The following is a 144,179-nucleotide window of genomic DNA, read 5'->3' as shown; positions in this document are numbered from 1 at the left end:
TTTTCAAATTCAGAATTGTTTCTTCAGTTTGTGAGTGAGATATAAGTTGTCGTATGAGTTCTTGTTTTTCCTTTATTTGTTTCGGAAGCTCCCCAAATTTCTCTTTCCTCCATTCTTGCAATGCTTTGCTGCACTTTCCTAGTTTCTCTTCAATCTGATCATAGTTCACTGCCCAGCTTCTTTTGATAATATCTTTGAATTCAGAGACTCTAAGCCACATTTCTTAGAATCTGAAAATATATGGCCTCTTCTTCCTTTTTAAGCTCTCCCCATGAACATCGATTAGGATTGGACAATGGTCTGATCTGTATCTTTGAAGATGCTTTACCACTCCTTCCGGGAATGCTTCCTTCCAATCTATTGTTGCCACTGCTCTATCTAGCCTTTCTTGAATATTTGCTTTTACTTGAGTATAAGTCACTGGCAGCCCTCCGAGTTTCTCTTTTTGCTCCAAAACTTGATTAAAATCTCCACACACTAACCACGACATGTTTTTGGTTTGCCCCAAGAAATTTAGGTGATCCCATGATCTTTGTTTATTTGTTGCCTTTGGATTACCATAAAAACCTGTGATTCTCCATGCTTGCCCTCTTCCATTTCCTTGAATGATCATGTCCACATGGATGTTATCTCTACTTCCAATGTGCTGTCCCATAAAACTGCTAATCCTCCTAACCGTTGCTTTCCTTCTCCATCACAGTCGGTTCCCATAACATTAACTAATCCTCCTCTGTTTTTCTCCTTGTTTCCATGAGGAACACAAGGTTGGGATCTTCTTGTTTCAAGAGGTTGTTAAGAGCTCTAACTGCCCATGGATTTTCAAGTTCGCGGCAGTTACAACTTAGGAGCCTCGTGTTCCCTGGCAGGGCTGCTTTGCAACCTCTGCCAAGTGTTCCTCCGTCTCGTAAGGTTGCCTCTTGGTGGGTATTTCCTCCTGATCAGTCTCTATTTTTATGGTTTCACCATTCTTCCTTTTCCCCAGCTCCATCTCCTTTTTCCTTTCAGCTGTGGTCTTGACCAGAGCCTCTCGTGCCATCCTTTTCCATTTCTTGTTCTGAGTTTCATGTTTTGTTTCTTGTTGTTGCCATTTCTTTTGCTCTCCGATTTCAGTTCTAATTTGGTTCTCATCTTCATTCCCTGTCTTCTTCCCTTCCTTCACCTCCTCAGTACTTTTTCTGTGGCTTGCTTCTGCAGTCTCTTTCTCATTTGTTTGCAGGTTTGTATCCTTCATAGTGAGGCTGGCCAATTTCGCCATCACGCTCGTTTTCTCTTCTTTGTTCACCTTTGTATAATTGTTGTTTGGCATATTTCCTTCAAAATCCATTTTTGCTCCCATTGTGTCCACGGTGACCCATGGTCCCCAATCTCTTGGTTTGGCATCATTGTCCTCCTCTTCCGATTCCACTTCCCACAGTTTGTTTCATCATGGCCTATCACTCCGCAGGCATAACAGAAGGTTGGGAGCCTTTCATACCTAAACTTGCTTCCCATGGTGATTCCTCTTCTAAGCGGTTCCGTTATCTCCATATCTACTGTTGCTTTCAGGAAGCTTTCTTTCCCTGGCCCAGCTGAGAAAAGACTACATTCCTTGACTTTTCCATCTTTAGCTGCTATTTTCTTCCTCAAAACTATCGTTTTGCAATGCTCTGGCATGTTCCAAAGTTGTAGCTTGACTTCTGCTCTTGTGAACTTCATATCTGTAGGACTTATGTCCCTCTCCCACCTTTTAACCATGAGCCATGAATTTCTAAAAATCCATGGGTTTCCTTTCAGCACCTACTTCATGTCTGCCTCTTTGTAGTTTGAACCCATATTGGGTTTATGGTCTTGTCCGTGATCAGTTTCCCAACCACACTATGTTTGCATTTCTCCACTCCTATTACATCACCATCTTCAAAGTTCAAACTCTATAAATTCATTTAGGCCTTCTATTGTGACTTCTCTTCGTTCCGTTGTTTCTTGTGTTGTCTCTGACGACGTTCCTTCCATCTTAAAGGATATGAAAACCGATACAATGCAGCACTTGGCGATAGTGAGGCACGATTTGTTGTAGGAAAATAGACAGCTCACTATACTCTGTTAGTGTTCGGGAACCCTAGCAGACTAACAAGGAGAGAGGATTTAGGTTTATTATGTATATCAATCTTCCGAATGTCGTGTAACTTAAATGGAGGTTAGTATATCTTTTTGTAAAATGAAGGTATATCGTGTATTAAAATACCGTTGAATCCTAGGAGGTCAGTATAAGTTACCTAAGAAAATATTCAATTCAATGTAAATTTTAAATTCAACACTTTCATGGACAGAACTACTGAACTACTTCAAGGGTAAAACTTCTTCAGAAAAATAAAATAAAATGTAAATCACCACCAACAAGGTGAGGGGCTTAAATCTTAAATGAATTAATATCAGTAATAAGTACAAGGCAAAATTCTATTATGAGTTTATGACTGTTGATTAACGTAACAAATAACTAGAACATAATTATGCTTCTACAGTTCTACACTTCTACAGATTCTGACACTATCAGACTAATCAAAGTTACATGGATGATGCACCCTAAGTAAAGAATAACACAAATCGTAGATTGAACAAAAACAAGTCCCAAAATCAACTATTGTGTTGGTAATTTTTTAAAAGGCCCTGTTTTTCTCATTGAAGAAATTGTGCCTTACCCCAAACTTAAGCATTTTGTCGTTGCTTTACCAGTATAATCAGCTGCAGAAGTCATTGAGCCAATTCAACTCTCTGAGCTGCAGAATGGAAATCAGTTCTCTGGACTCGATGCGACGATGCCATCAGTAGAGAGAGATGTCTTAATCCCAGACCTTTCGGAGAATGCCAAGAGAAAAAATGTGGCATCAAAGGATGCTGCAATTTTCTAGCTAATATTGCACTAAACTAAACACACTTCTTTCCACAACACACAAAATTGGTATTCAGAGTAATTCCTCAGCGCCTGTCAACTTAGCATATTCATTCTCATCTATAGTCCCTTTCTTCAGTTTCTTCAACAAGCGGTAATCTTGCATCAACTCTTCCTCATCTTCAATTGTCTGCTGAGCACGTCTCTGTCGGGCTGTTTTCTTCCTCATGGCAGTAGGTGCACTGGGAGTTTTGCTTGGCTTTTCTGGTTTTGCCTCTTTCTCCTTCTCTTTCGCTTCTTTCTTTGCTTGCAGGTTTTTCTTCCTTTGTTTTTCACGAGATTTATCTCTAAATAGTTGAAAGTATCAGCACAGGATTCCAAGAGAAAAGGAACAATTATATTTTTAATTACAATGAAAGGCACTAAATTGAATATGGTGCATTCAACCTAAAAATACAAATTTATGCAATAAGAACTGTATAGTTTCCATCAGTCTAACATATTAGAAAGGGCATCAAAAATAAATAATTGGTTAATCTAGCTAAGACCAAGACTATTAAGCCTCCACATAGCTCCAACTAGACATTGGTGAGCTTCAAATCCAGTCATGCACATCAAGTTACTTGCTTCAATCATCATCTCTTGGAAAATATGACAATAAGCATGATAGATTTTCTATTAAATAAAGAGTGGTACATTTGATGCTTTTACCACAGAAGGGTTATGCATGAATTTTGCATTTACCTGTATTTAATGTCCTCCAAATTGATATCATCAACTGGTACAAATCCCTCAGTAGAAAGTGAGTGATGTTTTACCTCTGGCATTAGAGGAAGTTGCAATAAGCCATGTCCCATGGCCAATTTACCAATTTCAAGTTCTTTCCACCTGTAAGTAGGGTGAGCATTTCTTTGCAAATTATGATGCTTTAACGAATTTATAGAAAGACAAACAACACTTCTCATAAACATTGCTCACCTAAAAATATATGAACAGTGATGCTCCTTGTACGCACGGATGTAGGAAACAAATGCCCTGACTCCTTTCTCCATAACATCACGATCTTTTTTCGCAGCAGAACGAATCTGAACCATATTTTAGTAATATAGTTATCAGGAGTTGGGAAACAAATTATAATTTTGTATGTTGTATACAATTGTCATCCAAACTTTGATAAATATAAGATTGATATGCATGTTTGTGCAAACAATCAATCAACACAAAATACATCCAAGAGTGAATCAGCAATATCAGCATCAGCCTAAGTAGCCATAAGGGCTTTTCTTAGTAGTATCAGAGAATTTATTTCTACAAATCAGTATGTTGCCTCTATTAGAAAAATTATTAAGCAATTCATAGCTCTATTGACTATTACTAACCAGCATAAAAAGGGGTCTTTATTATATTATTAAAAATTTATTAACCACTAATGAGCATGAGTCCTACCCTTGTATGATTAAAATAGTCAAGAACAAAATAAATAAGATGATAAGGGCGCAAACAAACCTGAGGTACAACATCAGGTGCATTATCAGAGCATTTTCTCTCTTGAAGAGGGACTCTTCTTATACGTAGGAATTCTACGTAAGACTCCTCCTAAACACTTATACAAGTTAGTTAACCGAAAAAGGAACACACTTGAATCTTGTATTGGGAAATGTGGAAACGCATTAAAACATGAACACACTCGACGATACCTTTGGCAATAAGAAGACAACTGCATGACCTTGTTTACCCAGCCGAGCAGTTCGACCAACTCTGTGTATGAAAACATTTGGATCTTGAGGAGGATCATACTGTGCAGAAACAGGGAACATATCAAGATCATTCAGTCAATGTATGAATTCAAATGGTAAGATATCAAGAGAACATTTGAATGACAATGAATAATTTACTTTGGCATCCAAAACCAGAAGATGATAAAACACACCAATCAACAGAGAGTCAAACTGCATATAAATATGGTCAAGAAGGTACCTGCACTATACAATCTACACCTGGTATGTCAAGTCCACGTGCTGCAACATCTGTACATAGCAGAACTCCATTTGAAAGGGATGTAAAGGAGGCTAATGCTTTCTCCCTAACAGTCTATACAGCAACAAAGAAATTCATAATCAATTAACCATACAAACAGTAAGAGTTAAGCAATACTTGAGAGTGATGAAGAAACTATCATTGATTTACAGAATATTAAGCTTCTATATTGACAAATGGTAACAGAAAGGCTTTTACCTGCTTCATCTTTCCATGAAGAGGAACCAAGGAGAAGCCTTTCAAAACAGAAAGGCGTGGAAGGACAACTCCCCAATAGTCAACGCAAGCACAAGTCATGAAATATCTGTATTGGAGTCAAAATCACCTTTTGAGCAAGATACGCTAAAATTTTACTACTCAGATTACACTATTGATTATGGTTAATATTTATCTCACATTATAACTTTTCTTGAGCGATTCTTAATAAGGATGTCTACTAGCTGTGATGGCTTCTTATCTGCCTCACATTCCAAGTACTGCAAAATCAAAATGACAAGAAGCTGAATATAAGAAAAAAGCTGAGCATGAATGGTGTCATGACATGAATTAGCAATACCTTAAACATATATGAATTAGGGTAGGGACGCTAGAGTCTAGCTGCTAAATACCAAATATATTGAAGTGACTTGGACTTAGTGCTGAAATGGAGGAGGGAAACCATTGGATAGCAAAGTTACTTATGATATGCACTAGGATGGAATACTTCATACCTCAATTTGAAGCCCAGAAGGTGTTTTTGTAGATTCAGGTTGTTTTGATGCTGCAGGAGCATTTAAAAGTTTCGCCTCTGCCCGAACTTCAACCCTCACAGGATTTCTTAATCCTGCTCTAGCAAGCTCTTCAACAGCCTCAGTTTGAGTAGCAGAAAACAGGCCAGTTCTTCGAAGCTTAGGCAAAAGAGATATAATGGAAGTTATCTGCTTCTGGAATCCCATATCTAAAAGTCTATCAGCCTCGTCTAAAATCAAAATCTGTAAGCACAGTTATAAACACAATACTGTCATCTTCCAAAAAAAGCAAAATCAAACCAAGCATTCTATCACTTTAAGTCAAATTTTCCAGGTGAACCTAGTTCATAACATTGCATCGTTAAGTCTTGGACTTTTGGTCCTCTGCTAAGTGAAAAATGCATATGTCCCATAAAAGATCAAGAACCACATTAAACCTCCAACATTCTTTCTAAAGTTATATATGCACACTATCTCACACACGTGCAAACATAGTCACATACTATCAAATCATCCTTGAAAACTAACTGTGAAACCGAAAAGTATTATATACCTCGAAGTTTTTGAAATCCAAGAAATCCATCCGGTTCATTATGTCATACAACCGCCCAGGTGTGCCAATTAGTATGTTAGCGCCTTCTTCCTCTATCTTCTTCATGTCTGATTTCACTTCAACTCCACCAACAAGCAGCATGGACTTAACATTCGCTAAAGTTGAAATGAAAGGTTGTGCAACATGATATATTTGATGTGATAGCTCCCTTGTAGGGGATATGATTATTCCTAGTACCTAGTATAAGCAAAAAAAAAAAAACCAGCATTTAACACACTTCTATCCAGTAACCCCTATTCCAAGTCTTTCATTCCCCAAAGTCATAGCAGCTAAAAATAAATAATTAAAGAGGCCAATGGAATTTTATCCTTCGAAGCTGAAAGGTTAATAGTTGAATGATACTTATTCCAATACTAGTCCTTAATATACCTTATAAATTTCAATTACCAAGCTTCATACAGTGGTACAAAAGAAAAGTAACGGGTGAAGAACGAACCTGATGAGGCTTGGGGTTAGAAGAGGAGCGTCGAAGAATCTCAACAAGAGGGATGACAAAAGCTAAGGTTTTGCCTGAACCAGTGGCGGCATCGACAGCGACATCCTTGAAGCTGCAGAGCAAGGGAATGGTGGCGGCTTGAACCGGCGTGCAGAAGTTGAACCCAGATTCCGATAAGGCTTCGAGAACCTTCTCTGATAGCGGCGGATTCAGCTCCGAAAAGCGCATGGTGGTTAAGGCCTTGTTTGGGAGTTCGAATTCCATTGTAATGGTGCGCCGCAAACCTCTATGCTCCGCCTATCGCTCACTGGTTTTGTAACTTTTGTTTTCCTTATTTTCTGATTTGCAAGGTTCTGAAAACCGAATTGGTCATCAAACCGCTCTAGCTACTGGTTCACTGGTTCATAAGTTCAACCGGTTCAACCGGTTCAACCGTGGTTGAACCGCAAAAACCGTTTTATAAAAAAAATAAAAAAAATATAAATAAACACATTAAAACATAATTATATTCTAATATAAACTTTAAAATATCATCCAAATTAAAAGTACTACATAAACCAGAATGTTATGATCTCATTCAAATACAAACTCAAAAATCAAATAACAAAAACAACCAACCAAATATAAAATGCCAACATCCAACTGATCCAAGTTTGTCATTCAATCTTATTAGTCATTTGGGATTTTCATGAGATCAGCTTGACTTATTCCGTTGGATAACTTTTAGTAAGGTATAAATCCAAGTCAATATATGGAAATGCAAACCAAAAACTGAATGTTTGCAAAACATTTCATTGATCAAATGCTGAAATGCGGTGAGATCAAATAACAACCAGCAAGCATCACAAAGCAAAACAATCGTATTCATCTTGGAACGACACAACACAACCTTACCCTAATCAATTAATCAATCAATGCTTCAAAAACTAATCATGCTTCAAGCAATCAACAACAAGGTTAGAACCAACAATTAATCAAGGTTTCAACAATTATTATTACAAAAAACAAAATTCATACCTAGGGTTGAAGAATCACAAGTACAAAATCCAAATAGAAAATCCAGCAACCCAATAACAAAAAATAACGACAATCACAATCTCAAGAATCAGAGTTAACACCAGTAATTTAGCAAATTAACAAATTAACAATTTGATAAAACAAAGCAACCCAATAATCTCAATTTTAACTTTCAAGAATCACAACAATTTAACAAACAAACGAGTACAAAATCCAAATAGAAAATCCAACAACCAAATAACAAAAAACAAAGACAATTTCAATCTCAAAAATCACAATAACAGCAACAATTTAGCAAATTTACAATTTGAGAAAAGCAAAGCAACCCAATAATCTCAAGTGCAAGAATGACAACAACTATTTACCGAATTAACAAGAACCCACAGCAAATCACTCCAACCCAATAATCTCATAAGTTAAAATTATTCGATAATAATTCAACCTAGTAACAAGTTAGAACAACAAAATTCACAACTTAACTAACAATAATTATTCATAATTATTCAACAATCATTCAACAAAGTTCACAGTTCAGTTCACAGTTCACAGAAAAATAAAAAAGCTAAATCATAGACATAGCTCACAGTTCACAGTTCACAATTCACAGAACTTCACAGTAACAAAAAATTATTCAATTATAGTTAAAAAAATTACCTAGAAGCTAGAAGCCTTGAACAAAGCACGCAAGAGGCTAGAATGGTTCAGTAAATCAGTTCACACTTCAGTGACTTCACAGTTCACAGAGCTTCACAAAATCATACAATGGTTCAAACATAGTTAATAAAAAAAATTTACCTAGAATCTAGAAGAAGCCTTCAACAGAGCATGCAAGAGGGAGACAGAGACACCGAGTGACCAAGACAAGGAAGCGTGGCTGCGCGATGGGCTTCGAACGGGCTTCGAACGTTGCGGAGTAACAGAGCTAGTGCCGGCGGCAGGGTGGCTGCGCGACGGAGGAAGGTTGCGATGGCTGCGCGATGGAAGGGACGGTTGATATCGATGGCTACTGCGCGATGGAGGGAAAGTGAGCGACCAGACGGTGGCTGCTCGAAGGAACGACGGCGGCGGAACGAGGCAGTGGCTGGACGGAGGTGAGGGACGGCCAGGAGCTCGATTGAGAGGAGCCCTGCCCTGGACTGTGTGAGAGAGGCAGAGCGTTCTGGAATCTGGATGGAGTTAGGGCATCTGGCACGAGAGGATGGAGTTAGGGCAAAGCTAAGACAGTGCAGCAGATGAAACGGCCACGTTTGACTACCCGCTCAAAAAACCGGCCGGGTCACGGTTTGGTTCGACCGACCGGTTCCCTGCCGGTTCACTGGTTTAACTGATTTTTGAAATTTTTGGTTTTGCTATTTGTCCGAACCGTATTTCTTCATAGTTTACGATTCGATCGGCCGGTCCAAACCGGTTTTTAGAAACCTTGCTGATTTGTTGGTTTCGTAGGTAGGTTAATGCAATTTTTATGGAGGTCCTCCCTGGGTCCTTATTTGCTCAATGACCGTGTCATTTTTTGTGATTTTTTTTTTTTCACTCTACCAATTATAAAATGAAATAGTTCAAATTGCTCCCTAAAAAATTGAGCGATTTTTATTTGTCTCCAAAAAATTTTTTTAGTAAAATTTATTCTTAAAAAATTTTAAGTTAGTCACATTAGTCCTTCTGTCACTTTCTTCACTAACGCTATTAACAGAAACTGACCTGACAAGTTAAATTACACCTCACCATATAAAACGATGCCAATTTAAGTCAAGAAGAGATGATTCATCAAAACGGTGTAAAAATTCGCTTTTTGATAAACTATTAATGAGACAGGCCTAATGATAAAAAAAGAAAATAAATTAGAAAATAATAATCAACAGGTCAAACTTGACTAGTTGACTTTACGAGGGTAATCAATTCCTCTAAGTCAAATTTGACTAGTAAAAAGTAAATATTTGCATACCATTGATTTATTTTTTTCACTAGAGACTTTTTGAACTAGAAATTCACTTTCAGTGACGATTTTGCACGAGACGAGAAAAAAAGTTAGTAACCGAAAAATTCGGAATCAATGGTAAAAATAATTTCTATCTTGATAATTGTGTCCCAAGATTAATATTAGCCGTCTATTCATTATTTATTTCTTTAAGAATAAATCTTAGCCATTAATTATTTTACCATAAGGTAAAAGTTACCTCTAACTGAATTTCTGACTAGTATTCTACAAACGATTCCTAATAACCCCGAATCCTCTTACTTGCCACCCAAGTAACTCGCTCCTCTCTCTCAGCCTCTGGGTCGAGATTATCTCAGCCTCTCACCCCTCTTTGTTGTGTTTTTAACCCCGAGTAACTAACTGCAGTCAATTACGAATAAGCTCGACATGCGAGCGCTGACCAAACTTCTTCGTTTTTAAGCTCCTTCTTCATTAATACTTATCCCTAGACCACGAAAATTTTCATCCCTTTTACCACAATTAATTAAGCCAATACTTTGAATTTTTATTTAAAGAAACCTGGCTCACAAATTTTACAAATACTTATGCATTTTTACCACCTTTTTGACCGAATTCTTGAGAGAGAAAGAGAGAAAAATACTGTACATTTTCTATACATTTTCTCTACATTTCAGCCTTGATTTTAGCAACTCTTCCATTATTTTTCATATGTTCTTCAAAAATCCAAGCAATACAAACATAATTTCTTGCCCATTTTTACCAATTCTTGCATTATTATCAAAAATTTAGCAAGGTGGGCTCTTGTTCCTTCTCTATTCTTTTCAGTTCTTTTAGCAGTGATCATGATAAATTCTTGCTCTCTTTCTTGTATAGAAAACTCCTCTTGAAGTCCATACGGAGCACACCTAAGGAGCTAGAGAAATTCAAGTTCAAAGTAGTTAATTTCATCACTTTTTTGCGATACTTTTTTGCCAAAAAAAATACTGCACCACCATCAGCCGTATCTCTGCCTTTGTGTGAGTATTTTTTGGTGTGTGAAAGGTCTAAGAATTGAATTAAATAAGAGGTAAGGGATGAAATTAGATAGAATATGTTTGTGCTTGATTCGGTGTTCATATAAGTCATTTTGTAGTAATTTTATACTTAATTTTTAATTCTAAAAATTTAGTGATGCTTCTCTATTTTTGGATTGTTATTTGAGTGTTATATGAAGCTTATTTTCCTATAAAATTGTATGAAACCACTAAAATTATTTGGAGCACTTGAAGTTTAAGTTTCAAGTCTTAAACGTCACTCAAAATGAATAAAAATGTAAAACTATATTTTTGAAAATTTCAACCCCTGAAAACCTGAAAAGTCACATCCTAAGGAGTTAAAAAAGAAGTTAAAAAATGTTTTTAATTCTATGGAACAAGTGGGTAAAAATAAAAAGGGTGTTATAGTCATTTTTGGGTAAAAAAAAGTTAAAAATATAATTTAATTTAAAAATCAATAAAATTTTGAACTTAGTGTCATTAGGGATAAAATAATAATTATATAAATTAATTAGATCAAAATTATAATTAAAATAAAATTTCGGGTCTAAATAAAAATTTTAATAAAAGTTAGAAGTAAAACAGTAAAAAAACTAAAATAAGTAAATAAATTAATAAAAGATAAAATGGTCTTTAGGCTCCTAAGGGTAAAATTTGGTATTAATAAAATTATTAGGGATAATTTGGTCGTAGAAAAATATTAGGGTTAATTCGGTAAAGTTTTAATGCTAAATAAAATTAAATGGAAAAACTAGATCACTTAGAGATAAATTGGTAATTTTAGGTATAAAGTAAAAACAATTAAAAATTAATTAACTTAATAAAAGGTAAAAAGGTATGTTAGGAAGGATATGAGGGTAAAATAGTAAAGTAATAACATTAGTGGTGAAAGCATCACTAAAAGTCTAAAAAATGGTAAAAAACGAAGTTGTGTACAAAAGGGTAAAATTGAAAATATATAAAAGTATCAAGGAAAAAATAGTAACTGTGACAAAGGTTGAGAGATTTAAAGAGAAGAGACCGCGTACACGTTTTTATAAAAGAAAAGGACAAAGAAGTCCCTTAGAGATAAAGTTTATTGAAAAGTGTCGAAGGAAGAGAAAACTGTAAACCCAAGGTGATAAGAGATTATCTGGGGAACTAAAACCATCATAAGAGAATATCTAGGGAGGAGGAGTTTCTGCTTCGACAGAACCAGAACCATAAGATGTAGGGATGCCCACTTTATTTGAAACCTATTTCTCCAACTGTTATCATACTATGGCGTCAAGCTTTGCGATGATTGCCAGTTGCCATAATGCACGTGGCTTTGTCCATTAGGCACATATGCAGAATGTACGCATTTGGAAAAATCATATTCGGGTTTAGTCCCAGGTAACGTCGAGTTGCGAGTAGTCAACCCACGCGTGAGCTCATGGCCTACATAGGACAAGACATGCATCATACTTGGTTGCTGTATTTCTCTATGATTTTGATTTATCTCTGCTTCCTGTATTTTGTTCTTGTTTACTATTATGCTATATACTTGTACTTGTACTTGTTTGTGTGACTTACCGACACAACTGTGCGAACTGTTAGACTTAGGTTGCGGAACTCTTTAGGTTTCTCGTGCAGTATCCTATTGGGAACCTTAGGTTCTCACCCCCTTACTTCCTCTCGTTCCGCAGATGGGAACCAACATGATCTTTTTTTAGTTTCCCGCATTTGGACAGGCGAGCAGCAACATCACGGGTGTGTCCAATAACTCTCTCCTTGCTTCAGCACAGTGTTTCCTCAGCTACCAAGATATACATGAGAAGCAGCAGTAATAGTAGCAGTAGTAGTCGTCCTTGCCCTTGCTCTATGTAAACTTTTAGAGGGTTAGGTACTTTTGTAAATATCTATATAAATAAGCTAAAACGAGTCCTAGATTCGGGTGGCTCTTGTGAGTCGGGGTCTGTTAGTATAAATAATGGAGTCTATAAATATTTTCATGAAAAAGCAACAATGTAACTTATGAGTGAAAATTATAGCTCACGGATACCGATAAGTGCACCGGATCGCTCAAGTAATACCACAGTGAGTAGATATCGGTCTCACGAGGATTAAAGGATTGAGCAAGCAATTATCAGATTAAACGCCTAATTAGATCAATAAAACCTAGATTGATGAGGGCAAGATTGTGTCTTCCTGAGAGCTTGAGAACTTTGAATGCTTGATGCTTACGGCCAAAGAACTTGAATGTTGAATTGAGAGAAGACACTGATGGTGAGAATTAAGGGCTTCGGAGATATTTATACTCTTAGAGAAATCAAATCTTGTTTACTTATCTTGAAGTATGCAAAGATCTTTCACAACAAATCTTTAGTAACTGATTTTCAATTTCTTGGTTTCTCAGTTTCTCAATAATTAATTAGTCGTCAATTAATTAATCAAAGAGGTTAAGAACGAAAATTGATTTATATTCAAATAAGATTTAAAAGTAGTCCTTAGGTCGAATTATATGTCATGTATTCAAGTTAGTCGGAAATGGATCCTTTCCATTTTTTTAACACTTGAGAGAATAAAGTGTGATCTCTCACCTTTAATTCTATAAGTGGGACCAAAAATAAATAGGAGAAAGAAAGCAATGAAGGGTGAGATTAAACACTGCATACCATCCAGTTTTTTTTCCACTGTAGAGGATCCACTCCCCAAGTTAGTCCAGTCCAATTAAATTTTAGAAGAAAAACACAATTTTCAAAAGTTGTTCTAATCCGAATTATATGTCACTTATTCAAAATTATAGTGGTTGAAAATCATGTATGTGTCACACACTAATTGAACCACTATTCCTAGCCAAATTCAAAGAGTCACGTGAAAGAGTTTTCAAGTTATAATTCAAATATTAAACTTTTCAATTATAATAAAAGAATTCAAAAGAGATTATCATACATTTTGATACTACTAATCCGAATGAAGAACGAATAACTCAACTATAAAATAGATCAATGCAAAACTTCAAAATAAAATAAACTTAGATTAGTTACCGATGGAAAACATAAATAAAGCTCATAACCCTTTGACAAAGGATTAGTTACCCATGAAAAAGTGAAAGAAAACGAAAAGAAGAACTAAGCTGAAGAACTGCATGGGATTTGGATCCGAAGATCCTCCTCTTGGATGCCCCTCTCTTGTGAACAAGATTCACTTATTATATCCTAATTCTAGAATTCAAATTCAAATTCTATCCTAATCTTATCTTTCAGAAAGGAAGATAAAGTAACTAACTTACTTACTTCAAATTCAAATCAAATTAATAATTCAAAATCAAATCCTAACAACCAAATCTTTAATATTTCTAGAAGGAATTAACAACTAATCTTCTGGAGTCTTAAATGTTTTGGATGTGATAAAGGCTTTTAATGATGTGTATAATTGAGATAGGGCCTTAATTGTTGCAACTTGAGAGTTGGAATTGTCTTTACGCTGGGCTTGTATTAGAGGAATTCGGGCGTAAGCCCAAAATGCACTTCCCAGGAAGCACACACGCCGGACGTGTGTCTTGGAGGCTTTAAGGGATGCCCGGCAAATGAAGGGAGAAGACAGGGTCCGTCGAGCGTGTGAGGAGGCCGCCAGGCATGCTGGAGTGAAGGGGTGATGTCTGTTGGGCGTGTGGGCTGTCCGCCGAGCGTGGGTGTTGAGAAGTCTGGGCCGCTATTTTTTGTGTCCCAAAGATAAGAGTGATGTGTGTCTCAAACTAAATGTCCAGTATAGAGATATGCATATCGTTCCGAAGTTATGGACGTTCGCTTTCTAACATAACTAGAACCGTCTCATTTGGACCTATGTAGCTCAAGTTATGACTATTCGAGTGTGAAGAGGTCAGGATTGGGGACATGCACGTCAGGCATGTAAGCATGGCCACGGGGCTTGCATGCAATTTTGTGTTTTAGGCTCCAGTTTCTTTCTTTTGGGCACGATTTTGCTACCCTTAAATCGCATTTGTGTTTTTCTTGTAAAAAGCTTTAATTTCTGTTTTTTTTTAGCCAAAAATTTCTGAAAACACAAAAACACTATCCTAACTTCAAATATTTGATTATTTATGAAATTTCATTAGAAAACATAAGAAATTTGATTAAACTTATAAGAAAATGAATACAAAAGAACCCTAAAAATTGCTTAAGATGACGTGTTATCAGTAACCCGGTGTGAACTATGATATACTAAATGAGCTTTCGGGCATATATGTATGACATCACTATGTTTTTTGTGTTTTCTATGCTTCATGTAGATATTATCTGTTTAGCTATTACCTATTCCGTTATATCTATCTAACACACGACCTCGACTAGCGCTACAGGCTCATATGTATATATTTAATATAAGGTCTAAAGTCTCTAAGAAAAGTCGTGAAGTAGTGCCCGATGGCTAGCACTGGTCATGACGTGCTAGAAGCTGGGTTGTTACAAACGGCGTCGTATGAATCACTCTTCACTTTTCAACCACACTTCCCTTTACTCTCAGTAAAAGAAACCCCTATTCTTCATTGTACTCTGAACCCAGCAACGACACTCACTGGAAGACGAACCAGGTTGGATTTCGACGCGTGATTAAATGGCGGGTGTTGTGTGTGTCTTCTCCAGCGAGGGTCGGTTCACGTTTCGTACACGGGACAACAAGGAAGGATGAGAGGTAGTGATTGAAAGAGCGTCATCTCTATTTCTCTCACAAAACTCTCTCTCTCACTTTCTTTTCAAAGAAGCCTTCACCATTGTCGCCGATTGAAGCATTCAGCGCGTTGTCCCTATTTCTCTCACAAAACTCTCCCTCTCAGTTCCTTTTCAACGTTGTTGAGAAGACGAAGAAGCCTACAACATTGTCGCCGAGTAAAGTATCTGGCACAACGTGTTCGTGAGTTTGTCGTTGAGGAGTAGCTTCAGCGCTGTTGAAGACATGATTGACAGCCATTTTCATCGTTGTTTAAGGTTATAATTTTTCTGGTTAGTAAACTTGTTAGGATTGTGCCATTGATAAATTTTCTATTAGAACTAAAACCGGTTATGGGATTAGGGTTTTACTCCTTGTTGATTCATGAAAGTTGATCAAGGGCTCTGTTTTTCTGAATATTGAAGGAGTCTACCAGCTATTAATTTCTCTGTTCATTGTTTATGTTTGTTGTTTGTTTTGTTGTTTGATTTTAGTGTTTTTATTTTCTTCATGGAATTCGATTTTGTGGAAGGGGAGTTTTTTCTGTTGCTGAACTTCTTTTTAGGATTGTGCCATTATTAAATTCTGTTTCTTGTTGGTGTTTTTTTGCTGGAACTAAAAATTCTTTTTGGAGTTAGGGCTTCATTCTAGTTGATTAAACACTTTCAATACCTCAAAGTTGATCATTTCACCACTGCGACCTCCATTTCAACCACCCATCATGCTGGCGACCTCAATTTTTGTCGTCTGAATAGCTGCAGCTACACTCTATAGGAAAGGGATATATATGCAACATTTTAGGATTAGGATTTGTCACTTAGGGACTGATTTGACCAAATTTCATAAAGATATCGTGCTGGCTGCCAATTGGAATGTAGAAGGGTGTGCTAATATGCAACTTAACGCGCTACAGCAGCTTCTGTTAACGCTGTCAATGTGAAAAGTGTCAGAAGGACTAATGTGACTAAACTAAAATCTTTGGGGGATAGATTTGATTAAAAAAATCTTCCGGTGACCAAATTTGAGATTGTGTGATATTTCAGGGACTATTTTGACCATTTACTTTTATAAAATGTTACTAAGAGTGGCAATGAGGCGGGTAGGGATGGGTTTTTGCCCTACTCGATCCTACCTTGCCTTATAATAATTTGTTTAGAACACATCCTACTCCTATCACTGAGTAGTAAAAAATTGAACCTTAGTCTGCTCTTGCGAGTATCCGCCCTTATCATTATTAAAATCTAACAAATAAAATTAAAGTTCAAAATTTATATAACCATCATTATATCATAACATAAATTAAAGTAAAAATTTTACAATGATACAATATTATTAATCATTTTACTAGTTGTTTTACATATCTTATTGATATTATATATTAAAGAGAGTTAATTTATTTGTGGATATAGATGTGAAATTCGCGATCCAATCTTATTTAACTGCGGATCAAATCAGATTCGATCCTATAATCTTGTGGATCGGGTGGGGATAAATACCGCGAATCTAACCAACTTGAATTGGTTGAGTGATCAGCCCACTCATCCACTTAAGCAAGGGTGTGGGTTCGAATCTCGCCTTGTGTATGCAACAACTCATTGACCAGCGACAAACTCTTAAATAGAGTTCAGATTTGTGATAAATTAGTTGTTGACTATCAAGTTGGGGATACCGTAGGCAACACACACAAAAATAGTGAATCTACGGATTAAATCCAATCCATAAACTGTAATAACCCAACTTCTAGCACGTCATGATCACACTAGAAGCCAAGCATCACTAATTTGCTTCCCTTGAACTATAACTATTAATTAATATATGAGCCTAAATCATTGTTAAAGCGTAAGCGTGTTACCGCGGTAATTATTTTTTGTAAAACGCTTTGCCAATGATATCAGCCATGTACAATAAAAGTTATAAAACAGAAAGAAAGATGTATATAAGGTAGTCATATAAGCCACATACATACAATTAGAAAATAAAAATAGCAACAGTTATTCAAACGTAACACACTTTAACCCTGACTTAAACTCTTTCAACATACAACACTACTCATATATATGCACAGACTCACCTATACACATGACATCCTAAGTCTTGGCCTATTTAAAAAATCCTTTAGTTTGGAACCCAGGCTAGATAAATCCTACCCCTCAAAAAGACTAACAAGGATAGGAAAAACACACTCTAGGCTCCTTAGCTTCACATAATATCGAGTGTCTTTAAGCATACATGTACTCCAAGTCTGGGATGTGACAAAAGGGTAACACCACTTCTTTAGCGGGTAACTCCATTAGCTCCGCCTGTAGGAACAGTGAAGGGAAGGTGGTGAGAGCCTACGATTCCCAGCAGGGTACCAACAAAAGGAAACGAATCATTTATCGATCCTAGGGTAAGGCTCTAGCGTAAAGGTAATCGCATGCGTATTCGTTTTGACCCTAGGTTATATGATCTTAACTTTCCTTCACTTTGTGACAATCTCAGTTTCTTACTAGTTATTCCAATCTTAAATTCCTTTTCCTTTGACTCTTATAGTCTCTTATAATTTCTTAAAGTTTTTCCTTTATGTTTAGCATTTCGAATTACCTTTTCAACCAGTCAACAACAACAAACAACCATAGATCAACCACAAACATTAATACAAACAAGTCATACAACAAAATCACAAGATCACAGAAATAATACTGCAAACAAGTATGATACATGTTTGTTCTATGCAGGCCGTGAGCTACGTATTGGTTTATACCCTACAATCCGGCATTACTTAAGAACCAGTCTCAGATGCGATTTCCCTTTGTGTACTATACGTACATATGTGTCAATATGGTTAATAGCATCAGTGCATGAAAACCGGCAATCGTTGCAAAGCTTGACGCCATAATATATGCGCAAAAGGAAACAATGATCAATCAGTACGTGGGTATCCTCAAGATCAATCATCAACAGTACGTTGATTTTCCCGAATTCTATAATTAAACAGTACATGGGTTTTTTCTGATTTCAAACATCAACAGTACGTGGGTTTTTCCGATTTTAATCATCAACAGTACATGGGTAATCTCCGAATTCAATCATTAACAGTAGGTCCCCTGAGCAAGCGGGACGAAATTCTCGTCCTTGCCAGGTGAACATTTAATCATTCAGTTCTCTTTTCCATTTCCAATATCTTTTTCAGTATCTAGTCATCAGTTCTCTATTTTCAAAACTTAATTCTCTTTCCTCTGTTCTCTTTTTCTGTTTTCAGTTCTTTATTTTCATTTCCTTATACATCATTTATTCTTCTTCTTTCTACTTTTCATATCTTAGTTATTCTTTTATCACTTCTCTTACCTTACCCTATATTTTTTATGAAGAAAATCTCTAGATTTTGAACTTTAAATTGTCTTTCTACATTTTTTATTATAATTACCGTTATGTCTCTAAACTTTTACACTATTTACCATTATGTCCTTGTCTTTTAACTTAATTACATTTATATCTGTTAAACTTTTGCTTATTTATAAATTAATCCCTAAATTTTTAATTAATTATATTTTAGTCCATAAATTTTTAGTTAATTATATTTTTGCTATCCTACTTTACTTAATTATATTTTTACCCCTATATGTTTACCTAAACTATTTTGTCCTAACACATTTTATTAAATACCCAAATTGTCATTGCACCTTAAATGACTATTTTGACCTTAATTTTTTATCAAATTACCATTGTATCCTTGTTGCCAAATCATCTTTTTGTCCCTCCTTCATAAAATCGGAAGCTTGCTTAAGTTCTTCACCAAATTTTTTTTGATTTTCAACATATTCTTAAGCTTTTCCTTAACCTCTTTTTAGCATTATTTATCTCTAAAATTCAACCATTAAAACTACATCAAAACACATTAAACAAGCTTAAAATTAAGCTCCTTAAAAGCTCCATACAAAACCAGCCATGAAAATTTTAAGAACATCGAATTTCTAAGCTTGCAAATAACATAATAACATCACTAAATATTCAACACTCAATTTTAATCATCAAACCTTAATTCATCAAACACACATTAAACTTACACTTTTCACACAATTAATTCAACCAAACCCTTACCTCTTTTGAAGGCTCAAAACCGGTCCTCTCTATGGAACTTTCTAACTTACTTTCTTGTCTAGTTTTCGATCAAAGTTCACTTTTAGTTCAAGAACATCATGAAAAACAAACCTTCTTCAAGGATTCAAGAATAATTTTCTCACCTTTTTCAAGTTCAAATTGATAGTCCCTTACTCCTCAAGACTTCTAGATAAGAGTTCCTAAGTAAGAACATAAAAAACATCAAGTTTTCTCTATAGTTAGCCGTGGCCGAAACTTCAAGAAAGATGAATAACCATCATATATCATCTTATCGTATGAAAATTAGTATGAGAATGAAAAGGAGGATGAGAGAAACACTTTAATCGGTTTAGAATTTTGATTGAGATTTTAGGGAGAAAGGTGGCCGAATTTAAAAGCTAGAAGAACATGGAAGTAAAGGCTTATTTTCTCTCTTTTTCTCTCTTGAATTTTTGTGGATGGAGGTGGAAAAATGAAGGAGGAGGTAGTTGAATATGGGGAGGTAGTGGCATTAAGTAGGTGAGTCATAAGGTGGGTTCTTGATAAAATATCATTTGCGAGATAATTACTAAAGTTAGATGTATCAAATCACATATATTTATTTTGCTAGAGTAAACATATAAGCTACTAGTATATATGATACTAGTAACATGATTATCTCGACGATCAAAGATCTATAAGAATGTCCTAGTATAGTTACGTTCATCGGAAAGTATCAGCATTAATCTGTATCGACAGATTTTAAGTCCGATTATTATATTATTATCATAAAATACTATTATAATAAAATATTATTATAATAAAATATTAATATCTTAAAATATTATTATTTATTTTTCTACATATTTAAAATCGGCTCATCAAATTAAGTTTAACTATATCACTCGAATTTTGCGAATTTTCAACATACAAAACTCGAAAAGTTATTTACTGAAAATCTGGGTTGTTACAAAAGTACAAAACTTCCCCACCTATAAACCATTCCATTAGCATCTAGTAGGGGTGTACATGACCTGACCCGACCCGAAGATCCGGTCCGGATCTGAATACTTTGGGACTAATTTGGTGTGATTTTACCGGGTCTAGAGTTTCAAAAATAGACCTGATAATTATTTAGGGTCGGGTCCGAGTCAAGTGAACCCAACTTTACCCGACCCATGTGCACCTTAAGGGGACTAAAAAAGGTACATATGTTTTAAATTAATTCCAATATTATGTTATATTAATTATAAGCTTATTGTTTTGTTATTAATCACATTTGTTGAATTAGGAAATAGATCAAAGAAGCATGAAATTAGAATTTATGGATAAATTTAAGTTCAGGTATGGGTATCAACTTCTCTCTAACAAGTATTTTTTTTTTTATAAATAAGTGCATCATAATTTTTTGGCATAAAATTTATCAAGATCTGAACTTCACCCGGCCGAGACCCGGTTTTAGTGTGGCCTAAAAATAGTGTGATTTTATCAGGCCTTAACTCACATAGCATATCTCCCCCTCCCCACCTCAAAGGTCTAGGGTTCAAATCCTAGAGATTGCAATTGAGGAGAAAATTTGGTAAATGTGTGAGGAGTGTGTGGGTGTGTCACGTACCTAGGATTGGGGGTTCTCCAATCCACTGACAAAAAAAAAAGAGTCTCAAAAATAGACCCGATCATTATTTAAGATCGTGTCCAGATCAAGCCAAACCCAATTTCAACCGATTTTATATGCACCCCCAGCATCTAGTATCTGACTCTAACATATTGAAAGCTCAAATTGACACATCATCATGTCATCCATGATTAGGGATGGGAAACGGGCCTAAACCCACCGGGCCGGCCCGTGTAACCCGCTAAAAAAGGCAGATCGGGCTAGAAAATTGGGACCGCTAAATAGCAAAAGCCCGCCTAACCCGCACCACTTAAACCGTGAGTTTTAGCAGGTTTTGCTAGGGCAGGGCGGGGCGGGCTTCTCTGTCAGATTTAGTGTTTTTTTTTTTTGGCAAGGGGGTATTTTTACAATTTTTTTGCCAAAACCCAACTTCCCCAAACCAACTTACAAGAGAATGAAGATTGATGGTAATCAGTGGCTAAGAGAAGGAGGGATTGAATCTTAGCCCCTTTTTGCTGAGTAACACTTGCTGCTTTTTTTCTCGTCACTAGTCAAGAGACTTTTTCTTTTTTTTTTCTCGTAACCGGTGAAGAGATATTTTTCAATTTTGTTTCCTATGAACAGAATCAGAATTTGAGTAGAAGAAAAAGAGAGAATCACACCCAGAAGTATCCTTGTTCAGCTGCTAAGTGTAATACAGCCTACATCCAGTCTCCATCACAACAATGATGGAATTTCACTATAATCAAACAGATTACAGACACCAATTCTCCCTAGAAACTACCCTTCCTATCCGGGACAAGTCCAGAATCTATCCCCAACCCTGAACTTGACTTGGTCACCTACCAAGCTTTCAACTGCTAAGTGCTAACCCAACTTGCAAGGAATTCCCACAGAATCATGATACACAACACATAGATGTACAAAGGACCTCTAAGACACCTATGATTTTTTCTTTAATTTTGTACACTCTGCCTTTTTTCACTCACTGGATTTTTCTTACAAACCTCACACTGTTTGTCTTTTTCACCATGAGACTCAGACAGACAAAACTAAAAAAAAATACAAAATGAAATATTGAAAGAGAAGAACTTCTGTTAGCTTGGGTAGCTATGAGAACTCTGTGCTTCCTCTCCTTGCTTCAAGTCTTGGCTGTTCACCCTTATTATAGAAGGGGAAGCCTCCAAGGTTGAAACGGTTCAACCGAGCCAACTTCTTCTTCTTCAACACCAAAACCGGTTCAGACAGAGAGAAGAGAGAGGGAACCGAAAGTTAAAACCAACATGCAATTACCTCTTTCTCATCCCTTTTCTTCAAGCTTCATCAATCTGAGCCTTCCATCTTAACTTGGTCCCCAAGAAAGATTTCTGACCCTTGATGAATGCTTGATCCTTGACAGCTCCATCTGCTCCACTTTTGCTTCCTCCTCCACGTAGCTACAGTAGCTACCTTCTGTGATGGATGACCACAAAGTAAAGACGAGCCATACCCCAGGGATCTTCTTCTCTGACCGAAGTGGATTTCTTCCATTTCTAGGTATGGAGATCTTGAGACTTCCTCACCACATCTTACCTTTTGTGGTAAGGATCTCAGCCACACCATACTGTAGATCTTCTTTGTGCAAGGACCATCATCACCTTGGCCGCTTGCCTCTTCATAGCTTCTGCTTCCTTCTTTTGATTACTTATTTCTACCATCTTCTTCTCTGACATTGAAATAATGAAAACTAGAGAAAGAAGAGAAAGAATGGAGAAAAACTTTCAATGGAATTGAAGAAAGAAATTAAAATGAGTTAAGTTACCACTTTCCAAACCCCATGGCTAGTAACGTATAAAATCAATTAATGCCATCAAATCAATTTCAACTTTCTCTTTCCAGTTACCAAGGCATTAAAACAAGTTAATTAAATTTGAATTCCACCAAAAGAGAGAGTGGGTAACCGAACCACTTCTCTTTCCTTTCTTTTTCTTTTCAAATTCGGATCATGAGAAAATTGGTCTTTCAACACAAGGTTTTGGGCTGCTCCATTATTTTCTGGCCCAACTAACATAATAACAATTCAGCCATCAAGTATAAAACAATTTTTGTAGCAAAGGCTGCTTGGACCATGATACATTTAGCCCAATAAAAATCTGCACAAAAACAAAATTATTAATCGGCTAATTCAAATTACAATTCAATTTAATAATTTTGTAATTAATTATTTTTAACAATGTTTGATCATCATCAAATCTTAAGTTTTCCAAACTCAACAATCTCCCCCTTGATGACAAACATTATTAAAAATTAAATTGAAATAAGGTAAGGATTAAGAGTACTCCCTTTGATAATTTTTGGATCCTCCCCCTTTCTGTTTGTCACATAGCTCACCCTTGATATGTTCCATTTTTATTAATGGAAGCAATACCTGTAACAAGTTTTGTACATTCCTAAATGTATTCAACACAAGAATGTTGAACATTTTGATATTTGAGCATATTATTAAGATAAACAAAACCTGATTTGTTATCTTTTCACCAATTTTTTTTGCTCAACATAAAAAAAAACAAATTTTGCTAGGGTACTTTCAGAGTACATAACAACAAATAAACAGGATTTAACATTCTTATATCAATATGTTCACAATTATTTCCTGCCAAGTAAAATTTCTTGCCAAACAAAACAATAATTCAAGCTCCATTCAGATTTTCTGAGATTTAGTATTAACAACAAAGCTTCAAAAAATATTGGCAAAGAATATCATATTAGAGAAAATCAGAGCACACATAAATTCAGAACATGATAAAGTAGGAATCAGAGCATAAACCAGAAATCAGAGCATAAACCACAGAAATAGAAAAATTGGAGCACAAGCACATGGGTAATCATTAATCATTAAGATTTCAGCCCCTATTTTCAGTTAAACCATAGAGTCAGCCCTGTTTCTTTTCTCCTTTTCTCCTTTTAATTCCTCCCCCTTTTGTCATCAATGGGGTCCTGCAAAACAAAAGAAAGCAACATGCCAAAATGCAAAATATTTGTTTAAACAAAAAAAAAGGTCCAGAGTATCCAGTCAACAACATAACTAACAGTACTCCAAAAAAAATAGAAAATTAGAAATTGTTCAGAAAAAAAAGGCAGCAGTGAGCCTAAGCATCGGACAGATTTACATCAGAGTCAGACAAATCATTGTCTTTGTCAGAGGGAGCCAGATCCTTTTCAAAGCTTTGGAGAAGTAGATTGATCCTTTCATTACACTTGTTCCAAGCTTTTTCATTTTGATAAGCCATCTTACAAGCTTCCTTGAAAGAACGTGCCATCAATTTAGACATATGAGAAAGCTCATTTACAATGTCTTTGAGTGACTCAGTAAGCTTAGATGGCTCAGAAGGATCACTTTCTTGATCACTGTCAACTGACATGGCTGGCATTGAGCTTTTGCCTTTGTTACCTTTTCTGGATCCAGAAATTCCACCTCCTTTGATGGTAGACACCCTATTTTTTACAGACTCATTCAACAAATCAACATGAAAATGTTCAAAGATACATGTGAGAAAAATACCATAAGGCAGATTTACCTTTTTATCACTACGTACGCAGTCCCACATATGAAAAACCATTAAATATGCAAATGAAATAGATGAAGAAGTGAGAGTAGCAAACAGAATCAGGGTATCACAAACTGTTACTCTCTAAAAGGAACCGCTTTGTGGCATCAGAATATGGTTGATAATACGATGAAGGAGAGCTCTTATTGGACCAAGTGCCTTGTGAGTTAGAACAGTCCCATCCAGTGCAGAAAAATTCTCACAGACTTGAGTCAGAGCAATTTGATATGAGATCCCAACTTGAGAGTCCTACTTTCTTGACATATATGCAGTGACTCCTTCATCAGTATACCCTAAAGCAACGCTGATAGTCTCCCTGTTCAGAGTCAAATGGACCTTCTTTACATAAGAGTGAATTGCTCCATCGTGGTACATCATGTTCGCGTAGAACTCGCGAACCAGATTAGGATATACTGGCTTTTGAATCTTGAACAAAGGGGTCCACTTCAGATTATCAAACAGAGCAATGAAGTTGATTCCTTTGGCACTCAGGGTTTTCAGATTTACTATGTGAGAGGCACAAAGATGTTGGTTGATCAGAACTTGGCCATGGAACTCATAGGCAGAGCAAGAGTTGAACCGTGCCAGATCAAAGTGGGAGTAATTTTTATTGAACTTATTCTTGAAGTCTAAAGAATCCAGGTTTGGAGGTTCTCTTGTGTTGCGCAGAACATAACATTTTGGACGTTGAGAGCTTCGGCCAGATGGATGAGGAGTTGATTTCCGTGGAGGTGAAGGAGGTGGAGAGGATTGTGACTGTTCTTCGTCTTCTATCACATGCTCTTTTTCTTTTCCAATCTTTTTACGAGAAGAGGTTCTCTGAGTAATGACTTTCCTCCTCATAGCTTCGGTTGACTGTGAAGAAGGGGATGAAGATGAAGCAGAATGTATGTGAATGTGGGTGTGCATTTGAGGAGTAGAAGAGGAAGGAGGGATTTTGGAGGGAGGAGTTCGGTTACTTCTTCTGGGGGCCAATTTCTTTTTCATGATAGAAAAATGAAGAAGAAGGTGAGAAGATGAGGGGATGGCCAAAGGAATTGGTGAGTGGAGAGAGGTTATAATTGCATTTAATGCTGAGTGAAAAGAGGGATAATGGAATAATGGACATTTAATGGAGCTGTTATCATCAATGAAATCTTTTAAAATTTAAAAAGTAACTGAAGACCTTTTTCCTTGAATCAAGGGAGAGAGTATGGGAAAAGATTTTGATTTGACATTAACTCCCCCTAAAAAGATACGATGAGATAACCTCCATAAATTATTAATAAAAATTAATGAAGAATTCAAACGGGCCAGAATCATGGAGTGGTTCAGTAGAGTTTGGTGGGCCTTAAGTTTAGTAACGCTTGAGATCAGTCTCCCCCTGTTTCCTTGTTTGTTCACTATCTTCCCAGATTTGTCTCCATCCAACCTACGAGACAAAACAGACAGAATCAATAAAATCACAATTTATCAATAGAACCTAAATCCAGCATACCCAAACTGTTCCTTAATGAACAGAACCTATCTTCACATAGGGATTTAGTGAATATATCAGCGATTTGTTCTTCGGATTTTACAAATTGAATATCAATAATACCTTTTTACACATGTTCTCTAATAAAATGATATCTAACCTTAATGTGCTTAGTTCTAGAGTGCAGAACAGGATTTTTAGAGATGTTTATTGTACTCATATTATCACAGAACAAAGGTATACTATTGACTTTCAATTTATAATCCTCTAACTGAGTTTTTAACCAAATTAATTGAGAACAACAAGCAGAGGCAGATATGTATTCAGCTTCAGCTGTGGATAGAGCAACTGTGGCTTGTTTCTTTCTTGACCACATGTTTAGTGAGCTTCCAAGGAAGCAACACATTCTGGATGTGCTCCTTCTATCCACCCGATCTCCCGCATAATCTGCATCACAAAACCCTACTACACAGAAATCATTAGATCTAGGATACCATAAGCCATAATCACATGTTCCCTTAATGTATCTAATGATTCTTTTGACGGCTGAAAGATGAGATTCTTTTGGGTGAGATTGAAACCTTGAACATACACCCACACTTTGAACAATATCCGGCCTAGAGGAAGTAAGATACATAAGTGAGCCTATCATTCCTCTATACCGTGTTTCATCCACATCTTTGCCTCTTTCATCCTTTTCAAGTTTAGTATTTGGACGCATAGGTGTTCCCATTGGTTTGAAATTTTCAAGGCCAAATTTCTTGATTAATTCTTTAGCATATTTACCTTGGTGAATAAAAATACCACTAAGAGTTTGTTTAATTTGGAGACCAAGAAAGAAAGTTAATTTTCCCATTAAACTCATTTCAAACTCACTAGTCATAAGTTTTCCAAACTCTTCACACAAGGTTTCATTGGCCGAACCAAACACTATGTCATCCACATAAACTTGAACAAGAAGAATATCGTCATTAGATTCTTTGATAAATAAAGTAGTATCGGTGGTACTCCTTTGAAAGTGATTTTCCAACAAGAAGGCACTAAGCCTTTGATACCAAGCTCCAAGCCCATAAAGGGCTTTTGAAAGTTTAAAAATATCATTTGGAAATTCTTTTTTTCGAAACCGGGGGGTTGAGCCACAAATACTTCTCTATCTATAAAGCCATTAAGGAAAGCACATTTAACATCCATTTGGAATATTCTAAAGCCCTTATGGGCAGCATAGGCAAGAAGCAACCTAATTGCTTCCATTCTTGTTATCGGGGCAAAAGACTCATCAAAATCAATACCTTCCTCTTGATCGTAACCTTGGGCCACTAATCTAGCCTTGTTACGAACAGCACTACCATTCTTACCCAATTTATTTTTAAAGATCCACTTTGTACCAGTTACCTTCTTACCATTAGGATTGGGTACAAGTGTCCAAACCTCATTCTTTTCAAATTGAGCAAGCTCCTCTTCCATGGCTTTAACCCATGAGGGGTTTTCAAGGGCTTGCTTTACATTGAAAGGCTCTAATTGGGACAAGAAAGCAACATTGCTTGGCTCAACTTGCTTCTTGCTTGAGGATCTAGTGGTCACGTCTTGGGAAGGATCACCAATGATAAAATCATGGGGATAACCCTAAATAAACTTCCATTCTCTTGGCCTTTGAGGTAAGGATCTGCCTTGATGAGCTTCAGCAATCTGGTCTGTTCCGGATTCTCTGACTGGTTCAGGAGACAAAATAGAAATGTCTCCTCCATCCTGATGAGACATTTCTGGACAGACAGGTTCTTCACTTGGGACAGTTTTGGGATTTTCTTCACTGACTTCCTGGTTGACAATATCTTCACAACCTGCATCATCTTCTACCATAACACTGGGAATTGAATTAGTATCACAAAAGGACACGTGTATGGATTCTTCTATGTTCTATGTTCTTTGAGGTAAATTCTATATGCTTTGCTAGTGGTGGAGTATCCAACAAACATTCCCTCATAGGATTTTGGATCAAATTTTCCAAGATTTTCTTTGTTATTAAGCACAAAACATTTGCATCCAAAAATGTGAAAATACTTAAGATTAGGAGGGGTTCCTTTCCATAGCTTATAAGGAGTTTTCTTTTACCCTTTTCTAATGATAGTCCTATTCAAAATATAAAAGCTGTATTTACAGCTTCAGCCCATAGAAATTTTGGAACCTCATTTTCACATAGCATAGCTCTAGTCATTTCTTGAAGATTTCTATTCCTTCTTTCAACTACCCCATTTTGTTGAGGTGTTCTAGGATATGAAAAATTATGAGCAATTCCAAAATCATCACAGAATTTTTTAAACTCTTGATTTTCAAATTCTTTTCCATGATCACTTCTCAAGTGGACAATTTTCAAATCTTTTTCATTTTGAATTCTTTTGCAAAGAGTTGAAAAAGCATGGAAAGCATCATTCTTATGAGCTAAGAAAAGTACCCAACCAAATCTAGAGTAGTCATCCACCACCACCAAACCATAATGTTTACCTCCTAAATTTTGAGTTCTTGTTGGATCAAAAAGATCAATATACAACATTTCTAATGGCCTTTTGGTGAAAATTCCATCTTTAAGTTTAAAAGAGGATTTTACTTGTTTGCCTAGTTGACAAGCATCACAAGTAATATCCTTATCAAATTTAATGTTGGGAATTCCTCTCACCAAGTTCTTTTTAACAAGTTTAGAAATTTGGTACATGCTTGTATGGCCTAATTTCTTATGCCATAGCCATTTTTTAGATTCAAGTGAAGTAAAGCATGTTACTTTTTTATCTTTTAAATCCTCAAGAGTCAATCCATACACATTGTTACATCTTTTGGCTTCAAACAATATTTCACCAGATTTTTCACAAATAACTAAGAAATCCAATTTTCTAAAAATAACTTCATACCCAAGATCACATAATTGGCTAATGCTTAGTAAATTGTGTTTCAAACCATCAACAAGAAGAACATCATTTATAAAAGAAGAAAAATTTTTACCAACTTTTTCAATGACCACTATTTTTCCTTTTTCATTATCACCGAAAGTGACAAACCCTCCATCATATTCATCAAGTTTGATGAAGAAGGTTGCCTTTCCGGTCATATGCCTAGAGCACCCGTTGTCCATATACCACATGTTGTCTTTTCGCTTGGATGCTAGGCAAACCTACAAAATAGGCTCAAGTGACCTTAGGTATCCAAATCTTTTTGGATCCTTTCACGTTAAACCACCTTCTCTGTCCCAATCCATTGTAATCACAAATAATTTTACAAACTTTATTTCCAATCATTCTTTTACTAAAGAAATATTGAATAGGAAAATGACCATTTCGATTGCAAAATCTGCAAAATCTATGAGTAGCTGTTTTCACAAAGCTTGTTGGGTTTTGAAACCTCACATCGTTTGAGGATGATGCCATGTTTATAAAAGAAGATCTTTCAACATCTTTTGCAGCTTTATGAAAACCCAACCCAGCTTTATCATAAAGAGGTTTTTGACTAGCCAAGAGTTGATTTAAATTTTCTGAACTTTGAGCAAAAATGGCTAAGTCCTCTTTGAGTCTTTTTACCTCTTTGAGCAGCTTCTCATTTTCTTCAAAACAATTTAGATATGCAATCACAGAATGCTGTTTTTCACAACCTTTTATTTTAGCTTTCAACCGCTTGTTTTCTTCCACAAGATCAACAGCGGTTTCAGCCTCTCTCAATTTTTCTTTAAGGAAATCATTTTCAGCATTAAGAATTTTAATTTGAGACTCAAGATTTTGGTTTTCATTTAAGAAGCATATAATCTTTTCAGAGAGGTGATCTATCATGAGATGAAGGTCTTCAGTGTCAGGGTTATGAATGACTACCTGTTCTACGTGTTCTGCCATGAGGCAAGTTTGGGACTTGATTTTTGATTCTTCATCTTCATCTGAGTCATTTTCCAAGTCTTCCCAAGAAGCTATGAGTCCCTTCCTCTTTTCCTTTTTTGGCTTCTCTTCCTTCTTTAGTTTTGGGCAATCAGATTTGAAGTGTCCAACCTCTTTGCAGTTGTAGCAGATCACCTTGCTGAGATCCTTCTTCCTTGAGCTGCTTCCTCTGTTTTTCTCCTTTAGCTTCACCATTTTCCTGAATTTCTTAGCAAACAAAACAAAATCATTTTCAGAGGAGTTATCACTGGATTCATCATCCAGAGGGTTAGTCACAGATTTGAGGGCTATTCCTTTTCTTTTTGAATCTTTTTTCAAATATGTGATTTCAAAAGCAAGTAAATTTTCTCTCAAATCATCATAAGTCATAGAATCAAGACCACTACTTTCAGAAATAACTATAGCATTAGTTTCCCACTCTTTTGTGAGACTTCTCAAAAGTCTCCTCACAAGCACAGATTCAGGATATGTGATCCCCATAGCATCCAAGCCATTGATGATGATGTTGAATCTTTCGAACAGATCATCAATCGATTCCCCTTCCTTCATTGAGAACATTTCATATTCTCTGTTTAGCATGTCAATTCTGGTCTTTTTTACTAGGGTTGTGCCTTAATGAGTGACTTGTAATTTGTCCCAGATTTCCTTTGCTGTTGTGCATCTTGATACACGTCGATATTCCTCGAAGCTGATTGCACAATTAAGCAAGTTGATCGCTTTGGCGTTGAGCTCCACCTTTTTTCTGTCTTCTTCGGTCCAGCTGGCTTCACCCTTGAGAGAGACCACACCATCATCTCCTGTGGTGGTTGGAAAATGAGGGTCTTCTAGGATTATTTTCCAGAGTCTTTAATTTACTGATTGGACAAAAATCTTCATTCTTTCCTTCCAATAAGTGTAGTTCTTTCCATTAAAGAGAGGAGGTCTGTTGCTTGACTGTCCTTCTGCCAGAGTGTAGGCCACCAGGTTTGAGCCACTATTTTCTACCATCAGGATCTTTTTTCCAAGCTGCAAAGCTTGATCTCTTTGAGACCAAGCTCTAATACCAATTGATGGTAATCAATGGCTAAGAGAAGGGAGGTTGAATCTTAGCCCCTTTTTGCTGAGTAACACTTGCTGCCTTTTTAAAATACTTTAGGAGATATTTTTACTTTTTGTCTCATCACTAGTCAAGAGACTTTTTCTTTTTGTCTCGTAACCGGTGAGGAGATATTTTTCAATTTTGTATCCTACGAACAGAATCAGAATTTGAGTAGAAGAGAAAGAGAGAATCACACCCAGAAGTATCCTTGTTCAGCTGCTAAGTGCAATGCAGCCTACATCTAGTCTCCATCACAACAATGATAGAATTTCACTATAATCAAACAGATTACAGACACCAATTCTCCCTAGGAACTACCCTTCCTATCCGGGACAAGTCTAGAATCTATCCCCAACCCTGAACTTGACTTGGTCACCTACCAAGCTTTCAACTGCTAAGTTCTAACCCAACTTACAAGGGGATTCCCACAGAATCATGATACACAACACATAGATGTACAAAAGACCTCTAAGACACCTATGGCTTTTTCTTTAATTTTGTACACTTTGCCTTTTTTCACTCACTGACTTTTTCTTACAAACCTCACACTGTTTGCATTTTTCACCATGAGACTCAGACAGACAAAACTAAAGAAAATACAAAATGAAACATTGAAAGAGAAGAACTTCTATTAGCTTGGGTAGCTATGAGACCTCTGTGCTTACTCTCCTTACTTCAAGCCTTGGCTGTTCACCCTTATTATAGAAGGGGAAGCCTTCAAGGTTGAAACGGTTCAACCGAGTCAACTTCTTCTTCTTCAACACCAAAACCGATTCGGACAGAGAGAAGAGAGAGGGAACCGAAAGCTAAAACCAACATGCAATTACTTCTTTCTCATCCCTTTTCTTCAAGCTTCATCAATCTGAGCCTTCTATATTGACTTGGTCCCCAAGAAGGATTTCTGACTCTTGATGAACGCTTAATCCTTGACAGCTCCATCTGCTCCACTTTTTCTTCCTCCTCCACGTAGCTACAGTAGCTACCTTCTGTGATGGATGACCACAAAGTAGAGACGAGCCATAACCTAGAAATCTTCTTCTCTAACCGAAATGGATTGCTTCCATTTCTAGGTATGGAGATCTTTAGACTTCTTCACCACACCTTACCTTTTGTGGTAAGGATCTCAGCACACCATACTGTAGATCTTCTTTGTGCAAGGGCCATCATCACCTTGGCCGCTTGCCTCTTCATAGCTTCTGCTTCCTTCTTCTGATTACTTGTTTCTACCATCTTCTTCTCTGACATTGAAATGACGGAAACTAGAGAGAGGAGAGAGAGAATGGAGAAAAGCTTTTAATGAAATTGAAAAAAGAAATTAAAATGAGTTAAGTTACCACTTTCCAAACCCCATGCCTAGTAATGTGTAAAATCAATTAATGCCATCAAATCAATTTCAACTTTCTCTTTCCAGTTACCAAGGCATTAAAACAAGTTAATTAAATTTGAATTCCACCAAAAGAGAGAGCGGGTAACCGACCACTTCTCTTTCCTTTCTTTTTCTTTTCAAATTCGGATCATGAGGAAATTGATCTTTCAACACAAGGTTTTGGGCTGCTCCATTATTTTCTGGCCCAACTAACATAATAACAATTCAGCCATCAAGTATAAAACAATTTTTGTATCAAAGGCTGAATGTTACTTGGACCATGATACATTTAGCCCAATAAAAATCTGCACAAAAACAAAATTATTAATCGGCTAATTTGAATTACAATTCAATTTAATAATTTTTGTAATTAATTATTTTTAACAATATTTGATCATCATCAAATCTTAAGTTTTCCAAACTCAACAAAGATGAAAATTGAGTGTTATAATTTTTTTTATGTCTTTACAAATTATAAAATTATTAAAATGATTGTGAAATTATATATTATTTAATAGTTAATAGTAAAAAAAAATAAGAGATTTAAGCCCGCCAACCCGTCAGTCCGCAATTAGACGGGATGGGGTGAGATTTTAGGACCGCCTCACTAAGTGGAGCGGAGCAGGCCAGCCCACCAAAATTTAGATTTTTAGCGGGACGGAACAAGACGTACTTCCTCGCTTGCCACCCCTACCCATAATGAATCTATTATAATTGGTGTTTGATCTAAATTTAAAAATGTCATGGAATTCTAAAAAAATAAAAAACGCAATGTCTTTTGAAAAAAATGGTTAAAAATCATATTAAGTATTCACTCTTAAAATTTATAATTAAAGTATATTTATTTATTAAAAAAATGTTTAATATTTACATATTAAAATTAATTATTATATATTTATATATAAATATATATAATTTAATTTATTTTAATATATTTTATATTTTAAAATATATTGAATAAAGGACATTTTCGTCCCTGACCTTTTTTTTTGCGGACATTTTCATCCTTAAGGAATAGAAAATACATTCAAGCCCCTGACCCCTGGAAAACGTGGACATTTATGTCCTTCCGTTGAATTCAGCCGTTTGCACTGGACGGAAAAGGATGAGCTGGCAGAGGTGGCGCTGAGGTGGCCGTAACGGAGGCCAAGTGGCATGGAGCATTTCGTAACAGGACATATAAGTCCCTGGAGACAAAAACGACGCCGTTTTTGTAACCTCCCCCAATCTTTCAAATTTCTCTGCCCTTTTCTTCTTCCTTCGTCCTTTTTCCCTTCCATTCTTCTTCCTCGGCCCCTGCCTCCATCACTGCCTCACAACTGTGCCTCCATCAGCTACCATCAACGCCGGCGACCTCCTCCTTCCTCTCTTTTGAGCGATCCTCAATCTCATACCCATTAATGGATGCTTCCTAATCAAGACAACCTTTCCGAATAATGGATCTTCGATGCTACAAACATCAAAATAATCAAGGTAATCGGCCAAAAGAGTCTTTACATAATCATAAGGAAGACCCAGATCCCATTTTAGCTTCTCAATTACATAAAGTGGCAATTTTCCCATACCAACAAGCATCAGAAGCCTTGCAATCCTATGAACAATGTCTACACGGTTAATGAGACATTTGTGAATATCCATTTCTTCTTTGTGTAGGCATAAAGCATGAGGTGTGAGCTTAACATGTGGAGGGAAGCCACGATCTGGTTGGAATTGCATGAAAATACAATAATACTTGTCTATAAATTTGGTGGTTGTCATGAAAAGGTTGAGGGATTCTTTCAACAGAGAAGCATTGTATAAGGAGAGGGATTTGGAAGTAGATGAAACTATTTCATTCTTGAAGAAAAGGGCCTGTTTAAAATCTTTCTCTCTTAAGGATTGCATTCAACTATGTTGACCAAAGGACAAAATGTCCAGCACAAACTTTTGTGCCATTCAACTATGTTCTATTTTAATAGAATGCTATAGCATTGTCTAATCCACTGGAATAAAGCTTAATTGTTTTTGTCAACTGTGTTCAATTAAACCCTAATCTACTTAAATTGTGTAAACATAACCTACAGAAGAATTCTCAAATTATAGAAAAATTGTAACAGGTGAAGGGAGTGGACCAAGTGAAGCTATAAGGGTCATATGTGTAGTTGAAATATTTAGTATGACAGTTAGCAACATCACAACATCCCCTTCCCAATGCACCAAACAAAACTTTTCTGAAATTCGGCAGCATCTTAGTAGTACATAGTATATTTCCCAAAGTCAAACAAACAATGAATTTAACAGTCAATTATAGGTAGAGAGTGTAGATCAAATAATCAAGTCTCACTGAATCAAAATTGAAGTTCAATATGCATTAAGAACTCAGCATCACTAAGCAAGAACAAAAACAAGTAACATGAACCATAATCAAGCATAGTGAAAACCAAGTAGCACAATCAACATAAGTACAGCACAATGGCTTAAAATACAACACAGAGAACAAAAGCACCAGATTCAAGCAGCAATTCTCATCGAGTTCAACAATTATATCAAAAGTAAGCTACATAAAACCTAACAAAAATGCATCATTGAATCAAAAGAATTAGCTCATTTTAAAACAGAGATGTGGCATCAGACATCAAAATGAGCACATAAGAGTTCATTGTTAACCAAAACAGGCAATGAGAATTTACATAGCAGCAATGTAAAACATCAATCTCAGCAATTTCCATTAACCAACCATAATCCTAACAACTCAAGAACAATTGAACAAACTAAATATAATGAACTACAAATAGTGATTGCACAGACAACAACATTAAGCAAGCAAGACCTAATCCACTATCCACGCCAGATTCTCTAACAACCTAATGTAACTAACTAATCTAACCAAATTACAATTAGCTAAACAAAACTAACTAAACAATATTAATTAACTAATTGCAATAACAGAGTGAATTAAACAGAGAGAAAGAAGACCTGGGAAGCACAGGGGTGGTAATGAGAGAGAGAGGAAATGATGGTTGGGCCCTAGTAGCGATGGTGGTGCGTCGGTAGAGAGGCGGCGGCGCGGCGGCAGTGGGTCGCCGAGAAGGTTGTCACGGACGAACGGTGGGTGGAAGGAGGGTGAGAAGAGAGAGAGACTAATGGGAGTAAGGGAGTGAGAAAGGGAAGAAGACGCGAAAAGAGAGAAAGGAGGAGGTCATCGGCGTTGATGGTGGCTGACGGAGGCACCGCTGTGCGGCGGTGATGGAGGTAGGGGCCAAGGAAGAAGAATGGAAGGGAAAAAGGACGAAGGAAGAAGAAAAGGCAGAAAAATTTGAAACAGGATTGTGGGAGGTTACAAAAACGGCGTCGTTTTTGTTTCCAGGGACTTATATGTCCTGTTACGAAATGCTCCATGCCACCTGGTCTCCGTTACGGCCACCTTAGTGCCACCTCTGCCAGCTCATCCTTTTCCGTCCAATACAAATGACTGAATTCAACGGAAGGATATAAATATTCACATTTTTCAGGAGTCAAAGACTTAAATGTATTTTTCATTTTTTGAGGATAAAAATGTCTGCAAAAAAAAAAAAAAAGGTCAGGAACGAAAATGTCCTTTACTCAAATATATTTTATATGTTAAGCATTAAGGTGCTGATTTTAGCGTACATCTCTTTAATTTGGAGGTGGAATCTAGCAAAGGTACGTGGTCCTTCCGAAGAAACGCAGTGGCTACGACAAAACAAAGAAAATCGATGCTGCTTCTTCCTCCTCCTCCTTAGCTTCCTTCTTAATATGCCACAAACACAATACCCCCTTTAACAACGCTTCTTCTTCTTCTACTGAACCAACCAACCATATACATAGCAACACAACCACCGTGACATGAAAATAGATTGATACTCTCTCTCTATCTGTGTTTCGCTTTTCCCCAAAACGACAATGGTAGCTGCCGTATGCAGATTCGGACGAACGGCGTTCCTCCTCATTACTATCACTTTCTGCCTCTCCGTTTTGCAGCCATTCGCCAACGCGCGTTGCGACTACACCTTCAACGATGGAAACAAGCTTTACAACTACACACTCTCTTCTCCCATTCGTCACTTTCCTCACGGAATCCTCAGTGAAGACGGGTCTCTCTCTCTCTCTCTCTCTGATCTGTTTTGCCTTTTATTTCTCTTCGTTTCGCTGCGATCTTCATTTATTTATATATTGTTAGTTACATGCTTCCTTGATTCGAATTAAGCAACGCTTTTTTTTAGTGTATTGTTAGTGTTGTTACATGAATGTGGTTAGTTTTTGACGAGGCTATAGTTTTAATGTAGTTTTCTTGTTCTAGTTTTTTGTTTTTTGGGATTTTTTAAATTATTACTCTGGAGTCTGGCTTTATTTTAATTTTCTTAATAAGATGAAGTGAGCCCCGGAAGGAATGAAACTTGTGGTGACTGGTGACACCAAAAGGTATCAATTATTAGACAAAGTAGCCCGATTATTCGTTGAAATTAGGGTGGTGAAGGAATAGGGGATTGGAGAATTAGTTAGTTATTTAAGGTTAATAAGAGTTCATATATCACTCAAATGCTGTGACATCATGATTCAACATGGACTTGAGTTGATGATTGAATTGTCTTGTCAAATCGTTGTCATCGTTCAGGGGTCACTGGCTAGTTTAGTTCTTTTAGGATATTTTGGTGGTTCACTCTAAGGATGAATTAGGGTAAAGGAATTTATGATTAGTTTGTAAATATGACCATTATTGATTCTAATTGAAGTATTAATGTTTTTCATATATTTACTATTATTATTTGTGTGATTGTAGGTTTTACAAAGTGTCAGTGAACGAGAGCACCCTTTGGTTTCAGGTTGGCTCCATCAGGTCACACTTATTTCTTTGGTTTCTTAACAGTATAATGTTAGCACTATTGATTAATAATGTATGTTTTAGCTTCATCCAATTTGGGCACTTCTTAAGAAATTAAATTAGGAAGTTAGTTTACTTTGGAAAATAAACAAGTTATCCATGCATTAAATACATTGAAAGCTAACAAATATCTGGTTTTAGATTCCTTATTAACAAAACATATTAAGTATTTTACCTGCCAAAAGGATCCTTTAGTATGGTCATCGTTATCAGACAGAATGGTATACTGACTCAGTGACTCTGTTAGATGAAACTTTAATTGTAACTAACTATGCACTTTAGCTGGATTAGCAAAGCATGGCATCTGCTTTAGTTGGCAATAGTAACTTCTGTCTGGATGGATCAATAATTGAGTTTTGTTTATTGATTGTCTGAGCAGCTTTGCGATGAAATGGTTTTCAATCATGATCCTCCAATATGTGCTGACTGCTGGGTAAATATGTCTCATTTTTTTTTGCAAAGCAATTTCTTCGATATAGTAACTGAGATTCTGGGTTGTGCTGATACCTGTACAGGGTTGATGTATTGTGAACTATGATCATGTTCTATAATGATCTCATAACATGAAATAAATAATTTTATAAAGGAATAGTTGTCCAAATTGTAGCAGTTGTATATATTTGTTGTTCGCACTTCGCAGTAAATCTCAACTGATTTGTTCTTGCTTTTCAGTAGGGTTTTCTTCTCATTGAATAAATTTCCTTTGCATTTTTGTCCATCTTTCTTAAGCTTCCTTGACAAAATGTGGAAGAAAAATCAATTCACTGTTTTAGAGCTCAGTGTGTAGGAAATCAATTCAATACAATAGTATATCTGAAGATCTTGTACACCCATACTTCCTCTTTCATGGATATACACGTAGACCAAAGAAACCTAACAACAAATATTACAAAAGAATTATGGCTGCAGAAGATTCATTTATTATCCTAGTTAGTAACCTTTCAGTATAGCATGATTTGTATCACTGTACATCCGTAAATGTTATAAAATGAAGCTGAAAGGGAATTCTATTTGATTTATTTTGCTAATATATTAGGAAGCTGTTGGCATGTGCTAGTGGTCAGTGTTTGCTGTTCCCATAAAAATACTGCTACTTCAAAAGTTGACATGGCATGTTAGAACGTATCGGTGATTAAAATATTTTTTACTATTATTACAACATTCTTATGATATTTTCGGCTCACTTATGTTTGTTATATGTTTTAGGAATGTGGAGGACCAGCGCGATGTGGGATGGAGTGCAATGCACTTGTATCAAATAACATTGGAGGTAGAATTCTATTGTCATATCAGTACTTAAAAGTACTTTCAGTTATCTTGAGAGCATTTATAGCATCCAACAGCTTGAATGAACTGATTCTCAATAGGCAGTAGGCAGTAGTGTTTTAGTATTTTTTGTTTAAATTTTTTTCATATGGCATTTTTTAATACTAAAAGACTACAATCTAGCATATTGATATCTGTTGTTATTGCTGAATTGGCTTTAGATATCCATACATGCTCCATCACATTTAGTCATTGAAGTATCTTAAAGAATGTTTTCATTCTTGAATGACTTGGGTGTTTTCTTTGTTAAAAACTTTTGCATGATGGAGTTATTATTACAAGAAGGGCTTTAGTTTGTAAACAACATTTTATGTAGAAAAGGTTGTTATAGGTTATAAATAGTAAATATTGAGTATCAATTTTGAGTTTATTCTTTGGGTATTTCTCAGAAGGAAATTGAAGTAGGAGGGAATATATGTCCTCTAACAGTGATAAAATGCAGGTTATCATGTATGCACCACTCTAGGACGGGGCTCACAAATAGAAGTTGATGTTATTGGTTAGTCCAATTCTCTTCTCTCTATTTGTTTTCTAATTTAACTCATAATTTTCTTTGTTAATTTCTAGTGCTTCATTCATGATCTTGTGTGTTTTATGTATGTTATTGTTACTACTTCAGATTATGTAATTGTGTTTTGGGATGATGCTCCTATTTGATTATAACAAGAACATATCTTTGGTTGTATTGTTACTCTTATGGCAGATAAAAAAAATCCCCACACTGGTGTCATTGTTAAAATGTCAAGTGGTGGCCTTAAGACCAATTGTTCACTAGCTGTATCTGTGCTTTGTGATTATAATGGAGTAAAAGTAAGGTTTTTATTCTTTTCTTTTTCTTTTTTTCCTTTTTGGGGATACTGAATTATCAAATTTGATATTATGGACCTAATAGCTAATACTATTACTGATTATCTATGAACTATCAATCCCCTGCTTGCAGGAACCATACACTCTGCAGAGATTGGGAGCTTGTAATTATGTCAGTACTCTCTTCTGTGACATCTTTTATTGCTTCCTTTTATTTCATTCATTGTTTTATGGTTCTGGTTTCCAACCTTGTCATGGTCCTTTTGGACCATTTGTAGTATTTACCAAACAAAATAACCAACCTCTTTCTGAAGTCTTCAATCTTGTTTTGTTTAAAATGTACTTAACTGACAAGTTTGATATTTTATTCTACTATCTAATAACCTTGTTTCTTAAGCAGGCTACACAGCTAAAGCATCCATCTGCTTGTGCCATAGTTGTAAATGTTCATGGGGGAGGGTTGGGGTGGTTTGGCACCTTATCAATTGTGTAAGTTTCTAATATTACATGGTTGTTGGACTTATCACAAGGGTCTTCTATCAGGAAAAATTACTGATAATTGTTTCATCCTATTTTGTTTCAGTGTTGTGTGCCTTTTTGCTACATATCTACTGGCTGGTGCTGCCTATCGATTTTTCTTCCTTGGGATTCGCGGTGTAGATGTATGTTCTTACCTGTCCTTTTTGTTGTGTAGTTGGCTTTTCTTTTATTTGTTGGGTATATATTGATTTTATTGTTCTGTTAATTATTGTTAATTGTTAGACATAATCATTTATGTTCTTCTACCTAATAGTTTAAGTTGTTGGGATAAGTAGTTTCATGACTTGGTATTAGAGCTTCTATGACCAAAAGGTCTAGATTTTGATCCTTATTGCCCCCCAAAAAAATTTCAGCATAAGTCCAAAAGAGGCTCTTTTATGAGGAGCGTATTAGATGTATAACCATATATGTGCCTCTGCCTAATACCTTAAGTTTTTGACTTTTTGGGATAAATAGTTTCATGACATACACGAAGGCATTAATGGCAAGTAGAATTAGGAGGAAGATCCTCTCATGTGAGACTGAGAGAGAATTTGAGAGAGAAAGTAAAGGTAGAGAGTGAAAGGCATAAAATGCTGTGTATTGACTTACTCATTGATACAGTGCACATGTTGATATATATATATACAAGGATCACAGTTGTTTGGCTACTACAGCTAGCTGTATAACAAAATTCTAACTTCCTAACTGCCTGAGGGGCTGAGCTGGCAGAGAGTGAGTTGGCATATTCTCAACATCCCCCTCAAACCCGGGGTGGTGTCGGCCACTCTGAGTTTGGATGCGAATCAGTCATTTCTATTGATGTTGGGTTGTTTAAGGTTCAATTCGAATCAGTATTGCCTAATGCAAAGGTAAGTTCATAGAGAATTAACATTGCTGCCAATAAAATTGACTGTTACTGCTAAATCTTTCTGCAAACCAAAATTCTAAATCATCATTTCATAATTTGGGAAATGTCTCATTGGTTCTAACATTGATAATGATGTTTGCAATGTTATTCCACGCCCATCCTTTACAACCACTATTTAAAAGCTTTTTTTGTGTGTAGATTTATGGATATTGGTATGATTTTCTTTTTGGTTGACCCTATTCTGCAGGCAATCCCTAATGTAGACTTCTGGGCCAGCTTGCCTAGAAGAATACAGGTATTCTTCCCCATGAAAACTTCATATTTAAGTTTTCTCAATGTGGCATTATAGAAAATTAAGTTTTGAAGCACTCTTGTTTGTACAAGAATGTTGTGAGTTGCATTCTTCACATAACCCTTGTACTCAACTTTACCTTTGCAGATTTGGTTTTCATCATTAGTGAGGAGGTTTAAGGGACCATCCGAAGGTTACCGAAGCTCCTATTCTCCGGTGAACTTCTGATTTTACATTTTTTGGTTCCGGATTTTTCTTGCGGGTCCATTCCAAGATTATCTAGGATATGAGAAGCACATGCTGCAGAAATGGGCAGATAAGTCAATTTTTTCAGGTGCCTTCCCTGGTCAGTTTTGGTGATTCCTTGATAATGGAACATTCTGCAGAAATCTGTAGTTTTCACTCTAACTTTACCTCCACAAACTTGGTAATCTTTTTGAAAGAAAAGAAGATGGAAGAACAAACAGAAAGCAAAATGAACGTGTAGTGTATTTCGTAAAGGAAAGAGAAAGAGGCATTTATTATGATGGAGCTGATCCAATAATTTTGGTTTCACATTCTTTGGTTATCAGGTAATTGAAGGAACTTATTTTTTTTTGTAACTTTGTCTTGCACAAACCATTTATTTCATCCTTGTCCATGCTAACTTGAATGGGATTGGCTTATAATATGATTTTTTTTAACAGATTTTTTTATTTAATTTATAAAATTCGAATGAGCCTGTACTTTTTAAAACAAAATGGGTGTATTGGATTATTTTATGGGTTTTTTCTAGTGGTCCATATTTGAGACAAAATGCTGAAGTCCAAGCAAAAGCTTTGCACCGCATACATATATATATATATTATACACGCTTAATCTAGTTAGCCATGTTATGAAAATAAATAAATATGTAAGAAAGGAACAAACACGCTTGACAAATGGAAATAATTATAATAAAATGAACGTGCAGAAAACACTCATCAGATGGTGATAATTTGCAAAAGAATAATGAATTAGGATCTTATTAGTTAGAGATGCTGTGGTTAATTAGTTTATTCAATTTTAGTTCCATCATTCTAACATTTTCTGAATATACAGCACAGCTTACAGCTAACTACTGCTTAATATAATATGACATCGGGCGTGTCCAAAATTTCCAGTGTATATGTGAGAAATTTGAACAGCCACAAATTACTAGGTAATTTAGATAAATTCTAAATGAAACGTTACCTAACACAAAATAACCTACCAAAGCCATATTCATAACTTAAAAGGGAAAAAATGACCAAAGTTGTTGACACATTTTTGCTTATTGGGTACAATGTTTATGTCTAATATGAAGAGGGAAAGTGACTATTTTCCGCAATCTACCACACGCCCTTGGCTGTGAAGCTAAGGTAGCAGATCGTTAAACAAAGTAAATCAATTTTTTTAAGGGAAAAATATCAATTCAACATTTGAAAAGAAAACTCATCACACCATTCATTCTAACGTTTAAATTAGTCTCTAAAAAAAATCATATATGAATTAATTTCGTCATTGAAATATTTAACGCAGTCATTGCGATAACTTTTTTCTTATGTGTTAGGGACGAGCCAGATAATTTTTTAGGACCAACACTTAAGAATTAATGTTTTTTGAAAAAAGGAATTATTGATTTAGCTTCAACAATTTAAAACACTAATAATATAGGTGTAAAAGGATTATATTTTGTCAATATTTTAGTTTATAACTTATGCGCTATTAAATTTTCTTTTTTGAACTAATATTTTGTCAATATTTTAGTTGTTGAATTCTAAATTAAAATAAAAGACATAATATATAAAACATAAATAAATATTTAGTAATAAAAACTTTAAAATAGACGCATATACATAAAAATATTTTATTGATTATATAGAGGATAAAGTCTTGCTAAATATTTTTTTAAAAAATAATGGTTATATTAAATGTACAATTTTTTTAATCAGAAATACACTTATTATTTTTTAATAGAAAGATTAAATTTGCTAAAATAAGAAGAGCACGTATTATATTACTAACGAATTATAATTCAAATGATATAGTCTTTTTATACTCACTTAGAAACTACATGTTCGAGTCTCACTCATAAGTTTAGAAAAAAAAAGGGGGCACGAATTATGTACCAAATTGAGCTGTTTAATCTTTGAGAAATCAAATTCCCTTATGCATGACATTTCCGGACAGTTTTGAGCATTAATCTATTTTTTATAAATCTTTTCTTTGCTTCCTGTGTGGCTGTGTCATTCGATTTATCAAGTGGATATTCTAAAGTAATTGTAAAATGTTTATGCTTAGCTTAGAAAGAAATGGATATATATATATATATCCTTGATTGCTGTCTACCCAGTGCGTGTCTGAATTAGTCGTGAAACATCTTCCTGAAATTTTAAAAGGTCAATCATTTGTCAATTGAAAATAATGTTAAAATGTTTTATTTCAAAAGAATGAAAAAAAAATCTATATAATAAGTTTATCAAAATGAGTAATTTCTTTTCAATAAATTACTACAACTGATATAAAATAATTTGTTTATATTACAATCGATTATATAATATGTGATTTTCATTTGAAAAAAAATCATCACCAGAATATACATTTCCATTTTTGTATATATATAGCAGAGTTTTATGATAGCATTAATTTTAGTGATTAAGAGTGTATAAATTTAATCTACAAATAAAATATTGACATATAGTAAAAAAAAAAAAATTAAGACTAAAATAATTTTCTCTTTTTTATAATTTTTTATGATTATTTTTATCAAAATAATTCTTTATAATTATTTTTATAATTATAAAAAATAAATTTTAAAAAATAACACTAACATAATTTCTTATAATTATTTTTACTAAAATAATTTTTTATAATTATTTTTATTATTATTTTTACCAAAATAATTTTTTTATAATTTTAAAAAACTAACACCAAAATGATATTTTCTCTCATAATTTTTTATAATTTTTTTAAACTAACACTAAGAGGGAAAACATCTTTGTGTTGTTAGTTTTTTGAAATTACAAAAAAAAAATAATTATAAAAAAATTATTTTAGTAAAAATAATAATAAAAATAATTATAAAAAATTATTTTAATAAAATAATTATAAAAAATTATTTTTTAAATAATAATTATAAATATAATTAAAAAATTATTTTGGTGTTATTTTTTAAAAATTATTTTTTATAATTATAAAAATTATTATAAAAAATTATTTTCATAAAAATAATCATAAAAAATTAGAAAAAAAAATTATTTTAGCCTTAGATTTATTTATTTTTTGTCATATATCAATATTTTATTTATAGATCAAATTTATACCATTTTTAATCATTAAAATTAATGCCACTATAAAACTCCCCGTATATATATATTTTGCATAATATATTTTAGATTTCACTTTCAACACCAAAATAAAAAATACAACAATGTTAGATAATTAAATCATTTTGAAAAATAAATTTAAGTTAGTTTAATATTTTAAGAATTGATAACCAAAGATTTAGTTTAAAAAAAAAATTATAAAAATGAGAATATATAGTTAAGGGGTTGGGTCCATGCTGTGCATGCAAAGTGATGATGAAACCAAAAGCATCATCATTCTCTTCTTCTACTTCTTCTTCTTCTCTTCTTATCAGAACCAAGCATCGTTTCTCTCCCTACCTCTTCATTACCCTTTTAGCCTTCATTCTCTTCGCTTCCATCCTCTATGGCCATGATTCCTTCTTCATCTTCCAACAACTACTACACAATAAACACAACACACTCTTATCCACACCCACCGAGTTCACCGAGTTGACTCATCCCCCTCTACCAGAACAACAAGGTTCCTCTTCTTATCTTTTCCTCTTTTCTAGGGTTTTATACTTGTACAGCACTCTCATTTCTCAGCTGAATTTGGTGTTGTTTGTTAAGATTTCTCGTATTCCTCCGAGAGGCGCACGGAGGAGAAGGAGAAAGAGAAGGTGGCGGCGGTTGCGGTGGGTGAAACGGAGGAAGGGTGTGACGTTTTCAGTGGAAGATGGGTTCGGGACGAGTTGACTCGGCCGCTCTACCAGGAATCGGACTGCCCGTACATACAGCCTCAGCTGACGTGTCAAGAACACGGCCGTCCCGAGATGGAGTACCAGCGGTGGCGCTGGCAGCCTCACGGTTGCGATCTTCCCACGTAAGAGCTATTCTCAATTTTTCACTCAATATATTTTCAAAAATCTTTGATTCGGAATGAGTTATTAAAAGATTATTAGAATCAAATTAATACCTGTCATTTTACTAAATAAATGTAAAAAAAAAAGCATTTTAATTGAAAGACCATATTCCATTATTCTTCTCCTTTGTTTGTTTTCTCTTTTATGTTGTGTTTGTGTTTATATATTTATTCATTTTAAATTCCTGAAGAAAAGGTTGAGTTGTCGGTGGTTCGGGTTAGTTTGTGACTAAGAGGTCACGTGTCAAGTAGGGTGGTGGGATACAATGAATATGAATAGTAACAGTAGTAGTAGTAATGGGAGTTATAATTCATTAGAAAAAGATGTATTAGAATTGAATGATTGGCACCACCACCTCAGCCATTCTGTTCTGTACAATAAGTGTGGAGCAATCATGGCTAAATTGGACACTTGGGTTTATTTCTTGGTGTTTAGTTGGAGTTCGGGCGTTTTTGTTTCTCCATTTTTCAATCGGTGGGACCTTAACAATCACGGACATTGTAATGCACATGTCTCGAGTTGTTGAGTTGTTTGGACTAATTTGATCTTGATGCATGCTTTTTCTCATAATTGATGTAGTTGGTAGGTTAGATAATTTATATCAGGATAAAGTGTATTAATTATTTCTAAAGTTTGCCAAAAAAATAGCTGAAAGTTTTATTTTATTTTAATTTTGTTTTAAATTTTTTTTTATTTGTATCAGTGTGTATCCTGATAATTAAATTTTCAAAAATTTTAGGGTTAATGCACCAATAATACTTGACAATTAAGAGCTAGTTTCTTGTGTTGAAGATTGTTTATGTGAAATTATTGATGAATTAGTCTTAAATTTTTTGAAAAATTAATTGTTAGTATATTTGATACAAATTAAATTTTTTTAGAATAAAATTGAAATAAAATAAAACTTAAAAATATTTTTAAAATTTTTGGTAAATTTCAGAAATAAAAAATATACTTTATCCTTTGTCTTATATTTTTGGGTACATATATTTCTCAAATAATATGTAATGCAAGATCTTTAATTTTTTTTTCTAAAGATAATAGGTTATATTTCATTAATTATTAAAAAATAAAATACAAATATGTCCAAAAACAGGACAATAAAATCTTTAATTTGTGCACTGAAGAATTAGGATGATAGATATTCTATAGTTATCAGTATGATGCTAATTAGGGCAATTTACCTATATAAAAGGAAAGGAAGAAAAATTTACTCAAATGCAACAATACAAATTTGGTTATATATCTTGAAACATATCTATATAAACCGTGGAACCCTTCCATGTTTTAGAAAATATACACAAACCGTGGTAAACTGTCACGGTTTACGAAGGAATCGTCAAATAAGGAAACCGTGTGACTCTACTACAGATTATGGAAGCCAAAATGGGGGCATAAACCGTGCTACCCCTCGCGGTTTACGAAGAAGGATGTTTGGGCATAAACCGTGGTACCCTCCCACGGTTTATGGGCATCTATTTACGTAATTTGCGAAACCTTTGGGGGATTTCATTGTTGGGGGGTTTTAGGGTATTTGGCATGTGTTTGGAAACCCGTTGAAAGGGAAGAAGTACGTTTATACTTCTTGAAAGTTTCAACTTTTGGTTTGGCAAATTTTTTTTGTAAACACAAAAGTGATTTTGCTACCAAAACCACGTTTACAAGAAGTAACTATTTTTAGCTTCTGCGTTTTTTTAATGGGCTTTTAGTCATGGATACTAACTATTTATTTATCTTTTATCAACTTTATCCTTTATGTATATTATTGTATTATTTATAGAATTCTTATTATTTCTATTTATATGAGCTCTATTTTTCTATTATTTATTATTTTTATTTTTTTAACTGTTTGTTTGACATTATACACTTTTATAATTGAGATTTTTATGTATTATGTTTGTTATTATCTTTTTATAATATGATTTATTGATTCTATTAGGTAAAGTAAATTAAACAAAAAATTAACTGTAAATAATAATAATAGTAAAATAGAGCTTTCAGATTTGTTTCAATTACTAAAAGAGAGTACTAAAAATACTAAAAATATACTATATAAAAAAGATCATCAAGAACTTTCAGATTTGTTTTAATTACTACAAAGTAAATATTTAATTTTTTTTATTATTTTTAGTACTCTCTTTTATAATTGTAATTCTCGTCATAGTGTAATTTTTTATAATATAGATTATGATTCCATTAAAAAGATAAATTAAATAAAAAAATTAATCATAGATAATAATAAAATCATAAACGTTGGATTTCAAATTAATATTAAAAATCAGATCATTAAGAGTACTAAAATAAGAGTACAATGTAAAAAAATAATAAAGTAACATTTTCACGTTAATACATAAAAAATATAACATATTTGATTAAATATTCTTTTATATATATATATATATATATATATATATATATATTATTTAAAAATATATTTTTCTATTTTATATCGACCAAGAGGTTAGTTATACTGTCTTGGTCGTATCAATATTTTTGCATTGGATGCTTGATATGTGTCAAAATTTTGTGCATGTTATATATCTTCTTCAGTTATAATATGTTTAATTTAAAAAATATAGGACTATATATTTGTTGGCGTTATCTTTAGAAATGAAAAATGAAAGTAAATAAAAGAGGGACCTATTAGTACTTTTATTATACTGAATTGTTTGTGTATATGTGTTATTATTATTATTATTAGAAAAAAATATAAAACAAAGATGAGAAATAAAAAGTGTGAAATTTCAATTACTGATAAAGAATATATATACTCAAGTTGTATGTTTATATTATTTTTTTTAAATTATATTTATTCATATTAATATTATAAGTATGATGAAGAATACATTTACTCTTTTTCATAAACCGTGGGTGGATACCACGGTTTACCTGTGCATGTCTCTTTCTTATAAACCGTGAAAGAGTACTACGGTTTATGTGTTTATGTCTCTTCTTCATAAACCGTGAAAAAATACCACGATTTATGTTCATTATTTTTCCTTCATAAACCGTGGAAGAGTTCCACGATTTATATAAATATGTTTCAGGACATACAAATAACCAAATCTGTATTAAGTAAACATTTCTCTAGTTTATTTCATTTAAGTAATTTGCCCTGCTAATTATATAGTACCTTCTTGGAATGACTATTTTAGGGTAAGTCTATCCCAAGTTTATCTCTGATAAAAGAAAAAAAAATTAAAAACAAGGACAATCATATACTGTCTAAGCATTTGTAAAGATAAATGCATCTATCATTGTTTGTTTATTATTAATAATTTGTACCTCATTATCGAGTTTTGCATAAAAGAACTAAATGATTAAAAAATTTACAAATACTAAAAGCAAAATATATCTTGAATTCATAATATTTTTTTAATTAAGAACGAGAATCAAAGTTTATTCTAAATTTATAAAAAGCCGTTGATCTTTTTGATATCATGTTTAAGAATCTCATCGATGATCACAATCGCTTTATCAAAAACAATTAAACAAATGCACATGGCCAGAGACAAAAAGGTACATAGAAGAGGAGAAAACAGTACATGAATGAGAAAAAACAGTACATGAATGAAAAGTAATGGCTCTCGTGCATTTTCTAGTAAGAATGTAACAAAAATAATGAGAAAACAGAAGTGTTATTTATACAAGTTTAATTTAAATATTCATAGATATTACCAATATCGCCATATTAGTATGACTAAAACATTTTAGAATTACAAAATTATTTTTGACTTTTCCTTTTAATTCTACTTGCGAAAACTACTATTAAGTAATATTTTAGCTTGGTCTTCCGATCCCTTGTGTTGTCTTGAATATATTTTTGTACTAAGCCAAACATATGACAAACCTCTTCACCAATGCTACAACAGATTCAATGCAAGTTTGATGCTGGAAACGCTTCGTGGGAAGAGGATGCTGTTTGTTGGAGACTCCCTTAATAGAGGCCAATATGTCTCTTTGGTATGCCTTCTCCATAGTCTCATTCCAGAAGGTGCAAAATCCATGGAAACCTTTGATTCACTCACTGTATTCACAGCCAAGGTATGTATATATGCACCTCTGACTTAGCTTGTGCACTAAACCATATTTCACATCACAGTTCTCTTTTTTATGTTCATTTTGGTGTATTTAATTAGGAATACAATGCTACAATTGAGTTCTATTGGGCACCTTTTCTTCTTGAATCAAACTCCGATAACGCATTCATCCATAGGGTATCTGATAGGATCGTCAGAAAGGGTTCAATCAACAAGCATGGCCGTTTCTGGAAAGGTGCTGACATTGTTGTATTCAACACCTATCTTTGGTGGATAACTGGTTCCAAGATGAAAATCTTGTAAGTTCCTCCACTCTATTTCTATCTGATTAAAGAAGTTAGTCGTATGCACTTTATATCAGTATATATGAAAATGTATTGTGCAATTCATCCAATTCTAGGTTGTGTTTGAATTTTGTTTCTGAGATCAAAATACATAAGACAAGAACAGAGAGAGAGAGAGAGACAGAGATGGATGACTTTTTTTTTGCTTCCCAATTAAGAAGTACTGAAAATACATGAATTTTTTGCTTTTGAGGAAAAAAGTGTCCTCTACAACCAAATGAGTTTTGTGTTCATTCTCTTCATATTCTGTGTCAAAGACAATATCCAACTACAACCTTGTTTTGAAACATTGAAACATTAATAAAAATGGTTAACTTAACTATATGCTATTTCATAAATCATACAAATATTTAATTGGGTAAGTGTTAGTCCTTTTCTACACTAAAAGCTAAACTGTTAAGTTTAGAAACCGCACCTGGAACACAAATATGGAGACACTGGAGACAGACAAAAATTTCTATCCTTAGAAATTCTTGTTTCAAGACTGATAAGTTTTGTTGTCTCAATTCTCAAACGTTTCTTACTATGAACCTAACACTTATCTTAAAGGACAATACCATTGCAGACAGCCAGACATATACAAAGCACTAACTAATATGTACTCAAAATTTCAGGCTTGGATCCTTTAATGATGAAGCAAAAGAGATTGTTGAGCTGTCAACAGAGGAGGCTTATAGAATGGCTATGAAAAGCATGGTTAAATGGGTGAAGCAGAACATGGACCCAAACAGGACAAGAGTGTTTTTCACCAGCATGTCACCTTCTCATGCAAAGTGAGTACATCTCCGATCCCACACATTAAATATAGAAGATGATTGCTGACCAGAAATTTTGTCCGAGTCCTATTTGCTCAAATTATGTGGCAACATGTGTGATGAAAACCCTTTTTTTAAAAAACAAGTTTTTGCTTCTTAGTGTTTCTCTAAATTTGAAATTTATGAGGGTTGAGAGTTGGGTACTGGAGTTGGTTATGTCATAGGGTCTTGTCCAATCCCATGGTGAGGCACCCATGGTTGGAGTAGTGGGCTAGATTCTTGTTTGGAGGGGAGTGCAAGGTGGTTACCCAATAATCTGTTATCCGTACCAAGCTTCCAACCACGTTAATGTTGTGGATTACACGGGTGAAATCCAGCTCGAACCCTTGTTGGACCATGTTAGTTGAGTTTGACTTGGGCACTTGGGCCTCTTTATTCTGCTACTTGGGTGGTGTTCCAGTTGGGTCTCTTTATTGGGCAGCTTTAAAAGTTTAGTATAATTTTAACCCCGAAAAAGAAAGTGAAATACAAAAGCTAAAAAACAAACAAAACATTTAGTACGAAGAATCATAAACATAAATTTAGGAATTATGGGACTCATAATTGAATTACATGTATATATGGTGGCAGGAGCATAGAATGGGGAGGTGAAGCAGGAGGTAACTGCTACAATGAAACTACACCAATTGATGATCCCACATATTGGGGCTCTGACTCTTACAAAAGCATAATGCAAGTAATTGGAGAAGTCTTCAGAAAATCCAATGTTCCCATAACATTTCTCAACATCACACAGTTGTCCAATTACCGCAAAGATGCACACACTTCAATCTACAAGAAACAATGGAACCCTTTAACACCTCAGCAACTAGCTAACCCTTCTAGCTATGCTGATTGCACACATTGGTGTTTGCCTGGACTACAAGATACTTGGAATGAGCTTCTTTATGCAAAGTTGTTTTATCCTTGAAATTTTTGCATCGTGTATAGTCAATATATTCATTTTGTTCTTTTATTTGTTTCTGTCATTTTTGGTACGAATTTGGTTGATTTAGACACATTAATTTAAAGATGTATTAAAGTGTGACAGTAATAGCATAACACAACAGAGAAAGTACTATTCATCTATTGTGGTCCACAATTATGTGGCTTCAGAGGAAATTTTGTAAATGAGAGGGTCAATTATTTTGTTGGGACTTTCATTTGTTAGAAAGTGATACATATTTGAGATGGTCAAAGGGAGAGGTTCATGTATAAATAACATTCAGCATTAAAGGAGGAGAGAAGTATATATGAGATGAGAAGATTGAATTCTGTTGTGAAATTACGATAAAGAAATAGAGGTAGAAATTTATAATAAATAAAGAGTAAAATAACTTTGTTATTAATTCTTAAATATATGTCATTCAAAATAATTTAACAAGTTTTCAATAATATTACATTTACTATATTCACTCAAGGAACCAAATGATTTCTTCATGCATGTAGTTAACTAGTTATGTTTTGTATCTTCACTCTTTTTATGAAGGATGGAGCTTGGTGTTTATAGCAGTTAAAAACTAAACGAAAATGTTTGGTAATAAAAAAATTAATAAAAAATAATTAAAATTTGTCTTATTTAATATCTATTAATTCTAAAAAAAATAAGTTTTTTTTTTTTTTTTTTATTATTATCTCCTTAGTATCACCAAAAGCTAAAATACCAAGCCTACTAATTTCACTATTAGTGAATAATGTTTCATTACCATGTAAGAATGCTTCATTAATAAGAATTAATGCTCCATTATTGCTATAATATCAATGAATGGTAGGGAATTTACTAATTTTCGCAATACTCCTTGGATATCCATTAGAGATATATCGTGTTAAAAATTTTGTCTAGAAATTTTTTTTGCGATAAAAAATTGATTTAAGAAATAAATAGAATAATGTCGTTTGTAATGAGAACTATCTTGTTAAACGATCTTGTCAAAAAAAAAAACTTAATAGGATAAAATCCTAGTCAATAAAAATCGAAAAAGTTTGGAATCATAGCTTAGGGAACAAAAAGCAGCAAAAACATTCTTTTTTTACAATAGTTAATATAATTAATCACGTTTAGCTTTCACCCTCTCACGCGTCTTTTGATTCTTGAATTGATTTTAATAGTTCATTTAATATTGAAATATTTTTTATTGCATTAAAAATAGATATTAATAGTATATAATGTACTATTACTCTATAAGCATTGCCTTCAATTTTTTTTTCATATTTATAATTGTTAATCCTTATTGATTCTAATTTGATAAGTTAAAAATTTCATTTAAAAACTTGCTTTGTATTTTTTTTATAATTTTATTTTATATTTTTTATTTTATAACAGTCGATATAAAAAAATATGAGTTGTATGGTAAAATTTATGAAAATAATTTTAATTTTACACAAATAACATTCATAATTTCATATTCATAACGTTCATTTTTTTATATATATAATATTCATAATTAACGAATTTTTATTATTAACATTACCTAATTTTAAGATATGTATTTTCGAATTATCTCACATGTAAATTATTTTAATATTTTTTAGTTGATATTCATATGTACGTTTATTTATTGATTTTAATTTGATTAGTTAATAATTATATTTAATAATGTATTTCATAATTTTTTTCTATATTTTATTTAAATTTTTTATTTTATAATATGATTTATATGTGTATATGAGTTGTATAATAGAAGTTATTAAAATATTTAAAAGAATAAATCTCTACATCCAAACAAAATACTTAACCAAGTTTAACCAAGTTGTTATAACCGCTTTTTAAATCATGCGCCTTTTCCTTATTCTTCTCCTCTTCTTCTTTCGTTTCCTTCTCCTTCAATTCTCCTTCTCCTTTGTTTTCTTCTCCTTCTCCTCCTCCTCCTCTTTCTCTTCTTCTTACTAACATCTCAGATGTTGTTTTTTCTTCTCTTTTTTTTTTCTCTTTTTTTTCTTTTATTATCGATGTTACCACCACCATCACTACCTTCTCCTCCTCTTTCCTTTTTCCATTTGATTTCTTCTTTTCATTTGTTTTTCTCCTTCCCTCCATCATCATCATCATCATCATCGTTATTGTCATCGTCATCTTCTTTATCGTTATCGTCGTTATTATTATCGTTATCATTGAATTTTTATCATATTAATGATGTTGTCTGATCCAAAATTAATTTAGATGTATTTTTGTTCAAGATTCAGTCTTGTTCGTATGCTTGTTTTCGAACTGAGTTTGCGTGTTGCAATCATTTAGTTATTTCGGTGTAAAAACTAAGATATTTATGTGTATTTATTAAGAAATTTTGGTATATTTTTATTCTGATAAGTTCTGCATAATTCAAAACTCAGCACAACGATGAGGGGTCCAACCCTTCCTTCTTCAAGGAGGTGGAGAATATTATTTACAACCCGACCAAAAAACACACAATTTATCTGATTATTCTTGCACATTAACTTGCTAGTGAAATGTTGCAGTAATAAAGAGTTAATCATTCCATAACTATTTGTGTTAGGCCATGATAAATTACTCTAGGTCTTGCAACTGCTTCTTCTTCTTCTTTTTCATCATCATCGTCTTCTTTTTTTTATTCATCTTTTTCTTCTTGTTTTACCTTCTCAAGTTTCTTTTTGTTTTACTCTCTTAACAAGAATAAAACAATGAACCTACATTCATTCAACTAAAAGAAAGAAAGAAATAAAGAAAAAAGAAGAAAAAATGCAGCATTAAAGGAAATATTTTTGTGCTTTTGTAGCAAAGTTTCGATGTAAAAACTAAAAAAGTTATGTGTATTTGTTAAGAAATTTTAGTGTATTTTTATTCTGATAAGTTTTGAATAATTCAAAACTCTTCCTCTTTCTCCTCCTCATCTTTTGCTGCTTCTTCTTCTTTTTCTTTTTCATCATCATCTTTTTTTTCTTATTCATCTTTTTCTTCTTATTTTATCTTCTCAAGTTTCTTCTTGTTTTACTCTCTTGACAAGAATCAAAATAAAAAAATCAATCAAAGAAGAATAAGAAATACATAATGCTGCAAAATTATTAGAAAGAGGATAAACCTACATTCATTTAACTAAAAGAAAGAAAAAAATAAGGAAAAAAAGAAGAAAAAAATACAGTATTAAAGAATACATTTTTGTGCTTTTGTGCTTTTATAGCAAAGTTTCTGTGTAAAATGTAACATCCTACCACACAGAACTTTACGCTTAAGTCATAAAACTGAGGTGGTGATGTATTACGACCTCTAAAATAAAATATATACATAATAATAGTTGAAAGAAATTTTATAACGAGGAACCTTTGAAGAGAAGTTTAAAACAAAAGTCGTAACGCTCACGTAAATGGAAAACTTGCGTACGAAAAAAAAATGTAAGATATATACATGAATAATAAGAAGGGAGTGTCAAAGATACAAATATTCAAACTCCAAACTCAACCTCCGAAACCAAAGGTCCCACTTTGCTGCAGAGAACTCAAGACGCCTAGTTAGGTTTCTCTCAACCTGCATCTGAAAAATAGCAACACAGTATGGAATGAGAACCAGAGGTTCTCAGCATGGTAACTGTGCCCACATAATTAATATATAAGGTCCCGGAAAAGGCATAGGCAATCCCAGAACTTTGACACTTAGATTATAATACTTAAAAGATAATAAATTGTAAACCATAAATAGGGTAGGTCATCTAAGGTTCTATATCTTAACTAAACTCTAACTGAAACCCTCCGTCGTGTACTTTTCTCTAAAGCCTCCAACTCCGGTGAAACCACACAGACAAGCAAAACAAACAATGACAAACATAAACAGGATACAGTTACAGCAGGTAGTGAATATAACAGGTAAGCACAATAGTCACATAGGCAAGCCCAATCAAATACCCAAACAAACAAAACGTACATATGCACATGATGTATGTCTGTCCTATGGCTGATGATATCATCTGTCGGTTATATAGCCAACCCGATACTTCCTGGTAGCTAACCATGGACAGAGACACCCATTGCGGAGCAAGTGGGTTTGAGCTACAATCCCTTGCTACTATCCGCTTAACCCAGAGCCAATGGAATAACCACTATTGCGGCTACTACCCAGGCAGATGTTTAAAAGCTCAACCTAGAGTAAGCAGAATAATCCACTACTACTGCTACTACCCAGGCGTCACAATCACTAACTTGGAGCAAGCAGAACGAACAACAATTCTTGCTACTGCCCAGGTATCTCAAACATACATTCATTTAGTCTAAATCAATCGTCATTATTATCAAATCTCAAACACTGACTCGGAGCAAGCGGGACGAACCACAATCCTTACTACTACCCAGGTATCACATTCAAAGTTCATTGTTATTTTCGTTATCATTTCAATTCTTTCATATTCATTTAAAACTCAATAGTTAAACTCAGTTTTCAAATTTTTTCTTCCTTATCTCGTACCTGGAGCAAGTGGATAATACCACTGCCTACTACCCGGTCACATATATCTTATTAAATTAGGCATAAGTATTGTTTTGGTCTCTAACGTTGAGGGTCAGAATCGAAACCGTCCCTGATGGTATTTTTGATTTAGAATCGTCCTTAATGTTGCATTTCATTTTAAAATCGTCCTTTCTAATAAATTTTTTTTCTAAATGAGAAAAATATCCTTTTTTCACCATTTCATTCTTCTTGTTCTTCTTCTTCCATTAACAAAACTCAAAATTTCAAATTTTTAAATACAGTTAACAAAATCAAATTACAAGAATTAAAAAAACCCAAATCCATCTTCAATTGTAAAAATAAAAAATCTATAAATTTAATTACAGAAGGAAGAAGGTAACCTCGTCTCCATCTCCGATGACAAGTACGCTCATGAACTGTAGTTACAAGAGGCCATCATGTCCTCCTTCATCGCTTCTCAAAGCACCATCAAAGGCTCATCATCATCAAAAACCGTTCTTTGTCTTCCATTTTCATCAACACCTTCGTCATCATGACCAGTCTTTGTTGTCCCCAAAACCGAGTACATAGAGCTTCTGGATGACGACGAAATGCTTATCATATGTGAGATTTATGCAGAAACGAAATATAAGAACAATACCAAAAATTTAATTACCAAAAAATTAAATACAAGAACAAGACAAAAAATTAGGAAGAAACAAGAAATCCAAAAACAAAAAAAAGCAACAGCAATCCAGAAATCAGAACAAGAACAAAACCAACAATAAAAATTAGGGAATTAGGGATTATGATGAACAAATCCATTATTCAAATCCAGATTCAACAAATCAACACACAACAACGATAAAATCAGAAAATAACAAATCAAAATCAGCCGAAGCAGACCCAGAAGATGCAGAAGCAGAAGCACTAAACAGAAGCAGAAAGCAGAAGACGAAGCAGAAGATGCAAAAGCAGAAGCAGAAGCACTCAAGCAGACCCAAAAGAAGCAGAAGACGAAGAAGAAACAGAGGTCGAAGCAAGAAGCAGAAGCGGCGAGGTGGCGAGGAGCAGTGGTGCAGAAGCAGAAGCTCTCTCCCTGGCTCGTGACGGCGACGGCAGCTCCAAACTTCACCGGCGCCGTCCCCCTCCTCCCCTCCCCTTCCCCTTCCCCTTCCCCCTCTCCCTTTCCCTTTTTCCTCCCCCTTCTTTATCCCTTTCCCTTTCTCCGATCCCTTCCCTCTCGTGTCTTTTCTTTTTTTTTTATTTTATATTTTTTAATTTAAAATAACGATTTATAAAAAGGGTAGTTTTGTCATTTAAAAAAATTTATTAGAAAGGAAGATTTTAAAATGAAATGCAACTTTAAGGACGATTCTAAATAAAAAAATTACATCAGGGGCGGTTTCGATTCTGACCCTCAACGTTAGGGACAAAAATAATACTTATCCCATTAAATTACAAATCCTCATTACTCTCATCATCCCTATCAAATCAAGCATCCCCTTCCTCAACTCCTTCGACACCAATTCTATCTTCTTCCACTCACTAACCCTTACTCCGTAGCCCCAAAACCTAACCAATACACTTTAAACAGAGTTTTCTGGTTTTTCCTACAACTTCAAAAATTCAGTTTTTACACATAACTTCCGACGTCCATAACTTCCTCTACGAAATTCTGCTTTTTCACAAAGTTTATAGCATTTTAAACCTTTTAAAACTATCTTTAATTTGAACCAAAATTAACTCAAATTCAATATCGGAGGCTCAGGTTATAGACCACCGAAATTCATTAAAAATCTGCTTTTACCAAAAAAGTTCAAAACCTGGCCTTTATTTTTCAAATTCTCATTTTCAAACCAAGTTTCACAACCCAAAACAATATTAAATACACTCAAAATAATTCCATAACCATTTTCTTCATTCCACAACACTTCAACACTCAATTTCATCAACTCTAACCAACACAATCATAACCAAAGCAACAATACTCATAAACCATCAATATAACATCATCATCATTTACAATCAAAGTCGAACCTCATCTTTACTCAATAATTCAGCAGCACATTCACATATTCAACTCCACAGTTTTACCAATTCGCTAAACTTTAACAAGTCATCCTGGTTTAACCTAACCTACAGTCAACTAGTTTAAGTTTTCATGACACATTGTATTTTAATTATGAGAAACCGAAATCATACCTTGCCGATTCCTCCTTAATGCTCGGAACACCTAATTTATCTACCGTTCCTCAAGCTTCAAAGCTCCAACTCCTTACTAATTGAATTTTCAGCTCCCATGATTCAATTTCAAGCTTCCAATATTCACCAATTTAACTCAAATTCAACAAGATACATGATCTAATTCATACAATATCACAATAATCAACACTGAGCTCACTAAATCACCAATTCACAAGGGTTAGGATTTTCTTACCGATACTCATGAGTCAAATGGAAAAAATTCAGTGATTATCCACCGCTAAAGTACCCTTAAACCATCAAAATCACAATCTCTCAATTACTAAAATCGAAAATCATGAACTGAAAAAGAGAGAATTGGGTGAGAAAACATGATTCACTTACCAAATTGCTATGTGGGTTTTGTAGAGAATTCCGAGACGAATGCGTGGCCGCTAATGGCTCATCAATCGGAGCTCTGGATCAAAAGTTATGGGGGAAACAAGTGAGAAATGAATAGTAGTTCTCTTCCTCCGATCCCAAGGGTTTCACTCTTTCAGTGTGTTTAATGAAGAAGAAGGGGAGAAAGAAGGCTGATGGCGGCTTATGTATAGAGTTAGGTAAGTGGGCTTGGGCCTTGGGCCCATTTTGGGTCTGGTTTGATCGGTTCGGTCTGTTCGGCCTAATTTTGAGCCAAATTCTTTAAAATTAGTGTCAAAATTTTTATTTTAGTTAGCTCTACCTCACTAAACTATATAATTTTATTTTCTAATTTATTTGATTAATAATTAATTTATTAGCTAATTATTCACTAATTTCGCGGGTTTTACATAAAACTAAAAAATTTGTGTGTATTATTAAGAAATTTCGATGTATTTTTATTTTGATAAGTTCTGCATAATTCAAAAATTGTTCTCATTATCATCATCATCTTCCTTTTTTTATTCATCTTTTTCTTGTTGTTTTACTTTCTCAAATTTTTTCTTATTTTACTCTCTTAATAAGAATAAAAACAAAAAAAAAATCAAACAAAAAAGAAGAAGAAACACATAATGCTACAAAATTACTAGGAAAAGGATGAACCTACATTCATTCAATTAAAAAAAGAAAGAAATAAGAAAAAAAGAAGAAAAACATATAGCATTAAAAAAGACATTTTTGTGCTTTTATAGCAGAGTTTTGGTGTAAAAACTAAGAAATTTATGTGTATTTCTTAAGAAAATTTAGTATATTTTTATTTTGATAAGTTCTGCATAATTCAAAACTCTCCTTTTTCTCCTCATATTCTACTGGCTCTTCTTCATTTTCTTCTTCTTATTATTATTTTATTTTCTCATAATTTTTTTTTGTTTCACTCTCTTAAGAAGAATAAAATAAAAAAAAAGAAAAATCAAAGCTGCAAAAGTACTAGGAAAAAAAGGAGGAAAAGAAAAAACGTAGCCATAACAGCAACAATAAAAGAACGACGATAGAGAGAAAACATGCGAAGAAAAAGAGGGAATACGACGAAGAAGAAGGAAGAATACAAAGAAGAAGAAAGACGACCGCAAAGAAGAATAAGGAACGCGAAGACGAAGAAGGATATGTTTGTGTTAGTAAAGCACGCGTGTGTACACGCTGTTTGTAATGAAAGTGATTTTTGTTGGGTTTGGCCCAACTTCGTTGGATTTGGTTGTCAAAAAGACTTAGATGTGTAACAAGATTGGATTTCTAATTTAACTTCCATAAATCATATATATAACATCCATAATTTCAAACACACAATCTCCATAATCCACAAATTGAAATTGATTTGTTGTTATTTAGTATTTGTTTTTTTATTTTACAGGTCATAAACCAATAATTTGTTTATGTTTCTAATTTTCAATAAATTAAGACTCAGATTTGAAATTTTGGAGTTTTTTTTATAAAATATCTTATGGTGATTTAAAATATTTTTTAGGGCTAATAATATAATAATTTAAAATTTTTATTTGAAATAAAGATTGTATAATTATGGATGTAATATGCTAACAATTCAGGAGTGATTTTTGAAATTTGATTTTTATAAAATTTGAATTAGTTTTTGATGTAATTAAATAAAAAAAGATATTTATAGAAAAAAATTAATTGTATCAATTAATTAAGGAGAATGATTCACAGTCTCTTATAAATAACAATGGTATTAAATACAATTTTATTTATTTATATGTGATTTTTAGTTATGTAGCATTATTAAAGAAATAAAGAATATATATTTTTTTCCTCTTGATAATATCATATAATATCTGGAAATCGATGCATTTATTTTGTATACCAATTTTTTAAAGGAGGGGGTAGAAAGTGACTTTGAAAATGAATTTTTTTATTATTACTTGAACGAATTTGTTGAATATCAATATTTTTTTATTGAATTTGAAGATTGTGTATAAAGAAATTGAGAAAAATATATTTTGTTCTATCATGTTTAATTTATCCACTTTTAAATTAAGTAATAATATATGTCACTTTTTTTCTCATGCGATGTTGTTTGAGCTATCTTCTTATTAGACAACTCACATGATAATTGAATATATCCAATCAAACATCTGAACAAAAAACACTTGCGACTTGTCTCATGTATTACAAGTAGTATATTTCAACATGGTTAGGAAGATACAACTATAGTTTTCTTTATAGATTTTCATGATATGGTTGTCACCAAATTTAAATAGGTATCTTATTTGAGGAATTTTTTTAAATAAATATAATAAATATTTTATTTACGAACATAAGTAATTTGTTTCATTTTTACGAATTTACACTCCATTACTTATCTCATTTACAATGTAAACAAGATAAGACATGAAATAACACTGTGAAGATACTAAATGTGAAACGTGTATATCTCGTTTATAGTGTAAATAAGATACGGTACGATAAATTTTCAGCAACTATAAAAAGATCTGCAACCATTTGTATTTTTCACAAATATTTTACTTCTTCTTCTCTTTTCATTTTTTTTCTTCCAAAAATTAAGCAAAAATTTCTAGTGATAGTGGATATGTGGTTGTAAGTGTGTATCTCAATTGTCATATGAGAAATAGTGATATTAGAGTGAAATTTGAGTGTGGTAATCCCATTCTATTGTGCACTCGGCAAGTAAATTCTTTGTCCGAACTAAAGAGTTTGATATTGAGGAGCATTGGTGCTAGCGGGAGAAAAGAGGTTGGAAGGGTTGGGTATAGGTTGTTAGCACCGATTGAAAATGGAGTTTTTTGGTTTTGTTTGTTTTGACTTCATGGCGATGAGCATGTGCACCTCATGTTTGACCTCCATGGGAGAATCATGGCAGAACAAGTGATGGAGCTTTTTGCGGAGGTTGGTGATGTTGGTGACGGTCGATCTGGCCACTCGAATTTTGTATAGGATGACCCACCTCTTGCACCATCACCGATACACTGTCTAGTCCAGTGGAAGAGATGGACATGGACAGTGAGGAGTATGTTGCCAATAGCAACGATATTGGTTCTTGTGAAGATGATGATGATGAGGAGTAGTTTGTACCAGAGACTCCCGTCGACACATCAGTTCGGTATCTTCGGCTTGTCCTACAACCAAGTCCGGCCTTATCAGCTATACCCAATCACTATCATATGTTGGATCTGGATGTGATGTACGAGAAAACTCCATTTTTCAATATGGATGGAGACGATTACAACATAGATGGTGGTGTAAAGTTTAGGGTTGGCCACAAATTCAAAAGCAGAGAGGTAGTAATGCAAGGTGTGAAGAAGTCATGTAAGCTTGATGGAGAAGAACTCCTTCCTTTGCACGCCCTATTGCTGAACATGAAGAGGCTTGACATCGAGGAGTTGCTCTACCCACTTCTAGGTCGAGTGCCCGTACCACGTCTGAAAATTATGCAAGCACCCGCCTACTGCCTCTCCATGTGTGCATAATCCAAGGAGGTATGCAATGTCCTACAAGGTGATTGTACAATTATCCCATGGCAAGTGAAAAATGTAGGTCTCAGGACACCAACATTCCACAAATGCAGTTATTAGGGAGTGTCAAATACGAAGTTCTTGAGGTGCACTGTGTTGCCAAACTCAACCTCTCTTAAGTAAGGGAGAATGGCTTCTAGTGGTGCAAGAGTGTTGCTCACTCGTCTAGGAAGAAATAGGCGAGACCTTTGATAAAAAAAAAGTGGAATAAGAAATCTATTTTAAAAGTAAACATTTAAATGTTGAAATAAAAATAGAAAAATTATACTAAACAAGAGTTTCACATTTCATAACTTAGTTCGAAATAAAATAATTAAATTTTAGTCGAAAAAATATATCAAACAAACCTAATTCCCATTAAAACATTAAATAACAGTTAAAAAAGCTACAAATTACCTACATTCGTAAATAAAATATTTATTTATTCAAAAAAATCCTAAATGCAATAAATATAGATTCACATTAAAGACATCACAACATACAATAAATATTTACTAGTTAAATTAATTTAATTGATAGGTTAAATCATACCTATCAATTAACACTTACTAACAATACATTCTACCACCTAATATATACTACATCTATAAAAGTACCCTAACTATGACTATAACTATATACTTATTTAACGTAAACATGAAAAGAACAACATTATCTTGGAAGTCGATTGCTCCAGCGATATGCCACATCGCGTTTGGGTGGTTGATGTTGTAACACTCTCACTATCAGAATGTCACGCTTCTAGCTGAGTCACTAGTACGGAATTTATAACCCACAAACTAACCGGCAAGTGCACCAAGTCGTACCAAATAATACCTCAAGTGAGTGAGGGTCGATCTCACGAGGATTGATGGACTAAGCAACAATGATTGCGTAATTTACTTAGTTAGACAAATAGAAAAGAGTGTTTGGGTCTTAATTACGTCAAACAGTAAATTCAAAAAATCAGAAAGCAAGCAGTAACGGGTTGTGAAATATATGAGTAAAACAGTTAAGGTTTCGGAGATATTTATCTTTCGGACTAACTTTTCTTACCAACTATTTTAATCATGCAAGATTTAATTCATGGCAAACTATATGTGACTAAACCCTAATTTCTTAGATCTTTTTAGTCTTCTCTAACCTTCATCAACCGCCAATTCCTTGGTCACTTGATTTCGATTAGAGGGTTAAGTTCAAAACTAGTTTATGTGCCACAGAAACCCTATTTATCCAAATATAAGAAGATTATATGTCACGTATCCCGTTAAATCTAGATAATTAGAAATTTAGGAGAAATTATTTTCAAGCTGCTGTTCAGGTAAAGAGCTTTTCTAAGTTTTACAAGAACTCAAATAGAATAAGGGTCATACTTCCGTTCCACCCAGATTCATAAGATAAAGAACAAAAATAATTCCTGAAATTGAAATTAATACATGAATTAAAATAGAAAAGTAATAGTATTAATCCATAGAATAAACAGAGCTCCTAACCTTAACAGTATATGTTTAGTTGCTCATGGTTCAGAGAGAAAAAAAGGATTTTGAAAAGCTATAAAGTGTGGAATGAGGTAAGTGAGAAGAGTCGAGCCCGAAGGGCTAAATATTTTCTCTTTATTATCTAATCCTAATTAATGTAAAATATATTTTTTAAAATTAAATAATATCTTTTCCTATTTATAAATAAATTAAAGTTTAACAAAAAATTAATAAAGATCTTCGTTGCTTGCTTCATCATGTGCTGAGACCACTTGATTGATTTGGGCTGGCGCCTAACTTGGAAAATCCCAAGTTAGGCGCCACTATGGTAGCCTTGGATTGACTTGTTTTGCTTTAACTGGTGCCTAACTTGGATAATCCCAATTTAGGCGCCACCTTACCCGTGTGGTATTGGCGTGTAAGTTCTCCTTTGGTGCCTAACTTGGAGAATCCCAAGTTAGGCGCGACCAAGGACGTATAGTCAGAGAGCAAAGTGTATACTGTTATACATCGTTGGAAAGCTCTGAAAGTTAGCTTTCCAATTCCACTAGAATCACATTGATTAGACCTTTGTAGCTCAAGTTATGTCTATTAGAGTGCAAGGAGGTCATGGTTGACAGGATCATTCACTTTCTGCTCTTTTTCTACAAAATTTCGTCAAATCCATCTGAATGATACCTAAAATAAACAGAATTGCACACAACTCAAAGTAGCATTTATAGTGGCTAAAAGATATTTAAATCTTGATTAAAATTAACAATTCAAATGCAAATTCACTAGGAAAAGGTGCTCATGCATCACAATACCAGACTTGAATTGTTGCTTGTCCTCAAGCAACCAAAACTAATATAGGTGATAAACCACTATTTTATAGTTTATCTTGTACTCAATTGAGTGGTTTTTACCAACTCTTTACCCACTTATTCATACTATTTGCATGGTTTTACATTTACCTTCCTAATTATGTGCTTTGATTGAAAACATGCTTCTTTGATCTTATATTTGCTTATTATTAATCCTCTCTTATTACCATTAGATGCCTTGATATGTGTGTTAAGTGTTTTCAGATATTATAAGGCAGGAATGGCTTGGAGGATGGGAAGAAAGCATGCAAAAGTGAAAGGAATGCAAGAAGTTGGAAAAATTGCTAAGCTGTCCAGCCTGACCTCTCTGCACTCAAACAGCTATAACTTTAGCTACAGAGGTCCAAACGACGCGGTTCCAGTTGCGTTAGAAAGCTAACGTCCGGGGCTTCGATTTAATATATAATATGATATAGTTTCCCTGACGCTAGGTGACGCGATCGCGTGATCCATGCGGCCACGTCGCAATGACAAAAATCCAGCGTGATTGAATTCGAGACCAGCGAATTCTGGGCTGTTTCTGACCCAGTTTGCGGCCCAGAAAATACAGATTAGAGGCTATAAAGTGGAGGAATACATCCATTCATAGGAGGGCTCTCACATTCACAATTTTAGGAGTAGATGTAGTTTTTAGAGAGAGAGGTTCTCTTCTCTCTCTTAAGGATTAGGATTTAGGATTTCTCTTAGTTTTAGGAGTGACTCTCAATCCCAGGTTCTTTATTTTTATTTCTTTTCTCAATTTTGTTTATGACTCTCTATGTTTAGATTGATTTTCTTTTTAATATATCTTGAGGTATTTCAGACTTATGATTGCTCCTTTTTATTATATAAATAATTTGGATTTTTTCCTTTTGGCTTTGGTTGATTTATTGGTAACGCTTGAGTTGTCAAATAAAGCAGTGGTTGAAATTGGGAGTTGCTCCAATAACTCTAGTCTTTCCATAGGAATTGACTAGGACCTGAGGATTAAGCTAATTAATCCACTTGATTTACCTTCATAGTTAGAGGTTAACAAAGTGGGATTAAAACCCAATTCTCATCGCAATTGACAAGGATAGGACTTTCAGTTCTTCATACTTTGCCAAGAGTTTATTTTATTATTATTATTTTAATTTATTTATCATTCAACATATTCCCACCTTACTTTCTAAACCCCAATTTACAAACTTATAACCAATAATAAGAACATACCTCCCTGCAATTCCTTGAGAAGACGACCCGAGGTTTAAATACTCGGTTATCAATTTTAAAGGGGTTTGTTACTTGTGACAACCACAACTTTTGTAAGAAAGGTTGATTACTTGGTTTGTAACTATACTTACAACGAGAGTTTCTATAACCTCTAAACCATCAATCTTCAGTTCTTCAAAATGGCGCCATTGCCGGGGAAATGTAAACGTGTGCCTTATTATTGGTTATTGTAAATATTTGCTTTTTGATTTGTTTTTATTTTTATTTTTATTAAATTAAGAGGTTATTGATTTTTATTTTAAAATTTTATCTTATCTTATCTTATTTCAAAAATCAAATTTCAAATTTCAAATTTAAAAATTTTCAAAATTTAAATTTAAAATTTTTCAAATTTTAAATTTCAAATTTCAAAAATTCAAATTTCAAAAATTTAAAAATTCAAATTTTAAAATTTAATTTTCAAATTCAAAATTTAAATAACCTTTTAATTTAAATTTATTTTTATTTTTGTTTTTAATTTTTTATTTTGCTACTATGAACTCTCACCCCTTTGGCTATGAGTCTGGTTACAATAATGTTGCAGGAAGAAGAAATTACAATGAGAACAGGCATCAAGGTTGGAACAATCAAAGATGGGAGGAGCCACAAGGATTTGATCAACTCTCATGGCAACAACCACCTCCAGTGGACTATCAACAACCACCACCATATGCCTATGGACCCTTTCCTCAACATAACTTTGGACCACCATACTCACAAGCCCCTTTCCGCCATTCACCTCCATATGACCCTAACCCTCAACCACCATACCAACCACCTTATGAGCCATATGAACCATACATAGAACCACCCCAATTCCAACCCAATTACTCACAAGAACCACCACTTCAATATTCATCATCTCCATATCCATCAATCCAAGAGCACTATGATCCTACTTATGAAAGCCGAGTGCATCAAGAGACAAAGGATCGTTTCAAGGAAACAGTGGATCGATTTCAGGCAACCACTCAACAACTGGGGCAAGCATTAATTCAATGGGCTTCTAGGCGCTTAAATACACAAGGATCAGCCACAGCCCCATGTAGACAGTCTAGTGAAGAGCATAGCATAAAGGAGATACCAGAAACTCCAGTGGACAAGACAGAGCATGAATTCATACTAGAACAAGTAGAAGAAGCTGTCATTGTTCAAGAAGAAGAAGAAGTGGTTGAAGACTTAGGAGATGCAGAACCTCCATAGGAAAGTCAAGACATAGAGCCTCCTTCCAAGACGGTTGAATTTGATGCTGAGGAGGGTGTACCACCTCCAAAGCATATCATAGTTGAAGACTTGGAAGAGGTTGATCAAGAGATGGAGATTCAAGAAGAAGAAGCACAACCTCCCATGCCCTTGGAAAGCAATGAAGAGGAGATTAAATTGGAAGAGAGCTGCCAAGAGGAAGGGGTTGAAATTGAAGAAGCTTGCAAAGAGGTGGTAATTATCAGAGAAGAGCACAAGGGAGTGGAACTTGCAATTTCATTAAAAATACCTCCCCCTAAATTGCCATCATCCTTCACAACATTCAAGTGGGTAAAATTCATATCCCATAGCTTTCTAATCCCACTTGAATATGGGCTACTGGAGACGGATGGTCAACTTAGAGCTCTTTGTGATATTAAGAGTAAGAGGAAGATGGCCAGTGGTAAGAATTGTCCTGCAAGGTTCATCATGGTTGGAAGCTTTAAGTTCAAACGCAAGGGTTGGTATAAAGCTCAACTGAATGGGTCTATGAAGCTGTTTGGTCGCTGCAGTGAGAATTCAGATCACTTTTCACCCAGCTGGAAAAATGCAGATTGAGACAAAAACGGGTGTAAAAGTAAAGTTTGGGATCCTGGAATCTGTTCTGGCATTTGTCACCCCGGGAGCCTAAGAATCTGTTTGAAGCTTCTTAAGGGCTTTACATGCTTAGTTTGGGACCCCGGAGGTTACTAGAATCATAAACACTGGTGGAGATTCCTGGATGAGTTCAAGCATAAGCCACCATAACAGGAAGCTCATCAAATGTCCAACTTAAGGACTTTAACTAAAAGTGCTAGGTGGGAGACAACCCACCATGGTATGATTGTTCCTTTTTCATTTTTATTTAGTTTTATTTATTTTCTAGTCTTATTTTATTTTATTTTATTATACTGAACTTAGAGTTTTGCATCACATTCATATTAACACTGCATTCTGCATCATTTCAGTTAAAAAAAAAAGAGAGCGAGCACGCGACGCGACCGCATCAGCGATGCGTCCGCGTCGCAAGGAGATGAGAGAATAATAAATTGAACAGAAAGTTACGCAGGAGCAAGGCTGGAGGCGCGCCATTAGCACAAATTGACTCCACGCGACCGCGTCGATGATGCGTCCACATCATTTGGAAAAATAGCCTCCCACGCGACCGCGTCACCCACGCGGCCGCGTGACCTGAAATCGGCGTAAAAAGGGTGTATGGCAGAAAGTTGAGCTGGAGTTGGGCTGGACCCGTGCTAGTAGCACAAGCCCTGCCACGCGAACGCGTCACCCACGCGTCCGCGTCATATTGGAAATAAGACCACCCGCGCGATCGCGTCGACCATGCGACCGCCTCACCCTGGATTTTGGCAATACTGAGTTTTGAACAGAGAGTTGTGCGACCGCGAGGCTGCACTCGCGCCACTAGCACAAATCGAGTCACGCGATCGCGTGCCCCATGCGTCCGCGTCACCCAACCTTATCGCGCACCACGCGACCGCGTCACCCACGCGATCGCGTCGCCAGCGTCGCACAACCTATCCAGATTAGTGCCAATTTTCTTATCTTTTCTCTTCTAATCCTAATTTCTTCCTTCTCTCTCCTTTCTCACTTTCTTTTTCTACTTCTCATTCTTTTTCACTTTCATTTTATTTATTTGCATACTTTCATTCATTGTATATTTTTATTTTTCTAAAGTTATTATTGGTGTTCAAATATTCTTATTCAACTGTTACATCTTTTCTGGTATTTTCTTGGTGCTTAGTAACTTGTTTAATTCTGATTGGGTAATATTATCAATGCTAATTTTTATAATTCTGATATTCCTTTTGCATTGACATGAACTCACATTGTCTTTCATTACCCACTCTCTTCCCCATTGTTGCAAATTTTGCACCATTGGTATGCCATGGCTTATATTGTTTTCTCCCTTACATGTTGAAGCTTCCATGTAAATGAGACCCTTATCATTTGGCATTAACCCATACTTCTTTTATTTTCTTATCTCTATTTCTGGGTTACTCTTCTTCCCTTTTTCTTTCAGGATGGCCACCCGGAAGGGAAGCGGAAGACATTTTACATGGGGAGACAGACAAGTCCATCTGCACAATCCTTAGAGAAAAGCAACAGTTGAAACAACCCATCTACTTGCAAATCTCAGCATGCACCGAGGACGGTGCAATCTTTAAGTGTGGGGAGGTCGATACCGATCTTCGTGGGTTAGTACTTTCTTTTCAACACCAATAATCTTATTTTCTTTATTTGTTGATTGTTGCATTTGCATGATTGATTGCATATTTGTTTGATTTTTGCATATTTTACCACTTGGTTAAAGTAATATTTTCTTTTTCAAGAAACCTGTATTTCACTAATTTGAATAAAATTTTTTGTTACACTTGTTTGAAGAAATATTATATTGGAACATGGTTTAGAGCTCGAACACACAAAATTTGTGAGATCTTTGAGCCTATTTGAATTGGTTGCATTTTACTAACCAATATTTTGTTTTAGTGTGTTTTTCTCTCTAAAATTGTGATCTTTGTCTTGGTTGATTCTATATTTCCATGGTTTGATGTATGCATACACTTATATGTTTGAGGCCTTTGTTCACTGAGCTTACATACCCATATGGCCTTAACCCTTTCATTATCCTTTGCAAACCAATGTTGAGCCTATTATACCCCTTTGTTCTTTACTTTAGCACATCATTAACTCTAAGCGAAAAATAATAATGTCCTTAATTTGAATCCTTAGTTAGCTTAGACTAGTGAGAGTGCTCATGAATTAAGTGTGGAAAAATTGGGTTTGGAAATATTTGGTTTAAGAATTGGGTATTATATATCTTTATGAAAATGTGAAAGAAATGTTTAGAACATGATTCATGCATTCAATAATTTAATCATATGCATTGAGAAAAATAAAAAAAAGAGAGAGAAAAGAAAAAGAAAAAAGAGAAAAAGAAAAAAAAAGCAAATAATAAAAAGGGGACAAAATGCCCCAAAGTTAAGTGTTGAAAGCAATGCATATGTACTGTACTTGAAATTTGAATGCATGAATACATGGATAACATGGTTAATGGACAGTTAGGTTTTTGTATTATGATTACATGGATTGTTTAAGTTAGGTGGAAAGTTTAAGTTAATTAAGGATTCAGATTTTAGTCCACTTGGCCAAATACAATCCTACCTTGACCCTAACCCCATTACAACCCTTAAAAGACCTCTTGATATGTATATCTGTGCATTAAATTTGTGTTGATTATAAGATGAAGAGCAAGCCTTAGAAAGCAAGGTTAGTAGAGAATTGAGAAATCGAACCTTAAACACTTGAGTGATTAGAGTGTATACACTACCAGTGAGGGTTCGATGCTCAATTCCTTGTTCCCTGCTTTCATGAGCTATTTTCTTCTTGCAAGTCGATTTGTACTTCATTTTCATGATTTGAATTAGTGAAATCCAATTCATATTTCCTCTTGAAAGATTTGTTTACTTTTAACTAAGTAGGTGGAAATATTCTGCATGTAGTTACATTCATAGGTTGCATTTCATACCATTCCTCTTCATCTTTATAGTTTCTCTTGAGCTTAGCATGAGGACATGCTATTATTTAAGTGTGGGGAGGTTGATAAACCACTATTTTATGGTTTATCTTGTACTCAATTGAGTGGTTTTTACCAACTCTTTACCCACTTATTCATACTATTTGCATGGTTTTACATTTACCTTCCTAATTATGTGCTTTGATTGAAAACATGCTTCTTTGATCTTATATTTGCTTATTATTAATCCTCTCTTATTACCATTAGATGCTTTGATATGTGTGTTAAGTGTTTTCAGATATTATAAGGTAGGAATGGCTTGGAGGATGGGAAGAAAGCATGCAAAAGTGGAAGGAATGCAAGAAGTTGGAGAAATTGCTAAGCTGTCTAGCCTGACCTCTCTGCACTCAAACGGCTATAACTTTAGCTACAGAGATCCAAACGACGCGGTTTCAGTTGCGTTGGAAAGCTAATATCCGGGGCTTCGATTTGATATATAATATGATATAGTTTCTCTGACGCTAGGTGACGCGACCGCGTGATCTATGCGGCCGCGTCGCAATGACGAAAATCCAGCGTGATTGAATTCGAGACCAGCGAATTCTGGGCTGTTTCTGACCCAGTTTGCGGCCCAGAAAACACAGATTAGAGGCTATAAAGTGGAGAAATGCATCCATTCATAGGAGGGCTCTCACATTCACAATTTTAGGAGTAGATGTAGTTTTTAGAGAGAGAGGTTCTCTCCTCTCTCTTAAGGATTAGGATTTATGATTTCTCTTAGTTTTAGGAGTGACTCTCAATCCCAGGTTCTTTATTTTTATTTCTTTTCTCAATTTTGTTTATGACTCTCTATGTTTAGATTGATTTTCTTTTTAATATATCTTGAGGTATTTCAGACTTATGATTGCTCCTTTTTATTATATAAATAATTTGGATTTTTCCCTTTTGGCTTTGGTTGATTTATTGGTAACGCTTGAGCTGTCAAATAAAGCAGTGGTTGAAATTGGGAGTTGCTCCAATAACTCTAGTCTTTCCATAGGAATTGACTAGGACCTGAGGATTAAGCTAATTAATCCACTTGATTTACCTTCATAGTTAGAGGTTAACAAAGTGGGATTAAAACCCAATTCTCATCGCAATTGACAAGGATAGGACTTTTAGTTCTTCATACTTTGCCAAGAGTTTATTTTATTATTATTATTTTAATTTATTTATCATTCAACATATTCCCACCTTACTTCCTAAACCCCAATTTACAAACTTATAACCAATAATAAGAACATACCTCCCTGCAATTCCTTGAGAAGACGACCCGAGGTTTAAATACTCGGTTATCAATTTTAAAGGGGTTTGTTACTTGTGACAACCACAACTTTTGTAAGAAAGGTTGATTGCTTGGTTTAGTAACTATACTTACAACGAGAGTTTCTATAACCTCTAAACCATCAATCTTCAGTTCTTCAATAGGCTTAGGATGTGAATTTGCATGAGAAATGAGTGTTCAATTAAGCTTCTGTCTCTTCTTAAAGTAGGGTTTATACACTACAATCCTGAATAGGTTTGACATTTCACTATCCTTTGAATCAGAGGAATGTCACTGTCATTCGGAATTAGAATCCGGATAATATTATGAATTCTCTAATCTTTTTACTTCGGATTAATCCTTGAACAAAAAAAATTTTCTTTAATTCTCTTTTCTTTGGTGCTTCGCACCTTGAGCCTAGCCGTGACTTTAAATGCTTTGTCTCAAGCTTTACTTGACACAAAAACACCATAAGCACTTAACTGGAAAACTCTCTTTTGGTTCTGATTTTTCTTTTAGTTACTCCCAGACAGTGGTGCTCAAAGCCTTTGGCATACTCTGTTAAATGCACTTGATTTCCACTCTTAGTGCTCTGTCTCAAGGATTGCTTAACACATTTACACCATAAGTATATGACTAGGAAAATAATTCTTTGAACTTTTAATCATGTCTGACCTCCCTAGTCATTGATGCTCAGAGCCTTGGACCTTGCTTTTATTTTTCTTTTGCTTCAAAGATTAAGCTTTTGTTTACTCCAGAGAATTCATAATAGTTCTCTAAATTCTTGTTCCTCATACATCAACATCCTTTGATTCAAATTCAAATATGCACTGTTCATATCATGCATTCAGAATCCCAGATAATGCCACCACATTTAAGTAAATAAGACTACTCTGTAATATAAACTCAATTTCTCATGCAATACATCACTTCTTTTCTTTTTTTTAGATTCAAGTTCAGTGATCGGTACATGAGACATCTCTTCAATTAAAAGATAAATAACTGAAATTTTAAAATAACAGAATTAAACTAGAACCTAGGACTCAGGATTACTAAAGATCACGCAGACATTCAAGTAAAATAGCAGAAAACAGGAATATAACATAATAAGAACGGAAGGAAATAAAGAATGAAAGGAACTCAACCACCTCAGTTATCCTAGTGGCCGTCTCATTTTTCAGGATGTGCTCCTCCGTGAAGATGATTTGCCTCCCTTTTGTGCCATTAAAATAAACAGAAAAGCCACAAGCGAAGCGACAACACCAAACTTAAAAGTTTGCTTGCCCTGAAGCAAAGAAAAACTGAAAACAAGGAGGGACATAAAAAGTGAATGGATGAGTAAAAACAAAAATTATTACAGAAAAAGAAGAGAATGATAAAAGGATAAGAGAGGTTAAAATTAATATATATATATATATATATATATATATATATAATTTTTTTATTTTTTATTTTTTTTTATATATATATATATATATATATATAGTAGGGGATTGGGGGGTAGGTTTAAACTCTTCGTAAGCCTTCTCGTTCGTCTCCTGAAAAGATAAAACTGTAGGGGTGAGAACCTAATCACATGGTCTCACCATGGAGTTTTAGAATTGTCATAAGAAGATATTTAATAAGAAAATCGTTTGCAATCTCAGTGATTATCATTGTCTTATGAATATGTTAAAAACTGACGGTTTGACCATCCAAGAATTCAAACATTTTTAAAAGAAATCAGTTAATTATTCAAAAATCCAAAACTTACTTTTCTTATAAAAGAATCTTAAAAGTTTCCTAACAGTATGAATGACCAACCTGTTCTAAACATAGGTTCATTAAGTCTATGCTGACCAGCTTGATATTTCATACTTTACTAAACCACAACACAAACCAATCACGGCCTCCGACCCATCACATAATCAATCATGGCTTCGGACCCAATATCCAATTCACCATAACCCAACCAATATCAATCACAGACACAAGTAATAAAGTTCAAACACAATCAAGAGCAGTTATGTCAAGTATAGCATTAGCAGTTAAATAGAATTATTCACATAGGTAGACCAATTACAACATGCACACCCAAACAATGTCACATAGATACATATGATGAATGCCCGCCCTACGACTAATGAACTCATCTGTCGGTTATACAGCTAACCCGACATGTCCTAGTAGCTAACCATTAGACAGTCTCTCTGTACACACATCCCCAAGCTCAATAATATCCATGAAAACAATCCCAAGCTCATTCATGGGGAGAGACAAAGCTCCTAACTCAAATTTATATATATATATATATATATATATATATATATATATATATATATATATATATATATATATGCATGCCCATGGAGAAACCCAGAGAGTTAAAGTGCCCGGTCACATCTTACGTATAGAGGGTCAACAATTTGTCTCAATTTTGCAAGTCTCATTTACTTTGAATTCATTATCATCATCAGTTCATATCTCATTTCTAAATTCATTCAAAAATCATACTTTATAATCAATCCTCATCATCCTTCATTCAAATTCAATAATCATCATCATCCATTCTTCCATTCCGTTCATCAACAATCCCAATTCAAAACATAATTCATTCCTTTATAAATAAATCAAACTTAAAACATATTGATCTGGCCCTTACAAATCCAACATCATAAATCGGCATTATCATTCATAACTCGACATTATTCACATTATTATTTAGAAACCTGATGTTATAGTTCGGCATTACAGTCATTAATCGGCAATCAACATTATTAATCGGCCACTTACGTTACAACTCAGCTCAACGGACTGTTTCCAATTGTGAAACGTTCAACCTAACATTCCACCCTCATCATTGCTCTTTAATCCAGGCAATAAAGTAGAAGCGTAACCGACTTACACATTTTCAGCCATAAAAGGTATGATCTTCCATTCCAAAAGGAACACATTGAATTCTCAATACTGACTTAAACTTCGAAGTGCCTTTGCAGGTACACTCCCCCCTGTTTCTTGCTCAAAGCTCTATGCTGTTGGACACCCTCTTGGAGTAAAGCTTGGATTATCATGAAGATTAAAGGTCGGCACCGGAGATAATAACTCGGCGTCGATTCCTAGAGACTAAGCTCTCCCTCCAGGTATCCATACAAGAACAATTGGCGCCCACCATGGGGCCGAGAATATAATCCCTTCCATATATCATCCACCTCGAGGTTCTCGCCCAAGTCATGCTGAACAATTTCCACCCACACCATTCGAACTCCTTCGGATGGTGACCGAGTTACAAAAAGCCAACCAGCGCATGACTGAGGAGAATCAAAGAATGGCATAGCAAATTGCCAACTTGAATAACACCCGAATCGAAAACAACAATGATTGGCAAGAACAAACAGAAGATGCCGAGCAGCAGTCAGGACCAACACACGTCTCAGACACTGCTCGACAGGAAGAGGAGCAACCCGAGCATAATGAGGAAGCTCGGCAAGACAACGAGAATGATGATCAGGAAAGCTCTCCCGGACCATTTACAGTCGAAGTGATGAACTTCGTGCTACCCCGGAGGTTTACTCTGCCGACCACCCTAACTCCCTATGATGGGTTAGGCGATTCGAAGAAATACATCAAGAAGTTTACCTCCATAATGATAGTAAACGGTGCATCTGATAAAGTTTTGTGTCGTTGTTTCCCATCTTATTTAGACAGCCCTGCACTTGATTGGTTTTGTTCTTTGCTTGCAGGTTCTATTTCGAGACATATCAAAGCCCTTTGAGGAGCACTTTGCTGGATCGGCCATCTACCTACATGACTCCGATTACCTGAACACAATCAAGCAAGGCCAGCACGAAAGCCTCAAAGACTACATGATGTGCTTCACAAAAATAGCCATAAGTATACCCGACCTCCACCTCGAAGTGGAACTGCATGCCATAAAAAGCGGCCTGCGACCAGGAAAATTCCAGGAAACCATTGCTGTAACCAAACCTAAGACTATGGCCGAGTTCCGCGAAAAGGCAAAAGGTCAGATCGACATCGAGGAACTCCAGCAAGCTCGAAAAACAGAAAAGCCTCATTACAGAGACAACGACAGAACTCGAGACAAAAAGAAGAGCTTCAAACCGACTTCACAATATGAGTCCTACACTCAATTCAACACCAAGCGCGATGATATTATCAAGGAAATCTTGAATTCGAAGCTGATCAAACTGCCAAGAAAAGCTGGCAATTACCCAGACTCAAAAGGCGCGGACAGGTCAAAATATTGCTCATTCCACCAAAAGCACGGACACACTACCGACAAGTGTGTCATCGCCAAAGACCTTCTAGAGTGATTAGCTCGGCAAGGCCACCTGGACAAATACATCGGCGGACACATACAGTGACGAACAAACAGCTCTGGCGAACAACATCCAGCACAACAGCATGGCCGAGATAAAGATCGGCCAGACACTTGCCATCCCGACCAACCAAAGCGTATAATTAACTGTATTTCCGAAGGTTTTGCAGGTGGAGGAGCCACAAGCTCGGCAAGAAAGAGATCTTACCGAGCTATGCTTTCCATCAATGCCGATCAAATTCAATAGCAGACACTACCACACTCCCTGCAGATAACATTCCAGACAACTGATCATAACAACAATACAACAAATCTCGATGACTCGGTCGTAATCTCCTTGCAACTCGGAGATCTCCTAGTAAAAAAGGTGTTGCTGGACCTTGGGAGCAGTGCCGATGTCCTATTTTACTCCACATTCCAGAAGATGAAGTTGAGCAGCAACATCCTCCAACCTTCTACTGGAGACCTGGTAGGTTTTTCAGGTGAGCGAGTCCCGGTTATGGGCTCTGTGTGGTTACAAACCACACTCGGTGAGTTTCCTTCGTCAAAAACATCAGACATTCAATACTTAGTTGTTGATTGTTTAAGTCCTTACAATTTAATACTTGGCAGACCTTTCTTAAATAGGTTCGGCGCCATAGTATCTACAATTCATCTTTGTGTTAAGTCCCTTTGCAGGATAACACAATTGCAACCATTCACAGTGATGCCCGAGAAGCCAGGGAGTGCTACAACAATAGTCTCAAAAGACCTAACCGAAACACAGCCCATGTTCACAACATTGGCAGCATGAATGACCTGCCAATTCTGGCCGACCTTGATCCCAGAGCAGGAACACTTGAAAGACCAACCCCAACAGAAGACCTGCATGAAATCTATTTCACAAAAAGCACGGACAAATTCACATATGTCGGCTCAACATTATCCTCAGAAGAAAAATCATCATTCCAAGCATTCTTACAGCAAAATGCCGACCTGTTTGCTTGGACTCCAGCTGATATGCCAGGCATCGATCCATCCATCATATCACACAAGTTGGCATTAGATCCATCCATCCGACCTGTAGCACAGAAAAAGAGAAATCTCGGCCATGACCGAAAACAAGCCTCCCTAGAAGAAACCAACAAGCTCATCAACGTGGGCTTCATCTGAGAAATCAGATTCACAACTTGGCTGGCGAACGTCGTCGTGGTTAAAAAACATAACGGTAAATGGCACATGTGCATTGATTTCACCGATCTCAACAAAGCATGCCCCAAACATTCTTACCCTTTGCGCTCTATTGATTGCTTAGTTGATAATGCCTCTGGTTTTGAAAAACTCAGCTTTATGGATGCATATTCTGGTTATAACCAGATCTAAATGTATCCATCCGATCAAAATAAGATAGCCTTTATTACTGAATATGGAAACTATTGTTATAAAGTTATGCCATTTGGCCTTAAGAATGCAGGTGCGACATATCAACGTCTAATGGACAAAGTCTTCGCCAAACAAATCGGCCGGAATATTGAGGTCTACGTTGACGATATGGTCGCCAAGACAAAGATTGGCAATAATCACCTTGATGACCTCACAGAAATCTTCGGACAGCTAAAAAAATACAATATGCGGTTAAATCCCGAAAAGTGCACATTCGGGGTTCAAAGCAGTAAATTCCTCGGCTTCATGCTCACTAGCCGAGGTATTGAGAAAAATCCAGAAAAATGCCGAGCTATTTTAGACATGACAAGTCCACACACCATAAAGGAAGTCCAGCGGTTAACAGGGAGACTTGCTACACTTTCTAGATTCCTACCTTCCCTAGCTTCTAAATCTTTATGTTTTTTCCAAACTTTAAAAAAGAAAAAAGCTTTCCAATGGACTGATGAATGTGAACAAGCATTTACAACTATCAAAGAAACTCTTTCAAAACCACCAATTTTACAAACCCCCCTACAAGGGGAGCCATTATTCTTATATTTATATGTCACTAACTGGGCTATAAGCTCCACTCTTGTTGCAGAAAGGGAAAAGAAACAGTTCTCGATCTATTTTACCAGCAAAATATTACAGAATACCGAGCTTCGATATCCGAGCATTGAGAAACTGGCCCTAGCTCTTGTCTTCTCGACCAGAAGACTCCGACCATATTTTCAGAGCCATGAAATCCATGTTCGGACAGATCATCCTTTGCGGCAAGTCCTCCAGAAACCTGAGCTAGCTGGCCGACTAGTCAAATGGTCAGTAGAGGTATCAGAATTTGACATTAAGTACGAAGGCCGAGCATCCATCAAATCCCAGTTTTTGGCCGACTTTATCGCCGAATTCTCGGTACCAAGTATAACTAAAGACTACATCGAATGGTCCTTATACGTTGATGGGTCCTCGAACCCACAAGGGTGTGGAGCAGGTATCATTCTTGATGATAGCCACAGCAACGTCATCGAACATTCCCTCAATTTTTCCTTTAAAGCAAGCAACAATCAAAGTGAGTATGAAGCACTAATTGCTGGCCTTAGACTCGCTGCCGACTTAAACATCACCGAACTTAAGGTATATTGCGACTCCTTACTTATCGTCCAGCAGGTAAACAACTTATACCAAGTAAAGGACCCTTTTCTCTCTAAATACCTGGATGTCGTACAAAATTTACTTTCAAAATTTTCTAAATATAAAATACAGCACATACCAAGGGAGAGTAATGGCCGAGCTGACATTCTGTCTAAACTTGCCAGCACTCAACCAAATGGGTCATCACTTTATCAGTCAACACTGCTCAAGCCAAGCATTGAACTAACACAAATCTTAAGTGTAACACAGGAAGAAGATTGGAGATTTCCATACAAACAGTATCTCCGGACAGGGATCTTGCAAGGCAACGTCGAAAATGCTCGACACTTCTGTCGACAAGCCTCTTTTTTTACAATTTATAATAATTGCCTATATAGACGAGGATTCTCTCGTCCATTACTTAAGTGTCTCTGCAGAACAGAAGCCGAGCTTGCACTTGCTGAGGCGCATGAAGGGATCTGTGGTACACATCTCGGAGCCCGAAGTCTGACTTCAAAAATCCTCAGAGCTGGATTATATTGGCCGACAATATGACAGGATTGTCAAGCAAAAGTTAAAAGCTGTAACAACTGCCAGAAACACAGTCCGATCACACATCTCCCGGCCGAACTCCTACACTGTTCCGAGGTAAGTTGGCCGTTCAACCAATGGGGCATAGATATCCTCGGCCCTTTCCCCACAGCAGCAGGTCAGGTAAAATTTCTGGTTGTAGCAATTGACTACTTTTCCAAATAGATAGAGGCACCACCCCTAGACAAAATCACATCACAACAAATGATTTCTTTTATCTGGAAATATATTATTTGTCGATTCGGCATTCCTCGGCACATTATCACAGATAATAGTCGCAAATTTACCGATAAACAACATTTCTCCTCAGTCGAACACCCACAAACAAACGGCTTAGCAGAAGCCGCAAATAAAGTAATATTACATGCTCTAAGAAAGAAACTGGATGATGCAAAAGGCATCTGGGCCGAGTGACGAATAGGATTTTCTATCGGTAAAGAAATTTTATAAAAATAGAATCGCATTGTAAGTATAGTTTCTAAACCAACAGAGAATCCTTTCGTACAAAAGTTTTGGTTGTCACAAGTAACAAACCCCTAAATAAATTGATAACCGAAGTATTTAAACCTTGGGTCGTCTTCGCAAGGAATTGCAGGGAGGTGTTCTTATTATTAGTTATGAGTTTTGTAAATTGGGGGTTTTTAAAATAAGAAACAAGTAAATTAAATGACAAGAAAAATAAATTAATAATTAATAAAATCTCTCGGCAAGGTATAAGAATTAGAATTCCTATCCCAGTTATCCTTATCAGATGTGATGAGAATTGGGTTTTAATCCCACTTAGTTAAGTCAAGTGGACTAATTAATTTAATCCTCAAGTCCTAGTCAATTCCTGTGGGAAGACTAGCTTCAGAGCGATCCAAATCAATCAGTAATCTGCCAATTTCAATCACTGCTGAGTTTGACAACTCAAGTGTTACCAATTACTTAACCAAAGCAAAAAGGAAGAAAATATCTAAATTAAATTAAAAGCATCCATATAAATAAAGCAAAGCAAAGATAAATATGAAATACCTCAAATTATATTAAATAAAACATTCAAATCTAAACACAAAGAGTTCATAAAAAAAATTGAGAAAATAAATAAAAAGAACATTAAACTTGTGATTGAAGAAGATGAAATCCTAATCCTAATATAAATCATAATCCTAATCCTAATCCTAAGAGAGAGGAGAGAACCTTTCTCTCTAAAACTACATCTAAAAACCTAAAATTGTGAATTATGAGTTGATGATCATGAATGAATGGATTCCCTCACTTTATAGCCTCTAATATGTGTTTTTTGGGCCGAAAACTGGGTCAAAAACAGCCAGAATTTGCTGGTTACGAATTTTGTCATGCTGATTTTTGCAGGTGTGATGCATCTGCGTGAATCACGCGTTCGCGTCACTTATCCTAAGGACAACTATGGAAAATTATATATCATTTCGAAGCCATGGATGTTAGCTTTCCAACGCCACTAAAACCGCATCATTTGGACCTCTGTAGCTCAAGTTATGACCGTTTTAGTGCGAGAGGGTCAGGCTGACAACTTTGCAGTTCCTTCAGTTTCTTGTATTCCTTCCACCTTTGCATGCTTCCTTTCTATCCTCTGAGTCATTCCTGCCCTGTAATCTCTGAAATCACTTAACACACATATCAAGGCATCTAATGGTAATAATAGAGGATTAATATTAGCAAATATATGGCCAAAGAAGCATGTTTTCAATCATAGCACAAAATCAGGAAGGAAAATGTAACACATGCAATTTGTATGAATAAGTGGGTAAAGAGTTAATAAAAGCCACTCCATTGAGCACAAGGTAAATCATAAAATAGTGGTTTATCAACCTCCCCACACTTAAACATTAGCATGTCCTCATGCTAAGCTCAAGAGAAGCTATAAAGGGAAGAGGAATGGTAGAGTGTATGAAATGCAACCTATGAATGCAACTAAATGCAAAATATTTCTACCTACTTGGTTAAAAGTAAATAAGCTCTTCAAGACAAATATAAATCATATTTCACTAATTCAAATTATACAATAAAAGACAAGTAAACTTGTAAGAAGATAGCTCATGAAAGCAGGGAACATAGAATCAAGCATTGAACCCTCACTGGTAGTGTATATCACTATAATCTCTCAAGTGTATAGGGTTATTCACTCTACTCTTCTCTAGTCATGCTTTCTAAAACTTTGTTCTTCATCTAACCAATCAACAAGTATTTAATGTACCAATGCAAACATCATGAGGTCTTTTCAGGGTTGTAATATGGGACTAAGGTAAGGGTGAGGATATATGTATAGCCAAGTGAGCTATAATATGAATCTTTGACTAACCTAAGCTCTAACCTATACACACATTCTATATACTTTTAAATTCATGCCTAGCTACTCAAAATTCCCACTTTTGTATAATTTCCATACTCATGTACCAAATTTTCTTTAATTTTTATCACATGTGCATTGATCTTTTATTAAACTTAATATTGGGGTAATTTTGTCCCCTTATTTATTTATTTATTCATTGAATATTTTTGGATTTTTTTCTTTTTTTTTGAAACATAAACACAACATATATCAATGCACATGGTATTTTAGTTTAATTTGGTTTCACATGAGCATGCTCCCAAATTTCTGATTATTCTTATTAATTTAATCATTTCCTATCAACCCATGTTCCCATATTTTCCCACACTTAGTTGATACATAATCTCTATCTTAAGCTAACCAAAGATTCAATTTGGGATTTTTACTTTTGTTTTTCTGCTTAAGGCTAGTGATGTGGTTATAGAACAGAAGGGGATTAAAAGGCTCAAGGGGGCTAACAAGGGTGATGTAAAAGGTAGGCTTATTTGGGATTAGTGAGCTTAAAACAAGTAATGGCCTCAATCATATGCAAGCATGTAAATACACTAAATATTGGATATATAAAATGGAACAAAGCAAAGATTGCAATCATAGAAAAGAAAACACACAAGAATAAAATATTATGGTTAAATAATGTAACCATATAAATAAGCTCAAAATCTCACGGGTTGTGTGTTCTTTGGCTTAAAAACCATGTTCCAAATACAACTTCAAACAAGTTTAACACAAAAGATTTGATTTAAATTAGTGAAATTTTTCAAAAATAGGATCTTAAAAAGAAACTTATTATTTTAACCAAGCAGTGGCTAAATGCATAAAATCAAACAATCATGCAATGAAACATGCAAATGTAACAATGTACTAAATAAAATATTGGTGTTGAGAAGAAAATAACTAACCCATGGAGATCGGTATCGACCTCCCCACACTTAAAGATTGCACTGTCCTCGGTGCATGCTGAGATGTGCGGGTGGACGGGTTGCTAGCTATAACTGCTACTTTTCTCCAAAGATTGTGCAGGTGGACTTGTTTGTCTTCCCATTAAGAAGATTTTCCTCTCCCTTCGTGGTGGCCATCCTGAAAGAAGAGGAAAAAGAAGAAAAATAACCCAAAATAAAGATAGAAAATAAATAAAATATGGCTGTTAATGCCAGATAATAAGGATCTCAATTACATGGTAGCTACAACATGCAAGTGAGAAAACAGTAGAAGTGCATGGCAAATCAAGAGTGCAAAAATTTGCAACAATGGGGAAGAGAGTGGGTAAGGAGAGATAATATAAATTCATGTCAATGCAAAAGTAATACAGGTATAAAAGATTGGCATTGATTTAAATAATATTACCTAACCAGAATAACATAAGTCACTAAGCACCCAAAATAATTCAAGAGAAGATGCAACAGTTAAATAAGAAAATTTTAACACCAAAGGAAAAATAATGAATTTAGAAAAGAAAATAAAAATGTGCACAAAATTATGATGCAATGAATGAAATATGCAAATAAATTAAGTAAAATAAAATGAAAGATAAGAAGAATGAGAAGGGAAAGAAGGGAAGAAGAAGTAAGGAAGAAAGAAGAAAGAAGAAAAGATAGAAGAGATTAGGATTAGAAAAGAAAAGATAAGACAATTGGCGCTGATCTGGATAAGTTGTGCGACGCAGGCGACGCGGACGCGTGAGTGACGCGGTCCCGTGGTGTGCGATAAGGTCAGGTGATACGGACGCATGGGTCACGCGATCGCGTGGCCTGATTTGTGCGATTGGCGCGAGTGCAGCCTCGCGTTCGCGCAACTCTCTGTTCGAAACTCTTTTTGCCAAATTTTTGGGTGACGCGGTCGCGTGGTTGACACGATCGTGTGGATGGCCATTTTTGAAAAAGAACGCGAACGCGTCGAGCACGCGTTCGCGTGGGAGGGCTTGGGCTTCTAGCACGAGTCCAGCCCTATTCCAGCCCCACATACTGCCATACACCCCTTTACGTCGATTTTACAGAGCCACGCGTTCGCGTGGGTGATGCGGATGCGTGGGGAAGCTATCTTTCAAATGACGCGGCCGCGTCGGCGACACGGTCGCGTGGGCATATTTGTGCCTAAGGCACGCCTCCAGCCATGCTCTCGTGTGACTCTCTGTTCACTTTTCTTTTCTTCCTAATGCACTTGTGACGCGGACGCGTCAGCGACGCTTACGCGTCGCGTGCATTTTTTTATATGCAAAATGCAGAATGCAGTATGCAAATGTTGATGCAGATGTTATGAATAATTCCAGGTTCAATAAAATGGAATAAAATAAAACTTAATAAAAAAACAAAACGAAATAAAATTAAAATTGAAAAAGGAACGATCATACCATGGTGGGTTATCTCCCACCTAACACTTTTAGTTGAAGTCCTTAAGTTGGACATTCAATGAGCTCCTTGTCATGGTGGCTTGTGCTTGAACTCATCCAGGAATCCCCACCAATGTTTGTAATTCCAATGGCCTCCGGGATCCCAAACTAGGCGCAGAAAGCCTTCAAGCAGGTTAAAGCAAGTGACAAGGCCCCAAGAGTGTTGATTTCTAGACTGAATTCTGGGGTCCCGAACCTTACTTTTACACCCGTCTTCTTGTTGATCATCATGATTCCATCCGGGTAGCAAGCAATCTGAATTCTCACTAAAGCGGCCAACCAACTTCCTAGACCCATTCAGTTGAGCTTTACACCAACCTTTGCATTTAAACTTTGAGCTTTCCACCATATTGAATCTTGCATGACGACTCCTACCACTAACCATCTCCCTCTTACTCTTAAAGCCACAAAGAGCTCTAAGCTGACCATCTGTCTCAAGTAAAGCATATTCAAGTGAGCTAATTAAGCTTAGAGATGAGAGATTTATCCACTTGAATGAAGGGATGGATGGTGATGGCTTTGGGGGAGAGGTCTCCAACAGCATTGGCAAGGTGATTTCCAGCTCCAGTCCCTTGAGTTCTTCCTTGACAACTTCCACCTCCTTGCAGGTTTCTTCAATTTCAACCTCTTCCTCTTGGTAGCTTTCTTCCAATTTGATCTCTTCTTCATTGTTCACCAAGGGCATGGGAGGTTGTACTTCTTCTCCTTTAATCTCCATGTCAAGTCCAATGGGAGAGGATTCAAATATAGATAAGAATTCATCAATGATTGAATCCATCTCTTGATCATCCCCTTCAAAGTCTTAAACCATGATATGCATTGGAGGTTGTATACCCTCCTCAACATTAATTTCAAACATCTTCGAAGGAGGCTTTATAACTTGACTTTCCCATGGGGGTTCAGCATCTCCTAAGTCTTCAACCAATTCTTCTTCTTCGATAATTACAGTTTCCTCCACTTGTTCCAGTACAAAGTCATGCTCTTTACTGTCCAGTGGGGTTTCTAGTATCTCCTTCATGCTACGTTCTTCATTAGATTGTCCACATGAAGCCATGGAATTCCTTGAGTGTCCGAACGTCGGGAAGGTAATCGATTTATCACTTGATTCAATTGGTGAAGGGTGGCATGAAATTTTTCCACTGTTTCCTTGAGACGCTCCCTTGATTCTTGGGGTGATGGAAATGGACATGGGGCATAGGGGAGTGGTGGTTCTTGGGAGTAATTGGGGTGGGTATGGGTTAGGGTCATATGGAGGTGAATGATGGTAGTTGGCTTGTGAGTGTAGTGGTTCAAAGCTATGTTGAGAAGGTGGTTTACAGGTGTATGATGGGGCTTGTTGGTAATTACAAGGGGGTCCACCATATCTATCCTCTTGGTACGCACCTCGGAATGGCTCTTGACCATAGTAGTTCGGTGGGTGTTGGTTGTCACAAAAGGGTCCACCAGTACTATTGTTTCGGCATGCATTCTAGAATGGTCGTCGTCCATGGTACTTTGGAAGGTGTTGTTGCCTAAAGGGTTGATCAGATCCTCGTGGCTCCGTCCAACTCTGATTGTTTTGACCTTGATGCATGTTCCTGTTATAATTTCCATTCCTTGCAACAGCATTGGAACCAAACTCAAAGCGATGGGGTGAGAACTCATAGTAACTAATAAAAATTAAAAACAAAAATAAATAAACAAGCAAAGGAAAATAAAATAAATAAGAGAAAATGTTTGAAAAAGATTTGATTTTAAGATTAGAAAAGATAAGATAAGTTAGGTAAGAGAAGATAAGTTTTTAAATTAAAAGGTTTTTGAAATTTAAATTTTGAATTTGAAAATTAAATTTTGAATTTTGAATTTTAAATTTTAAAACTTGAATTTTGAAATTTGAAATTTGAAATTTGAATTTTAAATTTTGAAATTTGAATTTTGAAATTTGAATTTTGAAATTTGAAATTTGAAATTTAAATTTTGAATTTTGAATTTTGAATTTTGAATTTCGAAAAAGTCAACAATATAAGATAAAGATTTGAAAAAGATTTAAATTTTGAAAAAAAATTTTTAATTTAAATTTTAAAATTTAAAATTTGATTTTTGAAATAAGATAAGATAAGATTTTGAAAAAGATATGATTTTTGAAAAAGATTTGAATTTTGAAATTTAAAACTAAGATAAGATAAGATAAAAATTTTAAAATAAAAATCTGAATATATTTTTTTTAAAATAAAAACAAATAAACAAGCAAAAAACAAATATTTACAATAACCAATAATAAAGCACACATTTGCAATTCCCCGGCAACGGCGCCATTTTGACGAATATGATTTTCTATCGGTAAAGAAATTTTATAAAAATAGAATCGCGTTGTAAGTATAGTTTCTAAACCAACAGAGAATCCTTTCGTACAAAAGTTTAGGTTGTCACAAGTAACAAACCCCTAAATAAATTGATAACCGAAGTATTTAAACCTCGGGTCGTCTTCTCAAGAAATTGCATGGAGGTGTTCTTATTATTGGTTATGAGTTTTGTAAATTGGGGGTTTTTAAAATAAGGAACAAGTAAATTAAATGATAAGAAAAATAAATTAATAATTAATAAAATCTCTCGGCAAGGTATAAGAATTAGAATTCCTATCCCAGTTATCCTTATCAGATATGATGAGAATTGGGTTTTAATCCCACTTAGTTAAGTCAAGTGGACTAATTAATTTAATCCTCAAGTCCTAGTCAATCCCTGTGGGAAGACTAGCTTTAGAGCGATCCAAATCAATCAGTAATCTGCCAATTTCAATCACTGCTGAGTTTGACAACTCAAGTGTTACCAATTACTTAACCAAAGCAAAAAGGAAGAAAATATCTAAATTAAATTAAAAGTATCCATATAAATAAAGCAAAGCAAAGTCAAATCTGAAATACCTCAAATTGTATTAAATAAAATATTCAAATCTAAACACAAAGAGTTCATAAACAAAATTGAGAAAATAAATAAAAAGAACATTAAACCTGTGATTGAAGAAGATGAAATCCTAATCCTAATCCTAATCCTAAGAGAGAGGAGAGAACCTCTCTCTCTAAAACTACATCTAAAAACCTAAAATTGTGAATTATGAGTTGGTGATCATGAATGAATAGATTTCCTCACTTTATAGCCTCTAATTTGTATTTTCTGGGCCGAAAACTGGGTCAAAAATAGCCCAGAATTTGCTGGTTACGAATTTTGTCATGCTGATTTTCGCAGATGTGACGCGTCCGCATGAATCACGCGTTCGCGTCACTTATTCTCAGGGAAACTATAGCAAATTATATATCATTTCGAAGCCCTAGACGTTAGCTTTCTAACGCCACTGGAACCGCATCATTTTGACCTCTGTAGCTCAAGTTATGACCGTTTTAGTGCGAGAGGGTCAGGCTGACAGCTTTGCAGTTCTTTCAGTTTCTTGTATTCCTTCCACTTTTGCATGCTTCCTTTCCATCCTCTGAGCCATTCCTGCCCTGTAATCTCTAAAATCACTTAACACATATATCAAGGCATCTAATGGTAATAAGAGAGGATTAATATTAGCAAATATAAGGCCAAAGAAGCATGTTTTCAATCATAGCACAAAATCAGGAAGGAAAATGTAACACATGCAATTTGTATGAATAAGTGGGTAAAGAGTTAATAAAAGCCACTCAATTGAGCACAAGATAAATCGTAAAATAGTGGTTTATCACCGAGCTTATCCCAGAGATCATATGGGGATACAACACAACAATTCACTCAACCACAAAGGAGACACCCTTCCGTTTAGTCTACGGTTCAAACGCAATGATACCAGTGGAGATCTCCCAATCCTCTCTACGAACTGCATTGGCCGACCAAACTACACAAGACACAGCTCGGCAATCCGAACTTGACCTCATTGAAGAACTCAGATTGTCCACAGCAGTTAAACACTTAGCCATGCAACAGCACATAGCCCGAAGATATAACCAAAGACTTCATCCAAGATCCTTTCGTGTAAATGACCTTGTGCTCAGGAAATCAGAACAAGCTAGGAAACCATCAGCACATGGAAAACTAGCAGCTAATTGGGAGGGCCCTTACCGAGTTACAGAAGTAATCGGCAATGGAGCCTACCAACTACAAACCTTACAGGGTAAAGATCTCCCTAACACTTGGAATGTATCTTCTTTAAAGTTATATTACAGTTAATACCAGGGACAGGCCAGTACTCTTTTTCCTACTACCAAGATTTTTCCCACAAGGGTTTTGCTTGGAGAGGTTTTAACGAGGCTAGCCTACCTAGGACTTTAAATTCAAAGGTTTTACATTAATAAAATTCCTTATCCAGTCAATATTATGTGCATTTTATACTCCCCATTTGTCGAAATTTAAACAACCGATCTTAATCGGAATCCGATCATTCAGATACAATCATTCATCTAACCGATCTTAATCGGAGTTTAATACATCGGATACAATCAGTCAATCCGAAAGCCGACCTAATAACGAAAATTCAATCAGACAAATATCCGATTTAACTCGGAATCCAATCATTCAATCAGACAAATATTAGATTTAACTCGGAATCCGATCATTCAATCAGACAAATATCCTATCTAACTTGGATTCCGATCATACAATCAGACAAACATTCGACCTAACTTGGAATCCTATAATTCAACATATCCGATCTAAATCGGAAACCGACCATTCATACAAAAAATCCGATCTAAATCGGAAACCGATCATTCAATAATCAATCTTAAGCTGATCATACAGAATTTATCAATCATAAAAAAACATCTGATCCAAAAATCGGAAGCCGATCATTCAGAACCCGACTATAATCCGAACCCGACTATTCAGAAAACATTATTCAAAACAAATAGCCGACCTAATTCAAAATCATTGCCGATCACTCATACAGTTATTATCATGCCTATGAATCGGCATCCAAACTCGGACCACTCAGCCTACCTATAACATTTCTCAATCAAATTAATGGCATTTCACCATTGCAACAAATTTTACCTAAAACATCTGGCTCCAACCCAAACTCACATACCAGATAAATACCAACTTATCATACAGCCATAATATTATATTATCATCATAACATGCAAACAGAAACAACAAAGTTTTTCCTCTCCCAGAAAATAGTAGCAAAATATCAGTTACAATAAAAGCCAACTAAACTGTCCACACATAAACAGCCATAAGCTCACCATAGGAGCAAAATAGTTTACCAAACAAAATTAAACTATCAACAAAAAACAAGCCAAAACCCTATTGAACATTCTCATCTCCCTCCTCAGCAGCACCATCATCTTCAACCATTACACCATCCTGAATTACCTTCCCTGGATCCATCGCTGAAAAGTCCACCTCGAGAGCAAAGAATCTTGCCTGGACAGACGCCCTCTCAAATCCTTCAAGGAAGGAATCAAGAATTTCTCCTTGCTTGTTCTTCTCCAACTCCTTCAATTGAGTGGTAACCTCAATCATACGGGCACCCAGAGCAGATAAGTCAGCTTCCTTCTTTTTTAAATCTTCAACATCCTTGGCAAAGCTATCCTTCACATCTTTCAAATATTTTTCAACCTCAGCTAACTTCACCTCTAGTTCCAAGATCTTAGCAGTCTTTATAGCCAACTCCTCCCTAAAGCTCGGATCCTCCTTCTTCTCAACAAACTTCCGATGTATTTTTTCACGGCTACGCCCCAAACTCACCAGCCGCAATCCCACCACCTAAAATTTACAAATTAGTATCCCACAAAAACAGAAAAATTTAAAACCTTCACTCCAAAATCAAAATTACCTGCCTGTACTGATCAATAGCAACATCACCAACCTCGTCGGCCAGAGTTATATCTGCCGACGATTGACAACACTCATAGGCAATAACCATGTATGGGTAATCCCTCCCCCATAAGGACGAGGAATCAGTCTGTTCAACAACCCCATGCAACCTTTTTTGATTATCAAAGAACTTACGAACTTCTTCAATCGGCACTTCATCTTTCTCATCATCAGAAACGTCGGACAAGTCAACCACGTCACCTTTCCTCTTCTTAGCAATAACCTTCCTCCTCCTCGGCTTTGGCTGAAGATGAGCGGATAATTTATACACTTTTTGGCATTGTTTTTAAGTAGTTTTCAGTATGTTTTAATTACTTTTTATATATTTTTATTAGTTTTCAAGCAAAATTCACATTTCTAAACTTTACTATGAGTTTGTGTGTTTTTCTGTGATTTCAGGTATTTTCTGGCTGAAATTGAAGGACTTGAGCAAAAATCTGATTCAGAGGCTGAAGAAGGACTGCAAATGCTGTTGGATTCTGACCTCCCTGCACTCGAAATGGATTTTTTGGAAAGTAGCATCCAGGACTTTTCAAAAATATATAATAGTCTATACTTTTCCCTAGTTTTGACGATGCAAACTGGCGTTCAAACGCCAACTTCCTGCCCTATTCTGGAGTTAAACACCAGAAATAGGTTGCAAATCAGAGTTAAATGCCAGAAACAGGCTACAACCTGGCGTTCAACTCCAAAAAGAGTCTTTACACATGAAAGCTCAATGCTCAGCCCAAGCACACACCAAGTGGGCCCGGAAGTGGATTTCTACATCATTTACTTATCTTATGTAACCCTAGCTACTAGTTTAGTATAAAAACTACTTTTAGTGAGTTATTTCATATATCTTGTTAATCTTTTGAATAATTTTATATTCAGAGTACACATTTAGGGGGCTGACCATTCGGCCATGCCTGGACCTTGTTCTTATGTATTTTCAACGGTAGAGTTTCTACACACCATAGATTAAGGTGTGGAGCTCTGCTGTTCCTCATGAATTAATGCAAAGTACTATTGTTTTTCTATTCAATTCAAGCTTATTCCTATTCTAAGATATTCGCTTGCACCTCAACATGATGAATGTGATGATCTGTGACACTCATCACTATTCTCAACCTATGAACGCGTGCCTGACAACCACTTCCGTTCTACCTTAGACTGAGCGTATATCTCTTAACCTCTATTCCGAAAGATCAGAGTCTTCGTGGTATAAGCTAAAATCAATTGGCAGCATTCTTGAGATCCAAAAAGTCTAAACCTTGTCTGTGGTATTTTGAGTAGGATCTGGGATGGGATGAGTGTGACGAGCTTCAAACTCACGAGTGCTGGGCGTAGTGACAGACGCAAAAGGATCAATGGATCCTATTCCAACATGAGTGAGAACCGAAAGATGATTAGCCGTGCGGTGACAGCGCATTTGGACCATTTTCACTGAGAGAACAGGAAGTAGCCATTGACAACGGTGATGTCCAACATACCGCTTGCCATGGAAAGGAGTATGAATGATTGGATGAAGGCAATAGGAAAACAGAGGTTCAGAAGGAACAAAGCATCTTCATGCGCTTATCTGAAACTCCTACCAATGAATTACATAAGTATCTCTATCTTATTTTTTGTTTTAATTATATCATTAAAATCCCATAACCATTTGAATCTGCCTGACTGAGATTTACAAGGATGACCATAGCTTGCTTCAAGCCGACAATCTCCGTGGGATCGACCCTTACTCACGTAAGGTTTATTACTTGGACGACTCAGTGCACTTGCTGGTTAGTTGTGCAAAGTTGTGAAGAAGAATTGAGATTATGAACGTGCATACCAAGTTTTTGGCGCCAGTGAAGATCGGAATTTCGTGCACCAAGTTTTTGGCGCCGTTGTCGGGGATTGTTTGAGTTTGGACAACTGACGGTTCATCTTGTTGCTCAGATTAGGTAATTTTATTTTATTTTTAAAGTTTTTTTATTTTCGAAAAATTTTCAAAAAAAAAAATAAATTATTCTATGTCTTCAGAATTTTTAAGAATGAATTCTAGAGTTTTATGATGATTTGTTGAAGTCTGGCTGGCTGTGAAGCCATGTCTAATATCTTAGACCGAGGTTTTAACTTATCATCACAAGAGCTTGTTGATTTCTATCAATCTTGCTGTTGAATGTAATGATCTGCTAAAGCTTGGCTGGCTATTGGCCATGTCTAGTGTTTTGGACCGAAGCTTTCACTGAAAGCTTGGCTGGCTAGTAAGCCATGTCTAATTCCTGGACCAGAGTTTTAGATTAACATTGCATGATTCCTGGAATTCTTATTAAAAATTTTGAATTTTTTATTTTGCTTTTCCAAATTAATTTTCAAAAAATGCCAAAAGATTTTAATAAAATCATAAAAACCAAAAATATTTTGTGTTTCTTGTTTGAGTTTGATGTCAAATTTTAAGTTTGGTGTCAATTGCATCTTTTTAATTTCCTAAAAATTTTCGAAAATTCATGCATGGTGTTCTTCATGATCTTCAAGTTGTTCTTGATGATCTTCTTTGTTTGATCTTTGCATTTTCATGTTTTGTGTCTTTTCTTGTTTTCATATGCATTTTCAATTTGTTAGTGTCTAAACATTGAAAATTTCTAAGTTTGGCATCTTGCATGTGTGTCTTTTCTTAAAAATTTTCAAAAATAAGTTCTTGGTGTTCATCTTGACATTCAAAGTGTTCTTGGTGTTCATCTTGACATTCAAAGTGTTCTTGCATGCATTACTCATTTTGATCTTAAATTTTTATGTTTTGTTTCATTTTTGTTGTTTAATAAGAAAAAGAGAAAAACATCAAAATGATATCTTTTTTTTCTCTTTCTTCATTAAAAATTCAAAAATAAAAAAAATATCTTTCCCTTCTTCACAAATAAATTTCGAAAATTTGGTTTGACTTAGTAAAAAAATTTTAAAATTTAGTTGTTTCTTATGAGTCAAGTCAAATTTTCAATTTAAAAATCCTATCTTTTCAAAACTTTTTTTCAAAATCAAATCTTTTTCATTTTTCTTTTATGATTTTTGAAAATTTTAAAAATTGATTTTTAAAATCTTTTTCTTAATTTCATTTCATAATTTCAAAATCTTTACTAACATTTAATGTGATTGATTTAAAAATTTTAAAGTTTATTTCTTGCCTATTAAGAAAGGTTCAATCTTTAAATTTTAGAATCATATCTTTTAGTTTCTTGTTAGTCAAGTAATCAACTTCAATTTTCAAAATCAAATCTTTCTACATTTCTTTTTCAAATCTTTTTCAAAATAAATTTCAAATCACATCTTTTTCAAAATCAATTTCAAAATCTTTTCTAACTTCTTATCTTTTCAAAATTGATTTTCAAATCTTTTTCAATTAATTTTATCTTTTTCAAAACTACCTAACTAATTTTCTCTCTCTAATTTTCGAAAACTCCTCACCTTTTTTTTTCAAAATTCTTTTTAATTTACTAATTGTTTTAAATTTTAATTTTAAATTTATTTCTCTTTTTTTTTATTTTTGAATTTTAACTAATATTTGAAATAAAAACAAAAATATTTTCCTTTTATTTTAAATTAAATTCGAATTTTCTCCCCCTCTCTTATCTCCTTCTATTTATTTATTCATCTACTAACACTCCTCTCCCACTAAAAATTCGAACCCTCTTCTTCTCTGTGTTCGAGTTTTTCTCTTCTCCTTCTTCTACTCTTCTATTCTTCTACTCACATAAAGGAATCTCTCTTCTGTGACATAGAGGATTCCTCTTCTTTTTTGTTCTCTTCTTTTTCATATGAGCAGGAACAAGGATAAGAACATTCTTGTTGAAGCTGATCCTGAACCTGAAAGGACTCTGAAGAGGAAGCTAAGGGAAGCTAAGGCACAACTCTCTGGAGAGGACCTAACAGAAATTTTCGAAAAAGAAGGAGACATGGCCGAACCTAATAACAATGGTGGAGATGCAAGGAAGATGCTTGGTGACTTCATTGCACTCTCTTCCAACTTCTATGGAAGAAGCATCTCAATTCCTGCAATTGGAGCAAACAATTTTGAGCTTAAGCCTCAATTGGTTTCCTAATGCAGCAGAACTGCAAGTTTCATGGACTTCTAATGGAAGATCCTCATCAATTTTTAGCTGAATTCTTGCAAATCTATGACACTGTCAAGACCAATGGAGTTGATCCCGAGGTCTACAGGCTTCTTCTTTTCCCTTTTGCTGTAAGAGACAGAGCTAGAACATGGTTGGATTCACAACCTAAGGACAGTCTGAACTCTTGGGATAAGTTGGTCAGTGCTTTCTTGGCCAAATTCTTTCCACCTCAGAAGATGAGCAAGCTTAGAGTGGAAATCCAAACCTTCAGATAGAAGGAAGGAGAATCCCTCTATGAAGCTTGGGAAAGATACAAGCAACTGATCAAAAGATGTCCTACTGACATGCTTCCAGAATGAAGCATCATAAGTATATTCTATGATGGTCTATCTGAGTTGTCAAAAATGTCATTGGACCATTCTGCAGGAGGATCTCTTCACGTGAAAACCCCTGCAGAAGCTCAGGAACTCATTAAAATGGTTGCAAATAACTAATTCATGTACACCTCTGAGAGGAATCCTGTAAACAATGGGACGCCTCAGAAGAAGGGAGTTCTTGAAATTGATACTCTGAATGTCATATTGGCTCAGAATAAAATATTGACTCAGCAAGTCAATATGATTTCTCAGAGTCTGAATGGATTGCAAGCTGCATCCAACAATACTAAAGAAGCATCTTCTGAAGAAGAAGCTTATGATCCTGAGAACCCTGCAATGGCAGAGGTGAATTACATGGGAGAACCCTATGGAAACACCTATAACCCTTCATGGAGAAATCATCCAAATTTCTCATGGAAGGATCAAGAGAAGCCTAATCAAGGCTTTAATAATAATAATGGTGGAAGAAATAGGTTTAGCAATAGCAAGCCTTTTCCATCATCTTCTCAGTAACAGACAGAGAATTTTGAACAGAGCCATTCTGGCCTGACAACCATGGTCTCTGATCTATCCAAGACCACACTAAGTTTTATGAACGTAACACGGTCCTCCATTAGAAGTTTGGAGGCACAGGTGGGTCAGCTGAGTAAGAAGATTACCGAAACTCCCAAGTACTCTCCCAAGCAATACAGAAGAAAACCCCAAGAGAGGGTGCAAGGCCATCACCATGACCAACATGGCCGAACCTGGAGAGAGTGAGGAAAACATGAATCCCAGTTAGAAAAGCCTCATGGGACGTCCCCTAGACAGAAAGGAGTTTCCTTTGAGGAACCAAAGGAATCTGAGGCTCATACAGAGACCATAGAGATTCCATTGAACTTTCTTCTGTCATTCATGAGCTTCGATGAATATTCTTCCTCTGAAGAGGATGAAGATGTCATTGGAGAGCAAGCTGCTAAGTATCTAGGAGCAATCATGAAGCTGAATGCCAAGTTATTTAGTAATGAGACTTGAGAGGATGAACCCCCTTGTTCACCAATGAACTGAGTGCATTAATGAGGCAGACATTATCTCAGAAGAAACCGGATCCCGAAAAATTCTTCATACCTTGTACCATAGGCACCATGACCTTTGAGAAGGCTCTGTGTGACCTGGGGTCAGGGATAAACCTCATGCCACTCTCTGTAATGGAGAAACTGGGAATCTTTGAGGTACAAACTGCAAGAATCTCACTAGAGATGGCAGACAAATCAATGAAACAGGCTTATGGACTAGTAGAGGACGTGCTAGTGAAGGTTGAAGGCCATTACATCCCTGCTGATTACATAATCCTAGACACTGGGAAGGATGAGGATGAATCTATCATCCTTGGCAGACCCTTCCTAGCCACAGCAAAAGTTGTGATTGATGTTGACAGAGGAGAGTTGGTCCTTCAGTTGAATGGGGACTACCTTGTATTTAAGACTCAAGGGTCTCCTTCTGTAACCATGAAGAGGAAGCATGAAAAGCTTCTCTCAATACAGAGTCAAACAAAACCCCCACATTCAAACTCTAAGTTTGGTGTTGAGAGGCCTCAACCTTGCTCTGATTATCTGTGAGACTCCATGAGAGCTCACTGTCAAGCTATTGACATTAAAGAAGCACTTGTTGGGAGGCAATCCCATGTTATTTAATTATATCTATTTATTTTCCATTGCTATTTTATGTTTTCTTTAGGTTGATGATCATGTGAAGTCACAAAAACAACTGAAAAATAAAAAACAGAATGAAAAACAGCATTAAAAATAGCTCACCCTGGAGGAAGAGCTTACTGGCGTTTAAACGCCAGAAACAAGCACCAGACTGGCGTTTAACGCCAGAACAGAGCATCTACTTAGCGTTTAACGCCAAGAATAGGAGAAAAGCTGGCGTTAAACACCAGAAACAAGCAGCAACCTGGCGTTTAACGCCAGAAGTGCACACTAAGGGCGTTTTGCACGCCTAAATGGAACAGGGATGCTAAGTCCTTGACCCCTCAGGATCTGTGGACCCCACAGGATCCCTACCTACCCCACCTCTTCTTCTCTCACCTTCACACCCTTTCATAACACTCTTCTCCAAATACCCTTCACCAATCACCTCCATATCTCTTCCCCAAATACTCTTCACCACTCACATCCATCCACTCTTCCCTAAAAATCCCACCTACCTCCAAATTCAAAAATCATTTCCCTCCCAAACCCAACCCTAATACATGAAACCTAACCCTTCTCCCACCCCTATATAAACCCCTCCACACTACCTCATTTTCACACATTACAAACACTTCTCCCCCTTGGCCGAATACACTCTTCCCCTCCATCTCCTCTATTTTCTTCTTCTTCTACTATTTTCCCTCTTCTTTTGCTCGAGGACGAGCAAACATTTTAAGTTTGGTGTGGTAAAAGTGTTGCTTTTTATTTTTCCATAACCATTAATGGCACCTAAGGCCAGAGAAACCTCAAGAAAGAGGAAAGGGAAGGCAATTGCTTCCACCTCTGAGTCATGGGAGATTGGGAGATTCATCTCAAAGGTCTATCAAGACTACTTCTATGAAGTTGTGGCCAAGAAAAAGGTGATCCCTGAGGTCCCTTTTAAGCTCAAAAAGGGCGAATATCCGGAGATCCGACAAGAGATTAGAAGAAGAGGATGGGAAGTACTCTCCAATCCTATTCAACAAGTCAGAATCTTAATAGTTCAAGAGTTCTATGCAAATGTATGGATAACTAGGAACCATGATCAAAGTATGAACGCAAATCCAAAGAATTGGCTTACAATGGTTCTGGGGAAATACTTAGATTTCAGTCCGGAAGATGTAAGGTTGGCGTTCAACTTGCCAATGATGCAAGAAAATGCACGCCCCTATACTAGAAGGGTAAACTTTTATCAAAGGTTGGACCAAGTCCTCATGGACATATGTGTGGAAGGAGCTCAATGGAAAGTTGACTCAAGAGGCAAGCCGGTTCAATTGAGAAGACCGGACCTTAAGCCTGTAGCTAGAGGATGGTTGGAGTTCATCCAACGCTCTATCATTCCTACTAGCAACCGATCCGAAGTAACTGTAGATTGGTCCATCATGATCCATAGTATTATGATTGGGGAGGAAGTAGAAGTTCATGAGATTATACCTCAAGAACTCTACAAGGTGGCTGACAAGCCTCCACTTGGGCAAGGTTAGCCTTTCCTCACCTCATTTGCCACCTCTGCAATTTGGCTGGAATTGAAATAGAGGGAGACATCCTCATTGATGAGGACAAGCCCATCACTAAGAAAAGGATGGAGCAAACAAGGGAGCCCACTCATGGACCTCAACAAGAGCATGAGGAGATCCCTCATCATGAAATCCCTGAGATACCTCAAGGGATGCACTTTCCTCCACAAAACTATTGGGATCAAATTAACACCTCCCTAGGGGAATTAAGTTCCAACATGGGACAACTAAGAATGGAGCACCAAGAGCACTCCATCATTCTCCATGAGATTAGAGAAGATCAAAGAGCTATGAGGGAGGAGCAACAAAGACAAGGAAGAGACATAGAGGAGCTTAAGAACACCATTGGTTCTTCAAGAGGAAGAAGACGCCACCCTCACTAAGGTGGACTCGTTCCTTAATCTCCCTGTTCTTATTTTTCTGTTTTTCGGTTTTTGAGCCTTATGTTTTATATATGTTTGTGCCTTTACTACATGATCATTATTGTCTAGTAACTATGTCTTAAAGCTATGAATGTCTTATGAATCCATCACCTCTCTTAAATGAAAAATGTTCTAAAAACAAAAGAACAAGAAGTACATGGATTTCGAATTTATCCTTGAGATTAGTTTAATTATTTTGATGTGGTGGCAATACTTTTTGTTTTCTGAATGAATGCTTGAATAGTGTATGTTTTTGAATTTGTTGTTTATGAATGTTAAATTTGTTGGCTCTTGAAAGAATGATGAAAAAGGAGAAATGTTATTGTTAATATAAAAAATCATAAAATTGATTCTTGAAACAAGAAAAAGCAGTGAAGAACAAAGCTTGCGAAAAAAAAGCAAGCAGAAAAAGCCAATAACCCTTTAAACCTAAAGGTAAGGGTAAAAAGGATCCAAGGCTTTGAGCATCAGTGGATAGGAGGGCCCAAAGGAAAAAAATCCTGGCCTAAGCGGCTAAACCAAGCTGTCCCTAACCATGTGCTTGTGGCGTGAAGGTGTCAAGTGAAAAGCTTGAGACTGAGCGGTTAAAGTCGTGATCCAAAGCAAAAAAAGAGTGTGCTTAAGAACCCTGGACACCTCTAACTGGGGACTCTAGCAAAGCTGAGTCACAATCTGAAAAGGTTCACCCAGTTATGTGTCTGTGGCATTTATGTATCCGGTGGTAATACTGGAAAACAAAGTGTTTAGGGCCACGACCAAGACTCATAAAGTAGCTGTATTCAAGAATCAACATACTGAACTAGGAGAATCAATAACACTATCTAAATTCTAAGTTCCTATAGATGCCAATCATTATGAACTTCAAAGGATAAAGTGAGATGCCAAAACTGTTCGAGGCAAAAAGCTACTAGTCCCGCTCATCTAATTGGAGCTAAGTTTCATTAATATTTTGGAATTTATAGTATATTCTCTTCTTTTTATCCTAATTGATTTTCAGTTGCTTGGGGACAAGCAACAATTTAAGTTTGGTGTTGTGATGAGCGGATAATTTATACGCTTTTTGGCATTGTTTTTAAGTAGTTTTCAGTATGTTTTAATTACTTTTTAGTATATTTTTATTAGTTTTCAAGCAAAATTTAAATTTCTGGATTTTACTATGAGTTTGTGTGTTTTTCTGTGATTTCAGGTATTTTCTGGCTGAAATTGAAGGACTTGAGCAAAAATCTGATTCAGAGGCTGAAGAAGGACTGCAGATGCTGTTGGATTCTGACCTCCCTGCACTCGAAATGGATTTTCTGGAGCTACAAAAACTTAATTGGCGCACTCTTAATTGCGTTGGAAAGTAGACATCTAGGGCTTTCCAACAACATATAATAGTTCATACTTTGCCTGAGTTTTGATGACACAAACTGGCGTTCAAATGCCAACTTCTTGCCATATTCTGGAGTTAAACGCCAGAAACAGGCTACAACCTGGCGTTTAACTCCAAAAAGAGTTTCTACATACAAAAGCTCAATGTTCAGCCCAAGCACACACCAAGTGGGCCCGGAAGTGGATTTCTACATCATTTACTTATCTTATGTAACCCTAGCTACTAGTTTAGTATAAAAACTACTTTTAGTGAGTTATTTCATATATCTTGTTAATCTTTTGAATAATTTTATATTCAGAGTACACGTTTAGGGGGCTGGCCATTCGGCCATGCCTGGACCTTGATCTTATGTATTTTCAACGGTAGAGTTTCTACACACCATAGATTAATGTGTGGAGCTCTGCTGTTCCTCATGAATTAATGCAAAGTACTATTGTTTTTCTATTCAATTCAAGCTTATTCCTATTCTAAGATATTCGCTTGCACCTCAACATGATGAATGTGATGATCCGTGACACTCATCACTATTCTCAACCTATGAACGCGTGCCTGACAACCACTTCTGTTCTACCTTAGACTGAGTGTATATCTCTTAGCCTCCATTCCGAAAGATCGGAGTCTTCGTGGTATAAGCTAGAATCAATTAGCAGCATTCTTGAGATCCGGAAAGTCTAAACCTTGTCTGTGGTATTCCGAGTAGGATCTGGGATGGGATGACTGTGACGAGCTTCAAACTCGCGAGTGCTAGGCGTAGTGACAGACGCAAAAGGATCAATGGATCCTATTCCAACATGAGTGAGAATCGACAGATGATTATCCGTGCGGTGACAGCGCATTTGGACCATTTTCACTGAGAGGACGGGTAGTAGCCATTGACAACGGTGATGCCCAACATACAGCTTGCCATGGAAAGGAGTATGAATGATTAGATGAAGGCAATAGGAAAGCATAGGTTCAGAAGGAACAAAGCATCTTCATACGCTTATTTGAAATTCCTACCAATGAATTACATAAGTATCTCTATCTTATTTTCTGTTTTAATTATATCATTAAAATCCCATAACCATTTGGATCTGCCTGACTGAGATTTACAAGGATGACCATAGCTTGCTTCAAGCCGACAATCTCCGTGGGATCGACCCTTACTCACATAAGGTTTATTACTTGGACGACCCAGTGCACTTGCTGGTTAGTTGTGCGAAGTTGTGAAGAAGAATTGAGATTATGAACGTGTGTACCAATTTTTTGGCGCCAGTGAAGATCGCAATTTTGTGCACCAGCTGATCAACTTTGCCAGTACCAATCTTTTATGCCTTCGACGTAGACCCTTCCTTATCAAAACCCTTGCTCTTCACCCGAGCTCTCAGACTCGCAGCAGAAACACCTGGATACTTACCCCCTGAAAAGCAAAACAAACACACATTTCAAAAAACCTCAAACATGATACAAAAAACAAATTTCCAATCCTTACCTAAATAAGCAATAACAGAATCTTTATTCTCCTCCCAGTACAACAGGTCATAAACTGAAATCAACTCCTTCCGATCAATAACCTCAGTCAAATACTCAATTAGGCACTCATCCCTTGGAGTTATAACTTCAGGCCCCAGAATATTCTGCGGCTCCGAACACCACCAAAGAGGAAACTTTTCCCCTAAATTTTCGTCCAAATAAAATGAAAAATCGGCCTCAGAGTTGCTCACCTTAATATACATTTCCTTGAAATTCTTAAAAGAAGACTTGTATAGCTTAAATATGCCAAACCTCAGCGAGCTATTCAGATTTACCCATCCGCCTTTCCACACGCCTTTCGCCTGAAATAAGGAGAAAAACAGCTCCACTGATGGGATTTCTTTCAGAAATTCCATGAGAATCTCAAACGCACGTAGGAACGCCCATCCATTGGGATGCAATTAGGAAGGAGCGCAGTTCAACTGCTTTAACACTTGACACTCAAAATCACTAAACGGAACCCTCACCCTCAGCTCCTCCAACACACAGCTGTACATAAAGAAATATTCAAAACCTTCCCCTCTCTGGTAAACCCTATCATCCTCTGAACATGGCAATAACTCCAAACGAACTCCAGACCCAGCCCTCACTACTCTAGCCTTGTCTATGCCACTCATAGCATCAACATCCAGAAATAACAAAACACGACCCTTCACGTCCTCGTTTACCCAGTCATCAGACCAATCTATCTCCCTTTCAGCCTCCCTCTCATACCCCATTCGAACTCAGAAATGAAGAAGATGAGGAACAGACAAACGAGCCAAGAATTGAATTTTAGAAGACAAAAGAACGAAACTTCACATACCTCTTTTACTCATTTTTCCTCTGTTTCGAAACCTTCAAACCCAATTTTACTTTCAAACAGCTAAACTGACCCACAGAGCCTAACTCTTGGTTTTTCAAAATACACCTAACCAAGAGTTACATAACCCTTTCAACTCCACTACACCCACTACTAATCACATAAAACCGCCCCTTCAGACATTGGAAATGACAAAACACTTATTGCCATCATTACTTGATTCTCTCTCCTCATTAAAAACAGTCACTTTTACCATCATTTAATCTTTTCCAAAAAATATTTTAATTAAGCATCTTAAACTGGGGGCTCCTAGCCTAACTCACCTGCCGACGTTATACACCTACTCAAAATGGCCGATTTATGCTTCATTAAAAGCTCAACCTGCTTCATTAAAACACTATTCCAGGCTCGTTACAAATCCAACATCATAAATTGGCATTATCATTCATAACTCGGCATTATTCACATTATTACTTAGAAACCTGACGTTATAGTTCGGCATTACAGTCATTAATCGACAATCAACATCATTAATCGGCCACTTACGTTACAACTCAGCTCAACGGACTGTTTCCAATTGTGAAACGTTCAACCTGACATTCCACCCTCATCATTGCTCTTTAATCCAGGCAATAAAGTAGAAGTGTAACTGACTTACACATTTCCACCCATAAAAGATATGATCTTCCATCCCAAAAGGAACACATTAAATTCTCAATACTGACTTAACCTTTGGAGTGCCTTTGCAGGTACACTCCCCCTGTTTCTTGCTCAAAGCTCTACGCTGTTGGACACCCTCTTGGAGTAAAGCTCGGATTATCATAAAGCTTAAAGGTCGGCACCAGAGATAATAACTCGGCGTCGATTCCCAGAGACTGAGCTCTCCCTCCAGGTATCCATACAAGAACACATATAATCTTTAAAGCCAAACCTTTTTAAATGATTATTTCAAACGAAACGTCTAATTTTTATAAAATTTCGACAGCATCTCCTCTAAAACTCAAACTCTACTACCCTTACGGGTCCATCAAAATCATATTTTCCAACCCATTCTCATCCAACTTCAATATCGAATAACCTCAATGTCAAATCATTTTCAAAATCGAACCAACTTCAATATTAAATCATTTTCAATTCTCAAGTCATTACCAATAAATCAAACCAACAGTTTCTCAAACTCTTTTCAACGATTTCAAACCCAAGTCATTCCTTAATATAAAAATATATACATATAAATCAAATTTCTAAAATAAAATCACTTTTCAGTATAAACTTTCAATAACCGCATGCCAACTCAAGAAAATCAACAATTCAATCAAGCAGACAATTTCACTTATCCAAAGCAATTTAATTTAATCCATAAAACTCACGTAATCACCAAAACTATATCTTTTGCATCAATATCAATTTATAAAAATTCTAGAAAATAAAATGAGTTTAAAGAAAGCGCCCCTACGTCGATTGTTGGAACTTGAAACTCTAAAATGCGTCACAAACTCATTTTCTCTCGGCCTGCAACGGCGGCAGCCGCAACCACAGCTTTAAACCACTTTCATAGCAACCACAACAACTGTAATCACAACATATAATAACCAAAACTCAATCTTATAACAATTAACGTCGTTAAACCTCAGCATAAGATAACAGAACAGTGACTAAAGAGCTTTTCGAAACGAAACCACTTACCGCAACTAAGAAGAACCGGCTGAGCCAAGTAACAGCAGCCCCGATAGTGGTTTTGGTGGCCACAGAATTAGCGGCGAGGCTTCTTTCTCCTCCGGAAGCGACACCCGCGGTGGCAACTTTCATGTTCTCCCACTCCCGTTCGAGCTCACCTTCCCAGAAAACCCAATGGCAGCGCAGCAGCTCGGCGGTGGGGTCTCCATTGACAAAGATGGATCGATGGTGGTGGCTTCGCTGTGAGGACGCGACTGGGCATGGCGGTGGGTGAGTAGCGGTGGAGATTAGGGTTTTGTATGTGAGTTTTGGGGATTTAGGGTATTGATTTGGGAATTAGGATTTTGGTAGAGTAGTAATTAAAAATCAAACTTAACCCAATAATAATATCTATAAAAGTACGATTTAATTATCAACCTAAAATTTATTTCCAAATAAATATTCTAATTCAATAATTAAAGATACTAAAAATTAATTTCCTTTATAATTATAAAATAAAGTTAAAAACTTAATTATTCAACTTAAAGCATATAAATTTCTTATTATTATTCAATTACTAAAGTTTTAAATTATAAATAAAAATTTCTTAATTTATATATATATATAATCTTAATTAAATATAATAAATCATAAATAAATTTATTATTAAATTTTTTGAAAATCTAGAATCTTACCGATGTCTTCATCCCGTGTATCTGCATGTGCCATAATCTCTGAGTACCTCGATAATATGAATAGAAATAGCTAGAGATAAAAGTAAACTAGTGGAAATGGTTTGAAAGTGACTTCAAGTCATGTTATAAATAAGTTCTATATATAGGCGCCGTTATTACTTATCTAATTTATAGTGTAAATGAAATAACAATGTGTATATCTCGTTTACAGTCATAAATACGTTACATATCACATGTGCAAATGTGACGTACACGTAGTATCATATCTTATCTCGTTTATAGTGTAAAGAGATATACACATTGTTATTTTATTTACATTTTAAACGAGATAAGTAATAGAGGATAAATTCATAAAAATACTATAAATTATTTATATTCGTATTTATTTAAAAGAGTAAAGTGTTGTTTTTGTCCCCAACGTTTGGGGTAAGTCCTATAATTGTCCCTAACGTTTCATTCGTCCTATTTTTGTCCCCAACGTTCCAAAATTGATTCAATGTTACCCCACCGTTAATTCCACTCACGGAACAGTGACGGAGATGCCTACGTGGATGTCTTTGTCCACTCTGGCAAACTTTGCCCCTGGTGACCGTTACTGAGAATTTGAAAAAAAAATTGAAAATTTAATTTAAAAGGATGATGAAACCCTAATTTCATCGTGCGCCTCCTGTAGCTTCTCCTTCTCACCATCGCCGTCTCTGCTGCAGTTGATTGCTTAGTCCATGGCTTCGCAGGGCTCCCAGGCGCTGAGTATTTGCTTTGCTTCAGGTCGAAACAGCAGCCAAGGTCTTCGACGGAGAACAACTTGTTACTGTGGGGAGAGGCCAGTGCTTGCGACTTCGTCAATGGCAGAAAATCCGGGACGGAGGTTCTGGGGCTGTGTTAACTATGGGGTAAGTAGAAAAGTTTGTATCTGGGTATGGCTGTTATTTGGTTTTCTGATTGGGATGTTCTTTTGGTTTTTGCCTAGATTGGAGAAGAGTGTGGGTACTTTGTGTGGGCAGAGTCGGAGCAAGAGCCACAAGTTGCTCGATTGAAAAGAAGAATCACATGCTTGAAGGGTAAAGTGACAACAGTTGAGAGGATGTTGAGAATAGCAGTAGCAGTTGGTCTGGTTGGATGGACATGTGCTATAATTTTGCTGTGTGAAAAATTTTCAGCAACAAGAAATGGGAGGTTCTTTCTGCAATAAGGCTACAGAACATAGTGGCTAGTGTAATGTGTTGGCAATGTGTTATCTGTATTTTGGTGTGTAATGTAACCTATTGATTGAACGAATTTGAATGAAAATTTGTTGTTATCCACTTTTATGTGTTTAGTTTACATTCTCATGGTACAAACAGGGAGGTAACTATCAGCAGAAATGATTAAATGAAACAGTAAAACAGAGCAAACATAGAGCAGTAAAATCAACCATATGGCATAGAGAGGCAATAGTCAGCAACTTAAGATACATACATTCCTAAGTAGATGTCTTAGAACTGGAAATATAAGTCAACATAGATGCTAAACAGTTTTTTTGTAGTAGCAGTAGCAAAACCAAATTGAAAATAGTGAAACCAACAACCATAGTTCTTAGGCTGATACAAAAGGCAAAATACAAAAGTTGTAACAACTGAAACAAAGTCATTCCACTTTCTTCCATGCTCTCGGTGGTGTCCTGGCCATGAACCTGAGTTGAGACTGGGTGACCCTCTTCACTGGGCTTGGCAGTACCCTTGGAGTTGTTGGGGTTGGTGCAGAAGCAGTCTGTGAATGATTCACTTTGGCCCTTTTTGAAGCAGCTTGTGAATGTTGGGAGCTCACAGCTGGCTTCCTCTTTGGGTTTGAGGGTGGTTTGTTCTTGCTGCCCCTTTGCTTCCTACTTCCACTATTAGCAGCCTTACCAGAATCTGTTTTGGCAGATAGTCTGGAACTTTTTCTGAGTCCTTGCCTTTTTCTCTCCTTTGAAGTAGAAGTAGCATCATTGTTAACCTGGTCACAAAATAGATAGGGAGATAATTCAATGACCAAAACAACCAAAGGCACAAGTAAGAAACAGAATAAACACATAATGACATATTTTTACAGTTGGGTTTGGAGTGACTTTGCGCTTCTTTGGACAACTCCTTTTGTTATGGCCAGAGCAGAAACAGTAAGAGCACTTTTGCTGTTGCCCTTCACGAGATAGTCCAGTCCTAGTAGCCTGCTCATCAGCACCTCGTGCCCTCTTCTTCTTTGGCCTCCCAATGGATTTTTTATAAGTTGGAGGCAACACATCCTTGAACTGAGTTTTGTCCCAAAGGTTTGGCCCATTGGTATGCGAAATTGTTACTCAGAGGTTGTAAAATGTGTTGTTCGTTCTCTCCCTGGAAATGGCGCCAACAAACTGGTGCACAGTACCATGGTCCAAACATAACTTCACAACTTCGCACAACTAACCAGCAAGTGCACTGGGTCGTCCAAGTAATAAACCTTACGTGAGTAAGGGTCGATCCCACGGAGATTGTCGGCCTGAAGCAAGCTATGGTCACCTTGTAAATCTCAGTCAGGCGGATATCAAATGGTTATGGATTTTTCGAATAATAATAATAAATAAACAGAAAATAAAGATAGAAATACTTATGTATATCATTGGTGAGAATTTCAGATAAGCATATAGAGATGCTTTCGTTCCTCTGAACCTCTACTTTCCTGCTATCTTCATCCAATCAATCCTACTCTTTTCCATGGCAAGCTTTCTGTAAGAGCATCACCGTTGTCAATGGCTACATCCCATCCTCTCTGTGAAAAAAGTCCAAATGCTCTGTCACGGCATGGCTAATCATCTGGAGGTTCTCGATCATACTGGAATAGGATTCACCCTCCTTTTGCGTCTGTCACTACGCCCAGCACTCGCGAGTTTGAAGTTCGTCACAGCCATTCCTTCCCAGATCCTACTCGGAATACCACAGACAAGGTTTAGACTTTTCGGATCTCAGGAATGGCCATCCATGGGTTCTAACTTATACCACGAAGATACTAATAACTCGGACTCGGTCCCCTGTATTAGATATCTAAGAGATATTCATTCTAGCTTGTTTGCATGTAGAACGGAAGTGTTTGTCAGGCACGCGTTCATGAGTGAGAATGATGATGAGCGTCACATAATCATCACATTCATCATGTTCTTGGGAACGAATGGATATCTTAGAAGCGGAATAAGTTGAATTGAATAGAAAAACAGTAGTACTTTGCATTAAATCATAAGGAACAGCAGAGCTCCACACCTTAATCTCTGGAGTGCAGAAACTCTACCGTTTGAAAATACATAAGTGATAATGGTCCAGGCATGGCCGAATGGCCAGCCCCCATGAAAGTCTAAGATAGCATAAAACTGATCAAAGATCCCTAATACAATAGTAAAAAGTCCTATTTATACTAAACTAGTTACTAGGGTTTACAGAAGTAAGTAAATGATGTAGAAATCCACTTCTGGGGCCCACTTAGTGTGTGCTTGGGCTGAGCTTGAATTTTACACGTGGAGAGGTCATTCTTGGAGTTGAACGCCAGTTTTTAACGTGTTTCTGGCGTTCAACTCTGGTTCGTGACGTGTTTCTGGCGTTTAACTCCAGACTGCAGCGTAAAACTGGCGTTCAACGCCCTTTTGCGTCGTTTAAACTCGGCCAAAGTATGGACTATTATATATTGCTGGAAAGCCCTGGATGTCTACTTTCCAACGCAATTAGAAGCGCACCATTTTGAGTTCTGTAGCTCTAGAAAATTTACTTTGAGTGCAGGGAGGTCAGAATCCAACAACATCAGCAGTCCTTCTTCAACCTCTGAATTTGATTTTTGCTCAAGTCCCTCAATTTCAGCCAGAAAATACCTGAAATCACAGAAAAACACACAAACTCATAGTAAAGTCCAAAAATGTGAATTTAACATAAAAACTAATAAAAACATCCCTAAAAGTAACTAGATCCTACTAAAAATATACTAAAAACAATGCCAAAAAGTGTATAAATTATCCGCTCATCATCCATTAACTAGGTAGACAACCTGCTGGTAGCAAGAGATGTATGCAGTCTTTTTGTAGTAGTCAGCAACATATGAATTCACATTGAAACACATTTTTCTTATGCATGTCATGGCATGTGCACAAGGAATTCCGGACAGTTGAAACTTCCTACATGAGCATTCATGATGCCTAAGATCAACCACAAATTTTTCCTTACCCCTTGGATGCTAACCACCTTATATCTATCACGTCCAGCATACACACTCACCCAATTACCACTTAGTTTGGCCTGTTTTTCTACCTTAATCCTAATTCTGGGTAACACATCTCTATTGTAAGGCACTATTCTGTCCCTGTTGTCAGCACGTTTCATGATGTAAACTCGGATATCCTCTAGCATAGTTATTATTAGCTTCTCCCTAGCTTCAACCAAAACAGAATTAAAAACTTCACACATATTGTTAACTAAAGTGTCACACCTAGGTCTACACTCAAACCTGTGACGACACCAGTACTTTGTTGGAATCTCCATAAGATAGTTGTATGCTCCCTGATCCACCTTCTGTATCTCACTCATCCTCCTTTCCCATTCTTGAAGATAAGTTGCCTTGGCAGCATTCCACATCATTAGCTTCAAATAGATTCCTGGATATCTCTTCTTGAAATTTGCATACAGATGTCTGACACAAAATCTGTGGTCAACTCCAGGCAGAAGCTCCTCAAAAGTTGGTACCAATCCCTGTTTTGAATATAAAAAAAGGATGAGCATAGATTGTTACATGCTAACTAGAACACTTGTAATTAAGTATCAAACAGAATAAAATACATGTACCTTCTGTTGGTCAGACATGAAGGTGCAGGTCCTGATTTTGTCAACTCCCAGGTCATCACACAGATGCTAGAGAAACCATGTCCATGAGCAATTGTGCTTGTTGTTGCAACTCTTCAACTGCCAACTTTGCTCATGCTTCATCTTTTCACAATATGCGTACCACTCACATCCCTCCACACATTCCACTTTAACCCTCTTCAGATCAACCTTTGTGAATCTTAAACCCCTGTCACTACTGACAGCATATGCAGTGGCACAGTCTTTGAACTCCTCCCTTGACACATACAAAGTTTCCACCTCCCAAGTGTATTCACTCATGTTCTTCAACGGCCTGTGTATGGGATACCTCTTTCCCGTGTCATCCTCATCATCACTAAATGGAGTATCCAGGAACTCCTCACTGTTATAACCTGTATCCTCATCACCAAAATTCCCTACAACTTTTTTCTTACTAAGATTTTGTGCAGCTGGTTGTGATGATTGACCATGAGACTGATTGGGTGTAGACTCTTTTTTCCCTCTTCTGTGATGTTCACATCAACTAAGCCTTCAGCTCCCTCCCTCTCATCATCACTGTCACCAAAATCAAGACTACCAAGACTGTGAGTTGATGCATTCCCAGCAATAGAATCAGAAGTCCATGAGCTTTCACTCCTCCTGGGTTCATAGTCATCATCTTCAGATGTCTCACTCCCCTCCTCCTCTTCTTCAACAGCATCATCACTCTTAACAACCTCACATGATCCCTCACTCATAGACCCAACCTCTTCCACTTTAGTAGGCCCACCAGTAGGCCCATCAGTTGGCCCATCAGTAACTGCTTTTGACCCAACACCAGGGCCATCATACACAACAATTGGGCCAGGCCCAACTTGATCACCTTCTTCAGCAGGAGCAGTAAGTTGCCCAGGTTGCACAACTTCTCCCACCTCACTTGTCTTGTGCACAACATAAACCTCAACCATGTCATCCTTTATCCCAATTCTTGCCATATCTATTGCATCTTTATCGGTTTTAAGCATGGTCAATCCGTCCTCTAACCCAGCATTCACAGCTTTATACCACATCGCAACAATATCCTTCTTCAAATACCCCTGTCTACCCACTATTTCATACACCTCAATCAAACTCCATTCATCCTCATCACAGTAGTCTACAATGGACGTCTCCCCACCCAAATACCTAACAGTATCTCCTTCAAGCCGAAACATCCCCTGGTGATAAATTTTAACACTAAAATGACTCATTTCTTTCGCTACTGTTCCTATTACACAAACCATAAAACAACGGTAATCAATGTGCAGAAACACAGGTTCAAAAGATTCTACTTACATCAACAACCCCAAACCTTAAGAGCAATAACATTGCAATCTCAGAAACCTTATGCATTAACATCTTTACTTGCATGAACTATTCCAACCAAACGAAAATCAAACATACATTGCACATACCTTTTCGCTCTGTGCCGTTTCAAAGTTTTCACAACCACCAAGACGGGGCAAAGCTCTCGTGTGTAGGGAGCACCCAACCACCAACTCGCTTCACTCCGTCTTCTTCCTTTGAACTCAAGCGCGAAGAACAGAGGAGCAATAATCGATAGGGTTCAGGAGGTGTGGGTAGAATGTGAAGTGTTTCGTTTCTCTTAAACTGCAAGCGTTTCGTATGGTAAAAGAAAACATTACGTGCGAAGTGAACCCCCAATCAATACACACGTTTGGGGTTACTAACGTCTCGCGTTTACGTAGGCATCTCCGTTACTGTTCCGTAAGTGGAATTAACAGTGGGGTAACATTGAATCAATTTTGGAACGTTAGGGACAAAAATAGAACGAATGAAACGTTAGGGACAATTTTAGGATTTATCCTAAACGTTGGGGACAAAAACAATACTTTACTCTATTTAAAAAAAATCCCTTATTTGAGATCTAGCCTTATAAGTATCAGACATATATTTTACAATGTCTAATCAAATCTGATTCTAATTCATAAAGATAAAATAATTTCATATCAATTATTACGTGAAGATATCAAATTTAAAACATCTTTGATTTATGACCCAAAAGCGGTAATATCTAAGAGGAAGTTAGAGTTATTATGCATCGAATATAAGAGATTGAAAAACTAAATTGACTTATAAAATTAAATTTAGAAAACCATTTTAAATCAACTGAAATTCAAAAGATTAAATTAAGTTGGATGCGAAATTTAAAGATAGAAGCAAGTTAAATATTAATGAACTCAAGTATACCATACTGTTCTAAGGATATGTCATGAGTGTGTCTCAACTACTGTACTCTAGCAATGGCACATAAACTTGAATAATTAAGCATGTGCAGGATGATCTCGATCTTATCCTTAAAAGGGCGAAAATTATTAATTAATTAATTAATTAATTAATTAATTATTGAAGATCCCATACGTATATAGCTCCGTCTTAATGTGCTTTATGCCAGAGGAATTCTCGTTTTGCTTTTGGCCCCATTGTTTGGGAGTGGGGTTAAGATTTATATCTCAACCAAATGCATGCACATCATATATCCTCATGGCCCCATGCATGCTGTTTATCCAACCTTAAATTTTTGCTGGCTTATATAATAGCTAGCAAATTATATATATACAATATAGGAAAGTTATCAAGTATACTCGAAAATACCAATGTTCTAGTTGTTTTAACCGTTGATTTTAATTAATATATATTATATATATTTTTATAATTTAGATCAACGGTTAAAATAACTAGAACATCAGTATTTTCGGTATACCTAAAATTTTTCTTATGCATCTAATGTTATATTTTTATTATACATATGTACATCTACCTTCATACATAGCAAACTTTTTTTTATTATTTGATGGAAGATGGAGTGTTAGATATTTATCCTCTCTCAATATAATAATTAAAAAGAAGTAAATTGACTTTAATATTTAAATTTTGATCCTTTTTAATCTTTAGAATGTAAATATTTACTTTTTGATATTTAAATAGGCCGGATACTTAAACAAAGATAAAATTCTAAAGAAATGTTATTGTGGTCAGAAAGAGAGTGAAGAAGGAAGATGCATGGGTCATGGGTCGAAGCTAAAGGGGACCAGGAATCTTTGCTACCAGCCTACCACTAAATTCAAATAGAAAACTTTTACATGCTTCTTCTGAGAAATTTCTCTTCATATACAAGTTTTGTTTATTATTTGACAACTTAAATTCATGTGAATGTTTTTATTTTATTTTATTTTTCGTTAAGCACATATAATGAATAAAGAGAAATATAAATCTGATTGGTTTTTGTTTTTATTTTCTATATTTTTATATTTAAGATTTTGTAATATAAAAATTAAAAAGAGTAATAATGAAAATAAAATTTATTTTAGAAAAATATTAAAGGACCATCAAAATTTATTACTCTTTATCGTTACTTAATTATTAATATTTAAAAATATAGAATAAAGTATGTTATTAGATTATTAAATTAAAAAAATTATATTAAATAAATTAAATTAATAATTAAATAATAATTAAAAATAATAAATTCTGATGACCTCATAATATTTTATTTTATTTTATTTTTTTTCACAAAATTTTAAAAATAAGAACATTAAAGATGAAAACATGAAACGAAAATCAATCAGACCTAAAAGTACTATAAAATTTGAATAGATATTAACTCTTCTCTAAAAATTAATTTAAGAATGATCGATCATTAATTATCTTCGATTAAAAAATTACAAAAATCATATATCTCCAACTGATGTGAAACACTTAAAAGATGTGCATGGGTCCCAAATTTTTTACGAAGAATTTCTATCATTAAGATTTTTTTTTGTTGATCCAATTTATTAATATAAAAAATTAATTATTAAATTAGTTATTATAAATATGTGTATATTTATACATATATTAATTTACATATTTTTTTAAAAAAATTATTAAAATAATTAAATATTTTACAACTAATTAAACAATTAAATTTGTCATGATAGAATAATTAAATTATTTTACTCTAACATAATTAAAACTTTTCATAAACACTTAATATATAACTTTATACAAGGATTGACTAGTACTGTTATTTTATGTTTATATAGTATAATTGATGTTCTGTATCAATTTTTCATGTTATGTGAGATAATTGATGTTCTTATACTAACCTGTGATTGGTTTAGTGCGTTCCTAAATTTTCATACCGAAATCTTTCAAGCCGCCTTGCACAATTCATGAATAAATTAGAATTTCTTATCTTAATTTACATAAAAGATTCTCTAATGAAAGTTTTGCGGAAGGAAGTGTTGGTTTGTTTCACCAACTCTCTCATAATGAGCAGCAGGAAATGAGTCATCATGCGACACAGTATACTGTTAATTAGTCTGCTTAATTTATTCATTTTAAAAACTTTTAAAATTAAATAAATAAATAAATAATTTCACAAAGGAGGCCTTAATATTCTTTCTAGCTAATACAGTGTAACAAAATAAGGTAATTAAGTTTAAACAAATTAAAACATTTAATGAAGGCCTTGTTGTCCACTTGCATGGCAACTTGCTATTCCACCCATACTTCCAACCTAACTTGCATTTGTATAATGAGACATTATATTATAATAATAATTACTAATAAAATTAACATATATTATATAAATAGAAAGAGAATATCAAAGACGGGGCAAACAATAACAACTTGACATTTTTTTACATCAAGTTGAGTTTGCCTTATGCAACTTGCACTTCAAAGGTTGATTCTTTCACCCTAGGAAATCATTTTTAAAATGACGTCCTAATCCATATGAAAATAATTATTATTCTTATTAGAATAATATGCATACACTACATTTTATGCGTGCATGGCTATCTAGAGGAAAATTCCAAATTTGTTTTAACTTTTTTTTTTCTTTTTTCTATTATCCTTTTCTTGACCTTAATTAATACGTACATAAGTACAATTTTGGTGCCGGAAAATATTACCAGAAGCTTCATAGCAACCTGTTAATGCCATTTCCCCTCCATCATGCATGGATTTCCACGCTCATAAGAGACAGTTATTTAAATCCCTTTCTTTAAATTCTTCCCATGGTAATATTATTCTTGAAATTTCATCCAAGACAACTCAAATTTATAAGAACACTTATCTGTTTCGGGGTTTAGGTTGTTAATTGGTAATTAATCACTAAGACTGTATTTGTATCGAAGGGTACATTAAGATACTAAGATATAATTATGTGTTTTACTCGATTTTTTGTTCTATTATAAATAATAAATAAATTAACAATTTTTAAATTTTATTTTACAAACTTAATTCCAAAAATACTTTTTTTTTTATGAGTGTCTCAATGTTTTAGTTGTAGTATTGACATAAATTAAAGAATTATAAAAAAAAAACAAAGAATTATTTTTTGTCTAACATCATGAAACTACTCCTCTAAAATATATGAATAATTATATTTTTAACACGTTTTTTTATTAAAATTTTTTTTTTGGATTTACATAAATGTTTTACATAATTTTTTTTATATTTATCTTTTATATATATATATATATATATTTTTTTTTTTGAGATAATAAGGATTGAGTTTTAGACTTTGATCATGTATAAGTTCTGATATCACGTTATAAAATTATTTTTTTAAAAAAATTAAACCAATAAAAAAAACACATAAATGATATGACTTTAAAATACGGAAATGATACTAATATTTTTTTTTTGAAAATAAATATTGATGCAATATATTTCAATTCTAACAACATATGTCTTTCTTTGAGTATTATCAAATATATCTAAATTTTATTGTATTTATTAGATATATAATTATACATGTACTTCTATATTCACTAATTTAAATTTTTAAAATAAATAATTTTATAACAAGAAATTCTAATTGTTGTGACGACTACAAAGAATTCAAAACCGCTAATAAATGCACATCCACACAAATCTAAGAAGAACAATGTTAAAAGTTGATACTACAAAGAATTCAAAACGGCTAATTGAAACACATGGTGCCTCGTTTCAAATAGCAGGAATTCAATGGCAGCATCGGAATTAAAAGCGGATGAGATCAGAGTAGACATTAATTGAATGAAAGTAGTACCAAGTAGTATATCATAATCATCATATGAAGCGCCTTATCCAAACACGTGAACTTGCAACTTGGTTATCACTACACTATGCAGATCGATAAACAAATTGTGATAAACAATGGATTATTGAATTGGATTGATTTTAAATTTTTTTTTTTTTTTGAACAAAAGTAGCTCAACACAATAAAGTGGAGCAGAAGGAATTAGGACAAACAAAAATAAACACAAACATAACTGAAAAGTTAGTATCCGTTGTCATCTCTGACATTGCCATCAACAACCAAACGGATCAACTCCACACCATTCCTTGTAACTCAAGAAAGACATGATCTTTACTCCTTCAACACTTGTCTCTACCCGCTGAAAAACTCTGCTATTCCGCTCCAACCAGATGTTCCAAATAACCGCACAGAATCCTATAAGCCATTTCCTTTGCTCAGACTTCTCACCTGTTGCTTCGATCCAGCTCTCAAAGAACTCTTTAGTGGTTCCTGGGATGGCCCAAGCTCTATCAGAAAACGTCAGCCATGCACACCACACCTGCCACGTGAACTCACAGGCAAAAAATAGATGATGTACAAATTCTATGTCCTTTTTACACAATACACAATTATTGTCCTGATGATTAATAATGCCAAGTCTACTCAACCTCTCCTTCATATTTACCCTGCCAACTAGCACAAACCAAGCAAAGAGTTCAACTCTTGGAGGAACCAAGCCTCTCCAAATGGAGCTTGTGAAGTTGTAACTCGTGATGTCGGCTGGGAGAGTCTCATTTTGTAGCACCTGCACAAAAGAGTTAGTAGAAAAAACTCTATTTTTATCAAATTTCCATACCACTGAATCCTCTCTATCAACTGATAACCTCACAACCCTCAACCGGTCATGTAATTGATTGAGCAACTCTAGCTCCCATTGGAAGAGTTTCCTCCTCCATTGGAAGTCTCATACCCACTCTAACCCATCCCAAAACCCACAGTCCCCTATTACGGATCCTTGTTGATTTGAAACAGAAAAGAGTCTTGGAAAACATTCTTTCAAAGATCCATCTTGTAACCACTCATCCTCCCAAAAACGAATGTTTCTGCCATTTCCCACCTCCATCGACAGACCCCTGATCATCATATCTCTTGCCTGTTGCTCCTTAATATTAAGCTGGCAAATATCTTTCCACGGCCCCCTCTTGATGGCAAAGGTTGGTTTGATACCATTACAGATGGGTCCAACTGATTACAAGAGCAAACAATCTTCTTCCAAAGCGGGCAGTCCTCCTTTGAAAAGCGCCACCACCACTTGAACAGTAGCGCCACATTCATAATTAGTGCATCCCCCACCCCCAAACCACTTAGCTTTTTCGGAGCCTGAACCACCTCCCATTTCACCAGTGGTATCCCATTATTCCCATCTTCTTTACTCCACAAAAATCTTCTTTGAAGCCCAATGATCCTTTCTGCAACCCCCTTTGGCATCTTATACAAGCTTAAGTAGTAAACCGGCAGGCTATTGAGAACAGATTTTATAAGGACCAACTTACCCGCTTTGTTGAGAGACCTAGCTTTCCATAAGCTCAGCTTGTCTTCAACCTTGTCAATGATTGGTTTCCAGATCTTCACCAATCGAGGATTAGCACCAAGAGGAATTCCTAAGTACCTGACAGGTAATACCGCTTTGCCACAACCCAACAGACCACACATATTCGTCACCCAGTCCTTCTCACAGTTAACTGAAATTAGGCTTGATTTTTCAAAGTTGATACTCAGGCCAAACATTAACTCAAAACAACGCAGGAGCCTCTGGTAATTCACTAGCGTCTCTGTTTCCTGTGGACAAAATAAGATGGTGTCGTCCATAAATTGGAGGTGCGATAATTCTATATTGTCCCTTCCCACCAGCAGTGGAGATATTCTGCTATTTCTAACCGCCTCCCCCACCATCCTGTGCAGAACATCAACAACGAGAACAAACAGGAAGGGAGAGAGAGGATCGCCTTGTCTGAGGCCCCTCTCCATCTTGAACGGCTTGGTTGGAGACCCATTGATCAATACTGACATAGAAGCTGTAGTCACACATTCCTTCACCCAGGTCCTCCATCTACTACCAAAACCCATCTTCTGTAGCACTATATCCACAAAGCTCCATCTCACTCTGTCATAGGCTTTCTGAAAATCCAATTTAACAATTGCCGCTTGCTTCTTTCGCAGCATAAGCCAGTGAACTGTCTCACAAGCAATGAGGGCACCATCATGTATTTTGCGACCCTTTACAAATGCAGACTGAGTCTCCCCCACTAGATGCGGCATCACTGATCGCATTCTTCTTACCAGCACTTTTGATATCACCTTATAGACACAACCAACCATACTAATCGGTCTTAAGTCTTTGATTTCCTTGGCCCCCACAAATTTTGGAGCTAGCGCCACCCAAGTAACATTAGCATCTGCTGGTAGCTTTGCATTCTGAAAAAAGTTCAACACGGCTGCAGTAAACTCCTGACCAAGCTCATCCCAGCATTTCTTTATGAAGTTCATATTGTAGCCATCACTACCTGGAGCTTTACTGGACTCACAATCCCAAACTGCCTCTCGTACTTCCTCCGTCGATGGCATTTCCTCTAACATTGCTGCCTCTTCGTCAGTAATCTGCTCAACCAGCCCATCACGGATCCCAATCAAAGGGGCATGCTCCTGCCTATACAGTTCTTTATAAAAACCCACAATCTCAGTCTTTATTTTGGCCTGATTCCGAACCAACCTTCCATTAATCAGTAAAGAATCGATTATGTTGTTCCTCCTTCTTACCGATGCTAAGTTATGGAAGTATCTAGTGTTCCTGTCCATATCTCTAGCATGCTTGGATCTGGACATCTGCTTCCAATGCACCTCTTTTCTGACATACCACTTCGCACAGCAAGTCACCAGAGCCTTACATCTAGCCTACATTGTTCCATCATAACTACCAGCACTGACCTTATCATCGATCTTCTTGATCTCCTCCTCAAACTTCTTTATCCTGTTATCCATATCCCCAAAATTATCCATATGCCATCTCCTGAGTGGTACTGTCAACGCCTTCAGCTTGTTTGTAAACATGTCGTCTCCCAGTTTCCTCCACTCATCCTTTACCAACTTCAGAAATCCTTCATGTGTAAACTAGGAATCCAAGCTGCAAAAAGGTCTTGGGCTCACACAAATTCTAGAGTCTTTTAGAATCAATGGATAATGATCTGATAGGCCTCGCGGTCCTCCTTTCAAACGAGTGTCTGTGAACTCCTCAAGCCACTCCAAACTGACCAGAATCCTATCAATGCGGCTACAAGATTGACCTCGAAACCATGTGAACTTCCGGTCAGTTAATGGTAAATCGACTAACTGCAAATCTTGTACCCATTCCTTAAAATCCTCCGCAGATGCTGGTATACTAGTAGCACCTTTCCTTTCTTCCAAATGTAGTATCTCATTGAAGTCTCCCATGAAGCAAAACGGAACCTGACATAGACCCACCAAGTAGCTTAACTCCTCCCACATTATCAGTTTCTCACTCCGAACATGTGCACCATATACCAAGTAGAAAGCACACTTGAAATTATTTTTTGTCAGAAAACCCTCAACGCACAGCCAGCCATCCCCTTTAAAGCAATTCAATCTTGTAAATAAAAAATTATCCCACATTAACAACAAACTACCCGATGCACCAACAGACTCTACAAACTCCCAATCCACTATATCACAACCCCACAAACGTGCTACATCAAACCTAGACATAGCCTCCTTCTTGATTTCAATCAAGCCTAGCATATTCAATCTATATTTTTTCTTCAACTCTTTCACCATACATCACTGATGAGTGGATATTTTATACGCTTTTTGGGATTAATTTCATATAGTTTTTAGTATGTTTTAGTTAGTTTTTAGTTTATTTTCATTAGTTTCTAGGCAAAATTCATATTTCTGGACTTTACTATGAGTTTGTGTATTTTTCTGTAATTTCAGGTATTTTCTGGCTGAAATTGAGGGAGCTGAGCAAAAATCTTATTCAGGCTGAAAAAGGACTGCTGATGCTATTGGATCCTGACCTCTCTGCACTCGGAATGGAATTTCTGGAGCTACAGGAGTCCGATTGACGCGCTTCCAATTGCGTTGGAAAGTAGACATCCAGGACTTTCCAGCAATATATAATAGTCCATACTTTGCTCAAGAATAAATTATGTAAACTGGCATTCAACGCCAGTTCCATGTTGCAGTCTGGCGTCCAGCGCCAGAAACACGTTACAAGTTGGAGTTCAACGCCAGAAACAGGTTACAGCCTGGCGTTGAACGCCCAAAACAGCCCAGGCACGTGAGAAGCTTTAGTCTCAGTCCCAGCACACACCAAGTGGGCCCCAGAAGTGGATTTCTGCACTATCTATCATAGTTTACTCATTTTCTGTAAACCTAGGTTACTAGTTTAGTATTTAAACAACTTTTAGAGATTTATTTTGCATCTCATGACAATTTTAGATCTGAACTGTGTACTTTTTGACGGCATGAGTCTCTAAACTCTATTGTTGGGGGTGAGGAGCTCTGCTGTGTCTCGATGAATTAATGCAAGTATTTCTATTTTCTATTCAAACACGTTTGTTTCTATCTAAGATGTTCATTCGCACTTCAATATGATGGATGTGATGATCTGTGACACTCATCACCATTCTCAAACTATGAACGCATGCCTGACAACCACCTCAGTTCTACATTAGATTGAATGAATATCTCTTGGATTCCTTGATCAGAATCTTCGTGGTATAAGCTAGAATCCATTGGCAGCATCCTTGAGAATCCGGAAAGTCTAAACCTTGTCTGTGGTATTTCAAATAGGATTCAAGGATTGGATGGCTGTAACGCGCTTCAAACTCGCGAGTTCTGGGCGTAGTGACAATGCAAAAGGATAGTAAATCTTATTCCGGTATGATTGAGAACCTACAGATGATTAGCCGTGCAGTGACAGCGCACCTGGACCCTTTTCACTGAGAGGACGGATAGAAACCATTAACAACGGTGATCCACCAACATACAGCTTGCCATAGAAGGAACGTGCATGTGTGAACAAGAAGACAGAGGAAAGCAGAGATTCAGAAGACAAAGCATCTCCAAAACTCCAACATATTCTCTATTACTACATAACAAGTATTATTTGTGTTCTGCCCTTTTACTTTTTACAATTCAAACTAAAAATTATTATTGATATTATATCCTGACTAAGAGTTACAAGATAAGCATAGCTTGCTTCAAGCCAACAATCTCCGTGGGATCGACCCTTACTCATGTAAGGTATTACTTGGACGACCCAGTGCACTTGCTAGTTAGTTGTGCGAATTTGTGAAGAATTATGATTTCCAATTTCGTGCACCAAGTTTTTGGCGCCGTTGCCGGGAATTGTTCGTGTTTGGACAACTGACGGTTTATTTTGTTGCTTAGATTAGGAAAAATTTTTCTTTTTGGTTTAGAGTCATCCATTATTGTTTTTGGTTGAAATTTTCTTTTTAAAATTCTTATTTTCTTTTTTTTAAATTTTTCAAAAATTTTTCTTAGTTATTAAAAATACTTCTTCAAAACAAGTGTTACATTTACTGCCCAATTAGCTAGAGCGTTGGTCTATGTTCTTGGTAATTGGGTATATTCTTTTCAAAATCTTCTTTTTCAAAAATAATTTTTCTATTAAATCTTGTGCCAAACTTTAAGTTTGGTGTTTTCTTGTTGATTTTCTTTGGTTTTCGAAAATTTTAGTTTGGTTTTTTTAAAAATTTTAAGTTTGGTGTTCTATCTTCATGTTCTTGTTGTTCTTGTGAGTCTTCAAGGTGTTCTTGACTTTTCTTTGTGTCTTGATCTTAAAATTTTTAAGTTTGGTGTTCCTTGGTGTTTTCCCTCCAAAATTTTCGAAAACAAGGAGTATTAGATCTAAAAATTTTAAATCTTGTGCTATTTTATTATTTTTCTCTCTCCTTATCAAATTCAAAAAAATATATTTTCTCTCCATTTTAAAGCAAATTTTTGAAAATTGCTCTTAAAATTCAGATTTTTATTTCAAAATTTAAAACCTTTTTCAAAAATCATATCTTTTTCAAAACTTCCTAAACCACTCTTTTCATTTTTCGAAAATCTTCACCTATTTATTTTATTTTATTTTAATTTATTTTATTTTCGAAATAAATAAATAAATAAATAAAAATAATTTTTTTTTACATCATCTCCCTTTCTCCATCATAGATCTAAGTGGAAATGAACAGTCCAGAAGGACTCTGGGGTCATATGCTAACCCCACTACTACTTCATATGGGAGTAGTATCAGTATACCCTCCATTGGAGTCAGTAGCTTCGAGTTGAATCCTCAGCTCATTATCATGGTGCAGCAAAGTTGCCAGTATTTCGGTCTTCCACAGGAAGAACCTACAGAGTTTCTGGCACAGTTTTTACAAATTGCTGACACAGTACATGATAAGGAAGTAGATCAGGATGTCTACAGATTATTACTGTTCCCATTTGCTGTAAAAGACCAAGCTAAGAGGTGGTTAAATAACCAACCTAAGGCTAGCATAAAGACATGGAAACAGTTGACAGAAAAATTCCTGAATCAATACTTTCCTCCAAAACGGATGACACAGCTAAGGCTGGACATCCAATGCTTTAAACAAGGAGATAATGAATCTCTTTATGATGCCTGGGAGAGATACAGAGAGATGCTAAGAAAATGCCCCTCTGAAATGTTTTCGGAGTGGGTTCAGTTAGACATCTTCTATTATGGGCTTACAGAAAGAGCTCAGATCTCTCTAGATTACTCAGCTGGTGGATCTATCCACATGAGAAAGACAATTGAAGAAGCTCAAGAGCTCATTGATACAGTTGCCAGAAATTAGCATCTGTACCTAAGCAGTGACCCTTCCATGAAAGAAGAGGCTAAAACAGTAACTGCTGAACTCAGTCCTGTAGAACAAGCTGCTGAATTCAATCAGCAATTGGATTTTCTAACAAAGCAGTTAGCCGAATTCAAGGATAAACTACAAGAGACAAGGATGGCTAATATAAATATGGAAGTACAATTAAAGCAAACAAAGCAGCAGCTGTCAAAACAAATAACAGAAGAATGCCAAGCAGTTCAATTAAGAAGTGGAAAGATATTAAATACCCCAACTCAAGGTAGCAGGAAGCCAAGAAATGAGCAAACTACTCAAAATCTATCTGAGGACAGTAAGAGCCCAGAGAGAAATAATTCTGGCGCTAAAACGCCAGAGATTGGGTGGAAGACTGGCGCTGAACGCCCAAACCATGCTCAGGACTGGCGTTCAACGCCAGAAATAAGCAAGGAACTAGCGTTGAACGCCCAAAGGAAGCACAGTTCTGGCGTTCAGACGCCAGGAGCAGATGAGGAGTTGGCGTCTAACATCACTCCAGCTTCCAACCCTGGCACTCAAATGCCAATGAGGGATCAGACACACACAAGTGCTGATGACAACCCCTCTAAAAAGACTTCTTCAACCACTTCTGTAGGAAATAAACCTGCAGCAACCAAGGTTGAGGAGTATAAAGCCAAGATACCTTATCCTCAAAAACTCCGCCAAGAGGAGCAGGATAAGCAATTTGCTCGCTTTGCAGATTATCTCAGGACTCTTGAAATAAAGATTCTGTTTACAGAGGCACTTGAGCAAATACCTTCTTATGCCAAGTTCATGAAAGAGATCTTGAGTCATAAGAAGGATTGGAGAGAAACTGAAAGAGTTCTCCTCACTGAAGAATGCAGTGCAGTCATTCTGAAAAACTTTCCAGAAAAGCTTAAAGATCCCGGAAGCTTTCTGATACCATGCACATTAGAGGGTAATTGCACCAGGACAGCCTTATGTGGTCTTGGGGCAAGCATCAACCTAATACCTGCATCCACTATCAGAAAGCTTGGTTTAACTGAAGAAGTTAAACCAACCCGGATATGTCTCCAACTTGCTGATGGCTCCATTAAATACCCATCAGGCGTGATTGAGGACATGATTGTCAGGGTTGGACCATTCGCCTTTCCCACTGACTTTGTAGTGCTGGAAATGGAGGAGCACAAGAGTGCTACTCTCATTCTAGGAAGACCTTTCCTAGCAACTGGACGAACTCTCATTGATGTCCAAAAGGGGAAAGTCACCCTGAGAGTCAATGAGGATGAGTTTAAGTTGAATGCTGTCAATGCCATACAGCATCCAGACACACCAAAAGACTGCATGAAAGTTGATCTTATTGACTCTTTGGTGTAGGAGATCAACATGGCTGAGAGTCTCGAATCAGAGTTGGAAGATATCTTTAAAGATGTTTCGCCTGATCTAGAGGATTCAGAGGAATTGAAAGAGTCTCTGAAATTTCCTCAGGAAGAGGAAAAACCTCCTAAACCCGAGCTCAAACCATTACCACCATCCCTGAAATATGCATTTCTGGGAGAAGGTGATACTTTTCCAGTGATCATAAGCTTTGCTTTAAATCCACAGGAAGAGGAAGTACTAATTCAAGTGCTAAGGACACACAAGACAGCTCTTGGGTGGTCCATAAGTGACCTTAAGGGCATAAGCCCAGCTAGATGCATGCACAAGATCTTATTGGAGGACAATGCTAAGCCAGTGGTTCAACTACAGAGGCGGCTAAATCCTGCAATGAAGGAAGTGGTGCAAAAAGAGGTCACCAAATTACTGGAGGCTGGGATTATTTATCCTATTTCTGATAGCCCCTGGGTGAACCCTGTTCAAGTTGTCCCCAAAAAGGGAGGCATGACAGTGGTTCATAATGAAAAAATGAACTAGTTCCTACAAGAACAGTTACAGGGTGGCGCATGTGTATTGACTACAGAAGGCTCAATACAGCCACCAGGAAGGATCATTTCTCTTTACCATTCATAGACCAGATGCTAGAGAGACTAGCAGGTCATGATTATTACTGCTTTTTGGATGGCTATTCAGGCTACAACCAAATTGCAGTAGATCCCCAGGATCAAGAGAAAACAGCATTCACATGTCCATCTGGAGTATTTGCTTACAGAAGGATGCCATTTGGGCTGTGTAATGCGCATGCAACCTTTCAGAGATGCATGCTCTCTATTTTCTCTGATATAGTGGAAAATTTTCTGGAAGTCTTCATGGATGACTTCTCAGTATATGGAGACTCATTCAGCTCCTGTCTTGATCACCTGACATTTTTTTTGAAAAGATACCAAGAGACCAACCTGGTTTTAAACTGGAAAAAAGTCACTTTATGGTGACTGAAGGGATTGTCCTTGGGCATAAAATTTCAAACAAGGGAATAGAGGTGGATCAAGCTAAAATAGAGGTAATTGAAAAATTACCACCACCTGCCAATGTTAAGGCAATCAGAAGCTTTCTGTGGCATACAGGATTCTACAGGAGGTTTATAAAGGATTTTTCAAAAATTGCAAAACCTCTAAGCAATCTGCTAGTTGCTGACACGCCATTTGTGTTTGACACAGAGTGCCTGCAGGCGTTTGAAACTCTGAAAGCTAAGCTGGTCACAGCACCAGTTATCTCTGCACCAGACTGGACATTGCCATTCGAATTAATGTGTGATGCCAGTGATCACGCTGTTGGTGCAGTACTGGGGCAGAGGCATGATAAACTTCTGCATGTCATTTATTATGCTAGCCGTATTTTAAATGATGCCCAGAAAAATTACACAACCACAGAAAAGGAATTGCTTGCAGTGGTCTATGCCATTGACAAGTTTAGATCATACTTAGTAGGATCAAAAGTGATTGTGTACACTGACCATGCTGCTCTTAAATATCTACTCACAAAGCAGGATTCAAAACCCAGGCTCATAAGATGGGTGTTGCTTCTGCAAGAGTTTGATATAGAAATAAGAGACAGAAAAGGGACAGAGAACCAAGTGGCTGATCATCTGTCCCGGATAGAACCAGTGGAAGGGGCGTCCTCCCCTCTATTGAGATCTCTGAAACCTTTCCGGATGGGCATTTGTTCGCCATTCAGGAAATACCATGGTTTGCAGACATTGCAAACTATAAAGCTGCAAGGTTCATACCCAAGGCATACAGCAGGCAACAAAAGAAAAAATGAATTTCTGATGCAAAGTACTACTTGTGGGATGAACCCTATCTCTTTAAGAGATGTGCAGACGGAATAATACGTAGGTGTGTGGCTAGAGAAGAAGCACAGAGGATCCTATAGCATTGCCATGGATCACAATATGGAGGCCATTGCGGAGGTGAGCGAACAGCCACCAAGGTCCTCCAATGTGGTTTCTACTGGCCTACACTCTACAGAGATTCCCGAGAGTTTGTACGTAACTGTGACAGTTGCCAGAGAGCTGGTAATTTGCCTCATAGTCACGCCATGCCTCAACAAGGAATCTTGGAGATTGAGTTGTTTGATGTATGGGGAATTGATTTCATGAGACCTTTCCCACCATCATACTCAAACACTTATATTTCTGGTGGCAGTTGACTATGTATCGAAATGGGTAGAGGCCATTGCCACACCCACCAATGATACTAAAACAGTACTGAAGTTCCTCCAGAAACATATATTCAGCAGATTTGGTGTCCCTAGGGTACTAATCAGTGATGGGGGCACTCACTTCTGTAACAAACAGCTTTACTCCGCCATAGTCCGGTATGGGATTCGCCACAAGGTGGCGACTCTATATCATCCACAGACAAATGGGTAAGCTGAAGTTTCTAACAGAGAACTGAAAAGAATCCTGGAACGGACTGTAAGTACCCGTAGAAAGGATTGGGCACGAAGCTTGGATGATGCTCTGTGGGCTTACAGAACAGCATTCAAGACTCCTATAGGGACCTCTCCGTACCAACTTGTGTATGGTAAGGCTTGTCACCTGCCTGTGGAACTGGAACATAAGGCCTACTGGGCAACCAGATTCCTAAACTTTGATGCCAAACTAGCTGGAGAAAAGAGATTGCTCCAGCTGAATGAGCTAGAGGAATTCAGATTCACTGCTTTTGAAAATGCCAAGCTTTATAAAGAGAAAAAGATGGCATGACAGAAAGCTATCTTCTAGAATCTTTGAATCAGGACAAAAGGTTCTATTGTTTAACTCTAGGCTCAGGCTATTCCCCGGGAAACTGAAGTCCCGGTGGAGGGGACCATATGTGATTACAAGTGTATCACCATATGGTTATGTTGAGCTTCAAGACATTGACTCTGATAGAAAGTTCATTGTTAATGGACAGAGAATCAAGCATTATCTTGAAGGTAATGTTGAGCAAGAATGCTCAAGGCTGAGGCTAGATTAAAAAGCTCAGCAAGGTCCAGCTAAAGATAATAAAGAAGCGCTTGCTAGGAGGCAACCCAGCCATTGGCATCACTTCCTCTAAGCATTTTGCCCTATTCTTGATTTTATTTGTTTATATAAAGTTCATTGATACTAAGGTAAAAAGTCAATTGCATAAGTTTACAGGGTTACAGAAGGATTCAGCACACAAAACAGAGAAAAAGAGCTCACTGGTAAGAAAACGCCAGTAAGAGACACAATTGGGCGTTCAACGCCCAAAAGAAGCATCCACTGGGCGTTAAACGCCAGTAGGGATAGCTATCTGGGCGTTAAATGCCAGAAAGAAGCATCTTCTGGGCGTTGAACGCCAGAAAGAAGCTCCTTCGTTTAACGCCAGATTTACAGCGTCCTGGGCGTTCAGAAAAACGCCCAGTGACAAAGGAGTTCCTGGCGTTCAACGCCAGAAAGAAGCAACAACTGGGCATTGAACGCCCAGGAGAAGCAGCAATTGGGCGTTAAACGCCCAAAACATGCAGCGTTTGGGCGTTTAACGCCAGGATGGTGGGGAGGAGGTAATTTCGTTTTTACTTCATATTTTTCATTTTCATTTTAATTTTCATGTTTCAATTCATGATTTCTTGCATAAACATGTTACAAACCCTGATTTCTAAAATCCCTAATTTCTAAAACCCTACTTTAAAAATATCAAATGTATCTTAATCCATAAGCACAAATCCTTTTTTTCAATCCAATTCAACTCTTTTTCAAATTTTCAAAACAAATCTATCTCTTTTCATTCTAAAATCTTTTCAACTAATCAATATCTTTTTCAAATCTCCATATTATCTTTTTCAAATATCTTTCATATCTTCTCAATTTTAAATTATATCTTTTCTTATCATACTTATTTCTTTTTAAATCATATCTTCTATCTTATCTTTCTCCTTATTTTCGAAAACCCACCCCCTTTCCCTTTTAAAAACACATTCGGCCTCCCTCCTCTCATCCACCATTCAACACTAGCTCTCCTTCTATCCCTCTCCTTTCTTTTCTTTTGCTTGAGGACAAGCAAACCTCTAAGTTTGGTGTATTTATCCGTGATCACTAAACCATACCCACTAAGATCATGGCTCCTAAAGGAAAACAACCCACTCCAAGAGGCAAGAAAGAGAGTATTCCAAAACCACTTTGGAATCAAGGGAGGTTCTTAACCAAAGAACATTCAAACCATTACTACAAAATAATGGGTCTAAGATCAGTGATCCCGGAAGTCAAGTTCAATCTGAAAGAAGATGAATATCCGGAGATCCAAGAGCATATTCGAAACAGGAACTGGGAAGTCCTGGCTAATCCTGAAACGAAAGTGGGAAGGAATATGGTTCAGAAATTCTACGCTAATCTGTGACAAACAGACAGGCAGAGAATATCTGGAACTGCCCTCTATGACTATCGAACTTTGGTCAGAGGAAAGATTGTTCACATCCACCCTGACAAAATCAGGGAGATCTTTAAGCTACCTTAGCTGAAAGATGACCCAGACTCCTTCAATAGGAGAATGATGAGAACAAACAAGGGCCTGGATAAAATTCTAGAGGATATATGCATCCCTGGAGCCAGGTGGACCACCAGCAGCAAAGGTGTCCCAAATCAACTCAAGAGAGAAGATCTCAAACCAGTTACCAGAGGATGGCTGGACTTTATTGGGCGTTCTATATTGCCCACAAGCAACCATTCTGAAGTCACTGTTAAAAGAGCAGTGATGATCCATTGCATTATATTGGGAAAAGAAGTAGAAGTTCATCAACTGATTCCATCTGAATTTTACATACTTGCTAACAAGAACTCCAAGGATGCCAGGTTGGCTTATCCAAGCTTAATCTCTATGCTTTGCAAAGATGCTGGAGTAAAGATGGGAATAACAGAGTATATCTCTGTGGAGCAACCAATCACTAAAACCACAATGGAAAAACAACAAATGCAGGATGACCCCATCAAGAGGAGGGCGCAAGAATTCCTCCCGGAAGTCCCTCAATTTGAATATTGGGAACAGCTTGAAGCATCTGTCACCAAGTTGCAAGAATCTATGGACCAAATAAAGGAAGAACAGCAAAATCAAAACAGTATGCTCTGGAAACTTCTCAGGGAACAAGAAGAGCAAGGGCGTGACTTAAAGGAACTGAAGCGTCAGAAGTTATCTCTTGAAGGACCAAGCACTCCACAGACTAGAGGAACGTCCACATCCCAAACTCAAGGTTGTTGAGCCCTAATCTTAGCCTTAACTCTGTGATAATTGTTCTTATTTGAGTTCTACCTTAGTAGTTATAGTAGTAATTAGTAGTTATTTTATCTCCAATTAAGCTATAATTTATTTTTCTCATCATCATTAAACATGAATAAAATAGAAGATTTTCTTTAGGATAAGGAGGCAATATTTTTCGAGTTTTTAATACAAGAAATTCTGATTAATTACATGTGGTGGCAATGCTTTCTGCCTTCTGAATGAATGCTTGAACAGTGCATATGTCTTTGGAATTTGATGTTCTTGAATGTTAAATATGTTGGCTCTTGAAAGAATGATAAACATGAGACATGTTATTGGTAATCTGAAAAATCATAAAAATGATTCTTGAAGCAAGAAAAAGCAGTGAATACAAAGCTTGCAAAAAGAAAAAAGCAAGCAGAAAAAACCAATAACCCTTAAAACCAAAAGGCAAGGGCAATAAAAAGGATCCAAGGCTTTGAGCATCAGTGGATAGGAGGGCCAAGGGAATCAAATCCTGGTCTAAGCAGCTAAACCAAGCTGTCCCTAACCATGTGCTTGTGGCGTGAAGGTGTCAAGTGAAAACTTGAGACTGAGCGGTTAAAGTCAAGGTCCAAAGCAAAAAGAAGAGTGTGCTTAAGAACCCTGGACACCTCTAATTGGGGACTTTAGCAAAGCTGAGTCACAATCTGAAAAGGTTCACCCAATTATGTGTCTGTGGCATTTATGTATCCGGTGGTAATACTGGAAAACAAAGTGCTTAGGGCCACGGCCAAGACTCATAAAAGTAGTTGTGTTCAAGACTCAACATACTGAACTAGGAGAATCAATAACACTATCTAAATTCTAAGTTCCTATAGATGCCAATCATTCTGAGCTTCAATGGATGAAGTGAGATGCCAAAACTGTTCGGAAGCAAAAAGCTACTAGCCCCGCCCATCTAATTAGAATCTGAGCTTCACTCAAAAAATCTGAGATATCATTGCTTCTTGACTTATTTGTATTCTATTTTATTTGTCTAGTTGCTTGAGAACAAGCAACAGTTTAAGTTTGGTTTTGTAATGAGCGGATATTTTATACGCTTTTTGGGATTAATTTCATATAGTTTTTAGTATGTTTTAGTTAGTTTTTAGTTTATTTTCATTAGTTTCTAGGCAAAATTCATATTTCTGGACTTTACTATGAGTTTGTGTGTTTTTCTGTAATTTCAGGTATTTTCTGGCTGAAATTGAGAGAGCTGAGCAAAAATCTGATTCAGGCTGAAAAAGGACTGCTGATGTTGTTGGATCCTGACCTCTCTGCACTCGGAATGAAATTTCTGGAGCTACAGGAGTCCAATTGATGCGCTTCCAATTGCGTTAGAAAGTAGACATCCAGGGCTTTCCAGAAATATATAATAGTCTATACTTTGCTCAAGGATAAATGACGTAAACTGGCGTTCAATGCCAGTTCCATGTTGCAGTCTAGCGTCCAGCGCCAAAAACACGTTACAAGTTGGAGTTCAACGCCAGAAACAGGTTATAGCCTGGCGTTGAATGCCCAAAACAGCCCAGGCACATGAGAAGCTTTAGTCTCAGCCCCAGCACACACCAAGTGGGCCCCCAAAGTGGATTTCTGCACTATCTATCATAGTTTACTCATTTTCTGTAAACCTAGGTTACTAGTTTAGTATTTAAACAACTTTTAGAGATTTATTTTGCATCTCATGACAATTTTAGATCTGAACTGTGTACTTTTTGACGGCATGAGTCTCTAAACTCCATTGTTGGGGGTGAGGAGCTCTGCTGTGTCTCGATGAATTAATGCAAGTATTTCTGTTTTCTATTCAAACACGTTTGTTTCTATCTAAGATGTTCATTCGCACTTCAATATGATGGATGGGATGATCCGTGACACTCATCACCATTCTCAAACTATGAACGCGTTCCTGACAACCACCTCAGTTCTACATTAGATTGAATGAATATCTCTTGGATTCCTTGATCAGAATCTTCGTGGTATAAGCTAGAATCCATTGGCAGCATCCTTGAGAATCCGGAAAGTCTAAACCTTGTCTGTGGTATTCCGAGTAGGATTCAAGGATTGGATGGCTGTAACGTGCTTCAAACTCGCGAGTGCTGGGCGTAGTGACAACGCAAAAGAATAGTAAATCCTATTCCGGTATGATTGAGAACCTACAGATCATTAGTCGTGCGGTGACAGCGCACCTGGACCCTTTTCACTGAAAGGACGGATGGAAACCATTAACAACGGTGATCCACCAACATAAAGCTTGCCATAGAAGGAACGTGCGTGCGTGAACAAGAAGATAGAGGAAAGCAGAGATTCAGAAGACAAAGCATCTCCAAAACTCCAACATATTCTCTATTACTGCATAACAAGTATTATTTGTGTTCTGCCTTTTTACTTTTTACAATTCAAACTAAAAATTATTATTGATATTATATCCTGACTAAGAGTTACAAGATAACCATAGCTTGCTTCAAGCCAACAATCTCCGTGGGATCGACCCTTACTCACGTAAGGTATTACTTGGACGACCCAGTGCACTTGCTGGTTAGTTGTGCGAATTTGTGAAGAATTGTGATTTCCAATTTCGTGCACCAACCACTTTCCATACCCTCCTAGGCCTCTAACATTCCAACAACTATAAATCATTTAAAATAATTTCTACACACCTTGTTATGTTGTTTGGGCCTGCTTCTCCTAGCTTTCTCCTTCTATTTTGCCAATTTTCTTTTTTCTGCAATTGCTTCATTCTGACTTTGTAGGATCGCCATAATATCTTCTTCATCGTCATAGAAAATCGCACCTGACTCCACTGCTAGCTTCAATGTTTCCTTATTCTCTACTAACTATCCTGCCTACGTACCCCTCTGTTCAGAATCTGGTAGTGCATTTTCAAATTCTGTCTCGGAACCAGCATCTTCATTATCCCAGTCCTTCACATTCCCTTGACCCACACCTTCATCTTCCCCTACTAGCTCTTCCAATTCGCTCACTTTTCCCTGACATAGCATATGTTGGTATCCTTGTTCAGACCGGCCAGTTTCTTCATTAATAGGACCCTCCACTTCCGGTTTGTCATCAACGGCAGCCGCCGTTTTTTGAACCACCCTTCCCTCAGTTCCTTCACCGGCGCACTGTACCTCTGCACGGCTTCGTTCCTCTTCTCTCTCGCCAGGCCAGCCATCAGCGTCGCCAGGCCAGTCGGAAGCTCCCCTCCTCGACACACAGGGAAACGTGACACCCCGGTTATCCACCTCATCCCCCAAGGGAGGAGTCGTGCAGTCAGTCTTGTGGAGAGCGTCCCTGGCTAAGATAGCTTCCACCTTCCTCGACCCGGGAGCGCAGGGAAGCAGCTGACCCGAATCAGCTCCGCGTTGAGGTTGCTGGCCCACCCTACCCTGCTTCTTCGACCCGGATCCACGAGGACGCGCCTGGCCCAGCCCGTCTTCCTTCCCACGTTTTGGTTCCTTGCTAGCCCCAACATGCTCTCCAGGCCCAGTTCCGCAAGGATGCGCGGTACCCAGCAAGCGCCCGTCTCCCTGTTGAATAGTTGCCCCACTTAGCTTTCCTTGGGGTCCGCCTAGTTGGAGCAGTTTGGCTCCACCCAGCAGCCCATCACGCCAACAATCTTCTTGAAGCCCATTGGTTGAATTGCCCAAAAGCTGCCCAGCATTATGACTAACCTTGTGGGCCTCTTCCCTTTGTAAAAACCCATTTATCTCACTCTCACCGTGATATATTGTTTCAACCTGTTTGGTCCCACTTCTTTTTCAATGCATATCTGTGTAACAGTTCTCTCTGATCCACACTCATCAAATCCCCCAAGATTAGTATTGCCATTAACTCCTTTTAATTTGTACGGATCCGACATCCGTTGCCTCTTCAAGGCAATTAAATTATCTTGATTGCATTCATTCAAAATAATGTCTGTTGTGACCATAGTGCCCTTATTTTCACTGCCGTCATTAGCGCTTGTTCTGATTAGGTCAGCCGCCGGATCCCACATTGCCGCCGTCAACAACATTTCTCCGGCTTGTGGACTAGCGTTTGCACATATTGACTTCATGCTTGCGGCTTCCAAAAAGCATTCATCTCCGTATATTTCATGCCATATTTCCTTCACAAAAATATCAAATCCACTAGTCCCAACCGTGATATGAATCTTTTTCTTGATTTCATCAAAGACACAGGTATCAATTAGCACTCTTCCAACACTGAAGAATGAGGCAGACTTCGTCACGTCGTCACACTTGACAATTTTACCCCATAAGCCGCCTATTGTATTGAATGTCTCCTCTGACCAAACATGTAAAGGCACTCCATGACATTCTAACCACACTCTCATGGTCTCACTACGTTCTGATTCTTCCCATCTCCATACTCTGTAAAAGAATTGTAATAAACTGTTCATTTTGAAGGTAAACGCTGCCTCCGCATTCTTCACAGAATCAAACACTAGTAGTGCTTTGTAAGCTCCAAGCTCCCTGACTTCGACAATCTGTGGAAAGTTGTGAACGATGGCTCTCCGTAAAGCTTTGAAGTCCATGGCTCTAGTGGTTCCGCCTACTAAACTTCTCAACAGCCAATCGAAATTCTCTTTTGCTACTGGCACTTCAACCTTTTTCGTCCAACCATTTCCTTGGTTATCCTCGACTGGTGCTATCTTCTTGGTTTCTACCACTCTCGTAGAGCTTTCACCCTTCTCAATTTGCTTGACCTCTGCCGTAGATCTTGCAGAGTCCCCCTTGTGTGTCCCATCGTTCTCTCCTCACATAGCCCTTCTGTATTTGGCCTCACCTACATAGATGACCTTTCCCCTTATTCTTGTATGATGCATTTCGGCTATGACCTTCATCGCTCCCCCTTTTGTTGTGTATCGTATAAACACAAACATATACACAATTCTATTCTTCAGCTTTCGAGCCAGATAGATGTCGTTGATTCGTCCTGTCCAATAAAACAAGTGAAATAATTCCTTCTTCGAAATATCATTCGACAGATTGTTGACAAAAATTGAAAATGAAACATTTTCCAAACGTTGGTACTCTTCTCGATTCCAAATCCTAGGATCTCGTTTCTGAAAATTCCTAGTTCTACCCCACTCAGTGTTCCCCCCCCTCTCTCTCTCTCTCTCAACCTCTCTCTCTCTCTCTCTCTTATCTCTCTAAAATTCTAACACAATTTGCTGTGACAGTTTACCAACCTTTCATTACACTTAACCACCATCATACCAATACCAAAATCAATTATCATTCACTTTCACAACCATAAATTCCAGCATCAATCACAATCTCAATTCAAACTCAATTCATGGATTGATTTTAAATTTCCAAGGAGGAACAAAAAACCTCAAAAATATTGCTGTTAACAACTTATTTTAATTTTCGCGTGCTCAATCAAATTGCATAATGATTAATATTAAATTTTATAATATACGTATATATTAAAAATAGTCACTAAATTAACCACTCTAATAGAATATATATTAAATTATAAAATATATATTAAAAATAAATTAAACAATATATATATATATATATATATATATATATATATATATATATATATATATATATATATTTAGGGGGAAAAAGCTCATCTTTTTTCAATGCAACCAGAGGGCTCTTAGTACGCTAACGCTACTATCTGCCCAGTAAGAGGATGTTTTTAGGTTTATGTCATCAAAAGAAAGGGCTTCCCTATCAACACAAAGAATAAATAAACACAATCCTGGTGAGAGCTTTTTATCATACCCTGCCGGGCTTGCTTTCCCCCCACGCCAGCTTGTCCCTCCTATACCTAGGATTCCCATTTGGTTCGACTTTAGTTTCATAGATCGATCATGCAGTTAGGGCCAATCAAGCAGAGATCGATTGGCCTGCCAGAGAGCTTACATTAGAAGGCTGACACCCAAATCTAGATCAGGATGATATATATATATATATATATAATAGCTAATTTTTGGCACAAACTCATGTAACTTGCATAACATTTTTTTATTCAAAATTTGGGGTGTATATTTGCTCTAACTTTGTGTGACTTAATTAACACATTTTTTCATAGTATTTCTATCTAACAGAGCAAACATTAATCCATCGTAGATCAAAGTTCTGTTTAAAGGTTTGTTATTGGACAATGAATTATTGCATGGACAAGAATTTAAATTTCCAATACTTATTTAAACAGACAAGTAAATTAACTATTCGACTAACCCAAATTGATTATTTAATTAACACATTCATTTGATCATTCAAGTTAGGGTCTTGGCATTTATTGGTCAAACTTTTTTTTTTTGGTGAACAGACATAAAAGAAAAGAAAAAAACAAAAAAAAATTAAAGCGAAGCTAAATCACTATGCATAATTTACAGCAAGTTCTTTGGTGGTTGAAGCCAAGAACAATGATCAAAGTTACCAACAATACTCTGCTTTGCTAAAATGTTTGCGACCCTGTTAGCTTCTGAAGAAGCCAAAGAAAATTGGATTGTAATACCACTACTAGTCTTTATGTCAAACACCTTGTTAAAAAACTGAAATTCACAATGAGATTGAGGAAGGTTCCCATTGATTAACCAGATTATAGACTTCGACGTAGTTAATTTCACAAACAAATTTACTGACACTATGCTCTAAAGACAATAAGAGACCATACCATATCACCCACAATTTGAAATGAAGCACACTAATACCCGAGACCTTCCCAGCCAGCACTACTAGCCACCAAGTACCAGCATCATCTCGTAACACACAGCCAAAATCTGATCTTCCAAAATCAATAAAGACACTTCCATCACAATTCACTTTATGGTAATCTTGCTCTGGCCAAACTCACTTGTAGTTCACCAATGTCCTAGGATGGTGGAGAGAAGATGATGACGCTTTCGAAATCTCTTTAGAGAAAAGTCTCGACTTAAAAGCTATATCCAAGGAAGAGTGATCCTCCTTATTGAAGATAAAGATCATTGGATGTAAGACTCTTTCTTAGCCAACTATATGCTACAAACCCAGATTAAGCCATACCAATTAGCTCTTTCACAGTCTCTCAAACAATAAAGAACTATTTTAGACACTACGTTACGACAATGACAAACACTTGATCGCTCAAGTCTTGGGCAATAACTAAACTGACAAGTAGGAAGAGCATGATGCATGCCAATCCAAAAAAAAAAATTATCTTCTCTGATATGGGCGATTTCCAGAGCTAGTTCTAATTTGCATCTCGATCGAAGGGTGAGAGTCTTCCCAATAGCCACATGTAGCCATCCTTGGTTGAATATACTTGGCTGGGAAATCCTAACCAAGTCTATGCCAGTGACATAGCTCCTGTAGAAGTAGGATTGTGACTAATAATCTCCAATTTCAACCAATTAGGAACCATAGAAGCTATCCCTTGTAGGTTCCAAGAATTGTTAACAGTTAAGTCTCCTATGCAAAGGGTTGTATCCGAAATATACACAAAAATATTTTTTCCTCCAACAAAGCCAGTCTTCATCCATCTAGAATACCAAAAATAGTTCAAGCAAGGCCTAATGTTCCATCCAAACCCTTCTTACGATTTATGGACTGCTGCCAAAACAGCCTTCCAAGTATGAGATGATCTTTTTTAAGCTTGAGTGTTGAAGATATCACCACTTCTTAAATATTTATGATGCATAAGTTAGACCCAAAGCTTATCCTTTTGAAAGGATTTGCCAAATAAATTTACCCAAGATTAATTAACAACCTTAGAATCTCTGAATGCCAAGCCACCATATTTCTTTGGAGTTATCAAAATTTTCCAGTTAACCAAATAAAAGCTTCAAGAATTGGTTTTACCATGCCACACAACTTGACGAACATATTTATTAATATTCATGCACACAGAGGTAAGGAAAAAGGGACGTTTGCATCCTATAAATAGGAATAGAAGAAATTATTGATTTTGCTAAGCAGATACGTCGAGCTTTGTTAAGAAAATGCCCTTTCAAAGATGCTATTCGTTCATATATCTTATCTTTGACATCCTGACAAGTCGCTCTGGAAGATTTAGCATGGCATAAAAGAACCTCCAAATATTTACCCGGAGAGATAGAAAATCTTATTGAGGAAATGCCCGCAGAAAGTTCTTTTCGCTGCCTAGAAACATTGGAAGAACACAAAGCTCGCGGCTTTTCAAAATTAACCCTCATGCCAGAAGCAATACAAAATTTATCCATAGCATTCAAAACATTTTACAACTGTGATTTCTTAGCTTTGCAGAAAAGAATCAAATCATCTAAAAATATAAGATGGAAAACATTCGTTCCACCTCTCGACACTGCAATGGGTTTCCATTGTCCAGAGTTCACTAAATGAGATATATAACAACCAAGGAGCTCCATATAAAGGACAAATAGGTAAGGAAACGTAGGTTTTCCTTGCCTAAGACCTCTTTTTGGCTAGAAGCTATCAAGTCTGCTGCCATTCCATATGTCAGAAAGAGGAGAAGATATTACACAACACATAATAAGCCTGATAGACTGACTTAAAAAACCAAACTGATAGTGTGTTAAAAAATCTCCAATTTACTCTATCTTACGTCTTTTCCAAATCAATCTTTAACGCAAGTATTTGTTTCTTGGACTTCGCCTGCTTCATAAAACGCAAGGCCTCCTGAGCTACAATAATATTACTTAGTGTTCCTCTGCTAGGAATATAGTCTTGACGAACGGATTTCTGCTAGTAAAGAATTTCACAAATAAGTTTTCGTTGCTAGTATAGTTTCTAAACCAACAGAAAATCCTTTCGTACAAAAGTTTGGTTGTCACAAGTAACAAAACCCCTAAAAAGTAATAATCGAAGTATTTAAAACTCGGGTCGTCTCTCAAGGAATTGCAGGGAAGTGTGTTTATTATTGGTTGTGAGATTTTGTTTTCTGAGAAATTTTGGAATGAGGAATGGGAAAATAAATAATTATAAATTGAAGTAATGTAAATTAAAAGAGATTTATATATTCAAAATAAAAAGCCTTGACTGAGAGAATGATTAATTGGAAGTTCTATCCTTGTTGGAATTCTCTCAAGTGTAGTATAAAGAGGTTGTTATTTTCATTTAGTTAACCCTTACTAAATAAAGAAAAGTCAAGTGATTGAGCTAACTCTTATTCGCAAATTCTAGTCCTCTCCCTTGGGAAGGACTGGCGTTAGTAAATAGAGAATTAGCTAACAACTTCCAGTTTAACTAATCACTTGAGCATTCCAACTCAAGTGTCTCCTTTTAGTCAACCACATGTCAAGTTGGGAGTCTACTTTATCAACATGAATACCATCTTCCTTGTTTTATAAGAGAAGTAAAAAGGGAACATAATAATTAAAATCAATTGGAAGCAATTAAACAAATAATAAAATTTAAATAGAAAAATACCTCTTGCATTAATAAATTATAAAAACAATCCAATTGTAACTCTGAACGAAAATTAAGGATATGGAAGGAAGAGTAAGAGAATAAGAAAACAAACTAAATAAGATAAATGAAAATTAAATGAGTAAGGAAATAGGAAACAAACTAGAATAATAAAGACTTCACGGAGGTAGTAATATCCAACTCAACAGCATAAAACTAGGAATCCTAAATCCTAGAGAGAGGAGAGAGCCTCTCTCTCTAAAAGCTACATCTAAAATCTAAATTGTGAATAATGAGAAGTGTTCCATCATTTTTCCACTCTGCAGCCTCTAATCTGTGTTTTCTGGGTCGAGAACTGGGCCAAAAACAGCCCAGAAATCGCTGGGGCGAATTCTCATGTGCTGATTTGCGTAGATCCACGCGTGCGCGTGGATTCACGCGTGCGCATCACTTATCTTCAGGGAAACTATGGCAAATTATATATCATTTCGAAGCTCTGGATGTTAGCTTTCCAACACAACTAAAACCGCCTCATTTGGACCTCTATAGCTCAAGTTATGGTCAGTTAAGTACGAAGAGGTCAGGCTGGACAGCTTAGCAATTCCTTCAACTTCTTGTATTCCTTCCACTTTTGCATACTTCCTCTCCATCCTCTAAGTCATTCCTGCCCTGTAAACCATGAAATCACTTAACACACATATCATGGCATCGAATAATAATAAGAGAAGATTAAACATAGCAAAATTAAGGCCAAAGAAGCATGTTTTCAATCAAAGCACAGAATTAGGAAGGAAAATGTAAAACCATGCAAATTCAATGAATAAGTGTCAGTTTAGTAGATAAAATCTACTCAATTAAGCATAAAATGTACCATAAAATAGTGGTACATCAAGTCTCCCTGAAGAGGGCCAACAAAATCATGAAGGAAAGGCCTCATACAATTTACTAACACTTTAGTCATCATCTTGTAAAGAACGTTACACAAGCTAATCGATCTGAACTATTTTATGCGGCTAGGATAATCAACCTTTGGAATTAAGAAAACAAGAGTATCAAATAAAGAGTGGTCAATTGGCCTACCAGCAAACGCATTCGCGACCAAATGGCAAATATCATCACCAATAATACTCCAATACTCTTTGTAGAAGAAGGCTTGAAACCTATCCGTACCTAAATATTTAAAAGAGTTCATATCCATAATATCTCTCCCCATCTCTTCCTTATCCACTGGTTTAATCAACTCTTCACAAACTTTTTGTGGCAGTTGGCGCAGATTCTGGTAACCTATAACATCCAGCCTCACATCCTCATCAACACATAACAAAGTCTTAAAAAATATGATGGCTTCATTTTCCATGTCCTTTTATTCAGTAATTCGATATCCATCATCAAGCAAAAGCCCATGCACTTTATTTCTCTTTTTTCGGATCACAGTCTGCATATGGAAGAATCTGGTGTTTCTATCACCAAAGCGAACCCACTGCTCCCTATATTTTTTGAAACAAAAAAATCTCTTCTTGGAGGAGGAGATTTGCATGATCTGCTTGCAGCTCAACCTCTTGTTGTCTCAAAGAAATAGAATCCATCATCTCCATCTTCAATTGAATACTAGATAATTGTTTCTCTAATTCGCTCTTTCATCAGAAAACATTTCCAAACACTTCTTTATTAAACAAAATTGCCTCTTCCTGGACTTTAACCATGCTCTACAATGGATTAAGTTGTCCATCATTCTAAGCCTTATAAACAACACACTTGAAGGAGGGATGTAGGGTCCAATCAGTTTGAAACCTAAAAGGTCTGTTTTCCACGAACTTGTCAAGCTTCTAACAATGCAAAAGAACCGGGCAGTGATTAGACTGTAATCTCATTAAGTTCTCAACATAAGCATAAGGAAACCCCAAGGTCCATGACGTCATAGCTAGAACTCTATCAAGTTTCTTAGCAATATCTCTATTCCCTTGCATATGCCTAAACCATGTATATTTATGCCCTTTAGTTCCAAGATCCAGAAGGCTACAATCTCCAATCATATATGCAAATCTCTAGGCTCTTATCGACACAAAGTTCCCACCCTTCACTTCTGAGCAAAGCAAAACCTCATTAAAATCACCAATAGTAATCCAAGGACTGATATAAGTATGAGCAAAATCTAACAAAAAATCTCAAGCCTCTTTTCTCCTACTAGACACAAGACTAGCATATACCGCTGCACAAGTACAAATAGACGTTTCCTGAGAAATTCCAAAACAAACAACCTGAGAATAAGACTAAAGCACTCTAGAACTGACACCTTGATAAGAAGAAAGAACCCAAATATCCTTGGTCAATATGAATAGGTTCATAACCAAGCCTATGCTAGAAACGAATTCTTTGAAAAGCATAATGAGTTTTCAAAATGACAAAAATAGATGGTTTATTCGACTTAATTAACTACTTAATATTACAAAAATCCCGGGGAGAATTTTTCCAGCAGAAACGAAAATGGGGGACAAAATTCCCTTGCGGGGAACCGAGCGGGGATCTTTGCCCCATCCCTGTTAATCCCTGAATACATAAAATTACTCAAACACACTTAATAGTTTATTTCTCACTTTTGTTTTTTAGTCATTTCATATTCCATATATATAGAAAGTGAGAAATCCTAATTCTCACTCATTAGCACTGCGCCTCACCCAGTCACCCCTAAGCCCTCGCCACTCTCCCTTCTCTGTTCCCTCCATCCTTGATTCCTCTTTGTAGCTAGCCAGCCACCCCCTCGCCACTCTCTCTACCCACCGTGTCATCCCCCTCACCACGCTATCACCAGGCACCATGACATTCTCTCTCTCCCCGCAGTGTTCTCTCTCCCCACGGCATTCTCTTTCCTCGCACCGCGTCGTTCTCTCTCCCGCACTGTGTTGTTCTCTGCCTTGCTGTCATGTCTCCTCAACTTGTCGAAAGAAGTCACCATTGCATCCCCCCAACTCGTCGAAAAAAGTCGCTGTCGCGTCCCCCAACTCGTCGAAAGAAGTTGCCATCGCATCCCCTACTGTAGCCACCAGTTGTCCATCCCCTCCTCCTTGACTTTCACTTGACTTCAGGTTTGATGCTCTTTTTCTCTCTGTAATCTGATTTGCACTTACGGTTTGAACTATTGTATGTTTTACATACAAGTATGTATATTGATTTGTAGATTTATCCATTATAGGTTGAACGATTTGGTGTAGGTGTTATCTGTAGAATGTTATTCGTGCAATAATTATGCCTTAGTTTGGGTTTCACTTGTTATTTTTATTTTTGTATGGGATGGATAGTTACAGCTCTACTCTTATGAAAAATAATGATCGGTCAGAACCAACACAAGGTGATGAGGGTTAAGCAATTGAAGCAAATATTGAAGAAACACAAGAATGAGGACAAGAAGAAACACAAGAGGAATGACAAGAAGTCAGTCAAAGCGTGCAAAGCAGTCCTAATAAAAAAGGATTAACTTCCGATGCTTGGAAGTATTTTAAGAGGGAGCAAATAAATGAAAAGTGAAGGACAATATGTAAATATTGAGAGCAAAAGCTTGGAGGTGACACGAAGCAAGGAACTAAGCATTTGATGATCATATTAGAATTTGTTCGATTCGTATTGTCAAGGGACCAAAGCAATCAATATTAAAAATAGTGCAATAATCATCAAGTTCAACGGGAATGGCAAGGCCAACGAATACACTTTTGGTTGAAAACTTCACATTTAGTCAAGAAACAGTACAATGAGCACTTATAAGATAGGTTATTAGGGACGAGCACCCTATAACATTTGTTGAACAAAGAGTTTTCATGAGTTTATGGCTGAGACTCAACCTTTATTCAAATTTTATATAAGAAATACGTTGAAAAGTGATATCATGAAGATGTATGAAGCTAAAAAGGCAAAGATTAAGAAATTGGTGGAAAAAAATTCAAGCCGCATTGTTATAACTACTAATTAACATGTGAAGTGCTGATTGTCAAAACAAAGGCTATATGTCAATTACAAATCACTTTATTGATGATGATTGGAAATTGTAGAATTGGCTTGTAAGGTATTATTTTAATTTATTCGTGCTTAATTGTTTTAAGTATCTTTGTATATTTGAGTTGCAATATTATGATTGTTTATTGTATTTACATTACTTAGGTTTGCATACGTGCCTACGCCCCATGCTAAGGTTCTTAATGATGCTTTGGTGAATTCTTTGTATGATTGAAAAAATTGTCAACTTTAATGGTTGATAATTGTAGTACAAACGATGCTATGATTGATCTCATACTTGATAAGATTTTACCATATAATTTTATTAAGAAAGGAGAATTTTTCACATACGTTGTTGTACTTACATTGTTAATTTGATTGTGAAAGATGACATAAATGCAATATATATTTCCATTAAAAAATTAGAGAGAGTATTTCTTTTTGGGTTGCAACACAGAAGAGGGAAGAAAAATTTGAAGAGGCTTGTAAGCAATTGAATATTAATTGTAGGAGAAAACTTGCACTTGATTGTAGAACTAGATGGAATTTAATTTATCTAATGCTTGCTTCTGCATTGCCATATAGAGAAGTTTTTTAGCGTTTAAGACAACGTGAATATTTGTATAAATGTGTACCATCTGATTATGAGTGGAAAATGGCGATTAAACTTGTTGAAAAATTGAAAGTCTTTTTTTGTGTGACTGAGTTGTTCTTTAGTACTTTATATCCAACCACAAATTTATATTTTTTCAATGTATGTGAAATGAGATTGACATTGGATGAGTGATTGCTTAATCCTAATGACATGATTCATAGAATGGCAATAAATATGATTAGTAAATTTAAAAAATATTGAGATCAAGTAATGAAATCAAAACTGTGGGAGCTATTTTAGACCTTAGATATAAGATGAAATTGTTGAATTTTTTTTTTTCCTAAAATATATAGATCTCAAAGTGAGAATGAATTGAGCAAGGTCAAGAAAATTATGAAAGAATTAATATGCGAATATCAACAAAAGATTAGGGTTAGAAGATGAACTCCAAATGATGTTGATGGTTCAGCTTCTACTTTAAATATTAGAGATGATGAAGGGCCTTCAAAGAGAGCAAAATTTAGTTCTATCTACTTACAATTTGTAAAAGATACATTTGAAGACTATAACATCTCAATTTTTTTTAATTATGTTTATTATTTAATTAAATAAATTTATAATAATTTGAATTTTAATCTCATAATAAAATATTAAAAGATAATACACTTAAAAAACTAACCTATCTAGTTTAAAATTTGAAAATATGAAAATACTAGTTTTAGTGAATTTCTAACCGACAATAAACAACTTTTTAAGATATAGTCATAATTAATTCTATATTTATTGAATTTGAATGATCTTTAGTCACATGAAAAGATAAGAAAACTAGATTTATTCTTTAAGTTCAGTACAAAATCAAATTCAAATTAAATTAGGTAGATAAATATATTACAAGTTCATAGTAAAAAATCGTGCTCTAATCAACCATTTTGATATACTAACAGTATTTGGTGAATATTTTAAGCCATAATTATCTGATTGACTTCGTTCAAGGTTTGTTTTCAAGCTAACATAATTCTCTATAAATTTTTATCTGATTGCTATTTTCAAATTTCAAACGTAGAAAAATTTATAGCGTTTGCAAAGTGACAATTCAGAATAGAGATTTCACCTAAACGCAAGTTACATTCTCCTAACACAATCTGTACATACCTAAGAGCTATTTGAGTCCTTCTTTTGTCATTCTATTTCCTTTTTTTATACAAAACGTTCTAGGTAATCTATCTTTTCTATCTTCTATTATCTCTATAAATTGTTATTCATATACTTTCTCCACTTCATTATAAGAAAAATCATTATCTCTTCTCACTTTCTTACTCTTACTGTAAACCCTTTGCCAAACTATTCATAAATTTCACTCATATATTGTTCGAAAAGATATCCTCTTTGAACTATGCAAACTACGAAATATGGAGATTTTTTTTCTATCCCTTAGTCAAAGATTCATACCTACATCAAAACATACACAAAGTTTAACCATAGAATAAGTCTCTCTTCGCTAATGAATCGTGTCTATTTGCATTGGACTATATATAGGATTTTTATAAATGTCACTGGAGGTAGAAATTTTATACGACTTTTTTATATGTTATATCTTAAATATTTTTTAATATAGATGTTAGTATTACATGTCTTGATATAATGTCTCTTTATTTCATACACATTAAACATTATAATAACCATTTTATGTGAATTAAAAAACTGAGGGAATGTTTCTTCAGTAAGGGAAGGTGACTCCCAAAGACAAGATATCGAAATGATCATTCAGTAAGAAAAAGTGATCGATCGAGATGATCCTTCGATAAGAGAAGGTGATCGCCAAATTTTTGGGATAAGAATCTTCGGTAAGAGAAGGGAACTCCTACCTTTTTATATCGGTTTGAGCTCAATACCTTCTAAATTCAAAATAGTGTTAAAAGAATGCTTAAAAAAAGTTAAAGTCTATTTCATGCATTGCATAAGAGTTTTTTGGTTAGCCAGGAATTGTTTTCTTTTCATGTAACGAGGAGTCAGGAGAATGTCAAGAGAAACCAAGTCAAGATCCATGTGTTTGCATTATAT

The 144,179-nt window shown here is 36.0% G+C and overlaps 8 protein-coding genes, 1 non-coding gene and 2 pseudogenes across 14 annotated transcripts; 5 read left to right on the top strand and 6 right to left on the bottom strand.

The window, feature by feature from the left end:
* Positions 1-2,378: 2,378 nt before the first annotated feature.
* On the bottom strand, positions 2,379-8,889 carry LOC107622958 (DEAD-box ATP-dependent RNA helicase 18). Of its 5 annotated transcripts, none has more exons than XM_016325042.3 (13): positions 8,493-8,887; positions 8,352-8,388; positions 6,681-7,077; positions 6,185-6,421; positions 5,614-5,874; positions 5,300-5,379; positions 5,102-5,207; positions 4,844-4,957; positions 4,564-4,662; positions 4,373-4,462; positions 3,845-3,951; positions 3,611-3,754; positions 2,379-3,213 (listed from the first exon to the last, which is right to left on the bottom strand). In XM_016325042.3, the coding sequence occupies exons 3-13, from the start codon at positions 6,942-6,944 to the stop codon at positions 2,940-2,942; spliced, it is 1,776 nt and encodes a 591-aa protein (XP_016180528.1). In that variant the 5' UTR covers positions 6,945-7,077; positions 8,352-8,388; positions 8,493-8,887; the 3' UTR covers positions 2,379-2,939. The 5 variants fall into 5 exon arrangements, with proteins under 5 accessions (XP_016180528.1, XP_020969981.1, XP_020969979.1 ...); XM_021114322.2 differs by having other exon boundaries at positions 6,681-7,033; positions 8,493-8,884; XM_021114320.2 differs by lacking the exon at positions 8,352-8,388 and having other exon boundaries at positions 8,493-8,889.
* Positions 8,890-33,709: 24,820 nt separating this feature from the next.
* Positions 33,710-34,288, bottom strand: LOC107620341 (protein WHAT'S THIS FACTOR 9, mitochondrial-like). Its single transcript, XM_016322517.1, has one exon. It carries the CDS (start codon positions 34,286-34,288, stop codon positions 33,710-33,712), a length of 579 nt encoding a protein of 192 aa, XP_016178003.1.
* A 1,698-nt stretch (positions 34,289-35,986) lies between these two features.
* LOC107623898 (autophagy-like protein) lies at positions 35,987-41,841 on the top strand. 2 transcript variants are annotated; one of them, XR_002355355.2, is made up of 12 exons: positions 35,987-36,498; positions 37,185-37,227; positions 37,666-37,719; positions 38,493-38,556; positions 39,055-39,111; positions 39,316-39,422; positions 39,553-39,591; positions 39,820-39,908; positions 40,003-40,081; positions 41,057-41,104; positions 41,249-41,435; positions 41,545-41,841. XR_002355355.2 is itself a non-coding variant. In XM_016326295.3 (11 exons), exons 1-11 carry the CDS (start codon positions 36,308-36,310, stop codon positions 41,327-41,329), a joined length of 852 nt encoding a protein of 283 aa, XP_016181781.1. In that variant the 5' UTR covers positions 35,987-36,307; the 3' UTR covers positions 41,330-41,841. The 2 variants fall into 2 exon arrangements, 1 of the variants encoding a protein (XP_016181781.1); XM_016326295.3 differs by having other exon boundaries at positions 41,249-41,841.
* Positions 41,842-44,607: 2,766 nt separating this feature from the next.
* Positions 44,608-51,646, top strand: LOC107623814 (protein trichome birefringence-like 33). Its single transcript, XM_088507252.1, has 6 exons — positions 44,608-44,929; positions 45,019-45,271; positions 49,184-49,355; positions 49,451-49,650; positions 50,310-50,468; positions 51,081-51,646. The coding sequence occupies exons 1-6, from the start codon at positions 44,680-44,682 to the stop codon at positions 51,418-51,420; spliced, it is 1,374 nt and encodes a 457-aa protein (XP_088363378.1). The 5' UTR covers positions 44,608-44,679; the 3' UTR covers positions 51,421-51,646.
* Positions 51,647-61,371: 9,725 nt separating this feature from the next.
* Positions 61,372-76,000, top strand: LOC148579501 (uncharacterized; annotated as a pseudogene).
* An 11,605-nt stretch (positions 76,001-87,605) lies between these two features.
* Positions 87,606-87,992, top strand: LOC148579500 (uncharacterized). The gene has a single exon (XM_088490453.1). It carries the CDS (start codon positions 87,606-87,608, stop codon positions 87,990-87,992), a length of 387 nt encoding a protein of 128 aa, XP_088346579.1.
* A 1,077-nt stretch (positions 87,993-89,069) lies between these two features.
* On the bottom strand, positions 89,070-89,691 carry LOC148579499 (uncharacterized). The gene is made up of 2 exons (XM_088490449.1): positions 89,602-89,691; positions 89,070-89,531 (listed from the first exon to the last, which is right to left on the bottom strand). Exons 1-2 carry the CDS (start codon positions 89,689-89,691, stop codon positions 89,070-89,072), a joined length of 552 nt encoding a protein of 183 aa, XP_088346575.1.
* Positions 89,692-93,954: 4,263 nt separating this feature from the next.
* On the bottom strand, positions 93,955-94,062 carry LOC148579498 (small nucleolar RNA R71). Its single transcript, XR_015899015.1, has one exon. It is a non-coding gene; the product is annotated as a small nucleolar RNA R71 (small nucleolar RNA).
* A 10,437-nt stretch (positions 94,063-104,499) lies between these two features.
* Positions 104,500-104,991, top strand: LOC107620342 (uncharacterized). Its single transcript, XM_016322518.1, has 3 exons — positions 104,500-104,670; positions 104,748-104,891; positions 104,938-104,991. Exons 1-3 carry the CDS (start codon positions 104,500-104,502, stop codon positions 104,989-104,991), a joined length of 369 nt encoding a protein of 122 aa, XP_016178004.1.
* A 4,138-nt stretch (positions 104,992-109,129) lies between these two features.
* LOC148579497 (uncharacterized) lies at positions 109,130-115,760 on the bottom strand (annotated as a pseudogene).
* A 1,829-nt stretch (positions 115,761-117,589) lies between these two features.
* Positions 117,590-118,450, bottom strand: LOC107620343 (uncharacterized). Its single transcript, XM_016322519.1, has 2 exons — positions 117,910-118,450; positions 117,590-117,792 (listed from the first exon to the last, which is right to left on the bottom strand). Exons 1-2 carry the CDS (start codon positions 118,448-118,450, stop codon positions 117,590-117,592), a joined length of 744 nt encoding a protein of 247 aa, XP_016178005.1.
* Between the last annotated feature and the right edge of the window lie 25,729 nt (positions 118,451-144,179).

The sequence above is a fragment of the Arachis ipaensis genome, chromosome B10 (genome assembly GCF_059453495.1).
Source record: "Arachis ipaensis isolate K30076 ecotype BB chromosome B10, ASM5945349v1, whole genome shotgun sequence".
Lineage (NCBI taxonomy): Eukaryota > Viridiplantae > Streptophyta > Magnoliopsida > Fabales > Fabaceae > Arachis > Arachis ipaensis.
Note: the sequence above shows the minus strand (reverse complement) of the source record. Positions and strands in the feature narration are given on the sequence as shown.

What these genes read in the sequence shown, in the direction of transcription:
- LOC107622958 (XM_021114320.2), bottom strand. Translation starts at nt 6,944, where the DNA reads ATGGAATTCGAACTCCCAAACAAGGCCTTAACCACCATGCGCTTTTCG. An exon ending in TGGATTTCAAAAACTTCGAG is followed by an intron (nt 5,875 to 6,184) that starts GTATATAATACT and finishes CTGTGCTTACAG; the next exon opens with ATTTTGATTTTAGACGAGGC. An exon ending in CTTCTGGGCTTCAAATTGAG is followed by an intron (nt 5,380 to 5,613) that starts GTATGAAGTATT and finishes TTGATTTTGCAG; the next exon opens with TACTTGGAATGTGAGGCAGA.
- LOC107620341 (XM_016322517.1), bottom strand. Translation starts at nt 34,288, where the DNA reads ATGCAATCCTTAAGAGAGAAAGATTTTAAACAGGCCCTTTTCTTCAAG.
- LOC107623898 (XM_016326295.3), top strand. Translation starts at nt 36,308, where the DNA reads ATGGTAGCTGCCGTATGCAGATTCGGACGAACGGCGTTCCTCCTCATT. An exon ending in GGAATCCTCAGTGAAGACGG is followed by an intron (nt 36,499 to 37,184) that starts GTCTCTCTCTCT and finishes GTGTGATTGTAG; the next exon opens with GTTTTACAAAGTGTCAGTGA. An exon ending in TTGGGATTCGCGGTGTAGAT is followed by an intron (nt 40,082 to 41,056) that starts GTATGTTCTTAC and finishes CCTATTCTGCAG; the next exon opens with GCAATCCCTAATGTAGACTT.
- LOC107623814 (XM_088507252.1), top strand. Translation starts at nt 44,680, where the DNA reads ATGATGAAACCAAAAGCATCATCATTCTCTTCTTCTACTTCTTCTTCT. An exon ending in CACGGTTGCGATCTTCCCAC is followed by an intron (nt 45,272 to 49,183) that starts GTAAGAGCTATT and finishes ATGCTACAACAG; the next exon opens with ATTCAATGCAAGTTTGATGC. An exon ending in TCACTGTATTCACAGCCAAG is followed by an intron (nt 49,356 to 49,450) that starts GTATGTATATAT and finishes GTATTTAATTAG; the next exon opens with GAATACAATGCTACAATTGA.
- LOC148579500 (XM_088490453.1), top strand. Translation starts at nt 87,606, where the DNA reads ATGATACCAGTGGAGATCTCCCAATCCTCTCTACGAACTGCATTGGCC.
- LOC148579499 (XM_088490449.1), bottom strand. Translation starts at nt 89,691, where the DNA reads ATGGTTATTGCCTATGAGTGTTGTCAATCGTCGGCAGATATAACTCTG. An exon ending in CTATTGATCAGTACAGGCAG is followed by an intron (nt 89,532 to 89,601) that starts GTAATTTTGATT and finishes TGTAAATTTTAG; the next exon opens with GTGGTGGGATTGCGGCTGGT.
- LOC107620342 (XM_016322518.1), top strand. Translation starts at nt 104,500, where the DNA reads ATGGCTTCGCAGGGCTCCCAGGCGCTGAGTATTTGCTTTGCTTCAGGT. An exon ending in GGGGCTGTGTTAACTATGGG is followed by an intron (nt 104,671 to 104,747) that starts GTAAGTAGAAAA and finishes GTTTTTGCCTAG; the next exon opens with ATTGGAGAAGAGTGTGGGTA. An exon ending in TAGCAGTAGCAGTTGGTCTG is followed by an intron (nt 104,892 to 104,937) that starts GTTGGATGGACA and finishes AAAAATTTTCAG; the next exon opens with CAACAAGAAATGGGAGGTTC.
- LOC107620343 (XM_016322519.1), bottom strand. Translation starts at nt 118,450, where the DNA reads ATGCTAGGCTTGATTGAAATCAAGAAGGAGGCTATGTCTAGGTTTGAT. An exon ending in TGAGGAGTTCACAGACACTC is followed by an intron (nt 117,793 to 117,909) that starts GTTTGAAAGGAG and finishes TTACACATGAAG; the next exon opens with GATTTCTGAAGTTGGTAAAG.